At 42.8% G+C, this 144,179-nt stretch overlaps 4 protein-coding genes and 1 pseudogene across 10 annotated transcripts in view; 3 read left to right on the top strand and 2 right to left on the bottom strand.

Annotated features, from left to right (window-relative positions):
• Positions 1-1,656: 1,656 nt before the first annotated feature.
• LOC115404675 (NXPE family member 3-like) lies at positions 1,657-28,039 on the bottom strand (annotated as a pseudogene).
• Positions 28,040-51,456: 23,417 nt separating this feature from the next.
• On the bottom strand, positions 51,457-60,358 carry LOC115404676 (NXPE family member 3-like). The gene is made up of 6 exons (XM_030114079.1): positions 60,158-60,358; positions 58,998-59,474; positions 56,759-57,054; positions 52,723-52,781; positions 52,420-52,623; positions 51,457-52,010 (listed from the first exon to the last, which is right to left on the bottom strand). The coding sequence occupies exons 1-6, from the start codon at positions 60,356-60,358 to the stop codon at positions 51,457-51,459; spliced, it is 1,791 nt and encodes a 596-aa protein (XP_029969939.1).
• Positions 60,359-72,308: 11,950 nt separating this feature from the next.
• LOC115404137 (anoctamin-4-like) lies at positions 72,309-105,987 on the top strand. Its single transcript, XM_030113341.1, has 29 exons — positions 72,309-72,618; positions 73,909-73,983; positions 79,385-79,606; positions 85,756-85,956; positions 86,404-86,555; positions 87,000-87,149; positions 87,456-87,556; positions 87,750-87,794; positions 87,973-88,104; positions 88,180-88,286; positions 88,437-88,492; positions 88,631-88,752; positions 88,867-89,001; positions 89,108-89,204; positions 89,292-89,352; positions 96,788-96,870; positions 98,816-98,956; positions 99,349-99,513; positions 100,073-100,109; positions 100,267-100,378; positions 100,893-100,950; positions 101,375-101,472; positions 101,556-101,698; positions 102,006-102,158; positions 102,289-102,436; positions 102,544-102,663; positions 102,834-102,939; positions 103,019-103,258; positions 105,876-105,987. Exons 1-28 carry the CDS (start codon positions 72,390-72,392, stop codon positions 103,211-103,213), a joined length of 3,444 nt encoding a protein of 1,147 aa, XP_029969201.1. The 5' UTR covers positions 72,309-72,389; the 3' UTR covers positions 103,214-103,258; positions 105,876-105,987.
• Positions 105,988-110,325: 4,338 nt separating this feature from the next.
• LOC115404379 (uncharacterized) lies at positions 110,326-116,213 on the top strand. The gene is made up of 5 exons (XM_030113679.1): positions 110,326-110,652; positions 111,608-111,662; positions 111,869-111,945; positions 114,980-115,336; positions 115,901-116,213. The coding sequence occupies exons 2-5, from the start codon at positions 111,625-111,627 to the stop codon at positions 116,056-116,058; spliced, it is 630 nt and encodes a 209-aa protein (XP_029969539.1). The 5' UTR covers positions 110,326-110,652; positions 111,608-111,624; the 3' UTR covers positions 116,059-116,213.
• Positions 116,214-130,231: 14,018 nt separating this feature from the next.
• Positions 130,232-144,179, top strand: part of LOC115404531 (uncharacterized) — a 14,654-nt gene continuing 706 nt past the window's right edge. The window contains exons 1-6 of one of the 7 annotated variants that reach the window (XM_030113894.1): positions 130,239-130,489; positions 136,107-136,161; positions 136,652-136,742; positions 142,680-142,756; positions 143,072-143,428; positions 144,119-144,179. The exon at positions 144,119-144,179 is cut by the window's right edge and continues 706 nt beyond it. In XM_030113894.1, the coding sequence (XP_029969754.1) occupies positions 136,738-136,742; positions 142,680-142,756; positions 143,072-143,428; positions 144,119-144,179 (500 nt within the window). In that variant the 5' untranslated portion in view covers positions 130,239-130,489; positions 136,107-136,161; positions 136,652-136,737. Of the gene's footprint in view, positions 130,490-134,147; positions 136,162-136,651; positions 136,743-142,679; positions 142,757-143,071 lie in introns of those variants that run through there. The other 6 variants (XM_030113896.1, XR_003933358.1, XM_030113892.1 and 3 more) reach the window with 6 other exon arrangements.

The raw sequence follows: 144,179 nt of genomic DNA on the forward strand, positions 1-144,179 counted from the left end.
ACCGCTGACTCTGAACACGAGGCGAGCGAGTGGCGCGAGTTCACGTACCCGGGAGCGAGCCGGCTACACTGTGTGACAGCAGCTGCTTTCAGGGCACAGCGCTGCTGCGCACAGAAGGAATAAAACCTCGTCTTTGATTAGAATCACGTAACGCTACGTTTTATTCACAGTACCATTGGGAATTAATGTGAAATGATTTATTTATTTTCAAGGCATTATTTTTCACTGGCCCAATGGGCCAGCGCATTGCGCAATCTACTGGCCCGGACGGTTTTAAAAGTGCTCCCGGGCCACCGGGCCATTTATAATGTCGAGCCCTGCATGCCCCAAGCAGAATGCGCTTCACCAGCGGGTGACTGCGCACAGAGTAGTGGCCAAAACCGCCATGGCCCGCCGTAATGGCCGATACAAACACCGCTAGAGTGAATGCAGCCTGACCACTGTGCAGCAGGGCCTGGAGAAACTCCAATACTGTGATAGAGGGCACTATCCCGTTGAAAGGAGGCAGGTGACACACGAACTGCAGGGCATAGCCGCATCTCAGCGTCCTGGACAGCCAGGGTGAGAGCGGTCCCAGCATCGCGCACCATGTCTGGAAGTGGAGCGTCAGCGGCTGTACCACGACCATGGCCAAAGGGGGCGGCTCACCCGTTCTCCCGGCCTCGGGAGACGGGGGGCTCCTGGCGAAAAGCTGAGGACGGGGTGTCCCGAGAAGCGGTGTGAGCGGCCGCTTTGGGGCTGTGCACCAGTGCTTTGCCGAAGCCGAAGCCAGCGGAGGCGGCGTGATCCCGGGACATCTGGGGCCGCTAGCCTCGCTAATGATGCCAGGGCCTGAGCGCACAGCGGTGGGGACACGGGCCAGCATAATCATAGCGCTCTGGAGCTCCGCTGCACTTAGGCAGGGGGCTGCAGGCACGAGACGCAGTCTGGAGCGCTCAAGTCAAGTCAAGTCAGTTTTATTTATAGAGCACATTTAGAGACGGCTACGAGAAGACGTAGGTCTTTAGCTGAGTTTTAAAAATCCCTACAGACTCGGCTGCTCGGATGTGGGGGGGAAGGGAGTTTCAGAGTCTAGGGGCCGCCACAGAAAAGGATCTGTCCCCCCTGGTTTTCAACCTCGATCTGGGGACAACAAGAAGGCGTTGGTCAGCCGACCGTAACGCTCAGATCAGATCAGCCAGGTACGGAGGGGTAAGGTGGTGAAGAGATTTAAAACTGTTAGGACAATGCGGCAGCAGATGGGGAGCCAGTGAAGAGAAGCGAGAACCGGGGTGATATGAGCATGTTTTTTGGTGCAGGCGAGGAGTGGAACGGCCGAGTTCTGGACTTGCTGCAGGCGATGGTCGTCAGCGGAGGCGCTCTGCCCGTGCGTAATGCCAACAATCCTGGGGTCTGCACGCATCACGGCAGGGACGAGAGCCGGCATGATCCCAGTGCTCTGAGGCTCCACTGTGCTCAGGCGGGGAGCGCAGTTCGGGGCGCTTATAGGCTGATAGAGAGTCACCAGCAGTGCCCCTGATGTGCATCCTGTGCGGCGAGAGAGCATGCGAGCCCGGTTCACCGCTACAACTCACTCCCGCAGCTGCAATGTGGCGGAACCGCAGCGGAGGAGACACCAGCAAGGAAGCAGGGAGCCGAGCGCTGAGCGCGACACGCTCATCTCTTGAGGAAGCGATGTACTGGTGGCATAGCATAGCGCAGCAGCAGAAAGCGTCTGGCGGAGCGAGCACGGAGGGGTGAACGCCGGAGGCATGCTCAGCACAGCTCCGCCAGGCGGCTGTGTCTGAGGGCTGCTGCTTCTCAGGGAGCCCAGGCGCCGCTGCAAGCACGCTGTTCACCTCACCACTCCGCTATGGCATAGCGGAGGGAGGGAGGGAAGTGGCTGAACCACGACCATGGCTGAGAGAGGAGGCCCACCCGCCCTCCCGGCCTCGGGAGACGGGGGGCTCCTGTTGAAAGGGCGGCGAACGGGACGTCCCAAGAAGCAGCGTGGGCAGAGGGAGGGAGAGGAAGAGAGCTTTGCCAGGTTTGACATGCTTCAGTCTTGCAAGCGCGGTGAGACAGGAAGGATTGTTCCTCTTTAGTGATGTTATAAAGGAGCAGATAAACAGTCTGTAGTGCAGGAAAAGCTTCTTGAGGATGCGTGGATCAGTGCGCCTGCATGGAAAGCACACAGCTGAGCCCAAAATGCAGCATGGGAGAAAGCGCGTGCCCATCGGTGGTGCGCGGTGGTTCCAAAGCTCACACGGAAATGCGTACATGTGAAGCATGGACGAGCCTTTAAGAGAGAGATGTGAATGGAGATGAGAAGCAACAGTTTTTTCGAAGGTCTTGAAAATGTAGGGAAGATGAGAGATGGGGTGAAGGTTATTGGAATCATTCGGGCCTAAACCAGGTTTTTTGAGGATGGGGTTGATGGCTGCAGATTTGAAGAGAGCGGTGACAGTTCCAGTGGAAAGTGAGGAGTGAATGATGGCTGATATGAGAGGGAGCAGAGAGGGAAGACAGGACTGTGAGAATGACATCCAGCTGACAGGTAGAGGTCTTGGACTCCGTGATGAGCTAAGAGATTTCAGAGGGATGGGGGAGTCTGAAGGTGGTAAAAGGATGACAGGGAGGGAGTGGACTGGAAGAGGACAAGGGTGAGGCAGAGGAACCAAGGTGGTGGTGGATTTTCTTAATCTTTTCATTAAAAAACAGAAGGTGATAGTAACAGGAGTACAGGTGGGAAGATAGAGAGTCAAGAGGTTGAAAGATGGTTTTGAATTTGGAGAATAGTATCTTGATGTTACCTGCATTAGAGCGAATGAAACCAGAGAAGTACTGAGATTTTGCATGAGAAATGATGTTCTTGAAGAGGGAGAGGTCAGCAGTGGACGTGTCTTCATGAATAGTGAGACAAGACTTGTACATGGGGTCTTTCAAGTTTTGATATAAAAATAAGCATTCACATTTCAAGAAATACACCCTGCAACCGTAAAACATCGGCATGCAACTTCACAGAAAAACAAGCCCAAAATAATATGTGGACCTTGAAACATGTCCACACCTGCTATTTCATCCAGTTCACTCATTGTTCTGATAAGTAAACATAAAACACAGCTTTACAGGTTAATATAAAACTGAACCACCTCCATCATAAACGGCATATCTGGTATTTTGAAGAAAATAAAACATCTCGAATAAAGGGCTCTTTGTTACAAACAAAATATTAATGTTTTGAGCACTTTTTATCTTCTTGCACAGTTTGATTTGTGCCATATGTAAATATTTATTATTCATTGAATTCCAACATCTAATTTTCCTTCAGACTGTGTTACATTGCTCAGGATCATCAAGTTCAGTACAGTTCATCTTTAAATTCCCAATAACAATGTTGCAATTTTTACTTTTTTGCATAGAAGCTATCTGTGCATATTACATTTTAATAGATAATGCACTTCTATTTTGTTTTATTTTAGAAGCAAACTTTATACTTGTACACAAACCTGTGCTCATAAATCAGAAGGAATTAGGATCAGACTTCAAACCCTGTACAATGAAAATAAATTTACTGCTCATCCCTACTTCTGTGCCACCAGTGTCAAGTACTTCAACAGAAATTAATATTTTATTAAACTAATCTGAAGCACAAAAACACAAAATTAATTTAGGCAAGAATAAAAACAACAATTCATTTTCAAGATCTGTGAAGAGAAAGAGTATAGTGTGTGTTACCTTGGCTGAACTTGGTGGAAAACAAAGAAATGAAGTCCAAGTGTATTGTGCTGATAGAATTTGAATTTCAGGTGAAAGAAGCCAGATGTAGAGTGGAGGCAGACACACACAGCAGTGCTGCAGGAACCACCCTCTGTCACAACTGTCCTCTTCTCACGGATATAGCAGTTGACCAACACCTCCCAGGTAACAAAAGACACTCCGAGAATAACATTTTCTGATTGCTGCAGCAGCTCCTATCTCAAAGTTTAACATTGAATTTGTGTCACATATCGGACTCCACATGTATTATTATGTATGATATGATTGTTGTTAATCAAATTTGATTTATGCATTGCATTTTTGTCTTATTTGATCATAATAATTATAACAACAACAATAATAATAATAATAATAACAATAATAAACTTTATTTGTATAGCACCTTACACAGATAAAATCACAAAGTGCTTCAAAGTGGAAAAAAAAAAACCAATATCAAAATAAAACATAATAAGAACAGACAGCCAATCAAATCAAAACGTCCAGTCAACTAAAAGCCCGTTTGAATAAAAGTGTCTTCAGCTGCTTTTTGAAAGAGTCGACCGTATCAGCCACACGGAGGGACAAAGGCCTGGCGTTCCACAGTTTTGGAGCCACAGCCTGAAAGGACACATCTCCTCTGGTTTTAAAATGCATTTTTGGTACCATGAGGAGGTTCTGGTCTGAGGAGCGGAGCGAGGGACCAGATGTGTATGTTTGAAGCAGATCACAAAGATACTTAGGCGCCTGATCATGCAAGGCTCTGAAAGTCAACACTAAGATTTTAAAATCAATTCAAAATTTAATAGAGAGCCAGTGCAGAGAAGACAGAACTGGCGTAATGTGTGACCATCTGATGGACCCCGTTAAAAGTCTTGCTGCGGCATTTTGAACCAGCTGAAGACGGTTGAGAGCATTTTTGTTAAAACATGTGAAGAGAGAGTTGCAATAATCTAAACAAGAAGAAATAAAAGCATGAATCACCAACTCCAGATCAGTGCCGGATAAAACTGGCTTCAGCTTTGCAATACTTCTCAAATGATAAAAACAGTTTTTGACCAAAAGTCTTGAATGGTTGTCCAGAGACAGAAACTGGTCAAACCAGACACCGATGTTTCTGATGCTCAACTGGACAGAGGAGCCCAGAGAGCCAGGGTGACTCTTAATAAAGGGGATTTTCTGCTCAGGGGCAATTATCAAAGTTTCTGTCTTATTCGAGTTTAACTGGAGACAGTTTTCAGAAAGCCAAGTCTTTACACTTGAAATACAGTCCATTAACTCAGACAATTTGTGCAACTCACACTCTCTAAAAGAAATGTACAATTGAATGTTATCAGCATAGAGATGATAAGACTCATGTTTAAAATGGCGAATGATTTTGCCAATGGGGCTGATGTACAATAAAAACAAAATTGGACCCAAGACTAACCCCTGGGGAACACCATACACCAAAGGAGGGGGTTCAGACAAAATGTTATTGACACACACCGAGAATGTCCAATTGGTCAGGTAAGAAGAGAACCGCTCGAAAACCATTCCAGAAATTCCAAAGTCAGTGTTCAGCCTTTGTAGCAAGAGTTTATCGTCCACTGTGTCAAAAGCTGCAGATAAATCCAATAGAACCAGAACTGAATACTGACCAGAGTCTGCAGCCATCTGAATATCACTGGACACTTTTAACAGAGCAGTCTCATCATGATCACATCGACTCATCATGAGAACATACTTTGACCTGGTAACATCACTTATTCACTAAGCCCCACTCCATGTAGCTTAGGTTAGCAGAGATGGGAACTTGAGTAATGTTACTTGGACTCAAGTCAACTCAAGTCTCTGTTTTGTTGACTTTTGACTGTGGTGTGGTTTGTAGGCACTGTTCCCATGCTCCTGTTGGCTTATGGGAAATGTATTCCAAAATAACTCATTCATTCATTGAGGCAACACCGTCGTCACAGCATCATTATTCCGGACATAATATTGGCAACAAGGATGGAGCTTCCACTTTCACCTCTTCCTCAGTTCCTCGATCTGCTGGGCTAGCCGCCGATTCCATGGCCCTGATGATACGAGTCTTTTCAAATATTTATTTCGCAGTTGAACAAAGGTAGCCCTTAAAGACTAAGGGTGCTGCTAATCTATAGTCTTGGAAGCAAGGGATAGTGCATCTTTCATACATTTGGACCTGCAGACAAGTATGCAGACTGTATTGCCCAACTGGCTGGACATTTCGCTGCTCCGCAGAGTGTCACCAACCAGTGGATGGCCTTCTGACCGGCCAGACAGAAACCGGGTGAGCCCATCCACCAGCACATCACGGACCTCCAGTGTCTAGCCAGCCAAATTTGGCCATCTAGAAGACGAGTTTATTTGTGATCAGTCAGTGCAATATTCGGATGATCTGAAACTGCATGAAAAACTGCTCATGGCGCTGGACGACCTGCTCTTGTCTAAGGCAGTGGAGATGGCGTTTCAACTGGAATTGGCTGCTCATGAGCATCGTGGCTGGCGGCTGCGAACCTGTCTTCTTCACACTCAGCTTCGCTGGCACAGACAGTGGTCCCGGTTGTTGAGCTTCCCAACCTCACTTATCTTCACGACAAGCTCAGGGTTAATGTCGTGGGTCAGTGAGATCTCTCAGCACTCTGACCCTGCACGAACTGTGTCTGAGAGGCTGCATGTATACAACTTCTCCACACAGTTTGCACAGAGCAGAGAAAATGTTGGAGGACCTCCTTTCTAGAGCCACATCCACCTCCAGACACCACCCAGGACTCTGCAGAACCAGAACTGATCCTCATGATGCACACACCCCTTCAGGCAGTTGTTTCCCTCCCAGATCTTCAGACAGCCTCTGCCAAGGACCCTGTACTCCAACAGCTGAGTCTGTCAGGGTCCCGGAGGAACTAGCACCCTTACACCAGGTCGGGGTGACCTCTCCAGCTGAAATGATGCTGCATGGCTTGGGAGCTGTGCACAGTGATCCCAAGTGCATTGAGAGAGCGGGTCTTTTCCATGGTCAATGACGGCCATCTGGGCATTGTGAAAGTGAAACAATAATGCAGAGGTCTCGTCTAGTGGCATTTACAAAGACATTGAGGATCTGGTCAAAGACTGTGCAGCTTGCCTCACCAGTGGTAAAACTGGCTTGCCTCCTCCACCACTTCTACCACCCGTACCTTAGCCTAAGACACCATGGACCCACATCTAGGTGGACATCTATGGCGCACTCCACAGCACCCCACATCATCAGTGCTTCCTACTGGTGGTCTATAATCTCCATTCCAAATGGCCTGCCTGTTGGGTCAATGACCACTGTTGTGGTCGTCGGCTTCCTCTCCTCCCTGTTTGCCCGTTGAGGTGTACCTGACACCATCACCATAGGCTCCAGTTCATCTCATATGACTTTATGGATTTCACGGGGGGAGGGGGATAAAACATACCAGAACTGCACTCTACCATCCACAGGCCAATGGCAGTGTGCTGAGCTTTGATCAGACCCTTAAGATTGGGTTCAGAGCACACATGGCAGACAGCCTGCCATTTTCAACTTTACGGTAGAGTGTCTTACTGCACTGCAGAGTGACGCCCCATTCTACTACTGGCAGTTCACCAGCCCTCCTGATGCTGAGATGCAAGCTACAGTTCACATTGGACCATAAGCACCTCCCTGTGAGTGGCTTCCCAGCAGCGACAGCCTCCACGGGTGGCAGAGTGGCACAGTGATGGAGTATGAAACGTCAATTTGATAAAATACTGAGTCTGAGTCTGGCCACCCACTCATTCCCACAAGCTGCTGTCTTTCTGGTCTGCACCACTGCAAGTCACAGCACAGCTGGGACTGGCCACTTTCTGCCTGAACAACAGATCATTCTGTCATGCCAGTCACCTCTGACGGGTAGCGTCTCCATTACTGTCAGATCAGCTGACTGCCTTGGATCCCCTCAACACTGATGAGATCTGGGATGTACCCAGTGCACAGGGTACTTAAGTCACATCCATCGGTGTGATGTCTCACCGAAAAGTGTGCATGGGTTTGTAGGCACTGTTAACTCAATAACATCTTTTTTTAATGAAAGGTGGATCACTTCATCTTAGTACAAACATTTCCTTATGCATATTAATATTTTCTTATTTAACATGTAATCCTTACTTTTTGGATTTTTTTATTATTTGATTCTATAAATATAATTTCATACACTGTGTGATGCAACTGTAATAGATGTCTTTGTGGGATTAATAAAGTAGGGCTGACTTTCCTCCTCCAGTCCATAAAGTTGCATGTGAGATCAATTTTAAATTGCCCCTGGGTGTTTTTTTATTTTTTTAACACCCAGCCCCTGGGTGTTAATATGAATGTGTATGGTCATCTGTCTCTGTGTGATTGATCATGGACTGTCCAGGATGGATCCTGTCTTCACCCATAATGAGCTGGGACTGACTACAGCTAACTCTGCACAGGATAAAGTGGTGCAGAAGATGGATGGATTAAATTAAGTGTTTTCCCTCTATTTGGAATAAACATATGAGATCTGAAATCTACAGTATACTCTTAACTGTTCACAAATACTTGAGAAAGTTTGTGTACCACTGGCCTGAGTATCATCAATAAATCTTTAAGCTCACAATAATTAGGCTCATGGGAAAAGACATCAAACAGCACAGGGCCAAGTGCAACTCCTTTTTAAGTCCTCTCATCTTCTCTGTTTCCCCTAACACACCACTCAAACTCTTATGTCCACAATGTATCACTCCGCCAACAGAAAATAGTACCAAAAATCACTATGTCGCACCAATTACAAAAAAACTTATTACATTTATTTCAGCACATAAAAAAATCCTCAAAATAAAAACAAGTTCATCATATTTGTTTCAATGTTTTCACACAGACACAACACATTGACCCTTATTTTGAAGGGCAAATATATGACAAGGCAACATAAATCATATCCTTAATGATCGGACGGGGCATTTGAATGTTATGCTTTAGATAGTGAGCCACAGTCATCTCCCAGGTGTCCACAAAATAAACATTCATTCCCTGAAACATGGTCCTCAGTATCTTGTCACGTTGCAGTGAAGGCCAGTCACTGAAAAGTATTGAATAGGGCGTTGGAGATTGCTTCAGGTTTGCTGTCCGGATAATAACACGAGTATCTGGAGCTCTAGCTAGCAGTCAAACAACTGCCTTGCGGATGCTCATTATCCGACGGATGTAGTACTTGATGGGAAAAGTGGTAAAATGTGCCCAGACACCAAAAACTACCACTGTGTTCTTCCCTCCAGTTAGTCCATCGAGTTCATTGGCAAAATAATCTAGCTCTGTAACTGGTGAACGGGCCATACGAACAGGAAGGCCATGGCAGCGGTATGTCACAAAGATGTTTTTGGCGTAGTCCAGTGCCACGTAAGGTCCAGACTGCTTCAAGTTGTGTAGGTTATATAACTTGAGATCTGAAAGAGTTAGAGCAGAGCAGATAAAAGTTAAGATCAACAACTAAACTGAAAGCAGGGAAATTATCTGATTGTTCTTGAGAGAGGTATTCTAACCACTGCCTGACTGTAGAGTCTCCATACATGTGGACCACCTTGTCTTTGAGGCACTGGCTGAAGGCAGAGGCACTATTGAACCGTTTAACTGTGGAGCCACTTAGTGAATAGTAATAATAGTTTGTAATAGTAAATTTGTAAATACATTTTTAATAGTAACCAGCAGGTCCAGATATGTCCCTGTTGAACTTTTCTGCAAGTTGACCTATCAAAAGATGACATTGTTTCATCATTGTGTTATTCAATATTTAGTTTCATTTGATAGTTCAATCATTAATTTTCAGATGTTTTCATCAACACATGCAACAATTTTCTTTGTCTCATGTGTCTTCAAGGAAAACTATCTCATATTTCTATGGATAGTAATGATTAGATTTAAATTATTTGCAAATTTGTAGAAAGAAGCATCCATCCTTCTCTGATACAGCTATAGCCAAAGTTCACAGGAGTTTGAGTCAACTGCAACTTAACCACCTCAACTGACTTCTCTTAATGTGGAAGGGTCGTGACTTGACCTTAAGTCTTTCCCAGATGGCTGAACACCTCACTCTGTCAATTAAGATTGACCAGTAAACAGAGAATTTGGCTTTACAGATCAGCTCCCTCGTCACCATAACACCGTGGTGGCATTACTTCAGCCACCTGTCCTGATCTGTGGCAGAGACTCTCCAACTCCTCCACCTGGAGAAGGTTTTCCCTCCTGATATGGAGAGGGTCTGTCAACCTTTTCCATGAGGTTTAGATTTGGAGGTACTGAACCACATCCCAACTGTATCACACTCAAATGAATTGTTCATTGGCATCCTCCAAAAGAGAGATGTCACCCTCCAGCACCTCCATGTGATGCTTTCCTGGCCTTGGCTGCAGATTTACACCCTGTTCATGAAAATCATGAACAGAAAGGGCGACAAAGTACAACACTTGGGGAGTCCAGTGCCCACCTTTAACAAGTCAGGCCTAGTATAAGAATGCACTTCTCACAATGGAAGTACAAAGACAGAGAGCCTGCAGCTGCATTTTTGGTACTTTATACTCCTGAAGCACCTCCCAAACACATCTTGGGGGACATAGTCATAGGCTTTCTCTAAGTCTGAAAAGGACGTGTACTCTTGATAATCTGTGAGAGAGTGAAGACCTGGGGCCTCACCTATAAAACCCTGCGGGAAAATCTGACAATAATGGTGCGTGGGAACGCAACGCAAACTTCTGTCCGCAAAAAAAATTCGGGAGCCAAAAAAAAGTGCGCCGCACAGCTGTTCGCAATTTCCAAGTCACGGTTTCAAATCCTGCGGAGAACGTGTCGGTGGCCGATCACACCCACAATCCTGCCCCAACTCCACCCCTTGGCACCATATATGGGTATGCAAATGAACTCATGAATGAAATTTGGGTATATTAGACGGTGAGGCGCACGCGCGGAGCCTGCAGATAACCGCGGATCAGGCGGATGAAGTGTCGAAAAATTAAGATTTTAATGACATTCGGGCGGGTTGTGTTGAAGCATTCAAATAAAAAAAAAGCAACATTTTAAATCTTATTCCAAACATAAAGAAACGAATGAAAACGATAGAAAACATTTTATGATCAGCCAAATGAGCAAAAGTGTGCATAATCATGGCATTTACAATTTAATCGCACATTCAGCAGAAAACAACGCAGCTTTTCCTTTTCAAGGCGATCAGCGTCTCGCTGCAGAACACAAGTGTCGCCGGCAGGTGAGACGCGCCGCATGCAGGCGGTGGATCTGCTGCTGTGGAGGGCTGAGGTGATGCTGCTGCCGTTATTGGTGAGGTGGAGAGCCGGTCTGCTGTCCTCTCTGGAGGACACAGCAGTGGATATTGAGTGGGAGCAGGTGACCACAACGTGGTCAGAGCCATCGGGCCACTACTGCTGAAGTGAAAAAAGTGGTCCGACTTGAAGGTGAGTTGTCATAATTCATAGAGTCTCAACATTGCGGAAACACCTTTAAAAAAAAAAGGAAAAAAAAAACTTAACATAAAAATGTAGTGGAAATGGTTGCACAAAATGATTGTGCGTCCAGGCATTATCTAAATTGTTTTGCCTCTGGAGTCAGCAGGATTTAATGCGCTGCAGCATAGAGGCTGTGAACCCGGGATGATTCGGGGTTCGGACGTCAGATATGGCCATGGCTAAATAGCAAACATTTTTTGTGTCAATTTGCCATTTAATTGTGAACACTTTGAAGTGTGTATCATGAGAAAAGTTGTCATACAAGGGACAGTCGGTATTTGTAAGTGCAGAGACAAAGACATTGTACATGTTTATATGTGATGTGTCTGATTGCTCCCTGTGAACTATTTATTTTGTGTTTATTTTAGAAGATGCAGAAAGGAGATGGTACAGGATGTAAACATTCCAAAGCGCACTGAACATGACTTCCTCAAAGTGTCTCCCCTCATGTGCTCATCACAACTCACTGTTGTCTTAAATGTATATTTAAATTATATCGAACTTATGTCTGTTATTTATTTCGTTATATCTGTCTTGGATCTTGGTGTAAATTATGTTTGATTTATATCTGTCGGCTTCTATCTATTATTTAATTAAATGTGTCTTCCGATTTATTTCCGTTATATTTAATTCAACTTAAATAATTAGTTGTGTCGGTCAGTATATTCCTGTTATGCAATTATATCTAATTTTACATACAAACTATATTTAACTTTTCCTTGTATGGTTGGGCTTTGTATTTTTCTACTTTTCTTTCTACGTTTCTTGCCGCTGCAGCCCTGCAGTTTCCCCATGCGGGACAAATAAAGGCTTTTCAATTCCGTTTCCTTCTGCTTAGTCGTCTCCACGTAGTTTTTCTGAATTGTGCGGTCCCGTACGGCACCTATTTTGTTGGCGGTGAGGACCGCAAAGTCACGCGCATTTTTTCCCTTCGCAAAATGTATATAGGTACCTGCTTTGGCGCAGAGGGGCGGCACCGCAAGGTTTGGGGCTCGTTTTGTGCGCCGCAAGCTTTATAGGTAAGGCCCCTGGTCTGTTGTTTCATAGCCAGCGCAGAATCCATGTTGTTGGGTGAGGTTTGTTTTGTATGCATTCTCTGTTATTGTCCATTCAATTTAAAAGGGGAGAAATTGTAGTGTATGGATTATTTAACCAAGAGCAGTTATACTCTTGCCCTCTGGTGGCTTCACAGTTATGTTGGAGCAGTGATACATGTTGCCGTTGTTGTTGTTGTTGTTGTTGTTGTTATCGCCGTCCTGCAGTAAAGTCTGTGGAAACTCCATCTTCTTTTCATTATTTTAAAGTTGTTACAGACACAACAGCAACTTTCCTTCCCGGGGTAAGAAAACACAGCAGAGTAGGTGCCATTAAGATGGCCCACCACTTGACCTGCCAGACTTGCTTCAAGTGTCCGGTTGTGTAGCTGAACCAGTAAGAAATCTTCCCCATTGCACCTCAGTACAGGCAGTTTCTTCACTGGCAGTTCCAGGTGCTCTCTTTCAGGCTCTCCCTCTCGCCAAGGGTTTTCACCCGAGTCGTGAAGGCTGCTCTTTCCCTCCTGCAGTCACAGGGAATGAAAATGCTCCCATACCTGGACGACTGGCTGATTTGTGCACCGTTACAAGCGCAGACTGTCCAGACTCCTTGCCCAGGTACATCGGCCGGGCCTCAGGGTTAATCCTCAAAATTCTTGTCTGGATGCTTCTCAGAAAGTGACCTTTATTACCTCGGATGAGCCCAACATTTGTTCCAGGTTTTACAGGGTAACCTGACCACTCACTATCCACTAGGCATGGTCCTCGGCCCTGCAGAGGCTTCTCAGTGAGGTGGTTTTCCTGGGATTAAGGGACTAAACTGGGATTAGTCATTCCGCGCTTTCAGCGCTGCCTTCTGGTGGTCAGTAGGGATAAAATTGATTGAAAGTTATTAATGTATTCTTTCAATCCCAGATGACCATCAGAGCGCACTGTCACTTAGAATGCTAGTGATTCTGTCGGAGCTGAATCTATTTTTGACATCGGCAGTTAATACCTTTTGAGGGTCACCCAGGGGTCACAGGTGACATTGACAAGGTGTGTGTGTGTGTGTGTGTGTGTGTGTGTGTGTGTGTGTGTGTGTGTGTGTGTGTGTGTGTCTGTGTTTCACAGGCGTGCTGGTAGCAGGGCACGTCACTTTGAGCACTTTGAGCCCCTCCCAGAGTGAAGTTTATGACTCGACCTGAGACATGTTAATGATGCCACTTTGGACAGGTGTGGTGAAGTATTAAAGAGAGAAACTCCATCATAAAGTAAGCAGTCACATTTTACAGAATACATTTTGCAATCTCAAGTTATTTACAAGCAGCTTTCCAGAAAAAAAAGGGAACAAGCGAAAATGTGCTAATCTGGACCTGGCAACATGATCCGCACCTGATATCCAGTTATCTCATTGTTCTGATAAGTAAACATAAAACACACTTTTACAGTTTCATATAAAACTGAAGTACCACCATCATAAACAACATTTGAAGTTAAAGATCTCTTCGTTACAAACAAAATATCAATTTTATGAGTAGTTTTTAACTTGCTTGATAAGTGTCATGTGTTAATATTCATCATTCATTGAACTCTAACATCTAATTTTGCATCAGTGTGTTGTATTACTCAGACTTTTCATCAAGTTCAGTGTGGTTTATCGTTAGATTGCCAATTATTATGATGCTATTTTTAATTTTGTTTGAGAAGACATGTGTGCATACTGCTTTTTAAAGAGATAATTCCCTTCTGTGGTGTTTTATTTTATAAGCAAGCTTTATACTTGTACACAAAAATCCTGTAAAATTAATAAAAATCATATAATCACGCAACCTACTTCTGCCACATCAGTGTCAAGGTTCAGAATAGAAATTGATTTTGTCAATTTTGACAATATTCAAAACAACAATTCATTTTCAAGATCTATGAAGGTAAAAAGAATACAGTGTGTGTTACCTAACCAGAATGTGGTGGAAAGCAAAGCGATGAAGTCCAAGAGTTTATCATGCTAATGAAATTTTAATGTCAGATAAAAAAAGCCAGATGTAGAATGGAGGCAGACGCAGACAGCAGTGCTTCTGGAACCACCCTCTATCATAAATGTCCTCTTCTCACGGATACAGCAGTTGATCAGCAACTCCAAGGCAACAAAACAGACTCTAAGAACAACGATCAAAACCTCTGACAAAGTAAATATGAACAAATCTTTGGATGAATAGTTAAAGTGTTGAAGATCCTTGAAATATAATAAGAAGGAAGACAATTTCTTGTCATAAATTGATATTCAGCCTCAGTTGAGCCACAAAAAAATTGTGCTGAATCTTTTTTAAAATGATACAAAATGAAAAAGATTATTGTTACACAGTAGTGCAGTGGTTAGTACTCTCACATCACAGTGGGAAGGTTCAGGTTAGAATACTGGCCATTCCCTTGTCTATATGAAGTTTTCCTGTTTTCCCTGGGTGTGGGTGGATTTTCCTCCAGACACTCTAGTTTCCTCCAGTAGTCCATAAACATGCATCTGAGGTTAATTGATGACGGTTAATTGATGACCTTAAATGACCTCAGTGAAGTGGAATGTGATGTCCTGACTGTTGGCCAGCACTCAGTCGAAGCTAGTCTGTTTCTGTTGGGGGGTTTCTCAATGGCGTATGGGTGGTTAGTGTTGTTCCTCTTCTGGTAGCTTGGGGCAAGATGTTTGTAGGTTGTGCTCATCATTTAACTGAACAAATCTGTATGGCTGGGCAGAAGCTTAGGGTGTCCCATACATGTCTGTTGGGACCAAGCACATGGTGAAGCATGTATTTGATGGACAAATCATACATGGGTTCTCTTCATTTTGGCACAAAGAGAAAGGACATAAAGAGTCCACACACGGTGAACATGTGGCCAGTTGAGTTCCTCAAAGAACAAAGAACAATGGCATTTGTTCCCATGCGGTCACAGCTGGAGTCCAATACAGTGGTGCAATACGACCCATGACGCCTGCTCCAAACAGCAGGTAACCTCAGAATGTGCACAGTGGTTGGCCAGTTGCAGGCTGGAGGCTGACATCATCACTGCTACTATAAAGATCACAGCGAATCACTAAATCCTTAGATCAAACCAGGACCAGAATCCTGAAAGTCTTTCCTGGCGGGGTGCCAAAGACGTCAGGCGCCGCTCCATGTGGAGCCTTGTCTGACCAGATCTATTCACCTTGAAGGCCAAGGACCTAGATCGGCACCTCTTCTCATCCTCTTGATACTTTGTCTTCCTGGGAGACTCACAGCGGATTAGCCACTGTAGAGCCTGCAGCTGCTGAGCACTGTCTCCCCTCCTAAACAGCCTAAACCAGTGTTTACACTTGCACGAATTTTTGCCACGATGTTGTCGTGGCAAGGCGTGCCAATCTGGAGTCACCGAACTGGCAGGCTCCCGCACTGTTCACGGCTAGTTCACGAATAGTTCAGGAATGTGCACGAATGCGCGCCCGTCAGAAAGAGAGAGAGAGAGAGAGTGAATACGAGAAATTGTTGCCTGGTTTTAATTATTAAATAAATGGATAAAACATTTATTTACTTTTTAATATATTTCTTCCTAAAAGCCAGCGGCCTGATTCAGTCAAGTGCATGCTTTAGCCTTTGAAGTCGCCGCTTCCCGTTGAACAGAGAGCATTTTTACAAATGAATGCGTAACCTATTTATCTGAAAACATGAAGCGCTTTTGGCAAAAACATCCGCGTATTGTTAACGACAGTGAACAGGTGCAGAAGGATCCAAATTCTGACCGTCTGCACTTTGAGCTTGTGTGATCATGTCCACATAGACTCAGCATGTGAACACACTGTAACCTAATTACTTCAGGTGTGTTGAGTTAAACATCAACCCAATCTAATGTTGTCCAGGTGTTCATTCGATTGTTCCTTTTTTTTTATTGCGAACAGTTAACCTGTGTTCTTTCTTTTTAAATCGATTATATACTCTCAAACTTTCATACATTTAAATAACCACAAAGCTAATAGACAACCCACAAGTCAATAGATAGAAGGGAAAATTTACATTCTGAGTTCAGATTTCACATATAGTGCATGTAGTGTTTCAGTTGACAGTAATGCATAACATCAATCCAATATTTTGTGTGTGTGTGTGTGTGTGTGTGTGTTTGTGTTTTTCCACCCCATGGCACAAAGCCATCAACGATCAGAAAACACAGATGAAACAACGTTACTCATCATCATTACCTATATTATATTCATTTTGCTCATCCCACTTACGGAGCAGTGTTCAGACACAACAGTAAATCCTCACTCTTACTTTCTAAAAGTCACTTAATCGTATTTAATCCTTAGTCGCATTCCATGCAAAGGACTGCTCTCTCAGTAAAAGAGATTCTAGAATATAAATACACATTTAAAAAGATGTTTCCTGACAACAACAAAGCAAAAAGTAAACACACACACACACACACACACACACACAAACACACACACACACACACACACACACACACACAAAATAAAAGAGTACATTAATTCTGACCGACATCAGCATTGCATTGCTTTTGGTCATTAGATTACTAAAATTTAAGCATTTCATCAGAATGTTAAGATGTTTGATATTAAGTAAAGGGTATGTCAGCAATCACAACTTCATAATTTTGGGAGTTGACTGAATTCAAACAAAACATCCATCTATCTCCTTTTCCATTTCACTCAGTCAGTTCAGGGTACACACACCCAATGTTAATGTCATTATTAAAACCAGAAAATTCGGAGGAATCCCACAAACGCGCAGAGCAATCATGCAAACTCCACACAGACAGATACTGCCCAGTATAGCCTAAGTTTTTATGTTTTGTGTAAACAATGAGAGGTATATTCACTTTAATTGCATTAACTGCTTTTAGCGACCCTTTGCTGGACAGACATATGATAAAAGCACATTGATCATGTTTTTAATGATGGGACGATCTGGGTGGAGGTTGTGTGGTAGGTTGTGAGCGAGCGTCATCTCCCAAGCGTCCACTAGACGAACGCCGGTACCTTTGAACACGGCTCGGAGTGCCTTGTCACGCTGCATTGAGTACCAATCACTGTTGGTTAGTGTCTCGTAGAGTGTCAGAGCTTTGAGGTTTGCAGTTCGGACGATGACCAGAGTCTGCGGAGCTCTGGCTAGCAGCTTTACAACCGCAATGCGGATGCTCATCAACCGTCGGATGTAGACCTCCATGGGAAAAGTGCTGAAGTGTGACCATATGCCAAGAACTATGACGGTGTCGGGGCCTCCAATGACACGCTCCAGCTCATTGGCTATGTAGCGCAGACCACCGATTGGGACATTGCCAAAACGGATCGGAGGGCCATGGCAGCGGAACGTCACCATGATGTTGTTTGTGTAGTCCAGGGCCATCAAGGGTCCAGTCTGCTTCAAAGTGTGTAGGTCAAACTGCTTGATATCTGAGGTAAACACAAAGACAAATGATAAAACAGGAGTCAAAATGATACCACAGAGGCCTCAAAACCACTCAAAACACAACTTTCTGAAAACGATTTCTGGAACTTTTCAAGTGCTACTACTGCACATGTGCACCATCACTGCCACAAATAGTTCTTCTACAAGTGTGAGTCGATGGTTGATAACAACAATGGCAGCTTCCAGAGTGTCATGACTCAATTCTAGGACTTGGAAGGTTTATCATTGAGTCACCAGAAATAGTAATCCAACTTGATTGTCTGTCCATACAAAGCGCTATATACTCCAATTGTTAGTGCTCATAGCGTATCTCTGTGTGCACTTTCATTCCAGAAAAAGAAACAGCAACACTTCATGACTCAAAAAGAATACTACATTGTTTTTCACATTTCTATTTCTATGTTAATTGACATTGGTTTCAAAAAAATTCCAATGTAAACAAAACTTTCCTGAAACGTAAATGCAAAACATGATGTGTTTTCCCTTGAAACATACTGTAAACAGGGTCAAGTTCTAGTGTAACTCACTTGGCAGAACTTCATTCAGGTACTCAAACCACTGCCGGATGGTGGAGTCTCCATACATGTGGACCTGCTTGCCTTTGAGACACTGAGTCATCTGCTTAGGGTTGAACTCCCAAACCTCAGTTCCGCCGAGTGATCTCCACACACCTTTGTAGTAAAAACCAGAAGGTCTCCACCTCCCACTGCTCATCGTCGAATTGAGTTCATCTATAAAAAAAATACAATAGAAAAACACATTACACCTGAATGAATCAATGGGCTCTAATTTCGTAGCACAACTCAGGGTGGCGGACTGTGGTGCAACTAGCGCAGTGGTAATTTCATCTGGAGCAGCACCATGCAAAGCCAAATTTCTTGCCTGCACAGGCAAGTTTCCAGAGAGTCTCTGCATTCTTTGCGGAAAAAGCCTGCTCGTCTGCAGTATGTCCAATACTCAGCTGCGAGGCTGCTAACTAGCACCAACAGGAGGTTCCACATCACACCTGTTTTAAAATCTCTCCACTGGTTCCCTGTTGCGTTCCGTGTCCAGTTTAAAATCCTGGTGTTGACCTTTCAAGCCCTGCATGGCTAGACTCCCATGTACATCACTGACTTAATTTAGCCCTTCAGCTCGGCTTATAACCTGAGGTCATCTGAGCAGAACCTGCTGAGAGTCCCCTGTGTTTGCTTTGGAACTCGGGGTGACCACTCATTCAAATCTGCCACACCTCACCTTTGGAACGAACTTTCTCTAGATTTGTGCTCCCTTGGCTCAGTGGATGCTTTCAAAAAACATTTAAAAACATATCTGGTCCAAAAAGCATTCCAGTCCAAACTGGCACAGTGTTGGTTGTACTATGTATTATGTACTGTTTATATGATATTGTATCTGTCCGATCTTAGGAACTGTGCACTGTTTGTACGATCTCTTATATTATGCATTATGTATCATGCTCTGTTATTAGGGCTGTCAAATGATTAAAATTTTTAATCAGCTTAGTCACAGCTTACAAATTAATTAATCATGATCAATCACAAATAATCGCAATTTCCAACTATGTCTGAAATATACCCTTTTTTCTGTATTGCATTAACAAAAAAATGACAGGATGTGATTATATATATTTAACACGTGATGTGTTTTATATTTAAGGCTCCAAATAAAATAAATATTCAAAAAACTAAAACATGCACACCATAACATAATGTCTGTGTGTGTGCAGTGCTCCCTCTGCAGTCCCTCTTAGGTTGGCTTTTAGCAGGAGTTACATTTTCAGGTCTGTAACAAATGTAGTACCACAAGAAAAGTAAAACTAAGAAATACCACATTGTTTTCATACACAAGTAAACAGGGCATTCTTAGCCAGTGTTCCTTTTTGTGTGGAAAACAGAAAACTGCTTCAACATTTTTTTAATCAAACAAGTAAAATCCATGGGGCCAGCTGGTTTATCTCCCTCCATATTGCTTTCTTCTTCTGTTTTGATAAATGAGTTGACCAGGCCTCCTCTGCCTCCTGTCTGCTGTCTCAGAGGTGAGGCTTCTTCTTCCTCTTTGGTGCTTAAAGCTCATGTCCGGAGTTTTGAGAGAGTTTTTTTTTAATCCAACGTCTCGAGGTTCCGCCCTCCCTCTGTTTTCATGAGCGACCAAGCCACGCCCCTTTAATTGTGCACGCTATTATCTGTCGGGTGAAAATGAGAGCCTCCGAGTCCTACAGCATCCTACATGTTTAGCTGTTTACGGTGGATGTTCAGCAGACAATGGATATATCCGAGGTAAGCGGATCGGCTGCTGCTCACCTCTGCCTGGGCGAGTGTGCACGCTCTCTGGCTGCGTGCACACGTTGATTGACAGCACGAAGGCGGAAGCTCAAAATCTATTGGCTGAAGCTGACCGGCGCTTTTTCGGATAACATGGGGGTCTATGAGAGGAAGGCGGAGCTCATAAATAAATTTTTATACTGCTTTATGCTAATATTATATTGTAGTATCGAACCAGACTGACACATTTAAGCTCTGTTAAAAAATGATTCATATATTGGAAACGAACGGAAATTCGGGACACGAGCTTTAACAGCAGCTTGCATTCCATGCGGTGCACTACCGCCACCCGCTGATAGAGGTGAGGCTTGTCATGATGCGCATGCGTCAAACTGCGTTAAAAATTTTAATGAGATTGATTACATAAATTAATTAATGCCATAAACACGTTATTTTTGACAGCCCTACTGTTTATATGATCTTTTATCCCTATTTCTTGATCTTTACAGGATTCTCTACCACTGTGAAGCACTTTGTGACAGGTGCTCTGTAAAAAGCGCTATACAAATAAATTTTACTTACTTTGTCACATGTTGCATGCTACACAACATTGCCTTATGCCATGGATGCTACTTTGACCTCACGGGGGAGACGTTACAGGACTTACTTATTAGCCACTTATTAGCAATATAACTGCCAAATATGTTCTCTAACAAAAGTCCGTAGGATGCCCTCTGATATATCTCAATGCAGGTGCAGTTGCCGGACATCTTGAGTGCCGGTTCCAACTGATTGCTCGTATGTTTACTTTGCACTCTGTGTCTCTTCCTGTCTTTCTGTTGCCCCTGTCAGGTCCAGCAATATCATTTTCCAGTGCTCAATATAAATAAAAATAAAGTAAGGATTCATATTATCAAGAGGAGCGTCACATTTATAAGCTCCTCTTGGAAGAGCATATTACATTAGCCACAACACCTCCATTCTGCCGGGATGATGCTGCACAGGACAGGTAAAAAAAAAAAAAAAGGTAAGATCAAAGTCTGGATTTTACCTTGCACAAGGACATCAGATGGTCCTGAAGTCCGAATGGGGACTTTCATGTTGACACCACTGAAGGAAAACACACATATTAGTTGCTACCTATACTATGAGGACAAAATTTGACAACAAGAAGAATTTAGGAATTGCACTTTGGAAGCTGAAATGTGCGTACATACTGTACCTTCACTTATACCATATGTTCATATTCATTTTTCTCCACCATTTGTTGATAATTTTTAAATAAGATGTTGGTTTTAGGGGTTCTAGCATCAAAGAGCAAAGAATCAGAGACTTTTATTTAAGACAGCGTGGCTATTATGAAACATAACAGATCACTGGTTTCTACATTGGTTCTGAAATGCTGTCAATTTTATGATCATTTTCCTGAAAAATTCATTTTAATGGTTTTAATGAGACACAACATTGTGTTTTTTGAATGTGATCTGTCTCACTAAAGCCCTGTTTATATGATACTTCTCAGGAATACATTGTTTTTGTTTTAGAAATGTTTAGGTTTTCCACAAAACTTTTTGAAAATGATGCAGGTTCCCACAAAAAAAAAAAAAAAGCAGAAATGCTAAAAATTATGTAGTTAGCATGCAGGATCACAAGTTGGCGATGTTGGCTGTTACAAGAATAAAACCACAGAAACGTGTGCAACAAACATCTTCTTAGAAACTTTGCAATGGGAGTACACATACATTAATACGGACAAATGACCATGTTGGATTGTTCAATGACAATTCCAATGACAAGTGGAGGGAGGCCAGAATGGGAGTGATGTGCTCCCTCTTAGGTAGGCTACTTCAGTTAGTAGAGGAGTTGCAGCATTTTGGACCATCTGGAGGGACGACTGGCTGACTCCAACACAAAGTGCATTACAGTAATCCAGCCGAGATGTAATAAAGACATGGATTAATGTCTCAAAGTACTGATGTGCAAGAATGGGTTTCACTTTGGCCTTTTTCTCATTAACCGTAGAAAGTTTAGGGCCTTCCGGGCTTTAATGTCCTCAAGGCCCTGTAGTAGAGGCATTAATGAGAAGGCTTCTTTCTTTTTTAATGTGACACAGATCTCGCTGTCATCCACATAGCAGTGAAAGGAGATGCCATGCCTTCTCAGGATGGACCCCAGTGGTATTAAATAAAGAGAGAAAAGCAGCAGCCCCAAGATTGAACCCTGTGGAACCCCATAAGCCAGAGGAGTGGAGGAGGATTCAGAGCTGGCAAGACAAACACACAGCTCTGTCTGTCAGGTAGGACCTGAACCACTGAAGCACAGGAACACCGACGGCCAATGCACACTGGGTGCGGTCCGGCCGCGTTCCAGCTGCGGTCCATCTCCGGTCCGGTATACCGCAGCACTGTGATTCACACCGCCTGTGGTGTCTCTGCAGTCCGCTGGAGAAGGTTGCCAGATCTGTCGTTATCCCCCGTAAACAATATGAAACCCGTTTTAATCAATAGAAAGCAGCCCAAGCCGCCATCTCACTGCCACAAACACATAATCATTTCATCAACCTGTCCGACGTGTTCAAAAAAGACGCTTGATTTGGCAGAAACATGCCCAATCTGGCAACACAGAGCTGCTCCAGTCAAATGGTTTGGTGCCATTTTCGTGTCATTTCACTTTTCTGCAGTGACCAAGTACAAAACCGTTGACTACATGATGTTGTTTGTTCTGTATTCTCCCAGAAGAAGTAAAAAAATAGAATATTAAGGCAAAAACATGACACAGATTTTATTTTGAGGTCACTTATTTTGGAACACGTATCGCGTTTCCTTCCGGCACCCAATTTGCTTCTTTCTGAATTGACGCGGTAGGGCGACGGCAAAAATAGAATCCTCGTGGAAAGAGATCGGAGCTCCGAAAGGGCTCCAGAGCTGGACCGGAGCCGGACAGCAGTCGGACCGCAGCCGGTGTGCACCACAGCATTGATTTTAATGACTACAGATTAGCTGCAGTGTCCGTACCGCAGCCGTTCCGCAGCCGGACTGCATCCAGTGTGCATCGGGGGTGATGGCAATCAGGTGCTGCAGTTGGGATATTAAGATGTTATGGTCCACGGTGTCAAACGCATAGTCATCAGAGTCCTTTACGAGGAGGATGTCATTAAAAATCCTTTTTAAAGCTGACTTGGTGCTGTGCAGGGGTTTAAAACCGGACTGAAAGACCTCTAAGGTGTTATGCCTGTCCAGGTGGTTTTTCAGCTGCAGGTAGACAACCTTCACCAGGATTTTTGAAATAAATGACAGTTTGGAGATGGCCTTGCACAAAGACATCAGATGTTCCTCATCCATCAGATGTTCAGCCAGGACAACCTGATCCAGGCCAGGTCTCTTTCAGAGGGGTTGTACCACTGCATGTTTAAAATGTACAAGGACAACACCAGAGGACAGACCGCTATTAATTACAGCAAGCACAAGTTGACCAAGGCTGGAAAAAATGTGTGTAAAAAAATGAGGGAAACAGCATCTCGGGGGGAAGTTGATGTAATCTGAGCTGCTACCTGGTGACTGAGTTCTTTGTCGTATCTCCAAGAGAGTACCCAGTCACCCCATGGAGAAACCTCATATCAGCTGCTTGTATCCAGGATCTTGTCCTTTCGGTCAATACCCAAAGCTCATGACCATAGGCGAAGGTAAATCGAGAGCTTTGAATTTCAAGCTAAGTTCCCTCTTCACGACGACAGACAGATACAATGACTGCATCACTGCACCAATCCGACTTCCAATCTTACGCTCCATCCTTCCCCCACCCCTGAACAAGACCCCGAAATACTCAAACTCCTCCACCTGGGGCAGGGTCTCTCCACTGACCTGGAGAGGGTAGACCAGCTGGAGAGGGCAAACCACCCTAGTGCATGCTATAGGTCCAGTTTCGATGAAGCCGAAAACGACAACATCACCTGCAAAACAAAAACACAAAAACCTGTGGTCCCCGAACTGGACCCCCTCTGGCCCCTGGCTGGGATTACAGTCAGGTCGGCACCAATCCAAGTCGGCCCTGCCCAACTCGGCACCGCCCCCGGGATACAGTCAAGTTGGCACCAAGTGAAGTCGGCCTCATGGGGAAGGGGGCTCTCAAGTGGCCGAGTTGGTTGGTGCCGACTTGATCATGTGTCCAGGCAGAACGCCGCCTGATCAAACCAGTCGCCTGCATTATAATTTTATTGTAATGTTCTCCACCCCTGAAGTTTGGTCAGCCAGTACAATTAATTTATTTTTACCCAATCAGTGGAAACCTAGGAAGACTGAAGCTGCTCAACACACCCCATGCTTGAAAATGGTGTTCATTATGGATGAGCTGTGACTAACACAGAAGTTCAGTAGTAGAACACAACTCGTGGGGGAGGCTGTACATCTCAATTACCCTACGCCAGGTCTCACCGTCACTGCCCACGTGGGCATTGCCGTCTCCCAAAAATGCAGTCCCTAGTCATAGCACTGTCCAGCACCCCTCCGACGGACTCCAAGAGGGCCTGGTACTCTGCAATGCTGTTCAACCCACAAGCCTAAAACCAAAGTGAGGCACCTGTCCCAACCTGAAGGCGTAGGGATGCAACCCTCTCCTTCACTGGGGTGAACTACAACACATGGCGGCTGAGCAGTGGGGCTATAAGCAAACCCACAACAGCCTGCTGCCTCTCGCTTCTGGCAATGCCAGAGAAGTGGAGAATCCAGCCCTTCTTGAGGGATTGGGTTCCAGAGCCCAGGCTGTGTGTGGAGGTGTGTCTGACTACATTGAGCTGGTACCTCTCAACCACAAAACCACAACAAACAAAATTAATAACAGCAAAACAAAATCAATTAGCGTATCAAATCAGATACATGCGGACATAACTCTCAATGGTAAGCAGGTAGAAGACGTCTCTCAGTTTACGTACCTTGGAAGCCTGATCGACAGACACAGTGACGCATCCTTTGATTTCAATGTGTGAATCAGCAAAGCAGAAGGAGTATTTAGAGGCTTAAACTCAGTATGGAACCGCAACATCATCAGCATTCAGACAAAGATCAAACTCTACATGTCACTCATAGTGCAAACGGCCATTTATGCTTGTGAAATATGGAAAAGCACGGCAAGAATTATACATTAGCGTTGCCTACGAAAAATAATGAGAATATCTTGGAGAGATCACATCATGAATGAGACGGTGCCTAGACATGCCGATCTCAGAACTTGAAGTGGCATCCTTGCCGAAAGAAGACTACATTTGGCTGGGCATATTCTGTACTTGCCCGACTCTCGACACGCGAATACTGCCTTTTCCTGGACCCAACCAACGGCAAGCGAAAGAGGGGACGACCACGCATCACCTAGGGCAGCACATTCAAGAGAGACAAACAATCTGCAGATCGAGTGGATGGGAGTCGAGACCAAAGCCTCGGACAGAGATGGCTGGAGGAGATTAGCTGCCCAATACTCCCAATGGAGTTGGAGAAACTAAGTCTAAGTAAGTAACCTCTCAACCTTCTTGACAAGCTCAAGCTCCTTCCCCCTGACAGAGTGACATCTCACGTGCCAAAAGTCAGTCTCTGTGTTCTGGGATCACATTAACATGGTCAAGGAAAAGCAAAATCCATTTTAACCAACAAAATGAAAATCCGTCACAGATGAATGTAATTAGGGAGAAAATTCATTCTTCTGAGCAACCTAACTGAGAATGCAATTTAGTTGTCTCTGAAAATAATTTTGTGGAGACAGGATTGCTCTCAACAAACTGCTAGTCTAGATTATCTGTGTCAATTTCAAATATAGAAATGACCATACAGTATACCAGCCAGACTAACTTCCCCCTAATGAAAAAAGCCTGACCTGAAAAATCTGAGAATATACACACATTGTTTCCTATTTGTTAATAAACTGTAGACATTTTGGACAAAACTGCATTCAGGGCTTCTTTTTTTTGTAATCAGAATTGCATTTGAGAGAAAAATACAATATAACTCACCTTGCAAAGAGATTCCCTTCATTTGGCCTAAGGTTTTTGATAAATCCTGCCATGGAGTGATTGATCCTGGCATCACAGCTGACATTCTTTGGCTTGTAGCAGTACCACGGCTCGCCTGTGTGGATATCAGTGTAGTTGCACAGTGGTGCCATGCTTGGCCGCAGACAGACGTTGCAATTGGCAAAGAGAGTCTTTGAGCCCGACCAGAAGAGGCTCTTGAAGTATACCCGATCGGGATGTTCACTGGTCTGCCTGCTCAGCACTTCAACTGCCTCACTGGAGTGTACCAGAGTCACCTGGTGGGTAAAATGTTTCACTATGAGGTCAACTTGCTTGACAGCTTGAAATATTCCAAATTCTGTGAAATATGATATATTTTTAGCAGTCAACAGGCTATATACCTTTGTTTCTCTTTATTCAGTTGAAAAAAAAATTGTGTAGTGTGTATAAATCCAAATAGTGATCATATCTTGTGATGGGAAAAATGTTAGAAAAATGTTGTCTTGTTATGATCCTAACCCTGAGCCTAACCTCAGGAAACCATAGTGTCCCATACAGTGCTATCCAGCTGTACATGCTTCAGTGATTGTTCCCAGTACAATGACATTGCCCACAGCAAAAACTGCCCCCGAGTGTCGCTAATATGATAAGCGAAAACAGCATCCCATCAGAATTACCTCAATCGTTGCACTTCCATTCCAGAGTAGGGTGAAAACAGCAGAGTAGGTTCCATTGAGGTGATCCACCACTTTTCCTGCTGCACCAGCCCCAAGTGCACGATTGTGAAGACTCGCCAGTAAGACGTCCCCCCCATAATTCTTGGGGCGGCAGTGGTAGTCGTGCATTTGGATCAAGACTTCAAGCTGATCCCCAATATGCCAGCTTCCTCCTCCTCTTCTTGGGAGAATGGTGAAATCACCACAGGCTGGATGGCTGGTATTTGGCAAGGAAGACAATTTTGTTATTGATGGATATTTAGGCCAAGCAATGGACTTAAGTATGAATTCTTCCTCGAGAGCCTCTTCAGGGGAAATCGATCGAAAGCTGCACAAGTCGTGGTTGCTGGTGACACTTCTTGAGATGTTGACAGTGGGCTTGGGTTTATTCTGGAACTGGTAGACAGTTACTAATTGTGTGTGCCACAAATGAAGAACCTTCAAAGAGAAACACAACAACACATGCTAAATATTCTTTAAGTTACAATGTTTTGGAACATTTCATACAATCGTTTTTTAACACACTGGGCTCAGACAGCATGAAATATCATTGAAGAGTGTTTCCACAACTGTTAGTGACACAGAAAACTCAAGTACAAGAATATCTTTTACTGCACTTGGTAAATTGATAACCTGATTATACAGCAACATTTGAAGTGAAAATGCATTGTTTTTTGTTTCTTTTTGCTTTTAGCTTTTTTGTTGCAAGGTGCCGCAGATGACTGCCTTGGTGTCTGTCCGCTGCATCAAATTCCTTGTATGGGCAACAGTACTTGGCAAATGAAAATGATTCTGATTCTGATTTGCACTGAAATGACAAAAACACTGAAAACAATGGAGTTTTCATGTTGGGCCACTAGTAGTTCCTGTGCATTGTTTTTGTCATAGTGAGTGAACATGAACAAAGTGAACATTTGTGTGGATAGACAAACTGGTTGGTTTGCTGTTCTGGGGGACTCTCATCTATTAAACTTCCAAGTCCCAGGAGAAAATGAACTGCGAGAATAGAAGTGGGCAGGGGTGTCAGTCAGATCTATACATAAAAAAAAAAAAAACACGAGAGAACTTAGCAATGTCGCTTTTTACTGAGCATATTATCTTTTATAATTCCAAACCATAAACATCTTTAGGCCAGCAGAAAAACGATAGAGCTTTTGTTGATTTCCCTAGAAACAAAATACACCATCATGCAAACAAAACTGTAAAGGTCAGAGATTCGGACTTGAGTCTCGTCAGTAACTCGCTTTCCCAGTTTTAACATAAATATAAAATGAATATCAAATATTACTGATATGAGCGCAGCTATAGAATGACACTATGACTGGATCATTACCCTGTGAGTCATGCGCTTCCTGCCTAACACGTGTTTCGTCCCACAGTCAGATGAGGGGGCGAAGGGTTAGCAATGCAGAAAAAAAATACAGGATGCCAAATTTGTGATCATCGCTTTGGAGCCAGTTTCTTAATGTGGTTAAAAATATAACCAATATCAAATTTTGCTGAAATTGCTTTTTCTGATAGCTAATGTTTGTCTTGTGTTTATTAAGTGAGTAAGAGTAATCAGAAAGTTCTGATTAATTGATTAATGACGATGCTGTGACACCATGGCACAGAGATGGCTCCTATTTAGGTTTTAAATGACATACATCGGAAAAATTATGGATCCAAAACGACCATCTTGGTATTGCTTGATCTCAGTGCTGTATTTGACACAGTTAATCATAACAGACTGCACAACAGACTGGCACCGTGGTTGAGACTTACTGGCACTGTGTAAAATTAGTTCAAATCTTAGTTACTAGAGAGGGACTACTTTGTCTCAGTTGGTAATTATGAGTCTGATTGAACAATGACATGCAAGGTTCCTCAAGGATCCAGTCTCAGACCATTTCGATTTAATATCTACTTGTTGCCCCATGCTGCTCAGATAGTGAAAGTAGTAGAGAAGTATCTTCTATCATGCTTATGCAGATGACCCACAGCTTAAAGGTGCCGTAGGCAGGATTTTGCTAGTCAATGCTAATTTTTCTTTGTTTTCTTTGGATTAAATGTTAGAGTATCCATTGAAAATCCTTTAGGAGTGTAGCATAATTGCACTACCGCGAGGGCACAGCGTTTCCATCTGTCTCTGTTCTGAGCTGAAAAGGATTTTTCTCCAGGTATTTTTGACCAATCAGAAGAGCCCCTGAGGCTCTGTCCTGATTGGTCAAGGGGCAGCGCTTCATCCTTCATCACGATTGGTTGTAAAGCTCTGCTTCTCGTGAACGTGCATGAGGAAGTCCAGGCCCGCATATTTACCAGCCTCGTCAGACATAACATCATCAACATAACATAACATAACGGAGGGCAGCACGAAGAAGAACAGCGAGAAGAAGAAGGAGAAGAAGAACAAAAACAGGAACCATAAACCCGAACAATGGCGGACAGTGGTCATCCAGCGGGCAGCGGCAAGGTGCCAATTCCCTCTTTGCCCCCGGCAGTTTCCAGCAAGAAGTCACGGGTCGTAAAAACCCTAGCCCAAAAGAAAGAATACAAGAAGGAGGACCGCGCACGAAACAGAACAAGAATAAATGTCGGCACTGCGTTCGAGAGGTGGAGGACCCTTCAGGATCTGAAGGGCTTCAAATCCGATGCAGAACTAGCCACATTTCTGTTGGACAGGTAAGTGTTTGTTTTTCTGTTATGTTGTTGACCCTGTCTATAATATAGAACAAACTAATGGTTTAGATTCACTGTTAGAGATGAAGAAGTACGATGTTGGCGAGCAATGTCCTAAGATGTGTCCCCCCCCCCCGCACAGCCTCCGTGATGATATGTTGAAATCCGCGTCTTGTCATGTTCAAGATGTCCCGCAAATTGAATGTTATGGGGGGTTAGGCTTTGCACGTCGAGTCGCCTCATACCAGGGTCTAGATGTTTACACATTTTCTCTGATTTCAGTGACGAGGGAGAGGAGTCTGTGGCTGTCCGTTGAGTTCTTGAGTGTTTTGATACCGGCAGGCATTGGGCCGTATTTTCACGGCGCAACGCAGAGATCGCAAACCGGCGGTGGCGCAGTCATATTTTCGTGAATGGGTTTCTGGCCGGTCCGCTGCGCTTGCGCCGAGATGGGTGTGGCCGCGCACCAGGGGGAGGTGTCGACAGAATCAGCTGGGCGCAGTGATAATTTTGTGCAGAAGGTGTGCGCAGACAGGGGAGCGGAAGATCTGATGATAATTCGTCTGAGAAAACCTCAGAGGCAAGTTTCCAGCTTGTCAGTGCCATTAAGATCACTCATGAAATAAATACATTCTTTCTAAACGCTTCCTCCTCCTGTGTTTAGATTGTGATTGTGCAGAAGCCGTTTGTCAATGGAAAATAATAGTGAGTGAGTGAGTGAGTGAGTGAGTGAGTGAATGAATGAATGAATGAATGAATGAATGAATGAATGAATGAATGATAAATAAATAAATAAATAAATAAATACAAATAACTTGAGTTTGAGCACTGATGTCGCATCAAGCGCAGCCCTTTGTCCCGACCCCAATATCATTTCTTGGAGTTTTGTTTTGTATGTGTGTTTTATTTTTATTTATTTTTTTTATTTTACGTGTTTCTGATCTATTCTTTGTCCAGAGACATGGGCGCACAGCAGCGGCTCAGTGACAGGCTACCAGTTGACCCAGGACCAGACGTGGTGACTGGGCTGAGCAGCGGGTCGCACCGCGGACTGGGGGTCCGCTGAGCGCCGCTGTCAGCGGGCTGCTGGCTGAGCTCTGCGCCGCAGCGTCTGGAGCTTCGCCGGTGGAGCGGAGGGTTACAGAACATGCGGCTGAGCGCATCGTGAAGTTGTTTGACCTGTTTCAGCAGATATCCATCAGGACAAAACACTCTGCTCAGGGCTGAAGACTGCTCAACATCAGATCCTGTAAAGTGGGACAGAAATCTTTTCATCATGTCACAGAAACTGAATAATGTGCTTCACCTAGGAGGATAGAATCGGGATCGCTTTATGCTTCTAATACGATTGTTTTCAATGGGATTGGACAAAAAACACCCATGTGTCAGATCACCCACAATGTGAATCATCAAACCCGCAACTGTTGCGCAGTGCTTTTTCCGTCTAAATGCAGATGATTAACACCAGAACAGCCAAGACGGTCTGACAGACCTTTTGGGTTTTTATAATTCAAATAAATCTGTTAAAAATAATTCCCCTGTCTTCTAATTCTTTGACTTTTCCTAAATATGTGTCTTGTATGTTTTTCTGAAGCAAATAAGGTCCTAACAATGACACACATAATATTACAAAGCATTTATACCTCCAAAAAAGATTACAAAAAAAAAAAATAAAAGACGCACTTTGCAGGGCTTTTTTTCTGCTATTGATTTGTTTTGGTTCATGCGCCCATCTGAACAGGGAGCTAGCTCTGACAGCACACAATCAAACAGACGGCCAAAAATATCAACCAAATCCCCAAAGAAAGAGAATGAAAAGAGGCATAATGAAGCGATATTCAGTGGCAGAAGCTTTAGCAATGATACAGGAGGTCAGTGAGGGGGAATCGGATGGCGGAGACGTGTCGGACATCAGCGATCTTGACTGGAGGGTGAAGAGGAGGAAAGTTCTGAATCAGAGTCAGAACAGCCACGGGCCAAACAGCGAAAAAAAAAATTTAATTCTGCTGCCCCAAAAATGCCCGACCAACCTCCAGCTGCTGCACGGTCCAGTGCAGAACCTGCAGTGGCGCAAGGAAGCGCTCACGCGTCACCTCCAGGTATAGAGAATTACTGTAGGCTACTGTCAGTTTACAACTAAATAGCAACATAAAATAGTGTAAAAAATAAGTAAGCTAATGTAATAAAATTCAACACAACAGCGAACACGGCAGTTCACAGCAGGAGCACTGGCCCAGCGTCTCCAGAGGTGCCAATTACAGATTCAGGTAAAATATTATATCCTCCATCAAAGTACAGCAAACCGTGTATTTTTCGTTTCCAAAAATTAATTTTAGAATGAACATATTTTCTAAATAAATATCTTTGTCCTGTCTAGCCTGCAGTCCCAGAATCAAACGAGCAGGGTGAGGACAGACCGTGTGGAAAGGTGTCCATCCTGATGCGCAGCACCATTATTGTTGTTATTGATGGTTAATAATACAACTATTTTGTGTGTGTGTGTGTGTGTGTGTGTGTGTGTGTGTGTGTGTGTGTGTGTGTGTGTGTGTGTGTTCTTGTATTTCTATCCTTGTTGGGGCCAAATGTCCCCACAAGGATAGCAAAACGTGAAACGACGTGCCTTGTGGGGACCTTTTTCCGGTCCTAAGTAGGAGAAACAGTGTTTTCTTGACCATGTTGTTGTTACTGAAAAAAGTAAAAGTGCAAAAACATTTCTTTAGGGTTAGGCTTTGTTGTGGTGTGGGTTAGGGTTAGGGTAAGGGTCAGGGTTAGGGGCTAGACATGAATGGGAGTCAATGGACGGTCCCCACAAGGATAGAAATACAAGACCGTGCGTGTGTGTGTGTGTGTGTGTTTGTGTTTGTGTTTATCAGGGCAACGAGTGTGCAGTGTGTGTAAGATGATGCTGCGCAAATGCGCACTATATAAAGTTTTAAATGAATTTTAAAACCTGATTTGAGGCATTAATAAAGCAGACATGAGGCATTAAAAGGTTTGCTTATCCTCTTGACTTAATATTTTGTTTATTTATCTCAATTTCTAATAGATTACAGACAAACAACCTGTTGGTGTGCTCCTGCGCAAAAACACTGCAAAATGTATGACGGTCTGTACACACATATGCATACAATAAGGTCAGTAAGTCTTTAAAGGTACAAGACAGATAGTTTTTAATTTATTATTTATGTGCATCTGAACCTCAGTTGTAACACAAAGAAGCAGAAATAAGTTTAATTCCCCTCAGATCGTCTGGGATGTAGCAGAGCAGCCAGGAAATAAAATGTATTTCATCATGTTAATTTAGCTGTGAGCTTTGCTGCAGTGCATTTACAAATGAGGAGCAGTGTTCATTTGAGTGGTCAAATTGTGCTCAGCTGGGTTAAACCCACTTTCTCTCCTCCCTCTTGAGCCGCCTGCGCCGGTGGGCGGGACAGAGGAGTGACTACACTGCTCTGCGCCAATTCACGAATATAGCAAAATGTTGTGGACACGCCCCGTTGACTTCTTGCGCCGACAGCCTGCCTAGACCGCGCTTAGACCGGGCGCAGTCTACCAATTTAGAGCCCATTATGTCTCATTCGCACGCACGTTCTTGTGGGAGGGGCTTAACTTGTGTGAGGGCGTGATGTCAGAGAAAATAGGACAGGAGGGGCTGTGCTGGGTTTCAAATCGCCATCTCATACCCCTTTCCCACTGCAACTATCGGGTCGACCCGTGTCTGCGACCTGCTAACTATCGCCTTTTTATACGCCTTTCTCAACGCCTACTGACCCACGTCTCACCTCCTGCTGGCGAGCCGCATCGCTGCGTTTCCCCGCACTGATGGTGTCCCACGTTGATGACATCATCAGCGCGACGGAGCAAAACGAAAGTAAACAATGCAGCGGAAAACAGTCCCTGTTACCTGTAGACGAATCTCCTCTTCCCCACGGATCAGGGGATGCTCTCTGGTCTCGCTATCTTGCCATTTCTGGGTCGTCTGGACGAAGGAAATCTAACGCTGTGTTCAGAAACAACAACTAGCGCGCTAACTTAGCCGCGCTGCGTCGACGTCATCATGTAAGTTCCTCCCACTAAAAGCCGGTAGAAAGCTGACTCGGGAATTTACCAGGTTGATTGCAGGGTGAACGACCCGGGTCGAAATCCCGGGTCAAACCTTTTCCCACTGCCACGACTTAGCGGGTTTAAACGGGTTTTTTGGCCAGTGGGAAAGGGGTATTAGATGGGTCAAACCGCCATCTTGCTTAGGTAATCCTGCCTACACCACCTTTAATAGTGCAGATTCATCACCTGACTACAGTCCCTTTGTTAACTTCATTTCATCCTTGCTGGATTGTCCAGTACAGAACTGACAGTGGCCCTTTTAACTAGCCACCACCACCACACCCTAGGCTACCAGGTTGCATTTAGCTTCCTCTTGTTATTCTTTGCTTTTATTTGCTTGATCATTTGGCCATTCCTTTTGCTATATCTTTTTCTTTTGTTGTTTTTTTTTTTTTTTTTTTTTTTTTGCAGAAAGTGCATGCTGGATGTCCTGGGTTTGTGGGCCAAGCATTGCGAAAGAACACCAAAGTCTTTTATAAGCATTCCACAGTGGTGCATTTTTATTGTTCTTGTACTATTTACATGTAAGTATCTTCTTAATGTGGCTGATAATTTCTACTATAGTGTGGAATTTGTTTTCTGTCAGTCCTATGGCGTTCGGTGTGGGAAAAAGCTAAATAAACATCTATGAAGAGGAATTTGTCTTTGTGTTGTGGTTGGAGCTGACACGTTCACCTTGGCTCCACCTTGGCGTCGAAATCTTGCCAGGAATCTTGGTGTAATTATTTACTCAGACCTGAGCTTAAACAACCCCTCAAAAGTGATTGTTAAATCACATTTGCCTATCACAACCTGAAAAACACAGCTTAAATAAAAGAGTTTTCTGTCTTAAAAACACACAGAAAAACTCATTCATGCTTGCATTTCCAGGCTAGATGTACATTTGTTGGCTAGATTAATGTAACACTGTTTTGAAGGTCTTAGCAATGAAATCAACCTGGTAGCTTAGGCCAATCCAAAACTCAGTTGCCACCAGGTGAAAGTAAAATTTTATTGTTTCTGTCCATGACTTTATTGGTGTTTTTATTAGTATATTATTTTGTTTATAGTTTAGTTTTATTACCTTTGGCAGAAGGAGGCAGCCAAACATTGGACCAAGTAAAAAATGTGACAGTCTCACGTAAGACTGAAGTCTTAACCTTCAAGTCCCAAGTAATTTTTTCTTGGACAGGTCAAGTCGACACATGTCCTGTCAAGGGTCAAGTCACCTTATTTTCATGCACTGTTTTGACAAATATCTCATCTGTTTGTCTATTTTATATCATGTGTACTTACTTTGCTAAGTTGTAAACACATATCTGTGTCATGGTAAGATTTAAAGCGACATTAGTAGTGTTTCAGTGTTTTGTTCATTTTCACTTCATTTTTTGCACCAGTACATCATTTAGTCCATCTCAAACATATTTAATCAACTTGAAAACTTTATTTATTTATTTCTAGGTACTTCTTCAGCACTTTAGATTTTTGCTACATGCAAAAAAAGACGTTGCTTGAAATCCTGGAAAATGTTGGTGTTTTGACTGCATCATTTAAAATTCCATTAAAAATAATGTTATTAAGGGTATGGAGTTCAAATCATGCCAAAACCTCAGAAACACACACAACATATTTAACTCACCCCAAGTAATTCTCAAACAAACTCACTGTGGTTTGCAAATACAAAACATTGCTCACACGGGAATGCATTTTGGTTTTCAAATGAGAAACAAACCTATAAAATAAATACAGCATACTGTATGTCAGAAGCAAATTCAACATATTGAATTATTATTTAAGCATTACAAAGAAACATTTTTTTCTATTACAAAAAAAAATATCCAAGTGCAAAAACAGTTCTACAACTTCTGACTTCTGGCACACTTTTACCACTCTCACATGACTTTTGGCATTATTATTTCTCATAACTGGGCCGTTAACGGCAGTAACGTGCTGGGTTCTTGTGAGACTCTTATCGCGCGAGAAAAAACTTTTTAACGTTAATCTATGCTTTTCAAAGTTCGGTCTGGAAGCTGGGTCTACACATCCAAGTTAGGCAATTCACTTTGATATATGGATGTATGCCTGGCCCAGCCTGGCTCTGAATTATCAGAAAAATCATGAGGAAAAAGCTGGTATGAGGCACAAACTGAAATCAGGAGCGGAAATATGAAAAAAATGAAAGTGAAACTTAAATCGCGTGTTTTGTTGGTGCAACGTTTCGTCCTGTTGGGCCTTCTTCAGGCGCTGAAAACATGCAAAATAAAACACATTTCCCTTCAACATACAATTTGGCTTCATAAAGGTAAGTATGATTATTACTCATTATTCATGATTATTGATGTCTAATTGAATCAACAGAAACTAGTTCTTGAGGACTTACTTGTCATTATTTATGTAAAACACACATTTGGAATGGCAGGATTGGGGTGCAGTTAATCACGATTAATAAATTTAATCAGTGCCCAGCTCTAATATTTCTCCTTACAAATTCACAAGCTAATGTGGTGAGATAAACACTCATTCACTTAACTTCAGAAAATGTCATGTAATTTGAGCAGAGGGCACGGTCAGTTTCATTTCATCCCGCCAGGACATTTTTTTTTCCCCAAAAATCTTGGTTCAAGGACGCCAACAGGACTATCTGCTTCAGACAGGGAATCCCAGATACCTGCTCAGGAGGAGAAACACCAGTTTGGGGGAATTTAACTCCATGAGCAGCCAATATGGTGAAGTGTTTTTTGTACTTGAAGAATTTTTTTTGTACTTGAAGAATTTTAGCTTTGCACTTGAATGATTTTTTTTTTTAATATAAGAAATATGTTTCTTTGTATTTTGTAAAACATGTATTTTTTTTCTGACACATGATGTACAAATTTATTTTATAAGTTTGTAACTTATTTGCAAATCAAAATACATCCGTTGGTGAGCGATGTTTTGTATTTGCAAACCACACTGACTTTGTGAACCACTTGGTGTGAGTAAAACATGTTTATGTGTTTGCGAGGTTTTGAGGGGATCTTCACTCCATATATAAGGTCTTACCTTTACATAGAAATGGAGTTCATTTCAAATGCTTCTGGAAAAAACATCCCTTGAGTTTTAACCTCCTGCTACAAGTGAAAGTCCAGTTAAAAAATAGTTCTGGATTTATAATCCTTCATTATGTAAAAAGGAGAGATTTAACTTAGTTTCTTCCTCCGGAGCTGTAGTGTTAAGAGGTTCTGGACTCTGGAGCGCCTCCTACCATGAGGCAGAAGAACTGTCTGCCTCACTTTGAGTCACAACCACTGTAATATCACTCAATGATCACATTATGCACATCAGCGAGAGAGAGAGAGTGAGTTCAGCAATACTCAATGTAGGTTGTATTTTTAACCAAATTACGAAATCCAAGTCCAAGTCACATGACTCAAGTCTCCATCTCTGGAGGCGGTGGATCCAGTGGACTTAGGAGGCCTGGTATGCCAGACAGAGAAACGTCACTGATGATGAAGGAGAAAGATCCACCGACTGAGGGTAGCAGAAGGCACCCTCAAGGCATCCCAAGATGGTTATGTCACCGTGACAACTACAGGAGCAGAAGAGGCACCTGCTGATGGGGATTCCAACATGGACGGTCTTGTTAGGGAAGCCGTGCTTGGGCCAGTGAGGAGACGTTGAAGAGGTACATGCACAAGAGGAGAGGGCCAACAGAGAGGGACACCAGGCTGTGCCTGGACGCTCGAGGGGTGCGGGGATTCAAACACGGAGCCAAGGAAGTCCATCACTAGAGCAGCAACTTCTCTAATTAGACCCTCCAGAAAAACGCGAGCAAAAATTCTTGATTATGCGTACTTAAATCCCAGATTATGCGAGCTAAAATGCTAGATTATGCAAATAAATATGCAGGGTTTTATGCTATTTTATGCGGTAAATTTTCGGACAGTTGTGAAGTATGCTGAAGTATGATTTATTCATTCCCAGTGAAGCATCCAGACCCCTCAGGTCATCTTGGACAGGTCTACTTGTGTTCCCATAACCAGAACCAAACAAAGTAAAGAAACTTTTAGTTTATAAGCTCCTCACCTGTGGAATAAATTTCTGAAATGTCTGAGATTTGCTCAAATTGTTAGCTTATTTAAATCAGACCTAAATATTTTATTGGTCGCTGAAGCATTCTAATGATTTTATGACATTGTCAATTCGATTCATTCTAATTGCAATTTTACTTCAGTTTAAATTTTTAAGTATCTATTCATGTGAATGTGAAATGTTTCTCAAATGTAATCACAAAAACAGTGCATTCTCACTTGAAATGCCATGTAAATCAGACCTAAACAGAATTTCTCTTCTTTGTGGTGTCTGTGAAGCAAATTTCTTGCAGTTGCATTTTAAAACACAGTGAATTTTCAATGCAATCAAAATGTATTCCTTTCTCAAAACTCTGCAGTCTAGAACAGAGGCAACAGCTCTGCTTTCATTCTTTTGTACATTTGTTTCATTAAATTTGGTGTTGTTTGGTGTGCTGATGGATTAGCTTTAAACATTATGTTGTCTTCTGCCTCTGCAAATTATTGATTGTCCCTAATCCCTTCCACCCGCAGTACATCGCATTCTGGTTAAACAGATATTTAACAGTTCACATTGGATCACCTGCTTGTTTTCGTGCCAAAGCAAACTCACCTCTATGACATCCGTGCAGAACAGCATGAAGATCAGAACACACACAATCAAGAACAAGAAGATTCGGCCGTACTTTTGGGAGAAAAACCTGCTGACTCTTTGACTTTGAGAAGGTCTGACTTCCATGATGGGTGGTCTCTGGGTACAGTGCAGTACTCTGGCCACTTCAGCTGGTGCAGGACTAGAAGATGGAAACAAACCACAAAAACAGAAAGTTGTATCATTATATTGTGAGCTGTTTTCCTGTTATCTAGCTTACGGCTGGGGGTGGCCAAGGTTCCTATGGGTGTACGTGGCACATATAGGTAGTTATTAGAAACTTGCACATGCCTGTTGGGGCAGAACTCATCCTGTTACCCTGTTGACTGTGTGATTTCTCAGCTGCATAGCTTAGAAAACTCAGACCGCAAACAACTCACAGCTGGGTGCTTTTATTAAAGCTAAATTTCCATGAAAAAGATAATGCCAACATTTGAATTATTTGAGCCATTTGAGCATTTAGTAATCAATGAATATAAACCAATCGCATACTCTTCTGTTTGTGGAAACTTCTGTGCTGTGGTTGAAAAAAAAATCAAGTTACAGTGAGAGAAAATCACTTGGAAAGTGACATTTTTCAAAATAAAATCTATAATTTCTCCAAAGTTTGTGGAAAACTAAAGAAAGAGAAAAAAAAATCCAAAAACAGAAATAAGAGTATTAAAAAATACAACGTGAAACTAACTAGAAAACTGTCTTACCGTAGAACAAGTTCTTTTGATGAGAGCAAATTTTGGTCTGATAAAAAAAAAAAAAATTGCACTATCCTGCTTCGAATGTGAAGCAAAGAAACCAGAGTCAAGCTGACAGAAAACCTGCATTAATACAGCTGCAGTAATATGACTGTGTGGCATGAGTGCAACTGTGAAAAGAAAAAAAAGTAAAGACTGATCGTAGTGTTTACAGGTTAAAGTACTGGGTGTGTGTGTGTGTGTGTGTGTGTGTGTGTGTGTGTGTGTGTGTGTGTGTGTGTGTGTGTGTGTGTGTGTGTGTGGTCTGGGTTTTCCTGTGGTTGTGGGGACAAACTGTCCCCACAACCATAGGAAAACCAGGCACAATGTCATTTGTGGGGACATTTTTTTGGGTCCCCATGTGGGGAAACAGTGTTTTCTTGACCATGTTGTTGTTACTGAAAAAAGTAAAAGTGCTAAAACATTTATTTAGGGTTAGGCATTGTTTTGGTCTGGTTTAGGGGTTTGTCACATCACTTTACATTAACAAGGCAAGGCAGTTTTTTGGTTCTATTTTCCTGACCATTTATTTATGCACAGTACTTTACAGGAAAATAAGAAAGAGACATTCAATCAAAGGGATTAAGATATATATATATATATATATATATATATATATATATATATATATATATATATATATATATATATATATATATAAACATTCAACAACATGAGAAACAACATGTAGCAATAAATGCACCAAGTTTGTCTGAACCTTTAAAGTTTTCTGTCTCATTTTTGGCTGCAAAAAATCTGTATTACCAATATCAAATAATCAAGTGATTTCTTGGTTGATTGATAAAATCAATTGTCAAACCATATCTTTTTGATCAATCATATTTATCCATTGCATGTGTCTACGGATGATTTAGGTTTTTAGAAACTCATCATCACAGCATCATATCACTGGTTACCAGAGTAGGTTAAAGAACTGTGTCTCCCACATAAACTGAAGTTATTACAGGACTATCAGTGCAAGACATTTATAGTTTGTTTGCTTATGAATTGAACTATTTATTTTCATGTTGGTTCTGTCAGGCCCTATGCCCCTGCGGCCATGTGGCGGCGCTCAGGGCTGGTTTTGGTTTTGTTTGCCCCTTGTGCTGGCCCTGCCCCACCTGTTTCTGTCTGTTCCTGCCTCGTTACCACTCTAATGTTTTGCACCTGTTAAAGTCCTGCTCCTCTTGTATGTCTTTTCGGTTCCTTGTAGGTCTGTCTGCGTGCTTCTGTGTCCTTGCCTGCATGACGGCTCAGCTCAGCATTCCTGTATTCCTGCGTTCCTGTTCCTGTAAATAAATGAGTCTGAACTCCACCTGGCTGCCTGTGTGGGTGCTTCCACCTGCACACGTGACAGGTTCTCAGACAATCACACTACATTATTTCCAAAATGGCACCATGAACAGTTTGAGTTTCGACATGTGAAAAGTGACCATGTCAACACACCAAAAGACTGATTTGACTATGAAAGAATGCTATGTTTTAACATGCACTCACGCATGTTAAAAATATTTACCAAGTCAGGTGGAGTCCTGTTTGTGGTTTTACTGGATTTCATTGAGACAAATAGCTCTACACATCCATCATCCAAGAGTTTATTGTTTGAGCCTTGCAGTACAACTGTCAGTGAGTATGTTAAAGTTGTTTGATGACACTATGGGCTCTACTGTGGTGCTTTTATACCTGTGTATTAAGTGTAAAAACTGTGCTAATTGTGCTACTGCTAAACGCAAGGCTTACCACTAGCATGTTGCTAGTCAAGCTGCTTTCGTTATGAAGCTTCATTTATGATGCATATGCAAATGTATATCTTTATTATTCCGTGTGTCATTTCTTCATTCTTTTTCTCGTTTTTGCTTCTAAAGTCAAAACAAAAAAACTGATAAAGCATTTTTCTAATTTCTGATTTTGTGCGTAGATGGAAAATGGAAAAACGGGATAGCAAAGTGTTTAATCCAATGTTATTTTCATTTAATGCAAATTATGTGACCCTAAAGTGGCTTGTGAGGACTGACCCGCCAAAGTTCACAAGAACTTCAACGAGGCCATCACGGCCGGACTGGAGGAGCATTCAGAGACGATTCGGCAGCTTTTTGAGGACAGCAGAACACGCCCAGATTCCCACTGTGCTGCAGCTGTAAAGTGTCCCGAGGTGCTCAGAAATGTCGTTACGAAGGTTCTGTGTTCAACACCAGCTCAAAGGGAAAAGTCAGGCCTCAGAGGCAGAAAAAGAAATGGCAATCATGCCATCGATCGATCAGGTAAGGGTTCCTCTTTTAAACAGACACGCTTTTCATAGTCATTAATTTATCGACGTAATGTTATTTAAAGGTGTGATGTAGGATTTTCTCGAAAAGACGAAGCCAAACGTTTGTTACTCGCTTTTTGAAAAACGCGCATGCGCCAGACCATCCTACCTGCTCTACTGCTTCTCCCGAGGAAACGCCTATCAATGGCGGAAGTGTACGAGCGCGAGCTCATCTTCTCCGGGCGTGCACGACTCTGTTTACAGTTTCTGCGATCGGCCTCGCTCATAAAGCTCATTTTCCGAAACAGTTACAGTTTCATTATGTCAGACTCGTCATCGGTAAGTACGAGCTGAAACCGAAGCTCGCCGGCTACATAAACACTCTGAATGCGCATGCGCAATAAGTAGAACCTTATTGGGAGCGAGCACGTTCAACAGCTTTACGAAAGCAGCACGTCAGAATGATTGACAAACAGACCCACCAGCTATTTTGATGATCCACCCAGAACATCCTACCGAAATAGGACATCCTACATTACACCTTTAATTCACTGTCTGAAACTATAAGGCAGGCTTAGGACACTGACAGTGAGCAAGCAGAAGAGCAGGAGGACAACAGCACTGTGCGCATTATCACTCCTACATTGTTCTGTCTGTCCCAACATCTTGGGATGAGATGCAAGCCTGAATGGCAGGAATTGACAGATATTTACTGGAGATGGAGCTACAAATACATATGAGATTAAAGCTTTTTTTTTTTTTTTCTTTAATAAAGTTCACCTAGAAAGTTCACCTGCATTTTAGGTTCATCCAGAAAGCTCACTCTGAAGCTGAATATCCCAAAGTTGTGTGTTGCGTGTATTTGGAATTTTTCTTTTCCACTGTAACACGTTTTCATCAGGTGTGACTTCAAGTCTGGGAAATACTTCAATTTTTCAATTCTTCCGTGTGTTATCTTATCTGATACATAAAGAGTTTTGCTGCAGACCAAAATGTGTTTATTACAATCTCAGAGTGCAGGGCGTTCCAGGAAATTGAAAACATTTAAAAGGAAGAGTGATTTCAGAGTGCCATCCTGAGTGTCTCCTCCCAATGTAAAAATTATGACTCCACCGGAGACATGTTAATGACGCCACTTTGGACAGGTGTGGTGAAGTAAAAATCTTTGCTGTTATTTTTATTCATTGTGAGGAGCTTCAGGATGGGCTAAATCATTCCAAACTAAAGGAGCAATCTTACTTTTGAAAACATGCTCTGCAACCTAATGGCAACCGAAAACCCATTTGCCTCCAGCTTTTCAAAAAATGAAAGATAAATAAAAAACAGACAGAGAAATAAAGGAACAAGCCAAAGTGTGTTAATCTGGTCCTGGCAACATGATCCGCACCCGATATCTCACCCAGTTTGCTCATTGTTCTGATAAGTAAACATCAAACACACCTTTACAGTTTGATATGAAACTGAACCACCTCCTTCATAAACGGCATATCTGCTATTTTGAGATGCATAATAAAACACATCCAATTCAAGATCTCTGTCACATAGAAAACTTCAATGTTTTGAACTGCTTTTTTAGCTTCTCCGTATTATTAATGAAATACGTTAATATTTTTTATTCCTTGAACTTTAACGTCAAATTTTCCTACAGATTCTGTTATATTACTGAGGATTTTCATGAAGTTCAAGACGACTCGTCTTTAGATTACCACTAATAATGTTACTGTTTGTACAGAAAGTATCTGTGTGTGCTTTTTTTTAATAGATAATTCACTTCTGTGATGTTTTATTTTATGAGCAAGTTTTATACCTGTACACAAAACTGCTTGTTTTCAGAAAACATCTGAATCCGACTTCAAATTCTGCTAAATAAATACAACTTTACTGCTCATTCAACCTACTGCTGTGACACCAGTGTCAAGATTCAGAACAGAAATTGATTTTGTTACACTCCTCTAAACGCAAGCAAAAATCACAACCTGACAACATTAATATCAACAATTCGTTTTCAAGATCAATGAGGAGAAAAACAATACAGGTTGTGTTACCTTGGCTGAACGTGGTGGAAAACAAAACAATGAAGTCCAAGAGTTTATCGTGCTGATAGAATCTAAATATATGAAAGATGCTAGATGTAGAATGGAGGCAGCCACAGACAGCAGTGCTGCAGGAACCACCCTCTGTCATAAATGTCCTCTTCTCACGGATACAGCAGTTGGCCAACACCTCCCAGGCAACATAACAGACTAAGAACAATAATCAAAACCTTTAACAAAGTATATATATAAAAAATTTTTTGGATGAATGGTTAGAGTATTGAAGATCCTTGAAATATAATAAAGCGGAAGGAATTTCTTGTCATAAATTGACATTTGTTCTCAGTTGAGCCAGAAAAAATTGTGCTGAATCTTTTTAAAATGACACAAAATGAAAAAGATTATTGTCACACAGTGGTGCAGTGGTCAGTACTCTCACGTCACAGTGGGAAGGTTCAGGTTAGAATACTGGCCGTTCCCTTGTCTATATGAAGTTTTCCTGCTCTCCCTGGGTGTGGGTGGGTTTTCATCCAGGCACTCTGGTTTAATCCAAAAGTCCATAAACATGCATGTGAGGTTAACTGACTAACCCTTAAATGACCTCAGAGATCCCGGTAGACACTGAAGTGAACTGATTTTTTGTGGATTTAATTTAATTTAATTTAATTTAATTTAATTTAATTTAATTTAATTTAATTTAATTTAATTTAATTCTATTTTTGTGTGTAAATATTAGAATCTGTCGGTTAATTAATGAATACATCAATAAATAATTTCTTTATTTTATTTTAATTTATTTTTTTGTGAGAAAAATAAAAAACAGATTGGCCAGAGTCTGTCAGTCGGTCCAGTTGATGCATTAGCCTTTGACGTTGCCACTTCCTCTTAATTGGAGAGCATTTTATTTAATTAATGCATAACTTACTTATCATAAAACATGGAGTGCTTTTAGCAAAAACATCCGCGTATTGTAAACGACAGTGACAGGAGATCCATATTCTGACTCTTGGCACTTTGATGTTGTGTGATTATTTCCACATAGACTCAGCATGTCAACACACTGTAACCTGATAACTTCAGGTAATTTGGGTTAAACATCAACCTAATCTAATATCATCCAGGTGTTCATTCGATTGCTCCTTTTTCTATTGCGAACATATAAAAGCAAAACAATGAACACAAAGAAAACAACAACTTAACATGTTCAAATAGGAGATCGAAGATGCAAAGAAATTGTTAAATCCTTACTGACCCTCTGCAAGCTGGATGATATATACTCGTTGAAGGAAGGTTGAAGGAAGGAGTAATCAAGTCTTTGGATGGCTGAGCTGCTGATGTGGAGGAGGTGTGTTCACAAACAGAGCACAATAGTAATGGAAGGATAAGTCAGTCATAAAGGATGGAAAAGTCAGCAGCAGAAAAATTTCTGAAAATGGAGCCAGTATGTACTTTACACTTTATGATTCAGCTGTCTGGGCCATATGGAGTATTTTACAAACTGCATCAATTTTCCCATTGAGTGATCAATCCAAATCAAAGTGAAATGTGAATTATAGGACAACAAAGCATCTGTGGCTTTGCAACAGAACTAATGGCATTATTGTTTGAATCTAGAGTGAGAATGAGTGAAAACCTAAAAACACAGACGGACACACGTCTGTCTGTCCTCATCTCCCTTTTCCAATCGTCCTGGCAACCTTTCGTGTCTCATCTCCTCCCTCTTCCTGGTGGATTTACTCCTCAACTGTCTGTCACCTCATTTTAAGGATGTAAGAAGTGGAAAATACCGAGATAGTAAACAGTCACCAGGAAATTTCTCTCTCATGAACAGGGCAGTAAATTTACCATCATGCTTTGCTTCTCTCTAGCTATTCAGAGCCGTTTTATCTTCCTTAATGATCCCACATGTTGTTGGAAACACGCACCACAGGGTAAAAACATTGGTGAGAGCCTGTTTTTTTTATGAGGCATAAACTTCTGATAAGAGCTGAGCCTAATCTGTGTGGCGTCAGTCAGACGGAGTCTGATCATAACAAGGCACGAAGAGGCCGAACAGTGAGGAGTGAGGAGTCGACCTCAGCCGACGACACAGGGAACAGCATCCAGGATGAGCAAGTCAATGGACTTTATACATGGCAACTGAAGAATTTTTGGTAACACTTTACTTGAAGCCCCCCTGCATAACACATTATAAGTACATTCATAAAGCATTATAATGCCATTATAACATGTGTCGCTATAGTTATAAACATTCATAGATGATCACAATGCCAGGACCAAACCCTAACCCTAACCCTAACCCTAACCCTAACCTTAATCCTATGCTGTATACTGTTGTATAGTGAGTTATAAAGCATTGTGATCATGTATTAGTGTTTATAACTACTTATAATGTGTTATAAAGAGGGGCTTCAAGTAAAGTGTTACCGAATTTTTAATATTTTATATACACTCTTCAAAACTTTCTTGACTCCAGTGAACATTTCAGTCTAATTAGAGACTGTATCTACTGAGATCTAAACGTCTGGAGAATTAATGAAGGAGCAGTCCATTGATTTTACACCTAAAACATGGTTCCTTAGTGTCAGCGTGCTTATGGCCCACAGAAAATGCAGGTCAGTGAGTCAATAAAGCAGTATAACAGACTAGAAACTCACCTTTCTTTCAAATGCCATGCTGGACACTACAATACTTTCAATATCACTCATCAGAAAGAAAAAAATGTACTGTGATGCATTGAACTTGTGGATCTGCTTTTGTGAGATTGTTTTAGTATGAAGTAGAGCTTCAGTTTATGAAAAAAATAAAAGTTGTGCCCAATGAAGTTGTCTGCATCACATCTCCATCAATTCAAATGTCAAGACTGGAGTTAACAATCTCGAAAGAAATCCTGGAAACCGGTTAAAGTTATCTGGTATTAGAAGAACTGCAAGACTTTGTAGTTTCAAATACTGAGTGACCCGATTTAATTTGTCACTACTAATAGTGTTTTGGGTTTGTTTTTTTTTGTTTTTTTGGCTGAAACTGATTAAAACTACACTAAAATCCTTTTTGGGGTTTTATCTTGCATTTTTAATGCACAGTACAGGACATACAGCAATATTAATAAGGCTAACTAAGGTTAACTATTAGCACCATGCACTATAATTACAGATATGTATTGATGATATAAGTGAGGGCAGTAATATCGATAATAATATGATTTAATTAGTGCTGTCAGTTTTAATCACATTGATCGCAATTTAATCGCATTGATCGCAATTAATCATGATTAATTCATGGAGAACTGTCAACAATTAACTTTTTTAAAGTTGAGATTAATTGCAATGAAGAATCTAATCCACATAAATCAGTCCCAATGTCAGGAAAAAACACTATTATCATCTAGTTCTTTTCTTTGACCCAATTGGCAGACCTCAATGGATTAATCACGATTAAAATTGACAGCACTAGATTTAATGTATATAATTGTATCTTCCATGTATGTATGTGTGTGTGTGTGTGTGTGTGTGTGTGTGTGTGTATATATATATATAAATATATATATAAATATATATATCTATACCTATATATATATATATATATATATATATATATATATATATATATATATATATATATATATATATATACACACATGTCTATTCTAAATGCACTGAATTCATTTACTGTAACTATCTAAAGATGTATAGAATGACTAGGGGCGGGAATTATTAAGTTGTCTTCTTCCCACTGCTTTTTGAGATGGATCCAATAGATGTAAATACAACATATATTTAGTGTTTTTTCTTTTTTCTTTTTTTTCTATTACACTATTTTGTACAATCTTGTTTTGTTCACCAAACATATTGGAATTGTTTATATTTATATATTTTTTTATGTTATTTTACTTACTCTTGTGTCTCGAAAGAAATGCCTTCAGTCATTCATTCATTCATTCATTCACTCAAGTAGAACTATACTAAAATGATCACATACAGAAATGACTAAAATTTGACTTAAACTGATGAGCACTTTAATCCAAAAGACTAAAATGGCAGTCAAAAACAACGCTGCTTCCAACTCCTTTTTAGTACATATCAGTGCTGTTAATCGATGAACATTTTTTAACTAATTAATCACAACTGTGGCTACAATTAATCATGATTAATGTCATTGTTTGTGAACTCAAAACCAGCACACAAAATTTGCAATTTGGTGCACAAAAATGGCTTTTCACTTAAGTAGAGCAGATTCACATCAAAAAACCCTCACATATGTGGAATCTGAGCCATCCAGCATTTTAAAGTTGAGCTGCTCAAGGAAGGCCAGTCCCAGTTTCTCAGTTAAACAGTTAAACAGTGCATAGATGGCCACAGAAGGATATTTTTTTAACACTTTCAAGCATCAAATGAAGAATGAATCTGTTTTATCATTAAACATTTTTATTGGTTTTACAAAGGAAAACATTAAAATTTCTCTTAGAAACACAAAGCATTTGGGATCTTTCAACAAGTCGACACATTTCTGGGGTTGAGGGCACCTGTAAACCACACCAGCCACTCAGAACTTTGATGACCTTCATCCAAAAAAGGAGATATTTAAAATTCCCACATACAATGTAAGAAGGACCCCACCTCAATTTTTCATTTCCAGCAGAAGTTATTTGGTGTAACTTTCATATATTGTGGACTTACTGGGGGTATGATAATATCTAGCAAAAGTTTATATTGTATACATTTTGCTTCTTGCCTCTTTCACATACTTCCCATTATCTGATAAATTATCTGACCACCTCACATTTGAAAGCTTTGCTTTTATATTTCTCTGCCAGAAAATTTTGATAAATACAAATTCCCTATTCCGGCTCCCATTTAAGATCCTTTGAAACTGTGACACTGCATGATGTCCCCGTGGCATCATGATGTACTCTATAACGTTTTCACCACTCTGTTTGAATGTAGAGGTCAAACTATGTCTCATTTGCAAGTATTTCTGTTACACTGCTCAGGGCCTGTTTTGTCCTTTGTGCATGCACTTTCTCTTCTGTTGTCTGTCTGCTCCTCATGTTCTCCTGGCTGGTCACCTTCATCATCTTCCTAATGTGTTGCACTTGTGTTTCCTCCTATTTAAGCCCTGCTTCCCTTGCTTGTCCTTGTCGGCTCCTTGTGGGTCTGCCCACATGGTGAGCAAATTTCCATTTCTATATTTCTCCATTCTTGTCCCTACTTTGTTTTCTCCCAGTATTTAGCCAATTTAGCCATTTTCAAATGACAAATTCTACCAGTTTGGATCATGCAATCCTAAACCACCTTTTATTTTAGGTGCATATAAATTAATTAGTTTTATTCTTGCTCTTTTTCCTTTGGATAACAATGTTTGATCAAACTATTTAAAAAAGATGGACAGTATTACCATCGGTAACATTGTTAATAAATAATGAAACTGTGGAGCTCTTGCCATTTTTATGACATTAATCTTACTCTATAGTGAAAGTTTTAGCTTTTCCAATTTTTACAACTTAATTTAAATTTTTACCGGGATAGGAGTTACATTTATATGCAAAAGTTGACTGAGTTTCATACCCAAAGACTTAATCTCTTTGGGCACCCATTTAAATTTAAATCTCTCCACCATATATCAAATGAAAAATCTAATCCTCATAATTCTTCTATCCACAATGACACAATGTCCTCGTAAAATGACTTCCTGTTTCTTTTCTTTGAGCCAACTGCTAACCCCAACCCTAATTCTGTGATTAATCGCAATATTGAAACATTTATCGCTGACAGCCCTCCATTAATGAATCACCATTCATGTGATTAAAACTGACAGCACAACTTCATATAACTAGCATTTCAATGTGTGTTTTATCTTCAGCTGTCTGCATGAAAAATGCTTGTTGGAATCAATATAACTACATTATTGGTTTTTACAAGGAGAATTAACCAGCATTGTCAAAATCCAACATGAGAACCAGAGAGACATAAAATATAATAACAATATAATTAAAGACGATTATAATACAATTCCTCAAGAACTGCTTTAAACTCATTCTTCTTATTTCTGGCGAGCCACTGTTGTTATTCTTCATTTAGCAGAACACAGAGGTTTGAAGCTGAGGAAACATTAGGTACGACCCCAGATGATTTAAGTCCAAACACACAGAAGCTGACACACTGCTTTATTAATGTGAGGCAGAACGGTCCTCGCTCAGCTGGTTCTCAGCTTTTCTTTGCTTGCAAATGTGGAGCGGTATTAAGGGTTTCAGAGGGAGCTGAGTTATTCTCTGACAGATCTGGGATGTTTCCCTGGAGCCAGAGGGACTTCCTCCAGTTGAGTGTTTTCTCTCTTCAAACCTCTGAGAGTGCTCAGTAGTGGACTGCTTGTTATTTAACAGTGGAGTCAAACATCAGAGCCATGGGCCACAACACTGTCTCGTCGGAATGTTGTATTGAAATTAAAGAAAAGATGCTTTCTTTTTACTATTTTACATCCTGAAGAAATTGGACATGCATAAACGACGTTGTAAATACATCTTTGGAACTTGTCTTTGTGAAGGGGGTTTGTTCTGGCTCCTTTGAGGACATCTTCTGGATGTCAAATAATTGCGTCAGTAAAACATCTTTTCTTTAGTAGGGACCAAGAACCAACCCCACCCACTCAGTCATGGCCATACCCAGGAGAACTGGCCCCCACGGGCGGTTAACCCACCCCAGGCCAGCGTTCCAGCTGTATATATCCTAATGCCGAGTGCCCACATACTACGCAGGTCTGCAGTCCGGAACGGCTGCGAAGCTCACGGTCGTTCCGCAGCCGTAATAGTGAGCCCACCTGATGCTGCACCTCACAGCACGCCACCTTTTGACCAGACGTGCGCTCAACTGCATCCTTTTTCTGCATCTATTGGTGCATATATCTTAATTTAAAAATGTAAAATGTAGCTGAGGAGTTATTTTTGTTTAATGACGATCTCCATGTAAATGTGTTTGAACATGCACTTTATATTGTTACAATTTACTTATCACTCACGCCAATAACTTGAGCTATTTTTGCCCAAGCGTTCTCCTTTCTCCTTGTATCTTTATAAAATGGATGAGTGGCATGAGAGGATTTTGTAGTCTTGTACCTCCAGGATCAGTTTTTCTTCGTCAACCATGATGCTTGTTCTCTCAGGAGTTTAAAAACTTCCACTACTCCTTTGTTTTGTGTGAAGTCAGAGCATGTTCAGGTTTCAAAATAAAACACTCATGCATAAAAGCGTATATGCGTATAATTTACATGTAAAAATATGTGTGACATCTTATATATATATATAATATGCCTCAGAATAGCAATAAGTCTACTTTTTGTCAGTAATTTGTTTTGATAAAACGGATGTTGCACTCTTTTGTTTTCTTGTTGGTGCTTTGACATTATGGGAAATTAACTCCGGCTCCGCTGCACCTCCGGAAAAAATAGACCTGGACCGAAGTTGTGTGAAGAGCTGTCCGCAGGATGACGGCAGGCGTACGCTCTACGCAGGCCTCGCGCGGGCTGTGGGCGCGCTCTGCCTGCGACTTCATTGACTTCTATGGGTACCGAAGTACTGCGTGAGGGCTCCGACCTGCGCAGTGCAGCCGTTTCGCAGTATGTGGGCGCTGGCCGTAAAATCATAGATATACAGGGGTGTAGCAAGACCACATTGCCTTTTCCTCCCCCGCTCATAAGTAGTGAAGAGGTATGTGTTGTTTGCAATTAAAATTGAGGGGAAGTAACCGCACCATGCCGCAATCGAGGCCAAACAAACAGTCCCCACGTAACTGAGCACCACACTCTCTCCACACCTACATACCTGTCCAATCACTCACACACACACACACACACACACACACACACACACACACACACACACACACACACACACACAAACATATATTTGGAGGACTTGGAGGAATCCCACAAATGCACAGGGAGATCATGCAAACTCTACACAGACGGATCTGATTCAGATTTGAGCCCACAACATTCTTGCTGTGACAATAAAGCTTCTAAACCTTAAAGAGAATGTCATTGTTTACATTTAGTCTATCTATCTAAATTCCAAACCTTTCGTGTCTGCAATAATGATGATTTATACTCAGCATGACCTAAGTGATTGTGTTCTGTGTAAACAATGAGAAGCGTATTCACTTTAGCTGCACTGAGTCTTGTATTTTTTGTCCCATTTTTCAGCATTAACAAGCACACCTTGTTTGATTTTGAAAAATCAAAATCACAGTTTTTGTACCATCCCACCTTCTCCTCTTCACTCAAGACTTGTGGTTCATAATAATAACCATGTCTGCATTTAACGGCCTTTTGCTGGACAGACGTATGATAAAAGCACATTGATCATGTTTTTAATGATGGGACGATCTGGGTGGAGGTTGTGTGGCAGGTTGTGAGCGAGAGTCATCTCCCAGGCGTCCACTAGATGAACGCCTGTACCTTTAAACACGGCTCGGAGCGCCTTATCACGCTGCATTGAGTACCAATCACTGTTGGTCAGCGTCTCATAGAGTGTCAGAGCTTTGAGGTTGGCAGTTCGGACAATGACCAGAGTCTCCGGAGCTCTGGCTAGCAGCTGTACGACCGCCCTTCGGATGCTCATCAACCGTCGGATGTAGACCTCCATGGGAAAAGTGCTGAAGTGTGACCATATGCCAAGAACTATGATGGTGTTGCTGCCTCCGATAACGCTATCCAGCTCGTTGGCTATGTAACGTAGCTCACCAATCGGAACGTTTCCAAAACGGATCGGAGGGCCATGGCAGCGAAATGTCACAATGATGTTGTTGGTGTAGTCCAAGGCCAAGAAGGGTCCAGACTGCTTTGAAGTGTGTAGGTTAAACTGTCTGATACCTGAGGTAAACACAAAGACAAATGGTTAAACAGGAGTCAAAATGATACCACAGAGGCCCCATAACCACTGAAAACACAATTTTCTGAGAACGATTTCTGGAACTTTTCAAATGCTACTACTGCACATGTGCACCATGACTGTCACAAATAGTTCTTCTACAAGTGTGAGTCGTTGAACGATAACAACAGTGGCAGCTTCCAGAGTGTCATGACTCAATTCTAGGACTTGGGAGGTTTATCGTTGAGAGTCACCAGAAATAGTAATCCAACTTGATTGTCTGTCCAAATGGATATGTCTTCCAATTGTAGTGTTGATAGCATATTGTTCTCTGTGTGCAGTTTCATTACAAAAACAAGAAACAACAACAACTCAGGACTCAACTAGAAAACTACTTGTTGTGTAACTCACCTGGCAGCCCTTGATTCAGATACTCAAACCACTGCCGGATGGTGGAGTCTCCATACATGTGGACCTGCTTGCCTTTAAGACACTGAGTCATCTGCTTGGCGTCGAACTCCCGAACTGCAGTTCCACTGAGTGATCTCCACACACCTTTGTAGTAAAAACCAGAAGGTCTCCACCTCCCACTGCTCATCGTTGAATTGAGTTCATCTATAAAAAATTCACAATAGAAAAACACATTACACTAAAAGAATCCATATTCTGCATTGTAGTTCTTTTATCAAATTGTTGGACCAAAGTCTAGATGACCTTGCACGAAGACATCAGATGGTCCAGAAGTCTGAATGGGGACTTTCATGTTGACGCCACTGAAGGAAAACACACATATTAGCTGCTAACAATAATATGAGGACAAAATTTCAAAAGAATAGCACTTTGGAAGCTAAAATATGAGAAAGATGAAAAGAAAGAGAATATTCTCAAAATGATGAGTTAAAAAAGTAGAATTTAATTTAGTGGAGAGCCACACTGATGAATAGTTGAGGAGGGAAGCTTTACTCATCTGCGATTCATGTTGCTAAATGGCACCATTTTTTTTTCCATCCAATATTGCCAGTTACTTTGTGCGAATACATACTGTACCTTCATTTTTACCATACGTTCATAATAATTCTTCACCACCGGCTTTTGAGCAAGTTTCTGAATGAGATTTTAGTTCTTTGGCATGTAGCATTTTCAAGCAATCAGAGGTTTGTCATTAAGGCATGATCAATTCCAAACATGACAGATTATACTGCTTATACTATTGGTGGTGTTACCACAGCAGCGAATTACCTTCCTGCACACATGACACGATGCAGTGTCTTGGTCTGAAGCTGTCAAATAAGTCCACTCAGCGCTTCTTTATCTGTCCACCTCGCTTTTCCTCACTCGCTGTCACTCTCTCTCTCTCTCCCTCTCCCTCACTGCTGAAGAGCAGAGGGAGGAGGGGAGGGGCGTGCCAGAGCAGGAAAAAAATACCAATCTCATCGTGCTGGTATCGATCCGATACCAATACTAACCTTGCTATCGATACTATCAATATTTGGATCGATCCACCCACCACTAGTGAGTACACAGACATTCATATGGACAGGTGACCAAGTTGAATAAATTCCTTGGTGGCAAGGTGCGGGAGTACATGAGATTATCTTTAGGACCTCTGGATTTGCAGGGACTGTCTTGGTTGACACTTCTCTGCAACATCTCGTGGCAGTCAAGGAGGGTTCCTCTGGACTGGAAGACTGGGGTGGTGGTTCCCCTTTTTAAAAAGGGGGACCAGAACATGTGTTCTAACTGTAGAAGGATTTCACTCCTCAGCCTCCCTAGGAAAGTCTATTCCAGGGTACTGGAGCGGAGGATTTGCTCGATAGTCGAACCTCAGATCCAGGAGAAACAATGTAGTTTTCGTTCTGGAAACACTGGCCCAATACTATAACCTCCATCAGCTAATAGAGGGTCCGAGGGAGTTTTTTCAACCAGTCCACGTGTGTTTTGTAGACTTGGAGAAGGCGTTCGACCGGGTCCCTTGCGGCACCTTGTGGGCGGTGCTTCGGGGGTATGGAGTCCACCCACTGATGCCAACCAGATGATGCAGTCGGGGTATCAAGCTGTCATGATTGTAAGTAGTGTAGCGCAAGCAACGGAAAACAGCAAGCCATGAGGAGATGAGTGGTCCACTTCTTTTTATTTTCTTGTGCAAAGAAAAAAATTGCAAAAAGTGCCAAAAAAGTGCATTGTAGGATTTTAAAGGAGCAAGGTTTCCCCAGCAGCAGCGTAGAATCCAGCTACCAGCTTCTACTGCCACTGGCTACAATGAACTACCACCACAACCACTCCTCAGTGAATGTCTTAAAGGGGCTGTATCATGCAAAATTCACTTTTTGTATGTTTTAACCTTGTTGTATACTTATGTACTCATCAAAAACACCCCCAAAGCATTTTTTTCCCTTCTTGCCTGTGTGTTTGAGCTTTCTTCGTTTTTCTGCTGCTCAAAGAGGCAGCCCCTCCCGTACCTGAGAAAACGGTCAGTTTTACCATATTGACATCACAAGGAGAAGATGGCTCCCCTGAGTTTTGAAAGAGAGAGGTTTTTTTAATCCAACGTCTCAAGGTTCCACCCTCCCTCTGCTTTTGTGAGCTACCAAGCCATGCCCCTTTAATTGTCCTTGCGCATTACCTTTGGGGTCAAAATGAGTGCCTCCGAGTCCTACAGCATCTTACATGTTTAGCTGTTTACAGTGGATGTTTAGCAGACAATGAATATATCTGAGGTAAGCGTAAAGTCCCTCTGGCTGCGCGCACACACTGATTGACAGCATGACAAAGCGGAAGTTACCTCCACCAAGGAGGTTATGTAATCACTGCAGTTTGTTGGTTGGTTGGTTGGTTTGTGAGCAACATTATGGAAAAAGTTATGGACGAATTGCAATGAAACTTTGTGGAAAGGTGGGCCTTGGGCTAACTTAGAATCCATTCAATTTTGGTGATGATCCGGATCACTGTCTGGATCCAGGAATCTTTTATTGTTGTTGGTGACTGATTTGAACTGTGGCGGAGGTCTGCGCTCTCTGGCTGGCAAATTCTAGTTATACAATGCTATAATGTACTTATAATGTGTTATGCAGGGGTGCTTGAAGTAAAGTGTTACCAAAAAAACTATCAAATCCAGGAGAATATGGACTGGGATTCATGACACTATGGATGCCACAATAACAATATTAACAACGCCATGTGCAGAACAATTATTTACTACAGATGTGCTGTGCATGTGCAGTTGCAGCATTTTTTGTTTGCTTTTTTAGTTTGGGCATTAAAGCTAGGGTTGGCGATCTTGGAAAACTAGCATGTAGCACGAATGTAGCATCTCCCAAGGCTCCGCCCAGCTCCCACCCCATTGGAGGAGCTCCGTTGGGAGCGGAGACGCGGAGACGTTTCGTGCGCGCGATGCGCGCGGCACTTCCGCGTCCAGTGCGTCCCTGGCGTAACCTGTCCTCGGCGCTTCGTTTCTTCGTTTTTCTTTATTTGCACTACGACAAGTTATGGCGCACTCACCGGTAAGTAAAGCCCCAAACATTCTTCTCCGCCATTCTGCAACGACGCTCCGTCCTTCTACGCGTGCACTGAACCAGGGTCAGTGCACGCATACATGTACGCGCAGGGGGCAGGTCGAACGGTGAAGGGATTTGATTGGTTTAAAAAAAGGTGTCCCGTCAAGACAATTGGTTGCTGTTTTTCCCGTTTTACTCCTGCTGTAGATAGCGGATATTTTCCAAACTACTTTAAGAACACGCTATGAATTGCTTCCCATCGGGTCATAAAGATCATTTTAACCAGTATTTAAAAAAATGTATCTCTTTCAAATCGCCAACCCTAGCTTTAACAAAAAGGGAGCCACACCTAATGACAAAGTTAGACTATCCAATCATCTGACGCATTCATGTGAGCCAGTTCAACAGCAGGGAGATAGAACCTGCAGTGTATGTCTATTTACTCCTATTTACCTCTATCAACAAACGACTTGCCAGGACTCTCTGCTCCTCTCTGTCATCCCTGTGTTCTGTATGTCTTTCTTCCCTCCTGTGTGCTTGTCTCTCTTTCACGCTCTTTCACCTCACTTCACTCCCTCAGCCTTTCCATTATCCCAATCTCCTGTCAGCTCCTCCTCCCTGAGTATGCATAAATGTGTAACTTCCTTGTCCACCTGTGCCAGATGATCTATTCAGTTCATGCACGCAGTCATCCTGCAATTCCTTGTGTTTTCTCCTTGTGTTCTTTGACTGCCTGGTTTTTGACTCTTTGCCAATACAACAATATTATACCTCTTTCCCACTGGCCAAAAAACCCATCTAAACCCACCAATAATCAGCTCCTCATGGCAGTGCGATAAGGTTTAAACGGCTCGCCTCCGATCAGCTTCAGTGGGAAAGGCAGACCCGGGTTGATGAGGTAATTTACGTGATGATGTCGACGTAGCATGCCTAGGTTAGCACGCTTGTTTTTGGATACAGCGTGAGATGTCCTTCATCAAGATAACCCAGCATTGGCAAGATAGCGAAATCAGAGAGTTTCTCTTGATCCGTGGGGAAGAGGAGATTCGCCGACAGGTAATGGGGACTGTGCTCCTCGACATTACCTCGCTGTGCTCCATCGTGCTGATGATGTCATCAACATGGGACATCATCAGCGCAGGAAAACGCAACCACGCAGCTCGCCTGCAAGCGATTCGAACCGGGTGTGCAGGCAGTGGGACAGAAGTCAATTGCCGATTGTTTGCTAGGTTCAGTGGGAAGGGGCTATTACTCACCTTACAAAGAGATTCACTTCGTTCGGCCTGAGTTTTCTTTTAAATCCTCCCATGGAGTGACTGATCCTGGCATCACAGCTGAGGTTCTCTGGCTTGTAGCAAAACCATGGCTCGCCCGTACGGACATCGGTGTAGTTGCACTGCAGTGCCTGGCTCGACCGCAGGCAGACGTTGCAGTTGGCGAAGAGATTCTTCGAACCCGAGCGGAAGAGGCTCTTGAAGTATATCCGATCGGGGTGTTCGCTGGTCTGCCTGCTCAGCACTTCAACTGCCTCACTGGAGTGAACCAGTGTCACCTGATGGGTAAAATTTTTCGCCATGAGTTAAACTGCATGACAGCGAAATATTCAAAATCCTGTGAAAAGTGAAATATGAAATATTCAGAACTGTTAACAGCTATATGCAGACCTTTGCGTTATTTCACTCAGTTGAAAGACCATTTTGTAGTCTGTATGAAACCAAATATTAATTATATCTTATGAAGGAAAAATTTTTAGAGAATCTCCATCTATTTTATGTTACTTTCTAATGTTCGTTTCAATTAAAACTAACTAATCATATTTTTCTGAGTTCCCCGGTCCCATCAGTCTGGTCCACAAGTTTCCCGTGTCCCTGACTCTTGCCTGTTCCCCATGTGTTCTTTGACTCCAAGTCTCTCTCTGCTCCTCCCTGTGTTCCAGCCCATGCTTGCTGTTCAGTGTGTCCTTCCCCTGTCTCTGTCCTCCAATTTTCTTTCCCCTTTTGATCCATCAGCCTCATGTGTTCCACCTGTGTGTCTCCCTGTTTAAGCCCTGCTTTCTTCATGTGCATTGTCTGTGTATGCAGTAGTGAATGTGTCAGTGCTCTCACCTGCGTGAGCTCTGTTTCTGTGTAAATCCGCTTTTGTTAAATGAGGTTTAATTCAACCCTGGATGCCTGCCTTTAAGTCCTCATGCAGCTAATGTGACAAATACAGTGAAATGTCAAAAACTATTGCAATTGTGCATGTTTGCACAAACACCCTGTCTCTGAGGTTTCTGCTAGTTTCTCCACAATGTTCTCAGTGTCTCGGTGTTGTTTTGTGTCCATTACTCTTAAGAAATTAGCATTTTTTAAGTGTGTTTTCTCCAAATTTTAACAATTTGCTTAGTCGGTTGTTGGGTTGGATTGGAGGCTTTTATGACTGATTTTGGCTGATGGGTTTTATGTGTGCCACCCCTGTCTTAAAGCTGTGCTACTCAATTTTTTTTTCTTGTTTTAGAGTAAATTTAGCTTTACTGTCATACAGTGTGATGTAATAGTAGTCATTTCGTTCAAGCACTGTCATCGGTGAGTTCTCTCAGCCTTATAAATAAGCATTTTACCCTGGCAAAACCCGGAAGACAAAGTCGCCTTCTCTTAGCACGCTCCGGGTCCTGATCCGCCAATCAAATTTCGAGGTGAGTAGGGGCGGGCTTAGCACAGGCAAAGCTAAGTATCAAATAAACTTTGATACTAAATAAAAACAGACTGACAATGTATGTGCCGCATTTTCTGTAAGGGTTAGATAAACTGTCTGGAGCAACGGGAAAGCTCCCTGAGTTTGCGTATTTCTTGTGCATGAAATGAGCACCGTGTGTGTGTGTGTGTGTGTGTGTGTGTGTGGGGGGGGGGGGGGGGGGGGGGGGGGGTTTGGACTGTAAGTTGATTCGCTGAATGTCATCAATCTCATGCACGCACACGGAGGAGGTGCCAGAGAGGGAGAGGGAGGGACTGTGTGAGAGTGGCGCGAAGAAGGGGACGTGGTTTACAGTTCAAATCCAGAGAATCAGGTAGTGTAGCTTTAAGGCCACGAATTTATCTCAAGAGCACAGGGAAAAAAAACCTGCTAAAGTTCACAGCTCACCCAAGGTGCTGGACATAGAGAGAGAGCAGCGTTACATCTAATTTCATGAATGACAAAAGTAAAAAGTTCTTGGAAACTTCACTTAAAGTAACTGAGTTGTAATTATTTTTATACAAGTTATCAGTTATTAATATGTTATAGCAAAACACAATGGATTTTTTAATCCATTTAAGTCATCTTGAAAGTTTGTCAAATTGAATGAAGCAGTTTAAAAAAACACACAAAAATGTCCTCAAAATATCTACAAATTCTATAAGATTTTGAACGGTCTAACATCTCATTTTGTTGCTTAACTTTATTTGCTGACCAGCCTTGGTGTAAGTGTGGCTACTATGTTAATAAGAGAAAACAACATCTACATCCCATCAGAGTTACCTCAATCTTTGCACTTCCATTCCAGAGTAGGGTGAACACAGCAGAGTAGGTTCCATTGAGGTGATCCACCACTTTTCCTGCCACACCAGCCTCAAGATCACGATTGTGAAGACTCGCCAGTAAAACGTCCCCCCCATAATTCTTGGGACAGCAGTGGCAGTCTTGTATTTGGATCAAGACTTCAAGCTGATCCCCAATGCGCCAGCTTCCTCCTCCTCTTCTTGGGAGAATGGTGAAACTGCCACAGGCTGGATGGCTGGTATTTGGCAAGGAAGAAAAATGTTTAATTGATGGATATTTAGGCCAAGCAATGGACTTAAGTATGAATTCTTCCTCAAGAGCCTCTTCAGGGGAAATCGGTCGAAAGCTGCACAAGCTGTGGTGGCTGGTGACACTTCTTGAGATGTTGGCAATGGGCTTGGATTTATTCTGGAACTGGTAGAAAGTTACTAATTGTGTGTGCCACAAATGACGAACCTTCAAAGAAAAACACAAGAAGACATGCTAAATATTTTTGTTATGTTGTGATGCATTTTGTACATTTTTTTTTCTTTTAAAGCACATAGGGCTCAGACAGAGAAATGTAAGAAATACGAGGGAGAACCGAAAAAAAAAACCAGACACTGGTCATAACGTTTCGTTTGTTTTATTTTAACAATTATTCAAAGCTGTCGCCTTCAAAGTAATCCCCGCTGGTTTGAATACACCGTTGCATCTGTGTTTTCCAGCTTTCAAAAGCGTTTGAAAACTCGTGTGTAAGGATGCCATGCAGAGCGTCTTTCGATTTTTTTTTTAACCTCCCCAACGTCCGCAAATCTCCACCCCTTCAGCTCTTTCTTCATTCTTGGGAAAAGACAAAAAATCACACAGTGCTTAGTCCAGCGAATTGGGCGGATGAGGCAGCAGGGTCATCCCGTTTTTTGCCAGGAACTGCATTACGCGCAGGGCCCGGTGCGCCGGCGCGTTATCGTGGTGCAGCCACCACTCGCCATCCCGCCAAAGCTCCGGATGCTTCTGCCTCACTGCTTCTCGGCGCCGCCTCAGGACTTGGATGTAGTGGTCCTAGTTCACAGACTGCCCGGTGGCACAAACTCGCTGTGTACTACCCTTTTTTGCGTTGAAAAAGCAGATCAGCATGGCATTTACCACATGGCATTTACCGCTGACTGGCGTGCTTTTTTCGGCCGAGGGGAGTCCGGGTGTTGCCACTGGCTCGACTGCTGCTTCGTTTCGGGATCGTAGGCATGACACCAGGTCTCATCCGCCATGATGACTTTGCCCTCTTCAAAGTGCTGGAGGATTTCCCGGCACACATCCACGTGGGCCGCCTTCTGCTCCGCAGTGAGGACGTGCGGAACCATCTTCGCTGCGACCCGCCGCAAGCCCAAATCCTGGGACAGGATCTCCTGACAGGAACTCCACGGAACCCCCGTCAAGGTGGACACCTCCCCGATCGTCCTTTGCCTGTCAGCCAAGACCACGGCTTCCACCTCGCGGATCTTTTCCTGCGTGCGTGAGGATGCGGGTCGTCTGGAGCGGGGCTGGTCTTCAATGGACATTTCGCCCCTTTTAAAGCACCCATACCACTCGTACACCTGCGTTCTCCCTAGGGCACCATCTTTATACGCCTCCTGGACCATGGTGAGTGTTTCTGAGGCAGTTTTTCCACGCAAAAAACAAAATCTGATGCTTGCGCGCTGATCGCATTTAGTGATGTGTTCTGCCATTTTGTGCTTTTCCGAAGAAGGGGTCCTGCTGTGTTGACGTCAGTGCTGTGTGTGCTTTCCCTGTGTAACTTTGTGAGACGATACTTTGCAGAGATCTGCACAAGAACATGCTGTAGCGAGATTGAACAACCAAAACTGTGAAATCATTCTTGTTTTAATTTTATAAACAAAGTCAGGTTTCTTTCCGGTACCCCCTCGTACCATCAAAGAGTGTCTTCACAACTGTGTTAAGAGAGAAAACTCAAGTAAAGGGATATCTCAATGTTTGAGGTGAATACGCTTTGTTTTTGCTTTTCCATTTCAGCAAAATTTCGCATTCATGTGGTAACACTTTGAAAAAGATGTCCATTTACACTGACATGACAGAAAAACTTTAATTAATGACGTTTTCATGTTGGGCCACTTGTAGTTGCTGTGGCTTGTTTTTGTCATGCTGAGTACATGAACATTCGTAGGAACAGACTACCAAGTTGGTCTGCTGTACCAGTTTACTCTCAACTATTAAACTACCAAGTCCCAGGAGAATAAGGACTTTGAGAATGGAAACAGGCAGGGCTGTGAGTCAGGCAAAAACATGCCAGGCCATTAGGTGGTGTTTCATTGACAACCGCTGGAAATACATGTCAATATCATAGCGCATGCCCTAGCTGCTGGTTCTTCCAGGTCTGACCCAACACCTCTGCCTAGTAGCCCTTCGTTATCTTTTTCGTGGTCGATCCAACATTACATGAAGCATTGTGTTCTCCATGTTGATTTGTTGTATCCGGTGGTACTGAAGGAGTGCAATATTTTGCTGTAAAAGCCGCAAAAGGCTTGCAGTCTTCAGCAGGACGTCTGTTACACTGCACAGCGCCATTGTTATTGTTGTTTACAGTGTTCTGTGCATGCGCATTTGTTACGACATAGCGCGATGACACAAGCGTATCAGGAAACGTTCCAAAATAGGAGTAATTACGGAGCCATGGATTCAACAGTTTTCAGATCTGTTCACCCTGGGACCTGGTTTCAAAAATGTTTGGTTTCAGGTCCACGGAATGCTGAATTTGTGTGGATGACAGGGTAAATTGATCAAATATTTTTGAGTTTTGGCCTGGATTCATCTTCGTGTGGATGGGTACTTAGTCTCTGGATGTGTCGGGATTGTTTCAGTTGCAACATTGCGTGGCAGTCGGGGGTAGTACCTCTGGACCAGCAGATGGGGATGATGGTTCCCTTTTTCAAAAAGTAGGACCAGAGGGTTTGCTCCAACTATAGGGGGATCACACTCTTCAGCCTCCTGAGGAAAGTTGATTCCAGGGTACTGGAGAGGAGCATTCCACCATGTCTGTTGTCGTACCTTATAGGGGGTGCATCAGAAGTACGGAGTCCAGGGCCCCTTCCTAAGGTTCATCTGGTCCCTGTATGATCAAAGTAGTAGTCTGGTCCACATTGCCAGCAGGAAGCGAACTTGTTCCTTGTGCATGTTGGGCTCCAGCAGGGCTGCCCTTTATCAGCAATTCTGTTTATAATATTGATGGACACAATATGTAGGTACAGAGTGGCAGGGACCGGTTTGGGGACTGCAGAATTTCATCTCTGCTTTTTGTAAAATATGTTGTTGTGTTGGCTTCATTGAACCGGGACCTGGATGAGGAGCTCAGTCACCAGGGAGGAGCTCGGTGTGGAGCTGCTACTCCTCCACACAGAGAGGAGGGAGTTGAAGTGGCTTGGGAATCTGTGTAGATGCCTCCCTGGGGGAGATGTTCCGTGCATGTCTCACAGAGAGGAGGCCCCGGCGAATCCATGGATTGATTGATGGATATACAAATAATTGCCGTTTTCAGTATCTTGCAATATGTTAGAAAATATAATTATTAAATCTCATACATGGGAATGCATTGCTGAATACACTGTCTTGCATGATATTTTCTGATGTGCTAGATTTTTGTTTCATGAGGGTAGTAGGCTGATCACTGTGCAATTTGACACTATTACAATAGTATATATACAATATAATACAAGAGAATGGGGAGACATTATCGGGCAGACAAATGTTTTTAATTGTTGCTGAAGGGGGTATTGGAAAATATCCCTTCCACTCCACCCAGTAAATCGCATTCTGGTTAATGAAACATTCAACAGTTCATATTTGGTCACCTACTTGTTTTTGCACTGAAGAAAATTCTCACCTCTATGATGTCCGTGCAGAACAGCATGAAGATCAGAACACCCACAATCAAGAACAGGAAGATGCAGCCGTACTTTTGGGAGTAAAATATGCTGACTTTTTGTCTTTGAGAAGGTCTGACCTCCATGACGGGTGGTCTCTGGGTCCAGTGGAGTACTCTGACCACTTCAGCTGGTGCAGGACAAGAAGATGAAAACAAACCCAAAAAAAAAAAAAAAAAAAAAAAACTCACAATACAAGCAATGTAGCAGACTTTATAATTTCAACAACCTGGAATATCTCTTACTAGTCATCTGACAACCAAGACAAGCACTCCTTACAAGGTAATGCCAATATTTGAATTATTTGGGCTATTTGAGCTTTGGGTAATCTCGAACAACATTCTGCAATGTTCTCAAAGACTGGACCCAATGAGCCAAACACAGTAACATTCACAAAAATCTACTTTTACACTTTTCCATCCAATAGTCAAAAAATTTAGCGTAGATTATGTTTTGTTTGATTGTTTTGGAGGTCCAAGAAGGATTTCATATATAAACCAATTGCATGCTTTTGTGTCTCTGGAGTAAGAGAAAATTACTTGTTTTTTTTCTTTCAAAGATTAGTTAAAAGTGACTTTTTTTAACTAAGTGATGGTTTAAAAAGTCTATATATAATATGTAATTTCTCCACAACTCATGCAAAAAACTAAAAGAGAAATTAAACACAATTACAGAAATATGAGTCTTGAAATCTACAACATGAAACTAACATGAAAAAATGTCTTACCTTAGAACAAGTTCTTTAGGACTGAGCAGATTTAGGTTTGATAAAATGTTTACACCATCCTGCTTCGGATATGCAGCAAAGAAGCCAGAGTCAAGCTGACAGAGAAAACCTGCACCTCATTAATACTGCTACAGTAACATGACTGTGTAGCATGAGTGCAACTGTGAAAAGAAAAAGTAGACAAACACTGATTGAGGCGTTGGCAGGTTAAATTAATGTATGTGTGTGTGTGTGTGTGTGTGTGTGTGTGTGTGTGTGTGTGTGTGTGTGTGTGTGTGTGTGTGTTTTACAGGTGTATAGGTAGCAGGTCACTTTGAAGAATGAACATGTTTTTATTGTCTTCTTGATTGTGTACATTGAGATTCGCCCACAAATGTAATGTGTGTTATAAATAAAATCCATTCTTATTATTATTATTAATGACACGTTTCCCTTATACCCACAATTTGCATTCAAGAATGTTAAAACTGTTTGTCCAGTCAGGTGGAGTCCTGTTTGTAGTTTTACTGTATTATGTGGAGACAAATTGCTCTTCACATCCATCATCCAAGAAGAGAAAGAGTGCTGTTCAAATACTTCTGCTGCAGACCAAAATGTGACATGTTTACAGTCTCAGAGTTCAGGGCATTGAAAATCACTAAAAAAAGAGTGATTTCACAGTGTCATTCTGAGAGAGTGTGAGCCCCACCCAGAGTGAAGCTTATGCCTCATACATGTTCATGACGCCACTTTTGAAAGGTGTTAAATATTTGTTCAGTTTGTTCATTTCATTGTGAGGACCTAATAAAAACACTAAGCATTCACATTTTAAAAGAACATGTCCTCCAACCTGGTGTTTTTTTTGCAAGCAACACTTTAGAATCCACTCCCTGTAACCCGATGACATTAGCCTGCAGCTATCCAGAAATAAAGGCACAAGCCAAAGTGCATTAATCTGGATCAGGTGATAAGATCCACACCTGATGTCACGTCCAGTTTTCTCATTGTTCTGATAAGTACACATAAAATGTGCCTCAACAGGTTGATAGAAAAAAAAACTGAAACACCACCATCATAAACAGCATAAGTAAGCTCAATCAAATATTTCAAATTAAAGATCTCTGTTCCATACAAAACACCAATTTTATAAAATGTTTGTAATGACTTACATTGTTTGATTTGTGAAATATGTTAATAGTTATTATTCATTTAACTCTAACAATTAACTTTCCCTCAGACTGTGTTATATTACTCTGTACAGTTTATCTTTCGATTACCAGAAAAATGTTGCCATTTCGACTTTTGTTTTAGAAGACGTCTGTGCATGCTGTTTTTAACACGTTTATGAAATTTTATTTTATAAGAAAGTTTTGTACTTGAACACAAAAATGCTTTTCTTTTTCTTTTTTTTTTTTTTTTTTTTTAAATAAAGCATTTGAATCACACCTGTAAAAAGAATACAAATTTACTGGTCATTCAACCTGCTCCTGTGACACCAGTGTGAAGTTTCTTTTGTTAAACTCAAGTACTCTGGTAGAAAAACACAAAAATCACACAGTACAACCTGACAAAATTAAAACCAACATTTCATTTTCAAGATCAGTGAGGTAAGAAGAAGAATATAGAGTGTTACCTTGGCTTAACATGGTGGAAAACAAAACAATTAAATCCAAGAGTTTTTAGAATTTGGTTGAACTTCAGGTGGAAGAAGAGACAGAATGGAGGTAGACTCAGAGAGCAGCGCTGAAACAACTCTCCTCTGCCATAAAAGCAGGGGACAGTGTGGTAACATGAGCCACTTTTTACATAATTATGTTGTCCTGGAGGTAAGGAAAAATGACAAAGAAATAGAATTGTATGGAATACAGTAGTCTCCTATCAGAATGCTTGCCCCAGGTCAGGGGGAAGTTGAACCTAGTGGTTGGGTAAGTTAGTCTGACCCTCTGTGTTTTACAGTTGTTGTTTTTTTTAACTGCTGAAACACATTGCACATAATGTCCCTCCATTTTCTCTAAACACAACACACCTTTTTCAAGCTGCATATACAAGAACCACACCTTTGTTTTTAAAAAATAAAACCTTAACATCAAAACAAGCAAAAAAAAACAAACACCTTATGCATCATTGCACACTGCAGGGATCTCAAGTCTCACACACACACACACACACACACATTTCAGCCCATTCACACACCCCACGCCACACCTGACATTTCAAATAAATAACTTCCTCGTCAATAACATTAAAAAATAATTCTAATGTTGCATGACTGTAACAACCTTCGCGTTTGCATTTGTCAGCAGCCACACAACCTGTTGCGGCGTGAGGCGCCCTGTTTTTTTTAGAGACGCCCTCCAAAATTGCATTAATATATAATTCACTATATTTAATATTCCTGTCTTAAAGACAGTTATTGTAATAAATTAGTGATTGAAGACAGCTGCTATGTTAACACCAGGCTGCTACTGTGAGGTATTTCATAATTTTTTTTTTCTTTCAGTTTAGTGGAGCAGTAGATAAACTGGGCTTTTAAACCACCAAATTTCTTAATTCTTTTTTTTTTTTTTTTTTTTTTTTTTTTTTTGAAGATGTGATTTGTTGAACATAATTAAAAAAAATTTCAGCAATTATTCAAAGTTTCATGGCCACTCAGAGCTTTGCGGTCAATCTTGCTGGATCGGGCCACAGGACCGGGACAAGGTACCTTTCGTTAGTTTGATTTCCTGTCAAACTGACATAATCAGATTCCATTAAACAGTTCATTTTCTCTTTTCTCATTCTAGGTCCGTGAGGGACCATTCTACTCTGTTTTTTTTTTTTTTTTTTCGTTTTTCTGTTCTGATTGCCAAAACGGATTTTCCACTCGTTATTTCCTGTTTGACAGGTGGGCGGGGCTTACGCCGCTTTTTTCAAAGTACAAGTGTTCTCAACACAGCAGTAAATGTCTGACTGCTGCTCCATTCTCCTGTCAGGACTGTAAATACCTCATAGTAGTTATATTACTACTACACACACATCATTCATCTGTGCTTTACTGCTCTTTGGTTCTAATTGTTGGACTCTAAACTGCATTTTTTCACCTCACGACTTCATGAAAGTAGTAAAAAAAAAGACCAGCAGGGGTCGCCCTGTACTGATCTCCTCATCACTCTGAATGTATACACTTAAAAATAATCAACAGAAATATGGATATGCTGAAAAAAAAAAACATCTTATGTGGTTATTTCTAATTGATCCAGCCTTCACTGGACTGTAGCCTCATCATCTGTGATCAGTGGAGTAACACAGGAGTTATGCAGATTATTGTTATATTATCATTTTCAAGACAACAGCAGGCTTCAATACACATTTCAAACGGTACTTCTGACAGAGAAGCATTATAATTCATTTCCACATATGACATGAACACTGAAACTGGAGCCATTACAGTCAGAATGGTCTTATTGTTATTATACAGTTGGAGAGTTTCTCTTTTCCAGTGCATGCACAACAAATATAACAATATAACAAATATACAATATAAATATCACAAAGGATTAATATTTTTTTTTTTAATGTGAAAGAACTTTAAAGAACAATGTAAAAAAGTGGATTGCACACTTTAGTATGACTGTATTGTACAGGGTGAATGGATATGACTTAGTAAACAGCAGCAGAGACAGAACTGCATTATATTGTTGGGCAGTTGTTTCAGGTGAAAGTTTAGGACGGCGATGGCTCTAGGAAAGAAGCAGTTTTGGAGTCTGTTCTCACTTTAATACATCTGTAAAGCCTCTCAGAGGACAGCAGATCAACAAGCTGAGAACTGGCTGTGATCTGTCCTTGATGAGGTTCTGAGTTCCGCTGAGGCACCAGGAACAGTCGCAATGAGGGAGGGGAGGGGACAGCCAGCAGTCCAATTTTACTGATATATGCCATAGATTTTTTAGAATATACAGTCACGTTAACCCAGATTACCAATATTTTTGCTTAGAAATTAATAAATCAGAGACCCCATGTGACCAAAGACCAAAACCAACCATGAACCCAACCGAGATGAACAGTTCCTCAAATCCTCACCAGGTCAAATTGTCTCTTTTAACCAAGTTGAAACTAAGAAAAGGCCAGTTGGTCCTGTTTGCAATGCTGTCAACAAAACAAATGGTGCACACTTTGAGAAAAGGAAAATATAAAACATGCTTTGTCTTATTTCACCATAAGCAAAGGGAAAGTGAGCACAGGACAATCAACTGTGCAAGCATGTCCTAAATGGTAAATAGACTGCTGCAGTTAGCACTTTACACTGCATTATCACATTTACCCAATTTCCGCACACATTCACACACCAGTGGAACAGCGGCCACGCAAGGGAGTCAGTCCCTCCACTGGGAGCAGTTCAGGCAGGGGTGCCCAATCCTGTTTCTGTTCTCCCCCTGCTTCACCACACCTGAATGTAATGATTCTGTCATTGCCAAGCGCCTTAAGGCCTCCACACACTACAGGATGATCGGGCCGAATTTTGCCCCGATCTTCTCCTCCCGATCGATGTCGACAGGGTCCGATTGTTGGGGGTATGCAAATGAGTTCGGATCCTATCTTCGTGTAGTGTGCGGTGTGTTCCGAGAGATTTTTTTTTCCTCTCGGGAGGCGTCGGAAGGGGAGATCGTAGATAATGAACATGTTTAATATTTCCTATCGTAAATCCTGTGGTGTGTGGTGCGCTCCGAGAGGAGCCGATCAGCTCGGAGTAGACCTGTCCACACCTTCGGAATAAAGTTCCCTGATTGGCTGAACAGCTCCGTCTCACCAAGGTGCCACTGATTAAAAAAATTCATTCACAGCTGTCAGAGCTGGATGAATATATGTCTGTGAAATATATTCACTATATATGACAGTGAAACAGAAAAGCCAGAGCTCCTAAATTTAGCCGTGCAGAAAGTGATTGTTAATCCTATTGCTCCTGGATTAACTGCATTTCCTCAATCCAGATCACTGTACTGAAGGAGTGATACCGATGTGAATGAATGAAGTGAGGGAATGTATGAGTTCTCCGCTTATTATTGAAAGTGGAGATGAATGTAAAAACAGCAATGAAGGGAAACAGCACAAAGTTACTGATGGACTACGCGAGATTTGGAGGAGTGAGGAGCCGATTCTCGGCTGAAGAATCTGCTCGTGTGTGGTCTGCTCCAGAGCGACACCACACACTAGAAGATCAGGAGAGGAAGATCGGGTGCGATCTGTCCTCTGTTGAAAAATCCTGTAGTGTGTGGTGGCCTTAATAAAATCCAGTGATGAGCCTGTCATTATATTCAGGAGTGTTGAAGCAGGCAGAAAAACATGCTGGATAGGCGCTCTCCAGGAACAGGATTGTTCACCCTGAGTTAGGAGTTCGGTGTCTTGCCTAAGGACACTTCGGCAAGTTACCAGAAGTGCCCTGGCAAAGTAGCAAGATGCCTGAAGTGCTACGGCAAGCTGTCATGGCCACAATTTGCACTTGACCTGCTGCACATTTTAGAAGAAAATTTAGAAACAAATAACTTATTTTCTGGTTTCACACCGCCCCTCCGCTGAAGTGCTCTGGCACCCCCAGAAGAGATGCTCCTCACATGTTGAAAACCTCTGCCGTAGCATATTTGTATCATGGATGAGGCACACTGCACCTCATTAATCTCCAACCGTTACAGTAATTTCCTCCTTCAGATATTTGAACACTAGGCAAGCAGTTGTTTTCTTAGTCAGTGTAGATGTGGGGTACTATCGGTCTGTGTAGCACTAAGGTGCCAACCTCCACTGGTAAAAAAATGAAGATAATGCAAAACTGCAGAAAAACTGTAATATCGGGGAAATTCCAGCAGGGGGCGATGATGTTTCAAAAAGATCCTGGGTCTCATTGGAACCCATTCTAAGATGCAGATTTTAAGAGTGCAAATAAACATATAAGGCGCCCGGATTCAGAACATGTTCAACAGAAAAATCAACTGCGCAAGCATGTACTAGTAGTACTTTATGGACAAATGAAAATTGTGCAAAGAAAAACTTGTGCTTGAGCAGTCAAAAATCTATTCTGGTTTCAGTTTCTTACAATGCACACCGACAGATTCTTCTTCTGTCAAGTCTTCTTCAACTAATCACAGGACGTGTTGTGCCGTGTGATGTGACCGGGGAGGCTGGGGCAGGATCTGAATGTGCTGGAATCTGAGCAGGACAGACCCGGAGCTTCCCGGGAGAGGGAGTTCCGAGCTCGGGTTGGACTGAACTGCTCTGGCAAGTCCAGCAGAACCAGCGTGTCCTGGAGAGTTTCAGACAAGCCCATACTCGGCACAGATATTTCTGTGTACTATGCTAGCAACCTGGTTATCGTGTTCCATGTCATCACGGTGCAGCGTGGAAGGATTCAAAAGCAGGCAGCAGAGGGTGAGTTGCAACTCTTTACTTAGGAAGACACGAGGAGCTGGACAGATGCTGAAGACCCTGGGAATCACAACGGTCGAACAGATGCTGAAGACACGAGGTCATTACCGGGGGCTAGGTCCCTTTCGGAGAGAAGTGAGAGAGGAGCTGCCGTGGCCGGCGGTGAAGCGTGAGCCGGGTGAAGCGCTGCCACTGCCGTTATGGGTGCCGAAAAAGCTGGGACCAGCTGAAGATCCAAAGGCTGAAGATCCAGGACCAGCTACGTTGAATCTACAGACCTGGAGCTCCATGACCCACTGCATAGAAAGCTGCAGACTGAGAGCTGGCGGGGAGCTGGCAGGCCCAGCCAGTCCGGTACAACACGAGAGGCAGTGGAGCACCACCACCATCGGGAGGCACACTGGAGCAGCCGGTCTTCATTTCCATTTTCAGTTGTTAATTTAAAAGAAACTTTACGTCAAATTTAACTTAAATCAGCAGATTGAACTTTTCAGATAAACTCTTCACGATTATTCTGTTCTCACATTTGCAAATGATAAGAAGCCCAATGTTCCGTAAACTGAACTGGCTTAATGAACCTGTTTACCGCCTCATATCGACACGTGATCCTCTGAATGATCCTCTGCTTCTCGTCATGATAACGTAAAACGGGCAGGTTTTACTCCTCTCCAGCCATTCACAGTATTTTTATTTTCCTTAATTATGCTTCATATTGTTGGAAACATGCACCACAAGATAAAAAAAATTGGTAAGAGTATGATATTTTATGAGGCATGAACTCCTGATAAGATCTCATCCTGATCTGTCTGGCGTCAGTCAGACCGAGTCAGATGATAATATGACATGAAGAGATTGAACATGCTTGTCATAAAGAAAGTCTGAGGAGTGAGGAGTCAACCTCAGTGGACAATACAGGGAACAGCATCCAGGTTGATCAAATCCATGGACTTTATTCATGGAAACTGAAGAATTTTTTACATATGGTAACCTGATTAGTAAACAAATCTGAGAACCAGAGAGACATAAAGTATAACATATAATTCAGGATGAATGTTCCATTGTAATGCAGTGGCCTTAAACTCATTGTACTCTTTATTTTCTGTGAGCCACTGCTGTTATTCTTCATTGTGCAGAACACAGAGGTTTATAGCTGGAGAGACATTAAAACCACCTTTTCATTGCCCCGACTCATAAGAAAATAGAGAAGCACACTGCAAATACAAGCAAATCATCAAGCTATTCTACGCATGGCATATTTAGAAGTACGACCCCAGATGATTTAAGGCCAAACACACAGAAGCTGACACGCTGCTTTATTACTGGGAGGCAGAACGGTCCTCGCTCAGCTGATTCTCAGCTTCTCTTAGCTTGCAAATGTGGAGCAGCATAAAGGGTTTCAGAGGGAGCTGAGCTATTATCTGACAGATCTGGGATGTTTCCCTGGAGCCAGAGGGACTTCCTCCAGTAAAGTGTTTTCTCCCTTCAAGTCTCTGAGCGTGCTCAGTAGTGGACTGCTTGTTATTTAACAGTGGAGTCAAACATAGGGGCTGGGAACCAGAAAGTGTCCGCCTGAGGGTCCAGTCCGGTTCGGTCTGCGCGATGACCACAAATATGGAAAAAGAAAACTTTTCAGGAAGCAACTGTTTTTTTATAATGTGTCCAGAATGAATCACGATAAAAGAAGCTGCTATAACAAAACATCCAGTGAAAGAAAGCTGCTTAATTTCTAACTAATTAACTAACTAACTAACTAACTCAGGCCCCATTTTCACAACATTTTCAAGTGAAAACATAAAACTTTTGTTCCATTTTGTATGTTTGTTTACATGACAACAGTGCTGGAAACAAGGGAAACAACGTTTCTGAAATGCTGCTACGGAACTATTATTATTATTATCATTATCATTATCATTATTATTATTATTATTATTATTATTATTATTATTATTATTATTATTATTTTTGCACATTTATCAGTGAAGGGCAAGTTTTTAGGATTCATATAAACAACAGATAAATGGAAAATAAGGGAGCACATAGGCAATAGGCAGAATCTACTTTTGCACATCTTCAAAAGCTTAATATAAAGCTGTGACAGTGAAGTGGAAGTGACACTGATGCCTCATCACCCACGCGGAGCAGCCACGCCCGCAGCCGCGCGTAAAGCCCGCAGCAGCAGCCGCCGCGGCACGGACCGGGGGGAGCGGATGGATGAGCTGAAGGGAGCCGCAGAGGGCTGGCTGTCACTGTGATTAGAGGTAGGTGTGCAGTGGGTGGAGTTACGGACCCTGAAGTATCGGAGAAGTTGTCTCCTTCGCACGCAGGAGCCGTGCGTAATGAGCGCAGCCGGAGAGGACGATGCTGGATCATGAAGCGGGGCCATCGGACATGCGACTGGTCCACCAGATCGGCACCGCCATGAAGATCCAGGCCGGGGGGGAGCATCTGGGCTGCAGCAAGGTGGGAGACAACCAGGACAGCCAGGTCGTCTGTTTGCAGTGTCAGGATGAGGCGATGCGGGTTTGTCCGGGAAGTCCACGCAGTCCGCGGCGCGCCATCGCCACGCGCCTCTCCTCCGGGTCCGCAGGTAAAGCATGCAGCGCGAGGACAGGGAAAGAGGCAGCATGCACGCATCAGGAACGACACAGCTGCTTTTCTGGATAATATAAGCTATAATGAGGGTGTGGCGCTCCAGATGATTGATTTTTACAGATCAAGGCTCACAGAAGTGACTGAAGGCATCCCGCTTTCTGTTTGTGATCAATTACAGCTGAGCAGCCTGGAGAGTTCTGTTTTAGAATCTCTTACGTTGTCCACCACAATGTTAAAGAAAGAAATAAACATTTGTAATTCGATATTTTCTCTCTACACACCAGTGTTTTTTTTTAAATAACGACCACAAGATGAATGAAAAGATGTTCACTGCATTGCAGTAGGTAAATAAGTTAAAGTTTCATGTGATGACACATTATAGGTGTGGAGGGGATCCACTCAGAAGATCAACGTGCTGACTGGCAAATAGCTTTGGAGAACAAATGATACCTGCAGCTTTATCTCCAAACTCTGTCCCAGGCAGCCTGAAGTGCTGGGAGCCGGTGATGAATCACCGCGCGGCGCTGCAGGCTCTCCTCTGATGCAGCCGGAGCTCTTAGATTAGTGCATGAGGACACATTTCTGAGTGCTGAGGAGGTCTGTAACCTTTGTCACCTTTACAGTGTGTGAATAAACAGCTGATGATGTTTCTTTTGATGATTGTAATGTAATGTGAATATTGAATCACACTGATTAACTGAACTCCATTCCTTTCATGAAGCTCTACTTTCTGCAAGTGTGAAGTGGCTGATTTGATTTGGCAGAGCCCCACACACACACACACACACACACACACACACACATACCGCCGGCCTACAGCGGCTCCTCAGACTTGCAGACGTGTCCAGATGAGGTGACGAACGCGCTCCTTCAGCACTTCAGGCGTCATTCCTTTCACATTAAGGGAGTGCGTGACGGTTTCTCCTCCGGTCCGTCCTGCAGGTTTATGAGCTCGTTCTCCACATCCAGGGTTATGAGTTTTATTCGCAGCCTTCTTCCACAGTGGATGATTTCATTCTCTCTCTATATGAGCCGGTACACTGAGGTACTAAAGCTGCTGCACTCATGGGCTTTATCTCTTAACTATGCCAAGGTCAAAAGACTTTTTGTAGCTCAGTGTGAATCAGGACACTAACACTGCACGATTAGGACGTTCTTTCCCGTAATGCTGCAGGGGCATGGTCATTATGTTTCTTTAATCACCTTGTTGAGCACATTTGAAAACTTTCATGGCACTTTGAGGCTCAGGTGAAACTTTTCCCCTCTTCCCTCCCTCCTGCTGCAGACCGAGAGCCGAGCAGCAGCAGCTACAATGTCTCCTCAGGAACCTTCTACAGCTGCGTCAGTCAGATCACCATCGGTGAGTGACCTTGTTCAAGAAGCCGTTACTTCCCTGAATTCTCCCTCCTTCAGCTGTTTGATACCAAAATATCTCAGGTTATATCAGGCCACAGACACATCTGTGCAACCTTCACACGGCAGCAGGCAGAAGGGCAATGCACTGCCACACCGTGAAACTACACAGGGAAAGCAACTTTATTACACTGGAATGGATATTGTGGAAATCATATAATGCATTGAAAGGTTTCATCTGTTTTCAAAAAGTTAAGTTGTCATGTAAACGGACACCCAAAACATCTCAGTTCCTGAGAGGCTTCGTTCACACTGCAGGCAAATGTGACTCAGCTCTGACTGTCTGCTCACAGTGACTCGTATCTGATCTGTCCTGTGATCGTGTGAACGTCACAATTTTGAGTTTTCACTCCAGAGCCAGGCCTCGTTCATATGTGGTTCCAGATCAGCGTCTTTTCACTCAATCTCCTTCCTTCACTCATGATTTTCTCCAAATGATGTCGGCTCCTATTGGACAACCACTTGAAAATTGATATACATGCACTGACCTGTGTGGGGTTCACATTCACTCCTGTGAACAGCGTGCTGGGCGTGAGTGGCGGCTGGCTCAGACGCCGCCCTCTGTTACTCAGAAGCAGAAGAAAAGAGCTGAATAAACTCCAGTACTAAATGAAAATACATCAACAATATACGTGACCCTTTTCAGTAAATAAACTGCAATAAAAGAGCAGATAAACAGCTGAAACATCCCGAGGAGGCGGGACTGAGTAGCGATTCCACCAATCAGTGATTAATGATATGAATGAATGAATGAATGAATGAATGAATGAATGAATGAATGAATGAATGACCTGGAATTAAACCAGCCAGTTCCATTTGATGGCTGCAGCTTTGGACGAATTTAAGGTCGTGAAAGGTCAGAGGTGCTTTTGGTTAAAATGTCACAGAGTGAAGCTGAAGTCAAAATCAGTCTGCGAGTTGAGGAGCTGTCAGTCCAGACCTGGTGATCTGACATGTTCCTGGTGTGTGTGTGTGTGTGTGTGTGTGTGTGTTGTTGGTGTGTGACAGTGAGGGGTTCACCCCAGGCTGCTGCTGCTGCATGCAGGTGTTCCTCTCCTTCTGTACCTACTGAAAAAAAAAACAACAAACTGAACTAATGAAGTGCTGAGGGAGAGCTGCGGACCGCCGAGACTCACTCTGTTGGTTTTACAAAGGAAAAGATCTATAGCGCGTTCCGCACTCCGACATCAGAGAGAGCCGGTGTGCTGCCTGTGATTTAAAAGCCCTGGCCTTTGTTTGAGAGGAAAACACAAGTCAGCATCGCTGTAGGTTCCTAACATCGATCGTATTCCTGCATCAATTCAAGTCTTCTTCTTTGTAGCGGGTTTTTCCAGCAGATGGTCAGACGGCTGTGATCTTTAAGGTTCAGTCAGGTTTTATGGCGTGAACGCGTGAACGTATTTCTTTTTCAGCATGTTGCTGTTTGAACTTTTCTGAGATGAAAATGTTAAAGAGAAATGCAGATTGTTAAAGGTTCTTTTCTTTGCGTTGATTTTTCAGTTTGACTGAAGGAAAATTGGACAGAAGGAAGCTGCTTATGGTCATTCCCTGAGAGTGACTCTTTCATGTGATTGTTGAAACATCTGATTGTGGTTGCTTCCTTCCCTGTGTTCGATCATGTTTAGGAAGCTCAAGCTAGACCTCATAACACAACGGGCAACGGAAACTTTTTGTGCACATGAGTTGTATGAACTCCACATTTTTATGGTTGGGTTGCTGCAGTAAGAACAAATGGAACTTTTCTGAGTGATCCTCAAGGAGACAAATTAATCTGATCAAACTTTCTGATTAATTTTAAGACTCCAAATGGGTGTGGGATTTAAAAGACGATATTGTTTTTGATCCTGCCCATTTATTTTTGACCAGAATGAGATCAAAAAAACAAAAGTTTGAGATTTTTGCTATTCTGTGAGTGAGATTCAATATTAAGGGGATTCGAGAGGAACTGATCTCTCTATTCTCTCATAAATGCCAAAATTGTTTAAGTTTTACAATGTGCTGAATTCTTTTGCAAAGTCTGCTGAAATGATGAAGTGTAAAGCCGTTGGCGTCCCGTCCAGGTGGTTTTCCGTCGGCTCGCAGCCTCCAGGTTGTTTCTCGGCCCAGATTCCTGCACCTGCGTTTGTTTCCCTTCCTGGGAGTGCGTCGGGCCGTTCATCTGGGCCCGGCGCTCCTCAGAGAGCCACAGCGGCACTTTTTTTCTGATGACTGCGACATGGATATTGCTTAGGACACACTATGTCCCGCGCATCGTGAGTTTTGGAGGTCGTTCAGATGCTCGCCAGGTGTGGATTACAGCGCCGCCTCATTCATTTCAGGTGACTTTTATGGGAGGCTGAGAGCAGCAGACGTTGATGATTTAGTTTGAGAAGCAGAGGAACGAGCTGTAATGGGTCCAAGCAACATTTCCAAACTTCTTAGAGGTGACTGGAGTGTCATTGAATGCATCACCAGCTGTTTCGGTGCCCACAGACTGTGCTACATGTAGTTTCTCCCACTGGGATAGAAACACACACAACGCATCGTCCATTCAGCAGCTGCTCTTCCTCCGGGTCCGGGATCATCCCGTCATCCATCATCTCTGCTTGTGAGCACAGAATGAATAATTTGTGGGATAATGTCTCGTTTGGAAAAGTCAAACAGCCACATTAAACATTAAACGCTGCTTAAAGTGCTCCTGGAGACCGTGTAGACCCACAGCACGTCTCCTCTTGGACATGTCCTGTGTGCTCAGCTGTGAAGTGGACGACACACACTCCTCTCAAACACATATTTGCGGGTTATTCTGGATCGTCTCTCCCTGTCAGAGCGGCGTGTTTCACAGCAGAAACTGATACCGTATATATGTCCTGCTTTTGAGGTCAGTAATATGAGCAGAGAATAAACATTTTTCTGTTTCCTGGTCCTCAGATTGATGGCTCCAAAGCAATATCTGAAGAGAAGGAGGGAAACGGTGATTTGGGGTTTGGGAAAACCTGGCTGGAAACAGGACTTTGGTGTCAGAGACCAAAATGCTGAAGCCGAAAAAATGTGAGCTGAAAGTGAAAGAAAGGTTTGAAGGTGAAAAATATAGATTCTAATCCGAGAACATTCATCCTGGCAACTGAAGAAAACAACACCGTAAACTTTAAAAAGTATATTTATGAGTAAAAAAAAAAAATGAAACATAAATGATTTTATAAAAAAAAATAATTCCAGAGCTTTATGAAATTTATATTACAGTTGAAAAAAATTCATAGACTTATTTTTCTTTCGAGTGCAGTGGTTTTAATTTTTTGAAATTCAAGATGAAAGCTGGAACAAATTCAATTTTTTCAAATCAATTTTTTTTTCAAATTAACAAACCTTTTGCAAACATCTTCTGTGGATTCTTGTCATCTACAGATTTTAAAAAATAAGTAAATAAATCCCCTTCACAGAGTAACTGATGTTAAGGCTGTTTCTCTATTGCAATAAGAGAAAATAAGTTAGTTTTCAATTCAATTCTGCTTTATTTCAAAAGTACAGATTACAACATAAATGGTAAATGGACTACACTTGTATAGCGCTTTTTACCCTGCTTGACAGAGCCCAAAGCGCTTCACACTGCAATATCACATCAACCCTTTCACATCATACTGGGTGGTGGTAAGCTACTATTGTAGCCACAGCTGCCCTGGGGCAGACTGACGGAAGCGAGGCTGCCAATCTGCGCCATCAGCCCCTCCGACCACCACCAACCACTCACTCTCACAACTTTCATACTAGGCAAGGTGGGTGAAGTGTCTTGCCCAAGGACACAACGCCAGTTTTACGCCTGCGGGAGCGGGGATCCAACTGCCAACCTTCTGGTTATAAGACGACCTGCTCTACCAACTGAGCTACTGTCGCCCCAACATAGTCACTTCTAGACATAGTTTCCTCTTTTTATTGCTTCTCTGTCCATGTGGGCCAGATTAGACCCTCAGACAGGCCGCTCTTGGCTGGCAGGCCTTATGTTTGAAACCCTTTGTCAGATCACATATTCTTTCCTAACTGATTTTGCTCCATTTTTGTAGTTTTAAGAGAAGCAGTATCTTTTACTTGCCTAAATAACGAAAGTGAGAATTTTCTCCCTGCTCCATTAGTGCTGAGTGAGGCACAAACGTTTCGGGGTCACGCAGCGGTCCGGCATGAATGGCCCTTTAATTGGGAGACGCCGGGCGTCGCCTGGTTTCACCTCGTCTCCGTCCTCCAGCTGAGCGAGCAGCGCCGGGAGCGAGCAGCGCCGGGAGCGAGCGGCCGCTATCGATCGTGTCCAGTTTGTTCATTGCTGATGTTCCTCTGAAATCTGCTGGCTTTGTTTTTTAGTGGTGTGTGTGTGTGTGTGTGTGTGTGTGTGTGTGTGTGTGTGTGTGTGTGTGTGTGTGTGTGTGTGTGTGTGTGTGTGTGTGTGTGTGTGTGTGTGTGTGTTCAGTTCTCTCATAATGTTCATACATAGAAATTGAGTCGCGACAATAATGAAGTAAAGACCAGAACACAAACCTGCAGTCGGTCAGTCAGCAGTGACACAGAGCGAGGTTGACTTTGGACACAGGAGCGTTTCTGTGTTCAACCAGATGGTGGCGGCGTTGTGTCGCTGTTCATCATCTGGGGCAGCTGCTTGTGTCCACTTTCATCGTTGTGCTTCAAACGTCATGAGCATTACTGAGGTTGGAGGAAATAGATCGAGTTGAATCAGAGAGGTTTGATGACAAGACTTTAAAGTTTCATAATGTTTTACTGTGCTTTTCTCTGAAGAATAACTGCATATGGTGTGTTTTTTTCATCCCCACAGACCCTTAAGTTCAGACTGTTATTTGAAGGAAAACTGTGACGCCTGATGTAGTTTTCACAGCCAATTTAAGTAAACCATGGAAGCATTTTCCATGATTAACATGAGTAATATTAATATATATTGATTTCTGTTGTGTTTATCACATAATGCAACATGTTATTATATTTTTATATAAGGTGAATCACAAATACAGTGGAAACCTTTACAGTTCTAAAAGAAAATAAGATCTGAGCATAAATTCCATGAGGAAAGTCTCTCCGTACATGAAGTTGTCAGTTTTTTTATCCTGATATAATAGTACTGCAGCTGTGTTTTGGCTCAGTCTGCTTTAGATCTGATAAATCAGCGTTTCCAGAGCGGAGCTGAGCAGGGTCAGGCTCTTCAAGGCCTCCTGAAGCTGCAAAGTGAAAACCTGCTGAGGAGAGGTGGAGCGCTGGCTCCCAGCTGAAGTTGACATATTCCACCACCAGAGGGCAGCACTGGCTATAATCAGAGATGTTCCTTGTTTGTGTTCTGTTTTTGACCCCCCCCCCCCCCCCCCCCCCCCCCCCAGGGTTCGACCAGGCGGGTCAGGTGGCCATCGGGTTCTCCCACTGGAACAGCCCCTTCCCGGACAGCGGCCCCAGCCTCCCCAGTCCGGACTGCGTCCACTCCGAGGCGTCCGCCATCCCGCCGGCCAGCGAGCACCTGGAGCCGGCGTCCTGCCCGGCGTCCCTGTCCGTCACCCCGCTGCCCACCTGCAGCGCCAGTCAGGAGACCCTCTGCGACAGCAGCAGTGAGTGGAGCCGCCGTTGATGTCCAGAAACATGGCCTCTGACGACACACGTCCTCATATTGACTGAGCATAGCTCCAGCACAGTCTGTTATAATGTGTAATAACTCATCAAAACTGATGAAATAGCAAAATAAAAGAAAAGAGAAAAATCCTGCATGAGCAGAAGAGGAAAGGAGAAACTTTCCTCCAGAATTTGAAAGGCGAAGTTTTCAATTTTTCATTTGAGAAAAGATTCACATTTACACTGCGGCGTCTTGTGAACGATGTCCTTCACTCCATCCTCTTGCAGGCCAGTTTTGGCCCGCGGGCCTTATGTTTCACAGCCCTGCTGTATAATCTCAGGAGAGGCTTGTATGTGTGACTCCTTGGGGTTAAAGAGCTGTTCAGTCATTTTAGAGGGAAGAACAGGTTAATGATGAATTAGTGACAACTAGTGTGTGTGTGTGTGTGTGTGTGTGTGTGCGTATGTGTCCTTGACTCTCCATCACAGGCACACACTGACAATATCATGAGTGTGAACTGTGATTGTTTTGGGCTGCAGCAACACGGTCACTTCCCCCCTCCTCTCTGTTTTTTGCTCTGATTGGCCGCTGCCAGAGCAGCTTAACCTCTGATTGGCTGCCAGGGGAGCCTGATCAGGAATGCCAGTGAGTGGCGTGCGCCTCCTCTCTCTCTCCCTCTCTCCCTCACACTGTAAACATCCTGCTCGTGCTTCTCTGTGTGTGTATGTGTGTGTTTTTTCTCCTTCAGAGAGGATCTTTGACAGTTTTCGGGAGCTTCTGATGACATGGGATTCTTCTCATGACGGCGCTGTCAGAACGTGTGTGTGTGTCTGTGGAGGTGTATGTATGTGTGTGTGTGTGGAGGTGTCGAAGCGATGAGGAGTAAGGAGTAAAGAGTGGGGATGCTGCTTTCCCTCGTGGAGCTCCGGGCTTGTTTGTTTCCCCCCAGCGAGGACGTCTGCATGCCGGGGCTGGAGGGGGAGAAGGGCTGATCCGGGGGTGTGTGTGTGTGTGTGTGTGTGTGAGGAGAAGTCATTCGGCTGGTTTTGGCTTTTGCTGCAGCTTGGCTGGGGAGCCCCCTCCTCCTCCTCCTCCTCTCCCCCCTCTCCCCCCCTTTCTCCTCTGAGGGGTGAAGCCGCCTCTCCTCTTCTGCCTCCTTCGCTCGGTGAGTCTCCTCAAGTTGTCTCCCAGCAGCCTCGGGTGTTTTATCGCTGCGCTGCTCTCTCCGTCTCATGTCCTGTCACAGTCCCGTGCCTCGTCGCTCACATGCACTTCACTGTGACCGTGCAAATGTATGACCTTCACACTCTCTCTCTCTCTCTCTCTCTCTCTCTCTCTCTCTCTCTCTCTCTCTCTCTCTCTCTCTCTCTCTCTCTCTCTCTCTCTCTCACACACACTCACACATACACACACACACGTCCCCCGTTCTACATTTCCTCATCGCTCTGCTCCTTCATCCTCCGTGGTGCATCAGTTGTAAAACGCAGAAATGGGTCACATCTCTGCGTAGTGTGTGTGTGTGTCTTATGCGTGTGTGTGTCGTTTCCTCCTGGCACCAGTCGCAGGTCGGCAGGCGTGAAGTCTCTCCTGCCTGCTGTCAGGGGAGAACATGCGCCCCGGGGCATGATGGGGGCGTCCAGATGGAACGAGTGACTGACACATACACATAAAACACACACAGCATGCACAAACACACACACATCGTCTCCTTTTCTTTACCTCTGCAACCTTTTATCCTCCACTCAGTGTGAGCTGTCATCTGCAGGTTTTAGTGTTACGCAAGGAGCCACGTTGTTGTTGTTGTTGTTGTTGTTGTTGTTGTTGTTGTTGGAAATGACTGCAAGAAGACAGTTATTGTAGCTTAATTTAAAAAAAAGTTTCCAGAGTTGATGATAGTTTGGAAGCCTTCATTTTTGTGGATTAGTTCCCCAGGATCTGTGCCTCCAGCTTCATAATGACTGAAGATGTGAAATGTGGATTAAATTTGCATCTGACGCTGTGAAATAACAGGCGCAGCCTACTTGCGTCTGCCGGCATTAATTTTCATGAGACACTTGCTCCAAATCCTGCAGATCCCGATTCAAAACTATTCAGCTGACGAGTTTAAATTATTGACAAGACTTAGTGTAGATGAAAAAAGAGCCGTGCTGCTGAAAGTGACACAGTGAGTCCAGCTGATCTGATCAACTCCAGAATATCAGGAGAATATCAGGAGCTGAACTGCATCATCTTCAGATGGGATGTTATCCTTCACTCTGGATCACCATAAAAGTATGAATAGTTAAATCAAGAATGATTAAAAGTTATATTACAGGGTAATTAAATTCTTCAATGATCTGACAGACAGGGAGAAAATGTGAGCAAACTCATTCTAGAGTTTGATGCACATCAGAGGATTTTAATATATTTAATGGTTTATGGTCACCCTATTCATACTATACAACTCTGTTCTTGAGTTTGGCAATGGCTGACTAATTCTAATAGTTTAGAAACGTCCTGGGATATGTAGCATATATATTATGAAATGGAGCCTGAGCTTGTGAGGGAGATTGAGAGGTACCGGCTAGATATAGTCGGGCTCACCTCCACACACAACCGGGGCTCTGGAACCCAACCTCTCGAGAAGAGCTGGACTCTCCACTTCTCTGGTGTTACCCGTGGTGAGAGGTGGTGGTCTGGTGTGGGTTTCCTCATAGCCCCACAGCTCAGCCGCCATGTGTTGGATTTTCCCCGCAGTGAACGAAAGGGTTGCATCTCTGCGCCTTCGGGTCGGGAACAGGTGCCTCACAGTGCAGAGTACCCGGCCTTCTTGGAGTCCCTGGAAGGGGTGCTGGACAGGGCTCCATCTGGGGACTCCACTGTTCTACTGTGGGACTTCAACGCCCACGTGGGCAGCAAGAGCGAGACCTGGGGGTGGGGGGTGGGAGGGGGGGTTTTGGTACGCACAGCCTCCCTGATCTGAACCCGACTAGTGTTCTCTTATTGGACCTAAGTGCACTTGGCACTAGGACACCCTAGGTCGGAGGTCGATGATCGACTTTATTGTCATGTCATCTGACCTCCGGCTGCATGTTTTGGACACTCGGGTGAAGAGAGGAGCAGAGCTGTCGACCGATCACCACCTGGTGGTGAGTTGGATTCGCTGGCGGAGGAGGAAACCGGACAGACTTGGCAGACCCAAACGTGTTGTGAGGGTCTGCGGGAAACGTCTGGTGGAACCCTCTGGCAGCGTGGTTTTCAACTCCCACCTCCGAGTTAGCTTCTCTCATGTCCCGAAGGAGGCTGGGGACATTGAGTCCGAGTGGACCATGTTCTCCACCTCCATTGTCGAAGCAGCTGCCCAAATCTTTGATCATAACATCTCCGGTGCCTGTCGTGGCTTCAACCCACAAACCCGGTGGTGGATACGGAAAGTAAGGGCTACCGTCAAGCTGAAGAAGGAGTCCTACCAAGTCTAGTTGGCTCCTGGGACTCCAGAAGCAGCTGACAGGAATTGGCAGGCCAAGCGAACTGCAGCCCGAGTGGTTGTGGAGGCAAAAATTCAGGTGTGGGAGGACTATCGGTTGGCCTCAAAAAAATTCTGACAAACCGCCCGGCGCCTCAGCAGAGGAAAGCAGGTCTCCACCAACATTGTTTACAGTAGAGGTGGGGAGCTGCAGAACTCACGGTGGAAAGAATATTTTGAGGACCTTCTCAATCCCGTCACCACGTCTTCCGTGGAGGAAGCAGAGGCCGAGGTCTCAGAGGTGGACTCGTCCATCAGCCAAGCTGAAGTCACCGAGGTAGTTGGAAAGCTTCTCAGTGACGAGGCACCGAGGGTGGATGAGATTCGCCCTGAATATCTAAAGTCTCTGGATGTGCAGGGACTGTCTTGGTTGACACGTCTCTGCAACATTGCGTGGCGGTTGGGGACGGTGCCTCTGGATTGGCAGACTGATGCTCGTAAGGTTGAATTTCTTCACAGTTGGTGGTTTATGGAAATATTTCTAGGTCCATTTTAAGGTTTTCTCTACAAAATCCTGTCTGCTTCTTTACTCGTCTGACAGTCTGCAGATGCAGCAATCATTCATTGGTATTCAGGATTTTGCTGAGTTAAATTTTGATCAGATATCCTGCGGCTGGAAAACAAACCTTCACTTTTACCTTGAGAAGCTTGAAATTGTTGTGGTTTGTGCTGACACAATATTTAGCAAGATCTTTCACGAACGTTTGCTCAGTGTGACTGAAATGTGAGTAAACCACAGATGTGGGATGACCTATAGGCATTTTTTTTAATTTGTCTTTCTGTTATCGCCCCTTTGTATTTCTTTTCTAAATGCAACAATTTATCTAAAATATTCCCAAAGATATAGAGGTATTCACTGAATATCATTTGTATATGTATTCTGAATTTGGCTTTATAGAGTTTAGAAAGTGTTTGAATCAGTTCTCTGTATCGGCAAATAGCTAAATGTTTGTTTTCATACTGGACTCATCCTTTGAAAAGTGCTATTAATGCATCTTACTGAATATTGATGACGTTTAATTCAGTTTTAACTGTATAGATTAGCTACATATGTGTAATACTAGTTTCTGTGTTTTTCAAAATAAATTCTTCTTTTCAAGTGAATGTAAATATAAAATCATTTATTTTAGTATTTAGAAACTAATTATCTTTGTGAATGCTGATCAAAATGATCAATTATTTAAAAGTTAATTACATTTCATTGTATTAATTCTAGTTAACTAAGAGTAAAAAACCCAGGAACCCTGAAAGACTTCTTAATTACAGGGATGTGTTAACTGGTCACTTCCACCGCCGCCGGGAAACAAGTTGTGTCGGAAACCATCTGCTTCCCTCGTCTGTGTCCCGTCAGAGCTTAGGCACCACGTGACCTCCGCCCTGGATTAACTTACCGCCGAACCACAAGGTTGTTAAAGTTTGATGGACACATTGTTTGACCGTCTGAACAGCAGCTCTGCTGCCTAATATGTGTCGTCTCAGCTCCCTGAGGGACAATAGTTATTGTTTTCAACTTTTTGCTTTCTTTCAATGACACCATTGGACTTCTTTGATCTCGTGTCTCTTGGAAAATGAATCAGAAACCTGCTCAGTTCAAATTTTTTATGGTATAAACCATAATCCTCAGGCTTGTGCCTCATATTCTAAGAAGATACTGTGTTGTGATCTCCGCTATCTGCTCTATACACCATCTTGTGGTGAAAACTTGTACTGTAAGACTAAACTGGGTAAAACAAGTCAGATAACTTGCTTTATAATTAAAGCAGGAGCTTCAAAATAGTTTTTCTCATCCAAAAATCTTGTGCAAATTTTCTCCAAAAGCAGTTCAACACATCTCGTCTGTAAATTAGTTCTGTGTCTCTTCTCGAATGATCAGATCAACGATAACCCTCATATTTTCATCATGCACCCAACGATGAAAACAAACAAAAGCATTCTAATCTTTTTAATAGAAACAACAGCTCATACGAAAAAAGGTATTTGTGCATCGGAATATTTTTTATTTTTTCTCTGGGGAGTAAGCTTCTTAAAATAAATCTGTTTGTCCAGCGATGGACTCAGGTCCCGACTCTGTCTTAGCCCCTGCTCAGCCAGGTGAGGCTCCTGGTGACCCTCGCTCGTCAGATTCACGTGACAGCTGCAGCTCCAGACTGGAAAGCCGGTCGCCGGCTTAGCGGCATATTCACCATCACTCTGAATAGAGCAGGTGGATGCTGAGCACTTATTTTCTACCGGAATGAAATTTATCGTCTTTCTATTACCTGCATCCACACACTCCAGAGTTCCAAAGCATTCAGCGGCTGATTAAAAGCCGAGACGCTCTCCCGACCTCTATCTCTGTCCCCATTGCTTCGGCTCAGCAGGAAAATTTGGCTGAGTCACCTTTCTTGTCACAGCAGGCATACCTCTCAGACCTCTTCCTGCTCTCCAGAGGAGATCCAAACCAATCCAGATGAGCTTCATTTGCACCGCTTTGAATAGTATCTCACCTTAAAACAGGCTGTCTGGTTGATAAATAGACCCTATTAGTTTGTGTTTCCAAGGAGAGTGTGTGTTATTTAAAGGTCTTTTAAGGTCGGTGAATAAAGCATGCAGAATGTCGAATCAGTTTAACGGCTAAAGCCTCGTCTTCTGACTCTGTCCAGGTGTGAGTTCATCTCTTCATGGGTCTGAGCCCCGGCGGCAGAGCCCCCATCAGCACAGAGTCCCGCTGCAGCCCTCGGCCTCCGGCTACCAGGCGGCGGACAGACCCCTCGCCTTCCTCCGCCGCCGGACGGCCGACATCATGGAGGAGTCCTCGGCTGAAGCGCCCGACTCCAGCACTCAGGACGACGTTCCTCCTCTGGGTAAGATCCAGGAACTGGGCCTGATCCTTAAATCCTCACCTTGATATCAAGAGAAATCAGTCAGAGAACATTTTAAAATCAACTCATACACCTAAATTCCTAGTTTTATGATCACAAACAGCTTTCATGTTTCAGTCTCTTCATGTTTCTCCATTGAAAAGCGGGTTCTGATTAATTTGGCCATTTCTCTAATGCATCCTTTCATTAATGAACCTCTGGGAATGTCATTGGCCGCAGGTCACAGAAATGCTGACACCATGGAAAAATGCACTCAGGATGATCTGGTTGCAAAGACAGTCACTGACTAGAGGGTTCAAAAGAAAGAAAAGTATAAAAAATATTGGATTTTAAAGTTAATATTCACCAAAAAGCTTCAACCTGATGCTAATTTCTGTGTCTTTTATTAACATGTGAATATTTGTTGTATCTGTTCCATCCCCCCTCCAGCTGTGAAGGACGTCAACGTGCTGCTGGAGAGGGAACGGACTGAAGGCAGCAGCAGCAGCCCGTCGAGGGACAACGACTCCACCCTGCAGAACCCGGGAACCAACAGCAGCATCCTCGACGAAAACACAAAGTCCGACTCGGGCCTCCCAGAGGTCAGTGCTGACGCTACAGGAGCCATCCACTTAAAGAGAAAGGCATGCAAATCTGCAGCAAATCTGAGCTGGAGGCAGATTAGTTGAGTACAGTTAGATTACAGTCATCTGAGGGTTGGATTCTTTAAAGATCACTTAATCAACTGACGTAAAAAACAATGTTAGTCTTCGAAAATTATTCTTTCTGCTGCTTCTTTAAGTGACTCGATACACCATCTAGTGGAACAAAGACTGAAAACTCTGGATCAAGGGGGGTCAAATCCATGCTTTCTGATGCAAAACACCATGAAATATCCAAAAATACCAACCTATTGCTGTTGCATGTTTCATGCATGTTTTAATAAACTCATTCAGGCTAGTGAGCCGTCTTTCATAGCAGCAGCACCAACATCTCTGGAGAAAGTGGCTCCTCTGACTGACTGGCTGATCTTCCGTCCTCTCCAGGGCAGGAGTAAGTCCAGTGGACTCTGCTTCGGCGACGGGAAGAGCCGCATCGACTACATCCTGGTTTACAGGAAGTCCAGCTCCCAGTCGGAGAAGAGGGAAGTGTTCGAGAGGAATATCCGGGCGGAAGGACTCCATATGGAAAAGGAGGTGGGAAACTGGAAAACTGGTGGGGAAAAAGGAAAGTGTGCACGCTGGGATCTGTCTTACTTCTATATCACATCGAGGCCAGCGTCGTCGTGAGGGAAGACGATTGATGTCGTCCCTCCCAACCTTCAGCCCGCCGCTCTCGCTCTGCTTTTCTTGCTGTTATTTTTAGGCCTCTCTCCAGTTACCCGCTGATTCATGAACCTTTAGACAGACTCTCTCAGGCGCAGCGAGCAGGTGAAGCACACTGAGGCTGAGGTTCTGTGTGTGTGTGTGTGTGTGTGTGTGTGTGTGTGTGCTTCTCGACAGGCGTCGTTAACAAACAGCGACGTGATCTTCCTGAAGGTGCACGCGCCGTGGGACGTCCTCTGTCGCTACGCGGAGCTCATGAACATCCGCATGCCTTTCAGGTGAGACACCTGGATCCGTGTTAAGTGAGAAACACAAATTGGAGAATTGCAGCTGTGCATGTGATGGATACAGATACACTCAGTTTTCCATATCCATGAGAACAAACACTCTTAATGGACGCTTGCCACGGTTACATGATATTTTTTAATTTGGAATTGATACCCATTTTCTTCCCGATCTCCCATTTTCCAGGAGGAAAATCTTTTATATGCACAGACGGCACAAGTTCATGAGCAGGCGAGTGTTTCTAATCACTAAAATTATTTTAAATTTGGAGCATTTATACAGTCGTGGCTTGAAATCTATTGTTCTGTTTTATTGTTTGAACAAAATATGCTACATTTGATCATGTGGGGAAAAATGGGTTAAAGTGTATGAGTAGACTTTGACTCTCTCTCGTCTTTTCAACTTACAGAATGGAGAAACGAATAAATAAATTTCGAGGCTGGCTTCCCCGCAAGCCCATGAAGTTCGACAACGACAGGTTACCCGACCTGGAGGAGAACGAGAGCTTCACCGCCCCCTTCAGTCGATCCCGGATCCATCAGTACGGTTTCAGATGACTCAGACCTTGTTTCACGCTTCCAGCTGCCGCGTTTCCTCACTTTTTGTTTCACTGCAGTTTCATCATCCACAACAAAGACACGTTTTTCAACAACGCCACCAGAAGTCGCATCGTCCACCACATCCTGCAGCGGGTCAAATACGAGGAGGGGAAGAACAAGATGGGTGAGTTCTGCGGACGGCGTGAGGCGAAGGGCGAACAGCTGAGGTGGGACTGAATAGAGTTAAAAACGGAAGCGCTGTCTGTTCACATCTGCTGCTCCGCCTCGTCTCGCTGCACCAGCAGTCCGTTTCTCTGCCTCTTCCTGATTTCAGGGCTGAATCGTCTTCTGAGCAATAATTCCTACGAGGCGGCGTTCCCTCTTCACGAGGTAATTTCGGCTGATTTCCTCTTTTTCATTGAAGTGTGCCACCTGCAGAAGTCATTTCTAAAGATTGTGTGTGTGTGTGTGTGTGTATGTGTGTGTGTGTGTGTGTGTGTGTGTGTGTGTGTGTGCGTACTCCAACAGGGCAGCTACCACAGTAAGAACCCCATCAGGACGCACGGCGCCGAGAACCACCGCCACCTCCTGTACGAGTGCTGGGCCTGGTGGGGGGTCTGGTACAAGTACCAACCTCTGGACCTCATCAGGTCACTGCAGCCCCACACACACTCACACACACACACACACACACACACACTCACAAACAAACAGATTAAAGTGCTGCTTAGCCATTAACAGTTTCTGTGTGTGTGTGTTTGCAGGAGGTACTTCGGGGAGAAGATCGGGCTGTACTTCGCCTGGCTGGGCTGGTACACCGGGATGCTGTTCCCCGCGGCTCTGGTGGGCCTGCTGGTCTTCCTGTACGGCGTCTTCACTCTGGAGCACTGCCAGGTCAGGTAAACAGACGCCTCCTCTCCGTCAGAAGCAGCAGAAATCCCCGTTTTACATCCTCACATGTTCCGTCTGTTTATTTTGGGGTTTTTTTCCATGTGAATCCTCCAGTAAAGAAATCTGCCAGTCCACCGAAGTCATCATGTGTCCCATCTGCGACCAGTACTGCCCCTACCTGAGGCTGTCCGACAGCTGCATCTACGCCAAGGTACCGGGAACACACCGATCCCGAAAACACAGACCTGGAATCGCTGTTATAACATCCTCTGCTTTCTTTTTTTTTTTTTTTTTTAAGGTTACGCATCTCTTCGACAACGGGGCAACGGTTTTCTTCGCCGTCTTCATGGCTGTTTGGGGTGAGTCTGTTTTAATCGTCCACATTAAGACATTCAGAAAGCTTCAAGATGAACCAAGATTCATGAAATGAGGAAGCATTTTCCATGAAATAGTTAAATGTGATCTGATATCTGGTTTATTTTACTCTGAAATTGTAGATGAGATGTTAAAATCACTGTATGCTATTTTTTATATACAAAACATTGAAACTACTACGAAATTATCTCAATTTTTTAAGACAGTTTTCATATAAAAGTCCTGTTTTGAAAGTAAAAACACTACAGGAAATTGAGCGCCGGGGGAGGCCCCCCGCTCTGGTAAAGGTCCCAGGGTATGGACGGCGGACACAGGAAGTCCGACCCGTCCTCGTCTACCCTCACTGCTGTGAAGCCGGTCGGCGGCGGCGGCGGCGTGTAGATCTGATGTTTGGAGACGTCTGGGTGGAAGAAAGAAAACACAAAATTATTGAACTCAACAGTGTCGAGCTGCGGTTCTCCTCGACATAAATCAGAATTGTTTTGAGCATCATTGCTCACCGCAGGACTTCTCATTCCGTCGCGTTCTGTCGAGCTTCCAGCACTTCAGCATGAAGAACACGACTAAACACAGCTGCAGGCCAAAGGTCAGCACGCCCAGCACCACGATGGCGTTCTGAACTGCGGAGGGAGAAGAGGGGCAGAAGCACAGGAGCTCAAACAAAAGGCTGAAAATGAGGAACGTTTGCCTCCAAATGAGCCTCTGAATTATTCAGATCATGTTTTCAGTGCTGCAGAAACACGATCGGCTTCACACGTATTAATGTTTGATGGTGGTTTGCAGCCATATATAAACTGAGAATAAGCTAAACGAGAGGCGTCAAACTCATTTCACTTCACCGATCAACAAGCTGCAATTTGATCTGAAGTCGACCGAACCAGCAAATAAAAGGATTAGAATCTATAAATAACTAGAACTATGGATCTGTTTATGTTTCATTACAAAGTTTACATTGAATGAATTATGCTTTTACAAAATGTGGAAGAACATTTGGCCTCATGTCGCTGGAACAACTTATACAGCAGGTTAATTCAAATTATGATCAGAAGAATTCGTCAAACTCCTTAAATAATCGTTTAATATCAACACATTCTACCTCTGCACTAATCCTGATCCCCTGAACTGACATAGCACAGCATAAAGTGCGCCCCTAGTGGTCAAATACATGTACTGCAGCCGATGTCATAAATTGTCAGAGCTGAGTGACTGAATGGATGAATGAATGAATGATTAACACAGAAAATACAAACATCAACAAGTACTGTTCATAATAAATGACCAAGAAAAGGAACAGGCTGAAGCCAGTGCGTTATTTATGGCTCTCCTGTAAATTCTATGGAATCGCCTAGAATATGTTACAAACTAGAGGAGATAGATTATCATTATTGTTGTTATGAGTAAAGGAGACATCCATATCAGCCGTACGTACAGATCTTATTGTGCTTCCAAGTCTGCAGAATGTTTTGTTAAATGTCAAACTTGCCAACAAGTTCTTGAGATAACAGCAGTCACTCAACAGCGTCTCGGTCCCGAAAGACCACTGAGAAGTGCAAACAAGTAACGAGCATATAGAGCACATAGTTGACTTTAAATGTATTTGTTCTTTCATTGAAATTCTCCTGTTGAAACAAAGAAGCAAGTAGAATAAAATGAGAGCGAACCAGTTTCTGACATCTGCGGCCAGGATCTCCAGTGGGTGACCCCTGCAGGAGGGGGGCCCGTGGTCGGGGTCTGGTCCATCACGGCCCCTCAGCGCTCCAGACGTCCCCGTTCAGCCTGACGCAGACATGATGAGTTGTCATTCAGCTTCCATGTGTTGACTTTATCTTTATGTTGACACGCATGCCTTAAGGAGGGGAGTCGCTACGGATCCAGTCGTCTCAACAACATTCGACTCAAAAACACTTGTTTCTGACAGTGAAAGCAGAATCTACATCTCATTATTTAAAGTCTAGTGCATCCAGAAAAATATATTCTCATATACATTCTCAAATGTTCTCATTTTATCTCACAGCTTTACAACTTATTTTGTAATAATTAATACTTCAACAAACTGAACCAAACATGAAATATTCTTTGGATCCGTTTGCAGAATATATGAAGTTATAGTGGAAATCAAAGCCAGCGTGACCCCTGACATGAAACTGGATGCTATTTGGGTGCGATATTAGATTGACACTCAGGAATTTAAACTAGAGCTAAAGTTACTGCTTCACTTATCTTATCTGTAAACAAACCTGATCGAGTCCTGATGTAATCGCAGTCCTTTAAACCAATAAATAACAAAATAACATTCTGGTTTTAATGTCACACAACCTCCAACTGCATGCTATAAACCAGGATTATGTCAGAGAACGGCAGCATTGATAAGGCGGCTTCAAAGCTGAATTGTTGTTCAGGAAAATGTAAACACTGACGAGTAAAGAGGACGAGATGTTTTCACAGCTGTGCAGGCCGATCGGAGCACTGCTGGAGTTCAGAAAACAATTCAAGAAACACATTTATGCGCCACTTTTTATCTGCCGTTAATGTACTGACCTTCCCGTCGGCTCCTGAGCTGCTGTCCAAATCAATGCTTTGGGGTTTGAGCTGCAGTAAATCCCTTCATTAAGGCTCCTCAGAAGTGGGCTTCCCCGCTGACTCCCCTTGCTGGGCGGCTCCTCCTCGCTCTCATTCAAAACATCGCAGCGTTCAGCGTGGACATCGATGTGACAGCCTGCTGCGAGGCAGACCCTCAGATACGCAGAATGAGGCTCTCTGCTGGCCGCGCCGACCCGGGGGCAGGCTTCACTCGTGAGTCCGGTCGCTGTTTGAGAGATAAGTAACTTATCTGGAGGACTTTGTCCAGTTTGTACCAACCCTCCGCGCTCTCTACGTCTCTTCGCTTTAATTAGGAGTTACATCACAATGCAGAAAGAGTTGTAAAGCTGTGCAGTTGTTCCAGCCTGACAGGTGACAGCTACTTCCTAAACATTAAATGCGCAAATATACCTGGAGCCACAAAACTTGTTGAACCTGTAAAATGAGGCAAACAGCTGACAAAGCTTCAAAGACTATATAGGATGGTAAACATTTGTTGACATTTTCAGCTGTTTTAGATCAATATGTATTATTATTAACACCATTATTATCATGATAATCATCATTATTTTCTTTAGTTCTTTTTTCTTTTTTCAATTTTTAATATTTTTCTTTTAAGAATTGTTGTTATTTTAGATTTTTAAATGTATTTTAGGATTTTTTTTTTTTTTTTTTTTTTTTTTGTCGTTTCTCATGGTGTCAGTTATTTTTCCTGACTTTAGTGGAGCCACATGTTGCAGATGGAGGGACCGAGTTCTCTGTTAGTTTTTTTCGATTGCTAAAACAGGTTTTTTCAAAACTGTATGTTTTTTTCAAAACTGCACACACAAAACTCCAAACATCACACACAAATTGCTAAACCCTTACATCCCCTTGCAAAACAGCTCTGCCATCAAATCTCTTAACATCTTCAAAAAATGGAACTCCTGTTTTCATTTGGTAAACACAGCCATATTTTCACATGACACACACACACCATTCATTGAATAAACTAAGCTTTTGGCCGAACACTTCAAAGCATGCACAGAACACTGCAGAGCAAAACTGAAAACACAATTACAGAAATGGAACAAACTGAATTACGTAATGACAATGCCCCCTTCTCTCATAGACAAACAAAACATCACAAATCAGGCCCGCCGACAAGGGGGGACAGACGGGTGTGTTGTCCCGGGCCCAGGGTTGGTGTGGGGGGGCTCAGAATTAAAGGCGGGGGGGGGGGGGGGGGCATCCAGCACCCCACTCACGTATCCCGACGCAGCATGCAGGCACCGCTCTGCACCGCCACCGTACCGCACCGCCCAATCACCCCCCCCCCCCTCCCCAGTCCAACTGGGCCCAACTAACATCATGTTGTCCCGGGCCCAGGCAAAGCTGTCAGCTGGCCTGTCACAAATTTTCAGACAAAACATTTTTTTTTTTAAATGTTTCCCCCCACCCCCCCATTCAAGCATAAGCATCATGGGCATCATGCCTCCGGTTCCTGTCTGGCCAGACGGCCTCATCATCGCAGGCGATGTCCTCAAGGTCCAAGCAGCGCTGGAAGAACCACCGAGAGCCGCATGAAGCCCTGACAGGCCTCAAAGCAGGGCTGGCTAGGTATAGGTGGCTCTGGGTATCGGTGAAGTAGGCCGCTGTCCACGTGCCACACACACACCGGCCAAATCTACCAGAACTCAACCGAATGTGGGCCACTAGCAAAAAAAATTTTGTGCACAGTGGCCCAAATTTGGGTGAGCGCTGATTTATTTGGTCTCCTCTTGGCTGACATTTGGCACTGTGCTGGTTTGGTTGTGGCCCACTTTTGGCAAACAACTGTGGACCACCTTTGTGCCATCATTCCATATCGTATATGGGCCAGAATAAAAGCATACAGTGGCCCACATTCGGTTGAGTGCAAGTTTATTTGGCCTGTTTTTGGTTGACATCTGGCAGTGTGAAGGCTTGGTTGTGGCCCACTTTTGGCAAACAGGAGCAGACCTCCCAAGTGCCATCAGTCCATGTGGTACATGGGCCGTGTCAACATGTCAGGTATGGGCCAGATATAGGCCGAAAAATTTTTGCTATCTCGGCAGATCTTGTCGAGCCTACACCATGACAAAGTTCTAGGTCAAACATGAACACATCATATAAATGAAGCAGAACTGGTGTCGTGTGAATTTGTGCCTACATATTATTTCGGTGCCTCCAGATATTGTGTTAAATGGTGGCATGCAGTGGTCCAGTCTTGGGACTCATCAGGGTCAAAGATGAAGATACCTTCTGAAAAAATGAAGAAAAAACCAGACACGAGAAACAACTTGTGAAAAGTAGAGAACTAATGATCCTTTATTTTTTTAACCTGTGCCCCAAAATAGGCAAAACAAAATAAAAAAATAACAAAATTCTGACTCAGTGGAACACTTGTTGACCTCCAACGCTCACTGCAAAACAATCATGGCCCCAGCATCGTCTCATCTTCATCTGGCCCTTTAAGAAATACACAAAAGAACATATTTTGTTGACTCAGTAAAGCAGCTTTGTGGTTACTGGACACGGTTGCAGTGAAGTGCTAACTACAAAAACCTTATCATGAAACCAAACAAAAAAAAGGTTTTTTAAATAAAATTAATCTGAAGGCATCTGATCACTGACCCAATATCTGCTCGCTCAGACAACAATGAAAGATGGCACTGATACATGCCAAGTGAACTTGAGTAAAGCAGTTTGATCAAACACTCTGACAAACTTCACATTTAACCTGAAGTTACAGTAATAAAACATAGAGTTCAGTTCATTTAGAATTGGGGAGATTTGTTCTGTACTTCACCCTCTTTTTCTTTTTTTTACATATGGTGACAGCTTCATCTTGATTTCTGCTGTAGAACAGCATCACACGTATACTGCAAAATAGGTATTGTAGCTGACTTACATGTGAGCTGTGTGGCACGCCTTTTCAGCACTGGTCACTTTATCCTTACATAAAAGTGAATGTTAACTACCTAACATTTTTGCAGCACTGGCAACCTGACAAAACAATGTAACGTTCCAACAATAAGAGCTAAATGTTTCCAACAGACAGATTAATTCATTCCTTTATTTTTTGTTCAGGGACTTACCTCACCATGACTTCTCTTCTGTTCTGGATAGAATTCACAGCTGCAGGTTTGCAGCAATTGCTTCCTTGTGCCCATTCGTCAATTCAAATATGATGCATTTAAAGGACTCGGTAATTTGGAAAACTCCGACTTGAAGCAGGAAAAACCATGACGGAAAGTAGAGTTTGAATAAAGATATGATCCTTCACGGCATACACACTTAGTAGTTGACTTCATTAACAAACAAACAAACAAACAAACAAAACCTGTCACTGTGGGTGATATGTTCAGGTACATCGTGGAACATTCCACTGAAAAAGGAATATAAAGTCATCTTATCTTATCTTATCTTATCTTATCTTATCTTATCTTATCTTATGTTTATGGTTTAGTTAATAACGGATGATCTGGACAAAAGAAAAGCAGTAGCAGTCTGCATAGCTATTCATGGTGGCGTAGTAGTTAATGCTCTCGTCTCACAGTAAGAGGGTCCTGGGTTCAAGTACTGGCCGGGGCTTGGGGCTTTTCTGTGTGGAGTTTGCATGGGTTCCCTATTCTGGCTTCCTCCCACAGTCCAAAAACATGCATGTCAGATTAATTGGTCACCCTAAATTGTCCCTAGTTTTAAATGTGAGTGTAATGGTTGTATGTTATATCTGTTGTACGTTGCTTTGGACAAAAGTGTCTGCTAATTGAAATTGTAGATACAACTAGGAGCAAGTAATAGTGGACAGCTGTTCAATGAGAGAAGCAAACTAACATAGCTTTTCTTGTCTTTTCTTGCCCTGCAACATTTGTACTTCACAAAGTATGGACCCCACCATGTTACATGCGGGCCACTTTAGGCTCACATCCAGATTAGTCGATGCTGATTTGCCGTCTTTCGGCCAAAAGTGGCCCAAATGAGTTTCAGCAAAGGTGGGCCACGTGTGCCGAACCATATGTGGCCCAGCCTTGGTTCACCTACAGAATAAGTATTCCCTACTCTGCCACGTATTTGCCAAACATGGGCCATATTTGTTTTATGAGGTATGGGCCAAATGTAGTATTTACCACATGGGCCAGTTTAGGCTTACATCTGTTTTTTGCGGCCCAGAAGAATGCCTACAGTGCCAGATTGTTGCCTGAAGTGGCCCACATCCGTATGCTATCTGGGAGTGTAAAGATGGAAAGTTAGAGTTCTAATATGATAAGGAAATCTAAAGTAGTAACAAATTGAGTCAAGAGATTGGGGACAGAAGTAAAGGTTGTGAAAATTGTGCCTAATTTTTGCTTTTTGGGTTTTAGCAATTGAAAAAAAAACTGTAATCAATCAATCAGTTATACTTTAACCATGTTTAGCTTGTAGCATCGCTGGTGTGTGAACCCCAAAGGATTTTATACTGAAACTCTTATGTTATTAAATTATATCAGAAATAAGGTTAGAAGACAAAAGATTCTTATTGAAGTTTAAATGCAACAATGCGACTGTGTTTTTTTCACTTTGTGCTCCACGGTGTGTAAATAAAAAAAGCCAAATAGCTTTTGGATTGTTCCAGTTAAATTGCTCGAGGAGTTGGACTTCCAAAACATGTTCAGGAGGTTTCACAACATAAATATTTCTTTTTTTAAGCTTTGTGGCTCTCAAGCAAACAGAAGAAGAAAACAAACAAAAAGGAAGATTTTTTTTTTTTTTTTTTAATAATTATTTCTAAAAGTTTGAGAAAGACTGGTCCAGCTAATTAGAGCTTAAGACTTTAAATTGTTTCCATGTTTCCTCCAGCTACCGTCTTCCTGGAGTTCTGGAAAAGACGGCGAGCCGTCCTCGCTTACGACTGGGACCTCATCGACTGGGAGGAAGAAGAGGTGAACAAACAACTCTGTTTTTATTTTAAATGTCAGAGAAGTTGCAAGAAGTGCTTTCAGTTTACTTTAGGTGGCAGCGTTGAGTCATTCTGGCATCAGACTGTGATTCACCTGGTTCTTCTTCGTTGGTGTTTATCTGGTTATCTTGCATTGTTAACTAGCGATGTTGTCCACGTTCTACAACAGTTAATCTGGTTAACCTGGTAATAAAACAAGTTCTGCTGCTAAATTAACGTTGGTGATGGGATACGTCTTCATGAGCCGTACCTGTTAGATGCAGCTGAGTGGATAAAGGAGGAGAATTAATATAATTTGTGATTTAACACCTGACGTCTGTTTCGACTCTGAGTTTCACTGGAATTTACAGACATTACAGCCAGATATGATCCAGATGGACACGTTTTATTATATTTTTATTCTGCAGAATTGTTGGATCTTCAGGCCCATTACCAGGAAGCCCTAAAACTACTTTTCATTTTTTCTCCTTTTCGCTGTGATCACCAGTGATTAGTGCGTCCATCTCTGACGGGTCCATTTCTTACAGATTCATTTAAGAACAAATTCTGCTCAAAATATCGTATTACAATTTTTGTTATACAGACATGATGCTTTTTTCTTCGTTTTGCCGTGAACGACGTGCTGCACTGCCACGGCCCACAGACAGAGGAGAGGAAGGTTATTTCTGCGTGTGATAATCTCTCTATACTTTTTGTTGTTTCTGTGAGTGACATACATGAGTTAATACACCATCTAGTGGTGCAAACATGTATTACAAGACTGAAAAGTCAACAACAGGGATGACAGAGTCATTTTAGTTCAGGCATCATTTGCAATTTCTCTGAAGTTTTTGCCATTTTCTTGTTGGTTTAGTGATTTTGCCAGTTATGACCCACAGAAGAACAAGTTGGAAAACTTGCTGATTTTGGTTGTTACCCAGATGCACAAAACTGACATTTCAACTGTTATTTTGTCTCTTTTGGCCAATCATTGAAAGTTATTTTGATTTATTTAAGTCTAAAATCAGTCAGTGTTGACAAAAACACTGCTTCATAGTTTTTCTTTTTCCGCAGTACCAAACCTCAAAAATGCCAAAATCTCTCCTTGAAAATTTAAATTGAGACACCTAGATTCCTATTAAGCTTTGCCTTTTGGTTACTTCCATTCTATTAAGTGAACGAGAGTGCTCTATATAATGAGCATCATCAGAAGTGTATATCTGACAAGAAACGGCAGCATCATTAATTAAATGTACTCATTGAATGTGGTTCTCGTACAGTTTTTGTTTGCATTTTAAAGATAAATGCATAAATCAGGTGCTTGGAGTGGGAGGACCTTGTACTCGACGATTTATTCCGATATTTTTTCCTAAATTAAATAAATCATCAGTTTTGAAAAAGCCTCCTAAATGGATTTTCACAGCGGGGAAACCTTTGCCTGTTTACTTTCTCAGCCCTTATCAACCTGCAGGCATTAATGTCCTGAGAGCTGCGGTGAAGAGCGTCCGTCTCTTTATGACTCACCGACAAAAATGTAAGAGCTGCAACACGTCTGCAGTAAAAGCTCCAACAAACTCAAACCTTGCGCGGATTCAGACTATTTAAGCAGTGGGTTTAAATGTTTTTTTGTTTGTTTTTTTTTTTTTTCCTGCTTCCCACCGACCTTTGTGTGTCAATCATACTTAGACTGCTGAATGTGGTCTGTGAAGCCGCGGCTCGTCGTGGGCGTGAAAGTGACTCAGAGCCTCAACTCGCTTTGTGCAGAACAGATGACAAAACACACAATAAACTCCATTTCTGGCATCTGGTCCAAACTTCTTATGGAAGTAGGTTTTCTCTGCAGCGTAGCCGGAGCTCCGTGAGCTGGGTGGATGAAAGACGCCTCGGCCGTCGAGAAACACATCCGTTTTAACGTGTGGTTTGTTTTTTTTGTTTGTTTGTTTGTTTAGGATGAGATACGCCCCCAATTTGAGGCAAAATACTCCAAGAAGGAGAGGATGAACCCCATATCTGGGAAGCCAGAGCCCTACCAGGCCTTCACCGACAAATACAGCCGCCTCATCGTCTCTGCCTCCGGAATATTCTTCATGGTGAGTTCAGTCCCGACGAGACCTGCTTCCTCACTGAATCCACATTTTATTCTTGGTTATAGGAAAGAAATGTATTTCTTCCGGCAGGCTATCTTTGGTTTTCAGGGTGTTTTTTTTTTTTTCCAAGACCTTCAAGCGAATAGAGAAGCGAGAGAGAATAAAACAGCAGAGATACCCAAGAAGCAAAGTTTAAATGTCATAATGTAATCATTTTTTCGTCCATCAGGAGGCCGACAGTAATTCACCACATGACAAGAGCAGATTAGATCAAAACCACTATCACGCCATTAACTCTTCATCATTTTGAGCGCTGTCCATGGTGCTGAAGTTGCAAAAACAATCTGCTTCTGCGTTCACACAGAGTGTAAATTTGCGGGGGTGTTTTTCCCCAGATATTGGTGGTGATCGCCGCCGTGTTTGGCATCGTCATCTATCGCGTCATCACCGTCAGCACCTTCGCGGCCTTCGGCTGGGCTCTCATCAGGAACAACTCTCAGGTGGCCACCACGGGCACGGCGGTCTGCATCAACTTCTGCATCATCATGCTCCTCAACGTGGTGAGTCCCGGCGGCGGCACGCGGTGGCTCCCTCCTCCTGGTAGCAAATATGTGCAAGTCAGGATTTGGGGGGATAATGTGCATGTGGAATATTTGTGTTGAAAAGCAAACATTTAGTTTTACTTGTATTTAAATACTGGAGGCATTTTAGAAAGACAGCGTCAATATTGCTAGGAAAACAAGCCGAAGCATCACAGAATAATGGTTAAGAAAGGAATACATGTGCTTGAAAGTGTTGGAAAAAGCTGGAATCTTAAACCAGCCAGAGTGAGGACATCAGTGGCTCACTGAGCTTTGGAGGCTGATTGCTGTCAAAGGTTCTGCAGCCGATTATTAACAAAGTCTGCAATCACTGAGGAGTACAGCACGATTCCTGCGTGAATATTTGTCTTCGCTCGAAGAAAATTTCTCCATAACTTTAAACCTTTTTATTAGATGTGCAAATTGTTCTTAAAAATCAGAAGAATTTCAAGAAGCTCTCTGCAGATGGCTTCTGCAGTGTCACTGAGCAGAAGTGTTGTATTAATAATAATGGACATTTTTTTGGTCCTTTTTTCAGCTCTATGAAAAAGTAGCCCTCCTGCTTACAAATTTAGGTAAGTTGGAAAGGTGGGAGTCTATCAAATGAAGATTTGAACTATTCTATATTTAATATAAAGACTCCTCTATGCCGTCTGACAGAATTGCTTCAGTTTTTTTGGTTTTTTTTGCTGTTTTTTTCTGACTCATTCTCGACTCTCTGTGCCGCCACAGAGCAGCCGAGGACCGAGTCGGAGTGGGAGAACAGCTTCACTCTCAAGATGTTCCTCTTCCAGTTCGTCAACCTCAACAGCTCCACCTTCTACATCGCCTTCTTTCTGGGGAGGTGAGGACGACGGGCACTCTGAAAACATGCATGCTGGTAGCGCCTGAGGTAACTGTGTCCAGTGAGGGGCTTCTGAAGGCATCACCATCACACAGTCAATTTTTAATTATTATGATCTTTATTGATTTGACTGATTTTGTTGCACTGTACACACTGATGTCATTCTCTGTAGCCCAAAATGTTCAATTTCTAAAATTTGCACAGGAAGGCGTCATGTAACTCGTAACTGAGAGTATCAGTAAAGTAGCAGCAAAAGTTAAAAAGTATCAAATAACCAGAAATAGTGAAGAAAGTATCAATGTTGCTACATCAGACGCACAAAATGAAATTATTTGCATGAAATAACTCTCAATAAATCCAAAATATCCAAGTTACAGGAGTGCTTTGTTACATTTACTTAAAACTTCTCATGTTTCCATGTATTATTTCAGTCATTTGCAGGTTTAGCAGAGCTTTATTAGAATGTTGGAGGATTTAGTTCCACTTCCTCACCGACTCCTTCTGTCCCTCTCAGATTCACAGGGCGGCCTGGTGCGTATTTACGCCTCATCAATCGCTGGAAACTGGAAGAAGTGAGTCATGACTTTCCTCTCCCCCCGCTGGGGAATAACAGCAAAGCATTATGGATCCCTCTATTTCTAAATAGGACATTAAGCTAATACTGTATGTTCGACCGGCCCATCAGCAGTAAGCGGCTCTTATGGGAACATGCGGTGAAAATAACGCGGTGAAGTGGTCCGAGGGGAGAGAAGACCTGAGCCGACGCTTTTAGGTGCTGAGCTAATGCCCCCCCACCCGTACTAATACAATTTTCAGAAATGGAAAAATTCTTGTTCGCTATAAGTGCAGCTGAAGTGCAGGAAGTTTCTTGCCTCTCAGTGCATTTTTTCACTCGAAGCCTTGTCGTGTGAAACGGGACCCGGGTGCGATGCCGAGGTGTGTCCAGCCTGTGCAGACCGCTGTGTTAGCCGGCGCTCTCTGTCCCTGTCGCTGCAGTGCCACCCCAGCGGCTGCCTCATCGACCTCTGCATGCAGATGGGGATCATCATGGTGCTGAAGCAGACCTGGAACAACTTCATGGAGCTCGGCTACCCGTCAGTTCTTCTTGGTTTTTGTCTCCTTTGTTGTTGAAATTTAACTTCAACACACAAAGGAGGTTCATTTTTTTTGTTTTAAGGCTGATCCAGAACTGGTGGACCCGGCGGAAGCTCAGGAGAGAGCACGGCCGGAACGCCAAGGCCGGCTTCCCCCAGTGGGAGAGAGACTACAACCTGCAGCCGATGAACGCGTACGGACTCTTCGACGAATACCTGGAGATGAGTACGTAGCGCCGCAAGCCCCGGAACGCCGTGTACTGATAATCTTTAGTAGAAACCTCATCACATTTAACCTCAGTTTAATCTCCTCTCAGCAATTCTTTTCTGACCTGGCAGCTGCAGTGTACGTTACATAATCCTGTCACTGATTTGATTTGAGCTTTTTTAGACTGACTGGCTTCAGTAAATGTTATTTTGGAGTCACTGTTGTCTTTGTCAGTGATTCCCAACCAGGGTGGGGGGGCTGGATTGTGTCTAAGCTGTGATGCCTGTCCGTGATCAGGAGAGCTGAAGTCCTGTGTCCGTCTCAGTTCTCCAGTTTGGCTTCACCACCATCTTCGTGGCGGCGTTCCCTCTGGCCCCCCTCCTGGCTCTGCTCAACAACATCATCGAGATCCGTCTGGACGCCTACAAGTTTGTCACACAGTGGCGGCGACCTCTGCCCTCACAAGCCAAAGACATCGGTAAACGCCACAAAGAAGACACGTAGCAGCACCAGAAATGGAATACGTTATTAGAAATGTTCTAGTCTTTAACCAAACACAGTGAAAGCAGCGTGAGTTTAAGGGAAATGATGATGCTTTGTCCCGGCAGGGATCTGGTACGGTATTCTGGAGGGCATCGGCATCCTGTCCGTCATCACCAATGCCTTCGTCATCGCCGTTACCTCAGACTTCATCCCCCGCCTGGTTTACGCCTACAAGTACGGGCCGTGTGCCGGCCAGGGCCGAGCGGGGCAGGGGTGAGTGGCGCAGTTTTAGCCGAATTGTGGCGTGCAGCCGGTATTTTAACCAAAGCCTGTACGTTTTCCCACATGCCCCATCTGGCACCACGTCCGTCTTGCCTCAGGTGTATGATGGGTTACGTCAACGCCAGCCTCTCCGTTTTCCGGGTGGCTGACTTTGAGAGGACGTCGGAGCCCAGGACCAACGGCTCCGAGCTGTTCGGCGAAGCCGTGCAGTACTGCAGGTAGTTATCTGACACGCAACCGCGACCGAGCGATCTCAAGACAGTTATGAACGCCCCATTTTCACATGAATCTCCAGACAAACCAGGATTACATAAGAAGCCTTTTTCAGTGAGAAGATATCCACATCGCTCTTCTCACTCACACTGAAACAAACCTTCTCCTCCTCCAGGTATCGGGACTACAGGGAGCCTCCAGACTCCGCAGAGCCCTACTCCTACACGCTGCAGTTCTGGCACGTCCTGGCCGCTCGGCTGGCGTTCATCATTGTTTTTGAGGTCAGTGTGTTTGGACAGATTCAGAAAGCAGAAAAAGCTCAGAGTGAAAACTCGGAAGCTTCTGCTTCTGTCTTCGCAGCACATGGTCTTCGCCATAAAGACCCTGATCGCGTACCTGATCCCGGATCTTCCCAAGGACCTGCGGGACAGAATGCGCCGGGAGAAATACCTGATCCAGGAGATGATGTACGAGGCAGAGCTGGAGAGGCTGCAGAAGGAGAAAAACGAGAAGAAGAAGAAGACAGACCGGACCCATCACAAGGAATGGCCCTGAGCGCAGCAGCCGGAACAGACGTGTGTGGAACGTCCTCTGACTCCTGTGAGGTTTTAATTTAAAAGCAGCAGGTGCAAATGAAAAAAATGAATAGAAAAAGCAATAAATATTAAATCAGATTTGAATCTGCACAGGCAGCTTCTACACACAAATACACACCTGATGGTTTCTGAAAAGGCTGAGAATGGCATTATGGCAGGATCCCTGTGGCTGCTCTCTCCTCTGATTGGCTGCAGAGTCAGTCGATCTCAGATCACCTCCACTTTTTTCTTCATCGACTGAACACAGATAAGTTTTCCACCACATGTCTCAGTGGCCGGGCGATCTGTGATTTATAGTTGAAGGAAACACAATCCGTGACTTGTTGGGAAGGTTCAAGCATTTGCAGTTCTCCATTTGTAATTTTGTTTTTTATTTATTGTGGAAGTTAACACTGCACACAGCCACAAATCCCACTGTTACAGGAGCTCAAACCATTTTCACCAGTAACATCTTCATACCAAACAAGTTCAAAAATGGAGTATTTACAAGCAAAACTCCACCAATATTGCTAAATTAAACAGATCATGACATAAATGTTTTCAAAACTTAGCAAAGTAAGTATGTACAACATAAGTATTATAAATACTCTTTATGCTGCAACAGTACATGAAAATACTTTGACTTGGACTGGATTTACCCAAGAAAAAAATGACCTGAGACTTGAAGGTTAAGACTTGAGACTTTCACATGTGTGACTTGGTCCCATGCAGTTTTAGGCAAGTAACTTTTGAAAAAGAATTAGTTATAGTTACCAGTTACTTCTTCAAAAAAGTAACTGAGCTAGTAACTGAGTTAAAATATTTTGAAAGTGACTAATTACAAGGCAAAGTAATTATCAAAAAATGTTTAAACGTGTCAAAGAATTTGGATCCTCTGTTAATGGAACTTTAATTTGTATGTTCAGTTATTGATTATAAAACTGAATACATGATTCATGAAATATAAGGACTCTTGTCAGAATAAATTTCAAACAGGAAACGATACATTAAATTATTCAAATGTTGCTGTGAATTTGATTTGGAATTGTAGATAGTATTTCTTTATTTTTAAAATAATAATAAAACATAACAGATGTCTGTATTTATATTTAAAAGCTGCCTTTGAATGATCAGGACTCTATGGCTGTATGTCTGTATGCATTTAGATCTTTCCTGACTGAGGATTTGCAACAATGTATCGGATTTAGATGACATCATCATCTAATTTGACCCAGATATGCAAATGAGCTGCTATGTAAATTAGATGATGTCATTCAGAACTTTCCTGGCTGAGGAGTTGCAACAATGTATCGGTTTTAAAGCAACATTGTTTCTTTTTACAAAGCATGAGGAAGTGCGTCATATTTAATTCAGAAATTAATGTAAAATTATCATCACTTCACATTATGTATTTCATTTAAATTATTATGGTAATGGGATACATTCAACACAACTCTAGATTTAATTCAGCTTATTTATATAGTGCCAAAGTACAACACAGTCATTTCTCGACACTTTTACAGATAAAAACCCAACAGTTCCATGAGGCAAGACACCAATCAAATTTGATTTGCATTTCTACATTTATTGACATACATCTAGATGTATGTCAACAGATGTCTGTACTTCTATTTTAAAGGTCCCTTTGAATGATCAGGGCTCTATGGCTGTATCTCTGTCACGTCAAGTGACGCACTTTACACCAAACTGGTTCCTTCCCTCATACTTTCTTGACTGATTGATTGATTTGGCGACGGTGCATTACACGGGATGAATACAGGATAAGATAGAAAAAATAAACACAATAATTAAAATTGATGCTCAGCTGGACTCCGAAGGAGCAAAATCCAGCTGAAAGTAGTAAATTATAGTAACTGAACCACGCCTCATTATTGCCAGTAATGTTAACGGTGTTAAAACGCTGGGAAAGGTAATTAGATTACTTGATTACTAAAATAGTCATGCTCTTAGTAACGCCGTTACTCCCATCAAAGATCCCATGTCTGCTGTGTTCTGTTTGTTCTCTATTTCTCTATGGTTTCATTACAGAAACAAACAGCACCCTCTCGTGGCACCACAGGAAATTACATAACTTCCCTTCTTTCTGATGCTGCTGTGAAAAAGCTCCACTTTACTGGAATCAAAACACAAACATCATGCCTTGAGCTGTGAACTCATTTTTAAACAGTATGCTCTAAGATAAGTCTGTCTCTTCCTTCCCTTCACACTCTGACTAAAGAATCACACTATCTTACAAACTGAAGACAAGAGAGGCAACAGTATGTCAACAACAGATACAACTTTGGCTTTTCACACAGTTGCAGTGAGCTCAATAATCAACAAGCCAACCCTGTTAAGCTTCCACTTCACCTGGTAGTTGATTCCTGGTTGCATACTTTTCTATAAATGAACTTTTCCAGAGCTTCTCTGGGATCTGAAAGTCTCCTCAAATCTGCTGGGTTCAATATGTGAAGGCCATGGAGTGGAAACAAAAAAGCATGAAATCATTAACACTATGAATAATATTTGCAGCACATTATTAGATGATTCTAGTTTTGAATCAGTCTTCATAAAATTTCAACTTTTATTCCTGAAAATGCAACTAAAGTATAACATCTTTGCATGTGTCCTTTTCTTTCCAGGCGTCTGGGTGTTTTTTCCACACAGAGAGAAACCAACCGGGGTTCCTGCATGAACTGAACCTTCCTCCTGCCATGTCGGACCAGCAGCACCTCCTGCTGGACGGTTTCTGAACTGCAGTCTGCACTCAAAGAAACCTGACTCTGGAACATTTGGCAGCAAAACGTTTTGCTTTTTATTCACCACTCGGACTCCCTGCAGCGTTCGTCTTCAGATCCTGAATGTAACGTTCAAGCCAGACGCAACTTTTTCAGTTTTTTTAAGAGATTCAGCTCACTGAATGACAAAAAACCCTGTTTACAGTTCTCCTTCACCAGGGAGTTCACTTTTGCTTTACTGTATATAAATCTAATTAAATGAATGTCGGGCCATCTGCTCTGCTGTAGTGTAGTGCAATAAAGATACAGGTTACATACAGATCTATTCTGCCAGGCTGTGACACCGTGCACAGTCTGCTTCTAGTGGAAAAGCTCTCCATTTCAAATTAGATCAATAAGAGCAGTAATAAATCTTATTTATTGTAAATAAATGTGATTTTGTCTTCCTTGTATGTCGACAGTGTCGTTATGTGACGACTCACTACCCAGAAAAGTGTTGGTATCAGCGGTGTCCTTCCTCTTTCCTCTTGTTTCTGCTGTTTTCCCTTCTCTCCTGTGGGTTTGTGCTCCAGGGCCTGACTGGCCACGCCCCCTCGGCTCTCCATCCCTCCTCCACGCCACACCTGAGTTTATTGAAGTCAATCACGCTCCCCATCAAGACTCCTGCTCTGCTCTGGCCCTCATCAGATCACCTGTTTTCCCCACCATGGTAACTACTGACTGTCTGAGGACGGAGGAAGTGGTTGCTGCTGACTTTTTGGCGTGGCGTCTTTCCTCGCTCCTGAAGTACCTTACTGTGGCGTGAAATTCTTTTCCAACAGCTCCTGCTCATTTTATCACAACCTTTTTTTTTAATTATTATTTTTGTCCAAAATCAACCTGGATGTCTTTAGAAGGAGGAAGCTGCTGCCGATATTTTTCTGCCTCACTTCCTGTTTGAAAACAGATTTGACACCAAACTGCAGTTCAGAACCACAGCGGCCTGGAGGACTAATACAAAGCTATACAGTTCGACTCGAGGTATGAGAGGTGACAGTTCTGCTTTGCTTTCACTTTTAATCATTTTTCAGTCTCTTATGAAGCAGTTTAATTACTTTAAATAAATTAAAGTAAATCCTTTTCAATGATTACCGGTTTGTCGATCTAGAGAAGAAAAAAGTCATGTTTTCAATGGTTTTACTGAAGCAAGTCTTTTCTCCAAAGTCTGAATGAACTCATTCACACCTGGAGGAGATGTTGGATGAACTCTGACCTGTATGTTTTTTGGGGTGTGGGAAGAAGCCATTGCACTTGGTGGAACAACGCAAACCACTGTTCCACCATGCCTGCCTTACTTTTCATTCTTTTAAAGCTCCAACCAGGTGTGGGGTGAAGGGTCAGGCTGTTGCCCTTCAGGTTCACTTCTTCTTCCAGGCCTGTGCTTTCTTCAAACCCAGGAAGTGACGGGTTCTCTTCCACAATTAGATCTTCTTCTTCTCCTGTCTTAAGGTTTCCTCACACTCGTCCTCTTCTTCCAGGGCTTCAGGGTCATTGAGAAATCGTCAAGGATTGACAAGCTGGTCTCAACATGTCTGAGGGGCCACAGTTTGAACTCTTCAGCAGGTGAAGGCTCATCAGCCTTTGCTGCCCACTCAGGCGAGGAGTTTAAAGGTCTTACATTATGCTATTTTTCAGTCACGTCATACAGGCCTCCGAAGTCCAAAAACATAGTATATAAGTTTGTTCTCCCCAAAATTCATCCTATGTTCGGAGTTTGAGCGGTCTGAAAAGTCACTCTGACGAGTCCTCCTCTTAAAGCTAGGGTTGGCGATCTTGGAAAACTAGCATGTAGCACGAATGTAGCATCTCCCAAGGCTCCGCCCAGCTCCCACCCCATTGGAGGAGCTCCGTTGCGAGCGGAGACGCAGAGACATTCCGCGCGCGCAGCACTTCCGCGTCCAGTGCGTTCCTGGCGTAACCTGTCCTCAGCGCTTCGTTTCTTCGTTTTTCTTTATTTGCATTATGCCAAGTATGGCGCACTCACCGGTAAGTAAAGCCCCAAACATTCTTCTCCGCCATTCTGCAACGACGCTCCGTCCTTCTACGCGCGCACTGAATCAGGGTCAGTGCACGCCATTGACATGTACGCGCAGGGGGCAGGTCGAACGGCGAAGGGATTTGATTGGTTTAAAAAAAGGTGTCCCGTCAAGACGATTGGTTGCTGTTTTTCCCGTTTTACTCCTGCTGTAGATGGCGGATATTTTCCAAACTACTTTAAGAACACGCTATGAATTGTTTCCCATCGGGTCATAAAGATCATTTTAACCAGTATTTAAAAAAATGTATCTCATTCAAATCGCCAACCCTAGCTTTAAGCGCCTGCAGGCTGTTTCCCGCGTTGATGGTGTCCCACGGTGATGATGTCATCAGCGCAACAGAGCACAATGAAAGTAAACACAGTTCCCATTACCTGTGGACGAATCTCCTCTTCCCCACGGATCAAGAGAAGCTCTCTGGTCTCACTATCTTGCCAATACTGGGTCATCTTGACAAAAGATATCTCAGCTGTGTCCAGAAATAACAACAAGCGCGCTAACGTAGCCACACTGCGTCGATGTCATCACGTAACTTCCTGGATCTGTCCCTCCCACGAAAGCCGATAGAAAGCCGAGCCGATTAAAACCCGGGTCGATTGCAGGGTTCAACGGCCCGGGTCGAAATGCTGATTAAACCCTTTCACACTGCCATGAGGAGCCGATTATTAGTGGTTTAAACGGGTTTTTTGGCCAGTGGGAAAGGGATTAGTTATCACCATTCTCTCTAACCAGCAAATGTGCCCTCTGCTGGTCAGAGTTAGCCACTGAAGCTGGACAGTACACACAATAATACACACATAATCTCTAAATTTAACGTAAAATATCCATACACATCCAACACATCAAATTAAACTACAGAAACTAATAATTCCACTTATGTAAGTGAAAGAACTGTATCTGCAACACAAAGGACACTATGCAAAAAATATTTAGGGAGAAAATTTCTACTTTCTTGCCTGAAAAATAGTTCTTCTTCTCTAAAACAAAGAGCTTTTACAATAGGGACATACAACTTCCCCTGTGAGCTCACTTAAGAAGTGGGCTGGGCTGTATGGAGGACAGCAGCTCCTTCTTGATTGGTCAAACTGAGAGTGTTACAACATCCCCGGTCTCCCCGACAACAAAGTAGTGATGTACGAGTGTGTGTAGGATGAAAAATCTAAAGTCTCTGAAGGAATGCCTCAGAGGAGAGGGCTGGTTTTTTTTTTTTTTTCCAAAAGCTTTCAGCTTTACTGTACCATCATCCGACAGGTTTTTCGTCATGTTTGCCAACATTTTCATTTCATTTTAAAGGTGGAATACAACATTTTCTCGAAAAGACGAAGCCCCACATCTGTTACTCACTTTTTGAACAACGCGCATGCGCCAGACCATCCGCCCGGCTCTCCTGCTTCTCCCAGAAAACGCGGAAGTGTACGAGCGCGATCTCCTCTTCTCTGGCGTGCACGGCTCTGTACAGTTTCTGCGATCCGCCTCGCTCATAAATAAAGCTTTTTTTTCCCGAAACAGCTACAGTTTCATTATGTCAGACTCGCTATCGGTAAGTATGAGCTCAGAAGCTCACCGGCTACATAAACACTCTGAATGCGCATGCGCAAAAGGGAGAAGCTGATTGGGCGCAAGCACGGAGAACCGCCTTACGAAAGCAGCTCGTCAGAATGATTGACAAACAGACCCACCAATTATTTAGGTGATCCACCCGGAAATCAAAATGTTGTATTACACCTTTAAGTAAAAAGGCTTTTCAGCCAGAATTGCAACTGTCACCTGGACCAGAAGAAAGAAATTTGCACAGTTAAAAACACAAAACTAAAAACTATCACAAATTAATATAGTCCTTTAATTTTCACAGGAAGACTAACAAAAGGAAAATATATGTAATATTTTAACTTCAACCTGAAAAAAAAATCATAAAAATGTCCCTTAAACTTTCCACGTTTAGGATGCAGTTTGCGATTAAAGGACGCATCAACTGGATTTAATACACACACGACATTCACACTCATTCGTTCATGAGTCACTTCGTGCAAACAACACAATCTTTGGCAAAAGGACATCAAAAATGAAGTCATTTACAATGAAGTCGTTTACATTTATTACATGAATGAAATGTGCTAAAACTTACAGTGTGGACACAACTCTCATATCTGGCGTGTTTCTCCGTGACTGTCGGTGTTTGCAGGCTGCAAACAGACCGGTGTCTGCCCGACCGCCCACTGGTATACACTGGCTGCTGCTGACATAGGCCACGCCGTGAAGTGTGTGTGTGTGATGAGTGTGTGACGCTTCGGCGCTCCGGAGTGCGGCTTCTCTCGAAGAACAATTATAAAATATAGTTACTTTGGCGCGGACAAGTCGTCCTCCTTGGATCTGTGAGGGATAAAAGAAGAAACAAACAGAAGCCTGGAGACATTTGTGGTTTTATCGCGCATAATAATCCATTCCGTGCGCTCCTCTCGCGTGTTGCGCACTTATTTTTTTACACGTTTTTATTTATTTTCTCTGCTGTTGTTGTTATTCTGATACAAAACCACTGCCGTGTCTGCAGATGTCTCTGTGAACACTGGTCAGTGTCTCCTACGGAAGAAGGATTTCTGGAGAAAAACGTGAGTTTTAATGTTTCCTCTTCCGTGTTTCACGCGCTTTCCACGCTTTTTACTGTCAAACCTTAAAACTGCACAGATGAGACTGACTTCATGCTCAAACTTATTAAAAAGCAGTTTTGTTCTTTTCCGTAAGTTTTTAGGATGGTTGCTGTGGTTCTATATATATTTTTTATGGCAGTATCTCAATGTGAAGACACCCGCAGTGATTTCAGAGGCAGATCAGGAGCTCTGGCTGCAGGCCTGCACTCCCAAGCCTTCCTGTAGTGCAAGGAAACCAAGACAAGAGCCAAACTTTATAAGAAAATAAAAACGGCATGACCAGCTGGGGTTACTTTGCTGACAGTCAATGCAGTTTTTGTGATCCTCGAGCAGGAAAATGCCACATTCAGATGAGCACGATCGCTCACACAAGACGATTATAAAACAGTGTCCCCGGAGGGCGGGCCGCTGCTGCAGGAGTCTTCCATTTTTTTTTTTCCCCAAGGAGTGATTCTTATTTGCACCTCCCAGTTAGAGGGGATTGTTAACAACAAAAACAGGGTGAAAGGGTGTACAAACTCAGCATTACTTTTGGGATACGTTATTCTATTTAATATGGCAAACATACCTTATGTTTGAATGCTGGATTAAAAAGTGAAGCTGTGTTTTAGTTGTGGAAATCTGGTGAAAAGTTATGGAGCAATCAGGGAAAAGTCATTGAAAAGTGTATGAAATGTTTGTCATTCTCATTAATGTGAATGAAACCATCTGGTTTCCAAACCTTGTGAATCGCTCTTCTTCTCTTGTCTACCTGCTGCTGATGCTGCTGACGCTTGACGTTGAGCTCAGGGAGCTTTTTCCGAGTTCTCTGTGTAGTGACAGACCCAGTGCTGGTGTATCGGTGTCGTTGTAGCTCTAACTTTAAACACTTGAGGCTTCTGTTTGCATGTAATATCTTTTTCTTTCGTCTCTGCAGCCAAGGCCGATCTGGAGATGAGGAACCAGAGGAAACAAGCCGGACTGTGCTTCATGTAGGTGTTTGTTTACGGTTGATGTTGTGTGCACTCTGATATGTTATTTCACTTTTATTTAAAGTTAGTGCAGCATGTGCCAGTTAGTGGATTAGAAATTAGATTTGCTCACATCAAAGAAATCCAGACCTGATACCTGACGCTAGTTTCGGCATCATTTCATCCTGAATTTTAATGTAACGTTTTTCTCTGGCTTCACTCTAAAGGCCGGATCGATGGAAGACGTTGACCTGTGTGGGGTTTCTTCTGATGATAGCTGCGCATTTCCCGAATCCTGCAGCTGGTGAGTAGCTGAATCGCGCATAGTGGTGTGTATTGCCGAGTATCTGGCGATACGATTCACGGGTCACAATCCGATACGATCCCGATACATCTCGATACCAGTGTTTATGACGATTATTGCGATACTTTAGAAACAACTCATTTGTAAACTATTACTACTTCATGAGAAAACTTGTATGAAACACATTTTATTCATCCCAAATGCAACAGCAGCACTCAGGAAACTATATTTAACAGCAAACAAGTTGCAGGCTATTTTTTTCATTCAAACAGTAAATAAAAATAAAGGCTAAACATACCTTAAATAATGTAACATGTTCTAAGAAAATAAAGTGCAATCATAGTCACACCTTGAATTGAATTGAATGTTTTTTTTCCTCCCTTGTCCTGTTCGGCAGCTGGGGCGTGCAATATTGTTTGATTGTAGCCTTTTACTATCCGAACAGATTTTAATGTTAGCAGCAGGACGAGACTGAATCTCCTCCTGCTGCTGCCTTTATTTAAAGCTGGCGTCTGGCATGTCTGCCGGACAGGACCGGGACGGAAACGCTCAGAGAGCGAGAGACAGAAAGAGAGAGAGAGATAAAGAGAGGGGGAAGGGGAGGGCACAACCTATGTACAAATTCACAATACAAAACAGTGTTGTTGACGCACCACACGCAACCAAGAACAATCCCAAACCCCAATCTAGACAACACCAAAACAGAGCCGACAACCAACACAGAAACTGACAGAACCATACATATATAAATATATATATATACACACATAAAAAAAAAAATTCTTTCCCCTGACGAACCATAGTAGTGAACAGACCAGGCCACAAAAATATAAGGAGATGATATGTACGGAAGGAAGGAAATGCACGGACACCACAAACCTTTTTTTTTTTTTTTTTTTTTTTGAGAATATAGCTAGTCGTAACTTGTAGTAAACTCGGGGCGTGCATCAAGAGAGGGCTACTACAGATCACCATTATTCTAACCACCACAAGAAGACAAGGTAACCGAGTATGTGAAGAGTGATTAAAGATGAGCGTGCTCATGCAAATGTGATGGTGATAGTGATCATGCATATATGACCTCTGACCCCTGAGAAGGTCAGAAGCAGGCCAGAGAGCCCCTGAGAGCCCAGACAGCCGGCAGTCATCACAGAGCCTGGATCCAAGCCGCCCCCCCAGGCAGACGCCCACGCTCCAGTCCAGAAACGGGGCAGAGGAAAGCCCCGGCCGGGGACCCCGGCAGTCCCGGGGCCCGGGCCCCGCGGAGCCACAACCGGCAGGAGCCGGTCCACCCCGGGCGCCAGACCCACCCCTCCCACCCTGTCCTCTCCCACCCTGTCCTCTCCCACCTCAACTCCAACACTCCCAACCCAACACTCACACCCACTCACTCACACTGACTCTCACACACACACACACACACACACACACACACACACACACTCATCCCTAAACCAAACACACTCACATTCTGACACACTCACACACACACGCTAGCAAGCACGTGCACACACACACACACAGTCAACCCTAACCCAAACACGCTCACATTCCCACGTCATCCAACCGTCATGTCCCGTGGGAGACCCCCCCCGGAAGGCAAGGGAACACCGAACCCAACATCCAGGCCCCCCCGCCACCCACAACCGCCGCCCCACCCCCAAACCCCACTGCCGCAGACAGGTATGCACCCCCCAGAGCCAGCAGCCCCCCAAACCACAGCCAGTCCAAACCCCAGGCCTGTGGGGAAAACAACAGCACCCCCCCCCCCCCCCCCCCCCCCCCCCACACACACACACACACACACACACACACACACACACACACCCCACCCACCACCACCACCAGAAGGAATCCGGAAACGGGGGCGCAGAAGACCCCATACACCCACACATACAGACAGACATACATACTTACAGATACACTAGCCTGGCATGCCAGACTGACTTCATATGTTACACACAGAGACAGTCTGGTACCGCGCCATTGGGGCTTCATTTCAAACAGGCTGACGAGAGGCGGGACTATTGAGCGGAGAGAACCAATCCAAGAAACGAGGCTGTGACGCAACGACAATGCGACGTACGCAGCGCTCGGTTGTAGTGGTTTTGTAGTCCAAAACATGGGATCATGGCATGGAGTTTTACGTCCGTTTTACCCCCAAATTCCACCAGACGCTTAAAAGAATACTCCGAAGATTTTGAACCCACGCCCTATCACTGTCGTTTACAAAGTGAGATAAGCCCATAAATACCTTTTTTGTGTCCGTTCGTCCAGTGCCTGGCTAACAGCTGTTAGCATCGTAGTTAGCTTAGCTCAACTAAGGCAGGTGAAGAGGAGACAGAGCCAGACTGAGAAAGTGGACAAAATACTCCTTCCAGTGGTCCAGGGAATGGCGTATTAGCACACGAAGTAAATCCGAATGGTTATAAAGCATTTTAAAAGACGTATTTTTTTTTTTCAATCCGATAAAATGATGTTTTGATCCACACAGACCTGCGCATGCGCAGTGCTCCGCGGAAGGATATACCGGAGCACAGCAGTAGAAGCATAGACTCAGCCGCTGTGCGCCGGTATATATTTACAGATTCACTCTGTAAATGATCGGGAAAGGGCGTGGGTCCAAAATCTTGGGAGTATTCCTTTAAGCGCCGCGTCACGCCGGCGTCTTGTTCCTGAAGTCATCGCACACTGGGAGAGCGGCGCCGCGCCGTTTAGAAGCGGCGAGCTGAAGCGAATCACCAGCGCCTCCGTTCTGGTGATCTGTCGTAACACCGGCGCTTCTGGGACGCGGCGCGGCGCTTTGGCGTCCGGTGGAATTTGGGATTAAAGAAAAGCCTTCAGAGCAGATTCCTGCTGTGGTTTCAGCGCCAAATTCAGTTCGTTCAAAACTTCAAACAGAGCCGTGGTAAAGCCTCGCTGTGTTGCGGCCACCACCATGATTGTTTTGCACTGCTGTGACCTCCTGACCCCTGGTGTACTGCTCTGACCTCCTGACCTTCTACTCCTGTTTGTACCTCTGTGTCACCTGCAGGTCAGCAGGGGTTCACGGTGAACGTTACTCAGAAGGTCATCCAGGCAGAGGAGCAGGAAAACGTCTCGCTGACGCTGCTTTTCCCCTCGGACCCCGACGGACCCCCTCCACCACTGCACCTGAACCTGATGTGCCCCAAAACTGTGCGGAGTGTCTACAACTACGACAGTTATCCTGAGGCCAGGGAGTACGTCCATAACGACTACCGTGGCCGTCTGTGGTGTTTCAAGTTCCCCTCTGAAGGCCGGGTGGAGTGTTCCATCTCTGACCTGAGGCTGAGCGACTCGGGCAGATACGTCTGCATCATCGTTGCTGGCGACAAAAGCAACTCCACCAGTTTTGATCTCGTGGTTACAGGTAAGTCAACCTCACTGTGGCTCGTTTGATATTTTAAAACGCGATGTCCTCGAGATCAGTCATTCTCCACTAACTTTCTGTGCTGTTTCTCTGGCCATCATTTCCAGACTATAACACACTATTTGGTCTATGACTCGTCACACCATCAGTGACCACTAGATGTCACTGTGTAACAACAGAAAGCTGCTCCAGGGCCACAGGAAAACAAAGAAGGCTTTTTGTGGTCTAAAAGCTGAGGAACAAATTGACAGAAGGTCCTGGAACAGCAGATGTTGAACTAAGATTATCAACATGAATGAACAAATGAGACGTAGACGTGTTTCCCTCTTCCTGACACATAAATGAATCTTGTGATCTGCTGTAGATCAGTGGACTGCAGACCGGGGGACCGAGCTCACTGTTAATTAGAGCTTCATTCATAATTTACTCTTGTGTAGCAGGTAGCAATGCTGGTGTGTGAGCTCTAAAACCCTGATCGATATCTCAGCATCACTAACTTTTCCAGTTGAAAAAGAAACATATGAGGTTTCTTTTCGAATGAAATTTCTTCTGTCATCTCTGCAGCCGTCCAACATCCGCCTGATGATGAGAAACTGGAGCCGCCAAGCCGGAGCCGGATGGGGATTTATGTATGTTCTGGTTTGTGTTTGACAGTTGCTATTGTTGCTCTTTTAATACGTTGTCACACTTTTAAGCCTTCCCGTGAGGACAGTCAGTGTTAAAGGGTCCAGGTTTTCAGATTTAGGTTTGGAAACTACACATTTCTTAAAGGTGCCTTAAGGAGTTTGAACGTTTTATGCGAAACAGCGCCCCCAGCAGGTCTTGGGCGTAATGCAGCTTAGTGAAAAACTCGTGCCTGTGGCTCGCGTGCACAGAAGAGAGGAACTCCTTCCTCGCTCTTTTAGTAGCGCTCGAGTAAGATTTAAGTTTCTTCTCTCTGGTGGAGTCTGTGTGGAGCTGTGGCAGTGATAGAAGCCAGTCTGTTCTGACTTTCTGGAAGATCCTGCTCAGTTGTTGCTCACTAAGCATCTGGCGGAGTAATGGCGGACAAAATGAAACTTAACTCCATCAGGACAGCCGGAGCGTGCATTACATCATTCCTTTCAAATTCTCCCCAAAAAAATTCTGGTGCCGGACCGGCACTGCAACTTTCAAGTGACAATTTAGCGCTGTTAGAGGTACTTGTAATGAATAGGTCAGGGCACATTGTACACATCATTAAAAATGTGTAACGTATCTATGGTGGAAAATAAGTATTTTATAAAGTTGAAAAACTCCTTAATGCACCTTTAAATCTGTAGATGTTATGTATATATAGTTATGTTTCCACTTTTCAAAAACATTGAAACTCTGAATGTAGTGTTTTCAGCTGACAGATCGCTACACAGTCTACCTCCGTTTGTTACAAGGCTGCTGTAAGCGGTCGCCAGTTCAAACGCTGCCAGTTTCAATGGCATGAAAAGTGAAATTAGCCAGTCCAGTGAATTTAAGCTATTTAATTCACTGAAGTGACCAGGCTTTAATGTGGCAGCTACAAAAAAAGCTAACAAATGAAAAGTGTATTTTTTTGAAAAGCTGCCATATCAGAAAAGTGAGAAGTATGAAAAGTTATCATACCTCACTGCCAGCACTTTATTAGATGGCGGACAGATCAAAGTGAAAATCTGCTGCTATCGAGCTGTCTGATTTTCATAGATGTGTCTGAGCTCGTCTATACTAAAGCACTTTCACGCCTCGTTCACACGACGACGACGATCAACTGAAAACGACTCTTTTCTCTGCGTTTTGGTTTCGCAAACGTTTTGTGTTCAGACGGCGACCTCTCAAAGACAATGTTTACACACAAGGAAACACCAGAAAAATGGATGTCAGGCCACTAGTTGGTGTCACTGCTGATCTCCAACACGACCACACATCTACACACACTGAGAAGGAGACGATGTAAACACTGAAGTGCCTTCAAACTGTCTTCCTTCCTCGTTCAGGGATGTTGGACTAAGCTGGAGTTCAAAAGAGCATCACTACCATCTCCTCCACTGTTATTTTACCTGTTTACACAGAGATGGTTCCATCCTGGAAACAAAACCGTTGTCACTTTAACTCACAGCTAAAACGCAGAGAAAGTTTGTCGTTTTCACAAAAAAGTCGTCGTGTGAGCAGGTCCTCCAGGCTGTGTTCACACTTCGGGGTGGAGCTCACAAAAGATGAAAGAAATAAAATAAAGCTAAATATTCCTCTGTATTCTTACTGATACAAATAAGTGTTAAATGAATTGTGAGCTGCGAAGCCGTGTTGCATTATGGTAGAAATGTAGCAGGATGCGTGTTGGAGTGGGACTCTTATCAGAACTCACCAACAGTTTCTCATATGAAAAAAGAACCAGCAACAGGAATCACTTTGCTTGAAGGAGGCAGAGCTTCTGAAACCAGGGATGTTCGATGTTGTGTTTTTCACTCCATGTCCAATACGCCAATATTGGCCAACTCTTAATTCTTAGTTCTCATATCTACTGATGAATATGTGCAGACTGTTTTCCCCAACACTAACTCTCATTATTCCACCGTGATGCCTCTCTGATGCCTGTAAACTTCTCAGGACCCCATTTCGAACAAGCATTATTTAATGGGGTTTTCATTATCGCCATAAAATCCGTTACCAGTGTTAGATCATCATGTTAAAGGGACTTAAGGCAACTTTACAAAATTTACCTCAGTGCTGCCGCGATAGGCGCTGTGGGGAACTGCAGCCAGCAGCCAAGGCGGCACGGGAGCGTGCACCGGCTTCTGTCTTTTTTTTTTTTCTTTCCTTTTTTTTTTTTGACTCGCAAGATAACGCTGATAAAGTCCTTTTTTCTTCGTGGTGGCACTTTTTTGTGGGCTTTGAGTGGATGCAGGTCGTTTGATGGCTGCTGAAGAATCCATTTGTATCCCTGCAGCAGGGTTTCCTGCAGGAACAAAGAATTGAGTGTGGTTTTTTTTTGTTGTTGTTTTTGGGGGGGGGCGTGTAGTGCCGCGGGGAATGCTACTAATGTGAGCCGTCGGCTCGGGGGTGGGCGGGGGGTACTTCCACAGCTCACGCAGCTGCCAGTGTTCGACCGTGGGAGAGTTTTGGGGGGGGGGTTTTCTCCTCTCCGTTGTCTGGGAGCTGCACAATTTAGTGCGGACGGAGCACAGGGACTGAAAAGGTCTGGCGGAAACCCTGCCTGCAGTGTTTGAGTCCGTGTCCATAGCGGCCACGTTCTTCCTGTTCGGCAACACGCATACAGCGTCAATTTACGTCACATCCCCACGATTGCGCGGGAAATTCAGACCCCGAACTGCAACAAATTCTGTGGCACACAGCCTGTATAAGGCAACAGACAGATACGCGGATGGGGATGTTATTTTAGGTTTTTGATGCTTCACGGCCCATTAGCATTGAATAAAGTGGAAATGCATGTGTAGTTTTTCACAAATCTTGCCTTAAGTCCCTTTAATATGAGTGAACCTGTAATATCGGACATCCCTGTCTGAAGTCTGTCACACCCTGCGTTCCTGTTCTTTGGAGATCTTTCGGTCTGATCCACAGAACCGGTTTGGGCATAAACTCAAACCTGCTCATCAAACTGACTTGTTTGGTTCAGATTCTTTGCACTAAACGAAGGACCGGAGGAGCATTAACTCTGGAGAGCGAACACAGCCTGAGAGAAAACAAAGGGAGAGAGACACTCACTCTGACTGAACATGTGGTCAGTAGTGGAATCACTTTCCTTTACCAAATGAGAAGAAAGTGCAGGGAATGCACTTTACTCTACCTCATTGCCAGAGCAACACACTCATGGGTGGACAGCACCACTCATGCACGTCTGTGTTGCTCTGAACCTCACCAGGAACTGGTGCTGCTGGTGCAATAAAGAATCCTTCAATAATATGATGGAATATTCACTTGAAATGATTTTTATTGCACTGAGGTCATAGAACAATGACTACCGCAACTAAGGCAGAAAGCTTTCTGCCTCCATCAGGAGAGTCTCTCGTTCAAGTCAAAATTCTGGTGCTTGTTTTGACTGAAAGAAACGGTTCCTGCTGATGGCACTGGTCAGACGCTTTCAACAAGTTGCTCCTCACTTCAGTGAACTGTGGAGGTCAGCACTGAAGGAGAAACGAAACGAATACGTTGTGAAATGTATTTGTTGAATGTAAGAGCGGTGTACTATGAATAAACGTCTGCTGTTGTTTCGGGGTTGGGGTCAGACTGTCTTGACCTTTCTTCATGGTACACCGCCTCAGGTCACTGAATACCTGAATCACACCAGAATGTGGACATCACTGACAGTGGACACATGATTGGTGGATTTTTGTATATATTTCCATTAGGGATGCACTTATACTATTTTTTAAAGAACAAGCATGTGTGCTTACTTTTAGTAACTCCCGGATGATACTAAAGAATCTCTGAACTCTTATAATAATAATAATAATAACAATAATAATACATTTTATTTGTATAGCGCTTTTCAGGACACTCAAAGTCGCTTCACAATACAAAAAAATAAATAAAACACAGCAGCATAAAATCAACAACAGAAAAAAAAAAAAAACATCAAAAGCAATAGCTCTTGCTCTGCTGCGTACCGGCGGGCGATGTGGCTGACACCTGACGCCATGTAGCGCTCTCCGAGCTGGATCAGGTTCTTTATACTCCATGCAAAATCAGACCAGATACTGACATTAGTATCGCTGCATCCCTCAGTTTTATTGATGTGTCACATTTCTCCGGTACGTTTAGACATGTGTGACTTATGGAAAATAGGAAGCCTTCGTTGTAAATTGCCGCTTTTGCAGTTTGTCAGTCCGACTTGTATTTTTTGTATGTAATTTGGTGTCATTTGTCTTTCCGTTCTGATCCAGTGCTTGTACACAAAATCACCTTCTTCGTTTCTACGAAGTTGTTTTTTAATTGTCTTGTTAACTTTTCTTCATTCCTGAACTCAGTGTGGCTGGTGGATGCTACTTCTCTCTATCAATCAATTATGTATCATCTAATGCCCTCATTCCTCAATAAAAAGCTTTTTCAATTTTTAGAGTTTGTTCTTTTTATTAATCGTGGGGTGTTTCATTGCAGGGTTGTCAAACATGAGGCCCGTGGTCCAAAATCAGCCGAGCAAATGGTCAAAATTTCAAAGAAAACAACAGCTGAATATGTTGTTCTCTTTCAGTCCCATGGCTGTGTGCTGTTGATGGTGGTTTGACTCATTTCTTCAAACAGAATTTACTTTCTCAAAACAACATGAACAAACCTCCAAACTGCTCTGCAGCTGCTCACAGCAGAACAGTGTTTCATTCATTTCATCACATTAAAAATATCTTCATACACATGTTAATGGCTGAGAACATCTTTGTAAATGATGAAGCACAGTCAGGCTGGATTTAAAAGTGAATAGATCTGTTGATCTAAACTGGCTGACTCTCAGTCTAACAGTTGTTCTCTCCAGAACATGTCAGCAGTCTTATTTTGTCAGTCATCACATGATCAATAGTCTGATCAACTGTCAAAATTAGTCCACAACGTGCTGCAACACCATGGATACCATGCATGAATCTCTTGGAACATGAGATAAATTGATCATGTAATTGACAGTCAGGTGAAAGTGGAACTGGACCACCAAAGGAAGAGTTTAACACCTTAGATGACCAATCAAACGGTGGGTTCAGTTACCTGACAGGTGTTGTCCATGAGAGTGAATGCTGCCAAATCAGAGGACCAGGATCAGGACAACTTCTGAACATGGAGACACCTGGCTCAGCTCATGAACAAGGACCACTGCCTGCTGGAGGAGGAGGAGCAGGACAACACCATGCTGTCCCGGTTGAAATCCAGGCCACCCTTGTGGAACATATCATCAACCTTACAGCACAGAGTGCCGTCTAATGTGATCTGCTCTACAGTCTCCATCATCCAAACCTGTCATTCGGATAGGATGCTGTGCATAAAGCAAGAAAGGCATTCATGTGTTTGCCAACTGAGACAAATTCATGCTGCAATCCTTCAAAGATCTCTTCCAGATACTGGATTAGGGATCTTTATACTCCGAGGAAAATCAGACCTGATACTGACTGTTGGAGCCAAGGACTTCCGTCCATCCAACTCCACCCGTTTCTTGCTTCTATGTTTATATAGAAACATAGAATTCATACCAAATATATATTTATATATATATTTGGTATGAAAAATGCCAAAACAGCTGACTTCAGATGATTACCATTCATTTTAAGTATAGCCAGAGTAATGTTCTGCCCTGGACCTTACAGGGAAAAACACGCAGTATTTCACCCCAACAGGATCCCGATCATTCGTGAAACAGAGCTTTTATTCCACCTTGTTCTGGGCTGGGCCCCGACAGATAGGTTGGACTTTGTTTGCAATTGGAAAATTTTGGTATTGATGTCAGCTGCCAACCAAGAGCTCTCATCCTTATCGAGTGTGTTTGGAACACTTGTGTGTGAGTGTTGGTATCTCTGGAGCATGTGGGTATGTTTACACTTGAGCAGAACGTCTTATAAACTTGATGTACTTGTCTCAGGAACAAGTGTCACAATGACCTGAGGTGCAGTTAATATAGCTGATTCATGACAGTAGTGCTAATTTTAATGACCACTGTGAATCAGTGCTGGACATGGTTGCGCCGGTAAAGCACAAAATTGTGTCTTCTAAAAATTCCCAGCCATAGCTTAATGAGGAGATAGTTTCATTCAGGAGATCTTGTAGAAAGGTAGAATGGCTGTTTAAATCCACAAATCTTGAGGTTCACAGATTACACGTAAAAGAGATGATTTTATCTCTAAATGAAATGATTAAACAAGCTAGGTCTACCTATTTTGCTAACCTTGTGAATTTGAATAAGAGAAACCCAAAGATTGTTTTTGATACAATTCAAAGAATTGTATCACCTTCATCTCCACCTGTGCCTATTTTCACCACTGATGACTGCAACAAGTTTCTGAAATATTTTGTGACAAAAGTGGAAGACATCAAACAAAATGTGAGTCCATCTAATGTGAACATGACTTCTGTGTCTTCTATCACTTGCTCCTGGTCTTTGTTTCCTGTTGTGTCAATGTAAGATGTCATGGTAATGCTGAGGAAAATGAAGCCCTCATCCTGCCGTTTGATGTGTTACCGACATCTTTGCTTTACAAAGTTACTGACGTTGTTGCTCAACATGTTGTGAACCTCATTAATGTCTCCCTTTTTACTGGGTTGGTTCCAAACTTTTTAAAACAGGCTGCGATAAGTCCTATTTTAATGAAACCTAATTTGGATCCAGTAGAGCAAATTATCGGCCTATCTCAAAATTGCCCTTTCTCTCCAAAGTTTTAGAGAAAGTTGTCGCAGAGCAACTCATTGCTTTTCTGGACCTAAATGAAATGTTGGACAAATTTCAGTCTGGTTTTCGCAAGATGCACTCCACTGAGACTGCTCTGCTAAAAGTGTCCAGTGATATTCAGATGGCTGCAGACTCTGGTCAGTATTCAATTCTGGTTCTACTGGATTTATCTGCAGCTTTTGACTCAGTTGACCATCAACTCTTGCTACAAAGGCTGAATACTGACTTTGGAATCTCTGGAATGGTTCTAGAGTGGTTCTCTTCTTACCTGACCAATCGGACATTCTCGGTGTGTGTCAATAACATTTTGTCTGAAGTCACTCCTTCCTGGGTCCAATTCTGTTTTTATTGTACATCAGCCCCATTTGCAAAATCATTCGCCATTTTAAACATGTGTCTTATCATCTCTATGCTGATAACATTCAATTGTACATTTCTTTTAAAGAGAGTGAGTTGCAAAAATTGTCTGAGTTAATGGACTGTATTTCAAGTGTAAAGACTTGGCTTTCTGAAAACTGTCTCCAGTTAAACTTGGATAAGACAGAATCTTTAATAATTGCCCCTGAGCAGAAAATCCCCTTTATCAAGCGTTACCCTGGTTCTCTGGGCTCCTCTGTCCAGTTGAGCATCAGAAACCTCGATGTCTGGTTTGACCAGTCTCTGTCTCTGGACAACCATTCAAGCAGTGTTGCCAGGTGGGAAATGTAGGATTATCGTACCAGAGACATAAAATTATCGTATTTTGAGGAAAATTATCGTTCACCCATCATAATCAAACTAAACAAGTCTATTGATGCGCTATAGTCACTCTCGTGTTGAAAAGTGTCTAACAGGCACTCACGGCTTTGCGCCAATACGGAAAGGATTAAAGAACGTCTCTGAATGGATTCATCAGCAGCTCCACAGTGGCGTCAGGCGAATGTGTCCCCCATAAACAATGACGGGTGGGAAGTAATGAGCCAAATCATGAGGCCTGGAGGATGGAGGTTAGGAAACAGACATGGCACCAGGTTTAAAAGGTAAACAGTATTCATGATAACTCACAAGGAAATAAAGATCTGGCTTCAAGTATTGAAATTTTATTTTCAGTGAAACATTGTCTCTGTCCTCACAATGAAAACAGTTCATAAAATCAACAAAAACTGCACTTTTGCAAACTTAACCTGTGTCGTGCCAAAACTTGATTTTTGCCAGAAAGTGATTTCCGGTAGGTGGAATCAGTTTTTGTCAAGCAAAATATGCTGATTTTGACATTGTAATGTCTGTACTCATTTTTCAAGTGGTATAAAGTACTGGTTGTGTTCAAATGCTGTAAATCTGACTCTGCTGTGTTATATTAAATATTTCTGGGTCAAAATATCCCTCAGTATACAATACCAGAGGCATGAATCTGTTTTTGGCAAGCAAAATAAGCTGATTTTCACATAATGTCCCTTTACTCAATTTTCAAACCATAGAAAGCACTGCTTGGGATCAAATCACTCTGTTGAGCGATCTAGTAATTTTGATGCAGAAAAAAAGAACATATAGAACAAGCAGCTGGACGTACAGGAGGCTATCAAATGCAAACACATATAAACATCGTTCGATGTTCATAAACAGACTTGTTTGAGCCCGATGGAGCCTGCTGCAGAGCCAGAGAAGCTGCATTTCAGCTGTCCGCGGACCGGCTCTGTTTCTTCTTCTATTTTCCTTTCCTCACTCATGGGGCGGCGCAGCGGACTATTCAGCCAATCATTACTGTTGTTCTGAGGCAAGCTCACATTTAGAAAAGCACGATTGGCTTGAAACATGTCACAAGTAAAGAGATGCCTTCAGGGTACACAAAAAAATCCGACAGACAGCTGCGACAGACTGATTACAACCAATTACAGCCACATTTTAACGGAATGGTCAAATTATCGTATATTTGGCCTTTTTTGGGATTATTGATCGTACATCGTACAGAGGGCAAAATTATCGTACAAATACGATAATTATTGTACACCTGGCAACACTGCATTCAAGACTTTTGGTCAAAAACTGTTTTTATCATTTGAGAAATATTGCAAAGCTGAAGCCAGTTTTATCCGGCACTGATCTGGAGTTGGTGATTCATGCTTTTATTTCTTCTCGTTTAGATTATTGCAACTCTCTTGTTACATATTTTAACAAAAATGCTCTCAACCGTCTTCAGCTGGTTCAAAACGCCGCAGCAAGACTTTTAACAGGGTCTAGCAGATGGTCACACATTACGCCAGTTCTGTCTTCTCTGCACTGGCTCTCTATTAAATTTCGGATTGATTTTAAAATCCTAGTGTTGACTTTCAGAGCCTTGCATGATCAGGCTCCTAAGTATCTTTGTGAGCTGCTTGAAACGTACTCAACTGGTTGCTCACTCTGCTCCTCAGACCAGAACCTCCTCATGGTACCGAAAACGCGTTTTAAAACCAGAGGAGATGTGTCCTTTCAGGCTGTGGCTCCAAAACTGTGAAACGCCCTGCCTTTATCCCTCCATGTGGCCAATATGGTTGACTCCTTCAAAAAGCAGCTGAAGACGCTTTTATTTAATCGGGCTTTTAGTTGACTGGACGTTTCTGATGCGATTGTTTGGCTGTCTGTTCTTATCATATTTTGTTTTGATATTGTTTTTTTTTGGGGTTTTTTTGTTTGTTTTTTTTTGCACTGTGAAGCACTTTGTGATTTTATCTGTGAAAGGTGCTATACAAATAAAGTTTATTATTATAAAAGTTTATTACAGGCTATACCCAACATGACGTTAGTACTGGCGCATCCCTAAGTTTTATTGATGTGTCAAATGTCTCCAGTACATTTAGATAAGTGTAACTGCCACTTCTGCAGGTTGTCAGTCCGACTTGTATTTTGTATTTGGTCATTTATCTTTCTGCTCTGATCCAGTGCTTGTACACAATATCACCTTGTGCATTTCTACAAGTGGTGTTTTTTAATTGCCGTATTAACTTTTCCTCATTCCTGAACTCAGTGTGGGTGGTGGATGCTAGATCATACTACTTCTCTCAATCAATCAATGAATCATGTATCATCTAATGTACTCATACTTATTTCTCAATAAAAAAGGCATTTTAAATTTTTAGAGTTTCTTCTTTTTATTAATTGTGGGATGGTTTTTTGCAGGGGTTGGTGAGGCCCGTGGTCCAAAATCAGCCGAGCAAATGGTCAAAATTTCAAAGGAAACAACAGCTGAATATGTTGTTCTCTTTCAGTCCCATGGCTGTGTGCTGTTGATGGTGGTTTGACTCATTTCTTCAAACAGAATTTACTTTCTCAAAACAACATGAACAAACCTCCAAACTGCTCTGCAGCTGCTCACAGCAGAACAGTGTTTCATTCATTTCATCACATTAAAAATATCTTCATACACATGTTAATGGCTGAGAACATCTTTGTAAATGATGAAGCACAGTCAGGCTGGATTTAAAAGTGAATAGATCTGTTGATCTAAACTGGCTGACTCTCAGTCTAACAGTTGTTCTCTCCAGAACATGTCAGCAGTCTTATTTTGTCAGTCATCACATGATCAATAGTCTGATCAACTGTCAAAATTAGTCCACAACGTGCTGCAACACCATGGATACCATGCATGAATCTCTTGGAACATGAGATAAATTGATCATGTAATTGACAGTCAGGTGAAAGTGGAACTGGACCACCAAAGGAAGAGTTTAACACCTTAGATGACCAATCAAACGGTGGGTTCAGTTACCTGACAGGTGTTGTCCATGAGAGTGAATGCTGCCAAATCAGAGGACCAGGATCAGGACAACTTCTGAACATGGAGACACCTGGCTCAGCTCATGAACAAGGACCACTGCCTGCTGGAGGAGGAGGAGCAGGACAACACCATGCTGTCCCGGTTGAAATCCAGGCCACCCTTGTGGAACATATCATCAACCTTACAGCACAGAGTGCCGTCTAATGTGATCTGCTCTACAGTCTCCATCATCCAAACCTGTCATTCGGATAGGATGCTGTGCATAAAGCAAGAAAGGCATTCATGTGTTTGCCAACTGAGACAAATTCATGCTGCAATCCTTCAAAGATCTCTTCCAGATACTGGATTAGGGATCTTTATACTCCGAGGAAAATCAGACCTGATACTGACTGTTGGAGCCAAGGACTTCCATCCATCCAACTCCACCCGTTTCTTGCTTCTATGTTTATATAGAAACATAGAATTCATACCAAATATATATTTATATATATATTTGGTATGAAAAATGCCAAAACAGCTGACTTCAGATGATTACCATTCATTTTAAGTATAGCCAGAGTAATGTTCTGCCCTGGACCTTACAGGGAAAAACACGCAGTATTTCACCCCAACAGGATCCCGATCATTCGTGAAACAGAGCTTTTATTCCACCTTGTTCTGGGCTGGGCCCCGACAGATAGGTTGGACTTTGTTTGCAATTGGAAAATTTTGGTATTGATGTCAGCTGCCAACCAAGAGCTCTCATCCTTATCGAGTGTGTTTGGAACACTTGTGTGTGAGTGTTGGTATCTCTGGAGCATGTGGGTATGTTTACACTTGAGCAGAATGTCTTATAAACTTGATGTACTTGTCTCAGGAACAAGTGTCACAATGACCTGAGGTGCAGTTAATATAGCTGATTCATGACAGTAGTGCTAATTACAGTATATACCCAACATGACGTTAGTACTGGCGCATCCCCACGTTTTATTTATGTGTCAAATGTCTCCGGTACGTTTAGATACGTGTAACTGCCACTTCTGCAGGTTGTCAGTCCGACTTGTATTTTGTATTTGGTCATTTGTCTTTCTGCTCTGATCCAGTGCTTGTACACAATATCACCTTGTGCATTTCTACAAGTGGTGTTTTTTAATTGCCGTATTAACTTTTCCTCATTCCTGAACTCAGTGTGGGTGGTGGATGCTAGATCATGCTACTTCTCTCAATCAATCAATGAATGTATATATATATATATATATATATATATATATATATATATATATATATATATATATATATATATATTTTAGACCGTCGTGAGACAGGTTAGTTTTACCCTACTGATGATGTGTTGTTGTTTTTTTTTTTTTGAGAACTTCAGAGTAACCATAAGAGGTGAAATAAACATCACTTTTCATTTCTTTTTTTTTTCTTTTTTTTTTGCAGGACATTGGTATGGTACATGGATTAGGAGGAGACAACTGTGAAGAATTTTTAGAGACATTCCGTGAGAGTTTAAGCCATTTAAGAATTTGTTTTAAACTTCTCTGAACTGAAAAATGTTTTAAAATTTGGTCTGTTTCACATCCAGGAGGATTTAAATGACGGCTCACTGAATAATGCTGGTAATTTAAATTACCAGCATGTTGATCATAGTGCACTGTGTTGGATGGAAGCATGAAGAACTGTGATAACTAGAAAAAATTTGCAGTTCCTGAAGAAACTGCAAGTGTGAATGCTGAGCTGAAAATGCTAAACTGTAATGCAGAAGAAGTTCAAGAAGAAAGGTTGAAAAGGAAGTTGAAAAAGTTTTGAAAATAATTGAAAAAGGTTGAAAAAGTTTGACAAAGTTTGAAAACACTGCAAAGATTTGAAAATAATTGAAAGAGTTTGAAAACGCTGCAAAAAGTTGAAAACCATTGAAAAAGGTTGAAAACGCTGCAAAAAGTTGAAGAAACCTGAAAAAGTTTGAAAACGCTGCAAAAAGTTGAAAACAGTTGAAAAATGTTGAAAACGCTGCAAAAAGTTTAAAAAAAATTGAAAAAGGTTGAAAACACTGTCTAAAGTTGGAATAGGTTGAAAAAGTTTCAAAACGCTGCAAAAAGCGGAAAAAAGTTGAAAAAGGTTGACAAAGTTTGAAAACACTGCAAAAAGTTGAAAGAAGTTGAACAAGGTTGAAAAGGTTCAAAAAGTGTAAAAAACTTGAAAAATTTTAAAAAACTTGAAAAAACCTGAAAAAGGTTAAAAAAGCGGAAAAAAGTTGAAAAAGTTTGAAAAAGTTGAAAAAAGGTGAAAAAAACTTGAAAAAGTTTGAAAAACTTAAAAAAAATCATAAAAGCTGAAAAATTTTAAAATACCTTTAAAGTTGAAAAAGTGGAACAGAGCAGTAAACAGCAGTGGAGTCAGTGTCAGAGTAACAGACGATCAATAGAGCTCCAGTCTGAATGGAAAAATCCAGACTAATCAAGCAGCAGTCAGCAGAACAGGTGTGTCTGTTGCTATGGAGATCAGCTGCACAGCAGCCATGACAGTGAATCAGCAGTTCTTATGGAGTGCGCATGGTTGAGAAAATGTCATTCCTCGAGAACCCAGATGTGAAATTGACAAAGATTTTCACACAATCAGTTTCAGAAGTCTTTCATGAATTTAATGGTGCAGGAATCATCTGTAGGATCATCCATACAGCCACAGCGAGGGTGCGAACATGAGTGAAGTTTTGGATTTGAGCGAGAAAATCTCTCTCCAAAATGCATTGCCTACGTTTTGAGGGGTTATTGTGCAGATTGAGCCAGAAATGTGGCCGTACGGACGAGAAAAGAATTTTTTTTTTGGTTAAAATCGAGAGCCTCCCGCACTCTAACTGCCACTCTCCCACTCTGGCTTCTCCAATACACACCCATTGTAAACTCCAAATACGGCTAAAATTCTCTCCGTACTTGAAGGCTCACAGTTTAAATTTGGTAAAAGATCTGGACATGATATACCTGAATAGAGGACAAAAATGCCTACATTTTGCAAGTAAAATGACTTGTCTACGTCAAAGTATGGGGTCAAAGTTGAAGGAGTTCAAAGGTCATTTGAAGGGTTTTCCCATCCACTTCAATGTTAAAAATAATATTAAAAAGTTGAAATATTTCAAAAAGTTGAACAAAGTTGAAAAAGTTTAAAAAGGTTGAAGAAAGGGTTTAAAAAGTTGAATATTTTAAAAGTTGAATGGTGAAAATCGGTTAAGATTTGAAGAAGTTACAAGGTTCCAAAGTTTGAAAAAATCTCCATCCGTTAACATGGGGGAAAAAGTTGCACAAAAGTTGAAATATTTCAAAAAGTTTAAAAGATATTAAAAAGCCAGAATATAGCCGGAATGTCCTTAAAAAGCTGCACATTTTGATATCTGAATGGTTCAAATCGGACAAAATTTGTAGAAGGAGAAGCGTGCCAAAAAACGGCGGAAGAAGTCAGAAGAGGAATGTAATCGTGTGAATGCCTTCAGCATTCACACAAATATGTTTTTTTCTTAGCACCTTGCTTGAACTGTAATCTGATCCACACCCTGATCAGACCGGTAAATCAACTTTAGAGGAGAGGAGTTGGGTAAAGTTGGCAAGAACCCAGCACTTGGAGGAGCTCTTCACAGTTTGGACGTTTTGCTCCCTTTCAATTCTATCCTTTCTCTCTCTCCCTGTGTGTGTGTGTGTGTGTGTGTGTGTGTGTGTGTGTGTGTGTGTGTGTGTGTGTGTGTGTGTGTGTGTGTGTGTGTGTGTAAGTGGGGGGGGGGGGGGGGGGGGGGGGGGGGGGCGGTTGCGGAAGACCAACTATGAAAACCTAGGTGCTTTGACATGGACAAGTCGTCTTCCTTGGACCTGTGAGGGACAAAAGAAGAAACAGAGAGAAGACTGGAGACATTTGTCGTTTATTGCGCAAAATAATCCATTCGCTCCTCTGGCGTGTTGCGCACTTACTTCTTATTATTTATTTTTTCTATCATTGTTACTATTCTGACTTAAAACCACTGCCGTGACTGCAGATGTCTCTGTGAACACTCATCAGTGTCTCCTACGGATTTCTGGAGAAAAATGTGAGTTTTAATGTTTTCTAATCCGTGTTTAAAGCTATCGTGCATAACTTTTAAATGTCTATGAACGTCCGTTTTAGCCAAGCCACTACTAGTCAGTGGTGGGCCGTCAGGGCCTGCAAAGCCTTCTCTGCTGGCCTAAAAATTATCTGAATTACAGACTGATGTAAATTATATTTTGTCCATAAATAATTGTGTGAATGCTGAAGGCATTCATTGTGTGAATGCTGAAGGCATTCACACAATTATATTCCTCTTCTGACTTCTTCCGCCGTTTTTTGGCACGCTTCTCCTTCTACAAATTTTGTCTGATTTGAACCATTCAGATATCAAAATGTGCAGCTTTTTAAGGACATTCCGGCTATCTTCTGGCTTTTTAATATCTTTTAAACTTTTTGAAATATTTCAACTTTTGTGCAACTTTTTCCCCCATGTTAACGGATGGAGATTTTTTCAAACTTTGGAACCTTATAATTTCTTCAAATCTTAACCGATTTTCACCATTCAACTTTTAAAATATTCAACTTTTTAATCCCTTTCTTCAACCTTTTTAAATTTTTTCAACTTTGTTCAACTTTTTGAAATATTTCAACTTTTTAAAATTATTTTTAACATTGAAGTGGATGGGAAAACCCTTCAACTGATCTTTGAACTCCTTCAAATTTGTCCCCTTACAACTTTGTCATACTTTCACGTAGACAAGTCATTTTACTTGCAAAATGTAGGCATTTTTATCCTCTATTCAGGTATGTTATATCATGTCCAGATCTTTTACCAAATTTAAACTGTGAGCCTTCAAGTACGGAGAGAATTTCAGCCATATTTGGAGTTTACAATGGGTGTGTGTTGGAGAAGCTGGAGTGGGAGAGTGGTAGTTAGAGTGGAGGAAGCTCTCGATTTTAACCAAAAAAAAAAAAAAAATTCTCGCCCGTACGGCCACATTTCTGGCTCAATCTGCACAATAACCCCTCAAAACGTAGGCATTTTTGTTGTGACCCATACAATTGAGTCACTTTGTCTCTATCTCAAATGGTTCTCTCTGCAGCTGCATTTGTTTGAGGAGAGTGCAGAATTTTCTCCCATCCGCTCCAATGCATTTTGGAGAGAGATTTGCTCGCTCAAATCCAAAACTTCACTCATGTTCGCACCATCACCGTGGCTGAATGGATGATCCTACAGACATGATTCCTGCACCATTAAATTCATGAAAGGCTTCTGAATCTGATTGTGTGAAAATCTTTTTCAATTTCACCTCTGGGTTCTTGAGGAATGACATTTTCTCAAGCATGCGCACTCCATAAGAACTGCTGATTCACTGTCATGGCTGCTGTGCAGCTGGTCTCCATAGCAACCGCCAGCGCGGGAATGTCACCAGTCGACATGCAAAGCAAGAAATATATATATTGAAAAATCCTGCGACATGTTAGAGGAGCCGATCGGCTTAATCTGCATTTTGTCATCTCCACTAGTAGTGGCTTGGCTAAAACAGACGTTCACAGACATTTAAAAGTTACGCACTATAGCTTTAAGACTGGAGCTCTATTGATCCTCTGTTACTCTGACACTGACTCCACTGCTGTTCACTGCTCTGTTCCACTTTTTCAACTTTAAAGGTATTTTAAAATTTTTCAGCTTGTATGACTTTTTTTTTACGTTTTTCAAACTTTTTCAAGTTTTTTCACCTTTTTTCAACTTTTTCAAACTTTTTCAACTTTTTTCCGCTTTTTTAACCTTTTTCAATTTTTTTCAAGTTTTTTCATCTTTTTCAAGTTTTTTACACTTTTTGAACCTTTTCAACCTTGTTCAACTTCTTTCAACTTTTTGCAGTGTTTTCAAACTTTGTCAACCTTTTTCAACTTTTTTCCGCTTTTTGCAGCGTTTTGAAACTTTTTCAACCTATTCCAACTTTATACAGTGTTTTCAACCTTTTTCAATTTTTTTCAACTTTTTGCAGCGTTTTCAACCTTTTTCAACATGTTTTAACTTTTTGCAGTGTTTTTAACATTTTTCAACCTTATTCAAGTGTTTTCAACTTTTTGCAGCGTTTTAAACCTTTTTCAACATGTTTCAACTTTTTGTAGTGTTTTCAAACTTTTTCAAGTTTTTTTCAACTTTTTGCAGAGTTTTTAACCTTTTTCAACATTTTTGCAGTGTTTTCAAACGTTTGAACCTTTTTCAACGTTTTTCAAGTTTTTGCATCGTTTTCAAACTTTTTCAGGTTTTTTCAACTTTTTACAGTGTTTTCAACCTTTTTCAATGTTTTTCAAATTTTTGCAGCGTTTTCAAACTTTTTCAATTATTTTCAAATGTTTGCAGTGTTTTCAAACTTTGTCAAACTTTTTCAACCTTTTTCAATTATTTTCAAAACTTTTTCAACTTCCTTTTCAACCTTTCTTCTTGAACTTCTTCTGCATTACAGTTTAGCATTTTCAGCTCAGCATTCACACTTGCAGTTTCTTCAGGAACTGCAAATTTTTTCTAGTTAATAAATGATTCCAAACGGTGTGTTCCAGGTCCTTTCATAGTTTTCCCGTGGTTGCGCTGCTTCCAGACATGTTTTTTTCATACTAAATCATTTAACCAATCAGATTTCAGGCATCATCTGTTGCTAGGGTCAAAGAAATCTGCCCGAGGCCTTCGCTATCCGTTCCCGATGGCGCAGTGAAGTAAAGTGAAGCGTCAAACAGATTGTTGCTTCAACCAATCAGACAGTTGCTTCAACCAATCAGACAGTTGCTTCAACCAATCAGATTTCAAGTTGGCGACTCAGCGCCTTCTAGCTTCTAACAACAGCATATCCAGGCCCTCTGATATACATTCACCAAGAGATACAGTAGGGGGCGGTATGCACCTAAGTTGTTGGTCGCCTACCGCAATCATTCCAAAGAAGAAGAAGAAGAAGAAGACAGAAATACCACAGGGCAAGCTGGACTTTCAGCCCTGGCTTTATGGAACTGAAACGCACGGATAATCTATATGACAGAGCAGTTGAACTCTTTTTGAGGAAGGAAAGGAGGATGTATTTTGTTTTCAAATAATCGGGATTTTGGTGAGTAAAATGTTCCTCTTTTCCTAAATAATATTGCTGTTTTATTAAGTTGTTGATGCTCATTGTATGTGCACAGATGTAGTATCAGAATTGTGCACTTCAGCAAAGGCATTTATTCTGGCTGCACAAGTATCTATCTGCTGTGCAACAACTCTTTATGTGCATATCTGCATAATAAGATTTTTTTTTTGTAGACAAAATAGTTATTGAGAGGTGGATTGGTTCAGGCGGACCTGTTCTGAAGGCCTTAATGTGAAATGCACGGTCCGCCACTGCTACTAGTGGAGATGACAAAATGCAGATTAAGCCGATCGGCTCCTCTAACATGTCGCGGGATTTTTCAGTATATATAATTATTGCTTTGCGTGTCGACCGGCGACATTCCCGCGCTGGCGCGCAGGAAATTACGCATTTTACGTCACAACAAGAAGGGAGGACGGGAGGGTCTTATCATAGCAACAGGCTCAGCTCACAGTCTCAAGCAGACCGAGGAAGCGACATGCTATCAGGGTTTCTGCCAGACCTTTTCAGTCCGGGCGCCGCCCGCGCTAAATTGTGCAGCGCCTGGACAATGGAGAGGAGAGAAAAAAAAACTCTCCGACAGTTGAACACCGGCAGCGTTAGCAGCGTTAGCAGCGTTAGCCATTAGCAGCATTAGCAGCGACACCACACGCTCCCCCCCCCCCCCCCCCCCCCCCAGCCAAACTCTTTTCCTGCAGAAAACGCTGTACGTTGTTTGTAATACTCCGATTTCATCAAGAAGCAGCTACTGGAGACCAACGGACAACAAATGATTTCCGCTGACGACCACTGGGTCTTTTCATCCACTAACCTGTCAGTTACACATTAGCAGGCACCTTGTCCCCGTTTTAACAAGCTATTTGCGTTTCTGTGGCAACAAAAAAGAAAACAATAATTACCTCTTCGGAAGAGTCCATCTTTTTTTCACCAGCTGTCCTTATTCACACAGAATAAAAACCGTTTCCAACAGTGATTAGCGTTGTGGAAACGCAAATCACCGCGGCAGGTTGGGGGAGAGGGGGAGGGGGGACACCTGGGCGTACGTCATGTGGAAGCGCCGGCTTTATTGTTGTAAGAACGCAGAATTCCGCTAGAGGGCGACCGAAGTTACGCACTATAGCTTTAACGCACGTTCTACGCTTTTTACTGTCACTTAAACCTTTAAACTGCACGGATGAGATTGACTTCATGCTTCATGCTGCACATTTGCTTTGAACTGTATGTCTGGTGTCATTTATATTTTTTCCCTTATGAAGAACCGATGACTCAGAATGAAAGGGAAAGCAAAAAACTTCTATTACTTAATTAAACTTATTAAAAAGCAGTTTTGTTCTTTTTTGTAAGCTTTTAGGATGGTTGCTGTGGTTCTATAAACGTTTAATGGCTGGTTTTTACTTATATTATTGTATTTATATGTTGTATATATAAAGACACCCGTTCATATCAGCCTCCACTCTCAACCCTTCCGATAATGCAAGAAAATCAAGATAAGAGCCAAGCTATAGAAGAAAATAAAAACGGCAATGGTCAACTAGGGTTACTTTGCTGATAGTCAATGCAGTTTCCGTGGTCTTCAAGCAGGAAAAAGCCAAGAGTGTCTATCCAAGTGTACTGTAGCAGAAATCTTTCAATTGGTTTCCCATGGAGTGATGCTTATTCACACCTCCCAGTAAGAGGGGATGTTAAAGGTGTAATACAGGATTTTGATTTCCGGGTGGATCACCTAAATAATTGGTGGGTCTGTTTGTCAATCATTCTGACGAGCTGGTTTCGTAAGGCGGTTCTACGTGCTTGCGCCCAATGAGCTTCTCCCTTTTGCGTATGCGCATTCAGAGTGTTTATGTAGCCGGTGAGCTTCTGAGCTAGTACTTACCTATGGCGAGTCTGACATAATGAAACTGAAACTGTTTCGGAAAACAAGTTTTATGTATGAGTGACGCCGATCGAAGAGGAGATCGCGCTCGCACGCTTCCACATTTCCTGGGAGAAGCAGGAGAGCCGGGCAGATGGTCTGGCGCATGGCGTTGTTCAAAAAGTGAGTAACAGACGTTTCACTTCGTCTTTTCGAGAAAATCCTGTATTAGACCTTTAACAACAAAAAAGGTGAAAGGGTGTACAAACTCAGCATTACTATTGGGATGTTATTCTATTTAATACGACAAACAAACCATATGTTTGAATACTGGATTAAAAATACATTTCAGTGAAGAGTGAAGCTTTTTTTTGTGGAAATCTGGTGGAAAGTTATGGAGCAATCCGGGAAAAGTCATTGAAAATCAGAGGTGAAAAAGTGTATGAAACCTGTTTGTCATTCTCATGAACATTAATGAAACCATCTGCCATCAAAATCATGGGAATCATTCTTCTTCTCTTGTCTACCTGCTGCTGATGCTGCTGACACATGACGTTGACCTCAGGGAGTTTTTTCCAAGTACATGTTCTCCGTGTAGTGACAGACCCAGTGCTGGTGTATCGGTATGACTGTAGCTCTAACTTCAAACATTTGAGGCTTCTGCTGGCATGAAATATCTTTTTCTTTTGTCTCTGCAGCCAAGGCCGATCTGGAGATGAGGAACCAGAGGCAACAAGCCGGATTGCACTTCATGTAGGTGGTGCCCGCTGACTGACTACCTGGAAGCCCCCCCACCCCCATCCACCACATACCACACACACCCTTCACACACCTCCACTGCCCGCACACCCACCAGTCACTGTACACAATATCCCAGTTATCACCTCCTTCAGACACCACATCCCCGGACTGTTTTTAAACAAAGGACTCTTTTATCTGTAAAACTTCACCGAGAGCGCACATTCAGCCCGCCCACCACCATTAATATGGCGCTGTTGAATGTGCGCCAGAGAGCGTCCTACTCCCGTTTCCTTTTTTTCCGCTCGTCAGTCAAAGTTTTTTTCTGTCTTTTTGGTTCTGCCATCCGTCAGCACCTAAGGGTGGCGTTGCTAATGCTAGCGAGGGTTTCATGTTTGTTTTACACGCTTTTATACTTGTACTCCCGTATGAGCGCCGTAAAGCAGGTTTGTTCTCGTGAGATGTAGTCGGGTCGCTCCTCTGAAGTTGCGAGTACTGTTTTCAGGACACAGACCCTGGGGGGAGTGAAGGCACCGGCGAATCACCGTGCAAAGTCTTTGTTTATCCCCACAGGGATTCTGAAAAACATTAATGAGGTAAAAAAAATTTGCATAGTTCTGCTTTAAACAAATCTTTTATTATTCATGATCTTATTTTAGATAATAATTTAGACAGTCTGCTTTTAACTGAGACATGGCTTGGCACTGATGCACCTATTATCCTCACTGAGGCTTCCCCATCGAATTTTAACTTTTTATTTTCAACCAGACAGGGTAAGAGAGGTGGAGGGGCTGCTTCCATTTTAAAAAACTCATTTAGCGCGTGCGCAGTGTCTTTTAATAGTTTTACTTTCTTTGAGCACCACGCCTTTGTTTTTAGTTGACCCTCGATCCTGTGTTTAATGGAATACTCTAAAGATTTTGGACCCACGCCCCATCCCTATCATTTACAAAGTGAGATAAGCTCAAAAATACCTTTTTTGTGTCTGTGCGTCCAGTGGCTGGATCCCAGCTGTTAGCATTGTAGTTAGCTTAGTTCAACTGCTGGAGGTGAAGAGGAGACAGAGCCAGACTGACGAAAGTGGACAAAATACTCCTTCCAGTGGTCCAGGGGACGGCGTACCAGCACGTGAAGTAAATTCGAATGGTTATAAAACATTTTAAAAGACGTTTTCTTTTCAATCCGTTAAAATAATATTTTGATACACACAGATCTGCACAAGCATAGTGCTCTGCGGAAGGATATACCAGGCGCACAGCAGCTGAGTCTATGCTTCTACTGCTTTAAAATGTTTTATAACCATTCGGATTTACTTCATCTGCTAATACGCCGTCCCCTGGACCACTGGAAGTAGAGCTGTCACGATATCAAATTTTCTCTTCACGATTATCATGGGCAAAAATTATCACGATATCAGCAAAAATTTAACTAATAATGGTACAAACATTCAGATTCATCTTCATCTTATGTATGATCGGTGTATGCATATAATTATTGTAGTGAAAGGGGTGGGCCTCTATAAGTTTTCACTTCTAACCCACTCCTTTTTGAACAATTGTATGAAAATCTAATGTACAATTGTACATGTAACCTTTTGGTTTTTCTTTTCTGTTCTTATATATCCTTGTTTTGATGTTTTGATGTTCGAAAAAAACTTTATTATTATTATTATTATTATTATTATTATTATTATTATTTTATTTTGTTTGTTTTCTCTCTTTTCCCGGATGAATTACATTCAGAATACCTGTCAAATGAGGTGTGGAAACAATATGAGAACAGTAACTGTACAACTGCATACCAAAAGTGTAGTTACACTCAACTAATTAAAATCTGATGAACTGATTAACAGAGGATCCACAGCAGAGGCGTCATTTACGTCGGGTTGGTGGGTTATGAAAACCCACGGGCCCTGTTGGGGTGAAATCCTGCACCACCACCACACTGCCAAGGATTTTTGTTTGTTTAAATCCGAGGCAGAATGAGCGCAGCAGCTGCTTCTCTCCAGCCAGAGGCGCCGCTACTGGCTAGGGCCCCGAGCTGAAGGGGGCCCCGAACTGAAGGGGGCCCCGAGCTGAAGGGGGCCCCGAGGGACGGCTGACATCAGTCAATTTCAATGACAAATTTAAGGCGCTACACTAGACGCTGCAACGACAACGTGTTGAAAATCCCCTGCATGGGGCCCTTTTCCCAGTACTCACCGGTTAGTTGCTAGAAGGGGGCCGGCGGAGAAGACGGCGGATATCAGCGACACAACTTGAAACCCCCCGGACACATTACAATGACACGTCTGGAACCTACCTAATGGGGCCCCACTACTACCCGGCTTGCATCAACGTGCAGTCAGTTTTGCTAAACACACTTTTTTCGGGTTAGGATAGAGCGTCTCGCTGTCGTTGTCGGCTGTTTAGTTCACTTGTGACGCTTGCTAACTGGTAGCCAGTCCGCTACTGCTGCTTCTACTGTGTTTAAAATGTGAGGGGAGGGGGAGGGGTGCTGCAGGAGGGAGAAGAAGCAGGGCGGAAGAACAGGAGCAGATTTTGAAAATACACTTCAATTCAGCTTTTATTTCAACACGTTTCAAGTGGCACTAGATCCTCTATGCGATATTATCATGTGCGCATTTTGAACACGATATTGAAATTTCATTTTTTAATACCATGATTATCGTCAATACCGGTATACTATGACAGCCCTAACTGGAAGGAGTATTTTGTCCGCTTTTGTCAGTCCGGCTCTGTCTCCTCTTCACCTCCAGCGGTTGAGCTAAGCTACCTACGATACTAACAGCTGGGAGAAAGCCACTGAACGCACAGACACAAAAAAGGTATTTTTGAGCTTATCTCACTTTGTAAATGATAGGGATAGGGCGTGGGTCCAAAATCTTCGGAGTATTACTTTAACAGTGTACAGACCCCCTCATTACTCTAGTCTTTTTATCAGTGAATTTTCAGAATTTTTATCTGTGATTCATTCTATATATAGTAGAATTTTAATCACTGGTGATTTTAACTTACATGTTGATGACAACTCGGACTCTATGTCCAGAGAATTTTTAAACCTTTTAAACTGTTCAGATTTTGAACAGCATGTCACACAGCCAACTCACAACAGAGGACACACTCTGGACCTGGTTCTAACCCGGTCTGTCCATCAGTGTGTTCTCTGGTGTTAACCTGGCTGTGTCTGACCACTTCTGTGTGTTTTTTAACATCACCAGTTTTAACCAGCAGGAAGCTCCGGTGAGAACAGTGAGGAGACCTACCTTACTTCTGAAGTGGCTGCAGATTTTATAGAGATTTTACAGAGCACCCCTGCTGTGATTTTACCTGCACCCTGTGATTTTATCATTGACGATTTTAACAGTAAACTGAAGTCCAGTCTGGACTCAGTAGCTCCACTTTCAACCAAAACAATCAAGAGCCATCCCAAACCCCCGTGAAGGAAAAACAATACAATCATCAAACTGAAAAGAAACTGCAGGAGTGCTGAAAGAAGATGGAGGAAATCCACGTTGACTGTACATTTTCAGATCCTACGTCAACAACTCAAAATATACAATAATGCAGTTAAACAGGCCCGAACTTCCCCCTTCTCTCAACTTATTTCAGAGAATAAAGACAACCCCCGGTTCCTCTTCTCCACCTTCAACATTTTAACTGGCACTAATTTTAATAAAGTTTTTAAGGTGCCGAAAGACACTCTATGTGAAGACTTTGCAGACCACTTCAGAACTAAAATCATGGACATCAGGTCTAGTCTTTTACCCCAACAGGTTTTATCATTGAACACAGCTGAACCATTGTCCATGCCTGAGGAAACACTGGACAGTTTTGACCTGGTTGATGCGAGGACTCTTGGTCGAGTTTTCTCCCAAGTAAAATCAACAACCTGCCTTTTAGATCCCATCCCCACACCACTTTTTAAATCATTTTATGGATTCCTGGAGGAACAGATTTTAAATATCATGAACTGCTCTCTTCAGACGGGTGTCTTCCCCACTGCCTTTAAAACGGCGGTGGTGAAGCCCCTTCTGAAGAAGAGCAATTTAGACCCCAATGTTCTAATAACTACAGACCAGTATCCAACTTACCATTTTTAAGTAAATTTTTAGAAAGACTGGTTTTTAACCAAGTCAATGACTTTTTAATGATTAATAACATTTTAGAAAGACATCAGTCTGGTTTTAGAGTGAACCACAGTACCGAGACGGCCCTTTTAAAGATTTTAAATGATATCAGGTGGAATTTAGATAATAAAAAACTCACAGTGTTGGTTCTACTGGACCTGAGTGCCGCTTTCGACACAGTAGACCACCACATTTTCATAACTAGACTGAGTCACCTGGTGGGCCTCTCTGGTACTGTTCTTAACTGGTTCAGTTCTTATCTCACAGATCGATGTTTTTATGTAAGTTTGGATACTTGTTCCTCAGGAACCCATGAAATTAGGTGTGAGGTTCCCCAAGGTTCAATTTTAGGTTCCATACTTTTTAATCTCTATATGCTTCCACTTGGGGACGTCATCAGGAGACACGGCATCAGTTTCCATAGTTACGCTGACGATACTCAGCTGTTCATCGCCGTGTCTCCTGATGACTCAGGGCCTGTACTGTAATGCCTTGCTCTCTGGTCTTCCCAAAAAGAACATTTCAAACCTACAACTGTTACAAAACTCAGCTGCTGTGCTGACGAGGACCAGGGGGCGGGCCCACATTACAGCGGTTTTACAGTCGCTCCATTGGCTCCCTGTCCGCTTCAGGATCGATTTTAAAGTTCTCTTGTTAGTTTTTAAATGTCTTAACGGCCTTGCAATTTCTTATTTAGCTGATCTTACCGTATCGACCCTCGCGGCCCTGAGGTCCTCTGGCAGTGCCTTATTGTGTGTTCCTAAAGCCAGAACCAAGACGTATGGTGAGGCGGCTTTTAGCCATTATGGCCCCCGCCTGTGGAACAGCCTGCCGGAGAACCTCAGGACCGCAGAGACTGTTGATAGTTTTAAAGGGAGGTTAAAAACACACCTTTTTATCTGACTTTTAATAAACCTTTTATAGTTCTTATCTCCATCACTTTTATTTTTTTATCATTTTTATTTTTAATCTATTTATCCTATTCATTCGTTCTATTTTTATTATGTACTTCTAACTTATTTAACTTTTTTACTTTATAATCTTATCTTACTTATTTTCCATTAGCTTTGTATCATGTCTTTTTATGTTTTTAGCTGTTTTAACTCCAGTGTTCCCTCAGGGGGGGGTTCTTCAGACCGGGAGTTGGTCCTGGTCCTCTGCTGGGGTCACTGCGCTCGGGTCCTCTGGTCCTGGCTGGCCTGGGGGTCTCCACACTTCGGTGTGCGGGTTCCCCTTGGTCTGACGGGGTCGGGGGTCGAGCGCTGGGGCCCCAGAATTAATGACCGTCGCCTTCTCCTGGTGTGGACAGCCCCACTGGTAGTGTTTTCCCATGATGCTTAGAGCCATGCCATGTCTCCTCTGCTGTGTGTCTGTTTGTGTGTGTGTGTGTGTGTGTGTGTGTGTGTGTGTGTGGGTGTGGGTGTGGGTGTGGGTGTGTGTGGTGTATACTGATTAATGGTGCGGTTTTTATTCTTTTGTTTTTATGACTGTTTTTACTGTTCAGCACTTTGAGATGTTTTTATAAATTTGAAAAGTGCTATACAAATAAAGTTTGATTTGATTTGATTTGATTTGATTTGATTTGATTTGATTTGATTTGATTTGTTTCTGGTTGATGTCGTGTCTACTGTAATTCATTATTTCACTTTTATTTAAAATTAGTCAATCCAACCTGCCATGCCCTAGATGTAAACAGATGCCAGCCAACATAAGTCACATGTTCTGGTTGTGTCTCAAGCTAAAAGAATTCTTGAACAAAATTTTCACAACTTTTTCATCAATTTAAAACAAAAATATAGAGCCTGGTCCCCCTGACAGCAATTTTTGGTGTGGCACCAGAGGAAGCGCAGCTGACATTTGTTCAAAAAAAAGCTATAGCATTTTCTTTTTTGTTGGCCAGGAGATTGATCTTATTGAAGTAGATAAAGGTAACACCGCCATCTTGTGAACGATGGGTGGAGGAAGTGTTAACACACCTCAAATTAGAACATCTTAGATTTACTTTGCAGGGCAACACCAAGAAATACACCAAGGTTTGGCAGCCTTTTATTATTTTTTTCGAACACGAATCACCATCTGCTTCAAAATAAATAGCATGGTTTTTTTAGTGTGTCTGGAGGCAGATGTGTCTGTCTTTGTATTGTCGTTTTATTGTCAGCTGTCTTATCCAGTTGTCTAGACTTTTTGTTTATAATAGAAGTCTTATAAGGATGTCTTTTGTTTAAATATGAAAATTCAATAAAAAACACTTTGAACATAAAATTAGTGCAGCATGTGCCAATGAGTGGATTACAAATTAGATTTGCTCTCATCAAAGAAATCCAGACCTGATACTCCCTGCTGGTTTCAGCATCAGTTCATCCCTATTTTTAATGAAGCGTTTCTCTCTGGCTTCACTCTAAAGGCTGGATCAATGGAAGACATTGGCCTGTGTGGGTTTTCTTCTGATTATAGCTGCGTGTTTCCCAAATCCTTCAGAGGGTGAGTAGCTGAAGCGCTAATACTGTAATGAAAATATAGCTGAACTGACCATCTCTGACCACTAGATGTCACTATATGGCCACAGAAAACTGCTTCAGCGCCACAGAAAAACCTCTACTATGACTGGATTGTTACTACAGTAGCATTAACACGTCACCTCCAACACGTCTGAAGGCTCCAGTCCACCACGGCGTCAGCAGTACACACAACACAGTGTGATGAATCATTCAGCACTGCTGTGACCTCCTGACCCCTGGTGTACTGCTCTGACCTTCTGACCTTCTACTCCTGTTTGTACCTCTGTGTCACCTGCAGGTCAGCAGCGGTTCACGGTGAACGTTACTCAGAAGGTACTCCAGGCGGAGGAGCAGAAAAACGTCTCGCTGACGCTGCTTTTCCCCTTGGACCCTGACGGACCCCCTCCACCACTGCATGTGAACCTGATGTACCCCAAAACTGTGCGGAGTGTCTACAATTATGACAGTTATCCTGAGGCCAGGGAGTACGTCCATAACGACTACCGTGACCGTCTGTGGTGTTTCAAGTTCCCCTCTGAAGGCCGGGTGGAGTGTTCCATCGCTGACCTGAGGCTGAGCGACTCGGGCAGATACGTCTGCATCATCGCTGCTGGTGATAAAAGCAACTCCACCAGTTTTGATCTCGTGGTTACAGGTAGGTCAACCTCACTGTGGCTCATTTGATATTTTAACAGACGGTGTCCTCGAGATCAGTCATTCTCCACTAACTTTCTGTGCTGTTTCTCTGGCCATTATTTCCAGACAATAATGCACAATGTGGTCTCTGACTCGTCACCCCATCAGTGACCACTAGATGTCACTGTGTAAGAACAGAAAGCTGATCCAGGGCCACAGAGATTGTTTCTGACTGATATATCTCCACAGTAGAATTTGAAGTGAAAATACAAAACAGAAAGAGAGCAGACTGTGTGAGAAACTTGTGTTGGAGGAAAGAAACTTTTACGGTGATGAGGAAAACAAAGAAGGCTTTTTGTGGTCTAAAAGCTGAGGAACAAATTGACTGAGGATTCTGGAACAGCAGATGTTGAACTACTGGTAAGATTATCAACACGAATAAAGAAATGAGACTTCGACATGCCTTTCCCTCTTCCTGACAGATGCATGAATGTTGTGATCTGCTGTAGATCAGTGGACAGCAGACCGGGGGACCGAGCTTACTCTTACTTAGTGCTTCATTCATAATTTACTCTTGTGTAGCAGGTAGCAATGCTGGTGTGTGAGCTCAAAAACCTTGATCGATATCTCAGCATCACTAACTTTTCCAGTTGAAAAAGAAACATTTGAGGTTTCTTTTCGAATGAAATTTCTTCTGTCATCTCTGCAGCCGTCCAACATCCGCCTGATGATGAGAAACTGGAGCCGCCAAGCCGGAGCCGGATGGGGTT

This window comes from Salarias fasciatus, chromosome 17 (assembly GCF_902148845.1).
Source record: "Salarias fasciatus chromosome 17, fSalaFa1.1, whole genome shotgun sequence".
Taxonomy (NCBI): domain Eukaryota; kingdom Metazoa; phylum Chordata; class Actinopteri; order Blenniiformes; family Blenniidae; genus Salarias; species Salarias fasciatus.

Excerpts from the sequence above, each read along its gene's own strand:
- LOC115404676 (XM_030114079.1), bottom strand. The coding sequence starts at position 60,358 with ATGGTTCCGCACGTCCTCACTGCGGAGCAGAAGGCGGCCCACGTGGAT. Across the intron at positions 52,782-56,758 it reads GAAGTGAATCTCTTTGTAAG|TGGCGTCAACATGAAAGTCC; the intron begins GTGAGTAATAGC and ends GTTTTCCTTCAG. Across the intron at positions 52,624-52,722 it reads ATCTGATGTCTTCGTGCAAG|ATGAACTCAATTCAACGATG; the intron begins GTCATCTAGACT and ends AATTTTTTATAG.
- LOC115404137 (XM_030113341.1), top strand. The coding sequence starts at position 72,390 with ATGCTGGATCATGAAGCGGGGCCATCGGACATGCGACTGGTCCACCAG. Across the intron at positions 86,556-86,999 it reads CCGACTCGGGCCTCCCAGAG|GGCAGGAGTAAGTCCAGTGG; the intron begins GTCAGTGCTGAC and ends CGTCCTCTCCAG. Across the intron at positions 87,557-87,749 it reads AACATCCGCATGCCTTTCAG|GAGGAAAATCTTTTATATGC; the intron begins GTGAGACACCTG and ends CCCATTTTCCAG.
- LOC115404379 (XM_030113679.1), top strand. The coding sequence starts at position 111,625 with ATGAGGAACCAGAGGAAACAAGCCGGACTGTGCTTCAT. Across the intron at positions 111,663-111,868 it reads CAAGCCGGACTGTGCTTCAT|GCCGGATCGATGGAAGACGT; the intron begins GTAGGTGTTTGT and ends TTCACTCTAAAG. Across the intron at positions 111,946-114,979 it reads TTTCCCGAATCCTGCAGCTG|GTCAGCAGGGGTTCACGGTG; the intron begins GTGAGTAGCTGA and ends TGTCACCTGCAG.